Consider the following 144,179-nt stretch of genomic DNA (forward strand, 5'->3'; position numbering starts at 1 on the left):
ATTACTACGTTCACTGTTTCTGCAGTCCCAAAAAATAGGTACTGCAATCTATATTACTACGTTCACTGTTTCTGCAGTCCCAAAAAATAGGTACTGCAATCTAAATTATGTTTACTGTTTCTGCAGTCCCAAAAAATAGGTACTGCAATCTAAATTACTACGTTCACTGTTTCTGCAGTCCCAAAAAATAGGTACTGCAATCTAAATTACTACGTTCACTGTTTCTGCAGTCCCCAAAAATAGGTACTGCTATCTATATTACTACGTTCACTGTTTCTGCAGTCCCCAAAAATAGGTACTGCAATCTAAATTACTACGTTCACTGTTTCTGCAGTCCCAAAAAATAGGTACTGCAATCTATATTACTACGTTCACTGTTTCTGCAGTCCCAAAAAATAGGTACTGCAATCTAAATTATGTTTACTGTTTCTGCAGTCCCAAAAAATAGGTACTGCAATCTAAATTACTACGTTCACTGTTTCTGCAGTCCCCAAAAATAGGTACTGCAATCTAAATTACTACATTCACTGTTTCTGCAGTCCCCAAAAATAGGTACTGCAATCAATATTACTACCTTCACTGTTTCCGCAGTCCCAAAGTGTGTGTGGTTTAGGGGTACGCTCTCTTGTGCTGCATATAATGGAGTACAAAAATTTGGAGGATAAAGTAGGAAAAGATCAAGACCCACTTCCTCCTAATGCTGAAGCTGCTGCAACTAGTCATGACATAGACGATGAAATGCCATCAACATCGTCTGCCAAGGCCGATGCCCAATCTCCTAGTAGAGGGCATGTAAAATCCAAAAACCCAAAGTTCACTAAAATTACCAAAAAAAGGAAATTAAAAACATCTGAGGAGAAACGTAAACTTGTCAATATGCCATTTACGACACGGAGTGGCAAGGAACGGCTTAGGCCCTGGCCCGTGTTCAGGACTAGTGGTTCAGCTTCACCCAAGGATCTAAGCCCTCCTCCTCCCACCCCACCCCCTCAAAAAAAATTAAGGGAGTTAAGCTGTCATCAACAACACAGCAAACAACTCTGCCTTCTAAACAGATGACATCACAAATCCCCAAGGCAAGTCCAAGGGTGTTGGTGGTTGCGAAGCCTGACCTTCCCATCACTGTACGGGAAGAGGTGGCTCCTTCCACCATTTGCAGCATGCCCTCTGCATATGCTGGAAGGATCACCCACAGTGTAGATCCAGATTTGGATAATCAAGGTGTCAATGTTGTACACCGGGAGGAGGATATTGATGTAGCTGGCGCTGAGGAGGAACTTGACGAGGAGGATGCTGATGTGGTTATCTTAAATGAGCCACCAGGGGGGGGAACAGTTGTTGTCCATGGGAAGAAAAAGCCTATCATCCTGCCTGGCCAGAAGACCAAAAAATCCACCTCTTCGGTCTGGAATTATTTTAATCCCAAACCGGACAACAAATGTATGGCCATATGTACCATATGTAAATCTCAAATGAGCAGGGGTAAGGATCTTAGCCACCTAGGGACATCCTCCCTTATACGTCACCTGAATAACCTTCAATGTGCAGTGTTTAGTTCAGGAACTGGGGCTAGGACCCTCAGCAGTCCAGGGACACCTAAATCCCTTGGTCCTGATGTATACACACCAGCAACACCCTCCTCGTCAATTTCCGACACAATCTCGATCAGAGGTAGTCCTGCAGGCCATGTCACCGGCATGACTGAGTCATCTTCAATCCGGGATGCTTCCGGAGGATCCTACAGTGGTACGCCTACTACGGCCGCTGCTGCTGTTGCTGCTGGTAGTCGGTCATCTTCCCAGAGGGGAAGTCGTAAGACCCTTACGTCTTTCACCAAACAATTGACCGTCAAACAGTCGTTTGCCATGAGCACCAAGTACGACACTAGTCATCCTATGGCAAAGCGGATAACTGCGTCAATAACAGCTATGTTGGTGTTAGACGTGCGTCCGGTGTCCGCCATCAGTGGAGTGGGCTTTAGACGGTTGATGGAGGTATTGTGTCCCCGGTACCAAATCCCGTCGAGATTTTACTTCACTAGGCAGGTTGGAAAGGCGTTATCCCTCAAAATATAATGTTGATGCTTTTAAAAAAGCTTAATCGTGCAATCGGAAAATAAATTAACTCCATTGGTGGTTTAGTTATTGATCAACCATACATTACGGTTCATCAAAATCAATTGTTTAGGAATGATGGGGTCCATCTTAATGATAAAGGGTTAGTTTTGTTCATTAGGCAGATTTTCTCGTAAGTTGATGGTTGGCTTAGGTCATTTGGTGGCAGGCTACCGGTCCGTTAAAGGACATCAGCTGTGGTGAGAAAGCACTGCGAACAGCGACTGATTCACATGGTGCTATAGGTTATTGGTCGCAGATAACTGCCCCTTTCGAAGTAATGGTGACTCTTGGTCCTTTTTCTGAAGGACCCCTTGAGTATTTATGTGAACATTGTCAATGTGAGTCTAGAGGTGGTCTTAGTTACTATGATGCCAGGTTTAGCGCCGGCCATACAGTAAAGGAGTATATCCTTGGTCATATGAATTTAGGGTCCATTTGGCCATCCACTCGTTTGGTTCGGGTAATCAGTTGAAGCTGTTCTGCACTTGTAATTACTAAATAAATAAACTGTGACCTATATTTGCCAAAATCTAATATGTGTCCGAGTCTTTATTTCATATATATATATATATATATATATATATATATATATATATATATATATATACAGAGAGATCCCCCAGCACACTGCTATAGCCAGCAACAGATCTGCCATTTCTACTGTAGATAAAAATGCAAAAGTCTTAGTTGCACACATTTGCATATGTATGTTAAAGCTACCTGCCACTCCACGGCGCTTTTGCTAATAGGGTGGTCCTAACTCTAAACAATGAGAGTCCCATATATTTTGCCCATACATATGTGTTTTTAAATTGAAAGCTAACTTACCAAAGAGGTACCCCACAAGCCTCCAAATAGCATATACAATGTCAGCACTCCCTCTCAGCTACTGACACCAACATGCCTCTAAGACAAATAAAGAAGTGGAAGTTGCTCAAATCAATTTATAGACTATAGCAGGTGTTTGAAATGGTGGGGTTATCCTGAAAGGAACAAACACACAGAGAGATCCCCCAGCACACTGCTATAGCCAGCAACAGATCTGCCAATTCTACTGTAGATAAAAATGCAAAAGTCTTAGTTGCACACCTAATATATATATATATATATATATATATATATATATATATATATATATACAGGGTGATTCAAAAGTGGCAGTACACCATTTTATTTCAAAAACTCTACAGGAATTGGGCCGACTGGCCGATTTCAAGATGGCGCCCATGTTTGGTACATACCGTATATAAATGTGGCAGCGATGTGGTAATGAAGACTCTGGCTATATTTTAGGCAATAATGTGCCTTAAAAAGGCAGATGCCAAGCAGTTTATTAGGCAAAGAAACAGATCTCACCAAAAGCGTCCGGTCCTTCTGGTAGTCAAGCCACACTCCCCAAAGTAATGTTTCACTACCCCTCTCCCACCAGAACTTCTTATGAGATCCAATCCTTGAGATCCCTTTTCCATGGCTTCCAGGTTTTGACATTTTTCACCAAGGATAAAAAAAAAAGGGTAAGGGGAGAAAGGTAATCTATTTCCAGGTGGCTCTGATCCTTCACTTGGCACATTCAAGATATTCTAAGAAAAAAGCGCAGAAAAATCAATGCAGACTCTACCCAGAACATGGGAGCTGGCAAGTATGCACAGAAAAATTGTAAACATTAATGGACCTCACTATATTTCCAATATATATTTAGCTATTATTGTCTGAGATAGATATGTATCCTGCTATTTATTAATCAAAGGGTTATTTGAATTAAGAGTGCATCTACAACAGAGACGTTTTCTACTTTTTGAAAGTATTGGCATACTTCCACCTTTAAAGTATGATTATTTCCCTGCTTTGTGAGAGAACCCCATGCAGTGGAGTAGGACTGAACCTTCCCATTGAGACACCTAATACACATCAAACATTTTTATTTAGACAACAGGAACCCTTTCAGTTCTAGGGTATTTCCAGCACCAGATCCACCATCATACTAACAAATTTTCCCTGAAACTGAACTACGTATCCACCGTGGTCCTGGGCAAACATAGTCTATAGTTAAAACGTCAACAATAGCTGTTTTCCAAGTGCTGCTCTAGCTCACATCCTAAATTTTTGGCGTTTTTGGACCTGGAAATGAAGAGGAACTCAGTATAACATGGAGGAATGAACTTATGTGTGGTCTTGATGGTTTGCCTCTGATTACCGGGTTGGGCACGTAAAGCATTACTAATAAAAGTAATAATACATGTAAATGTATCTGGATTTAATAATAAAAACAATTGCTAGTTATCCATGCACAAAGGTGGTCGTTTGTGAAATGAAAAGAAATCATTTGCAGTTGTAAGGTGGTTTTTCTGATTTTCTTAATGTTTTCCTAAATAATAGATTGATGTAGTCACCAGTTGATTTTCAGAATCTGATGGAAACCACTGTGGTGTGAGAAAGTGTTAGCTTATAATAAATTATACTTTTTTGTTTTGGCAGTAGTGCTAAAAGCATAAAACTATAAAGCTGAAATTCAGTCCTTAGTAAGTTAAAGGACTGATAAGAAACATTATTAAATGCTTGTTATATTTCAAACTGACAAGATATTTGTTGGATTATATGCTATAAACCCTATTGAACACTGTTTATTTATACAATACCTTTGCCACTAGACACATTTGGTGAATTGACTATTATTTGGTTCCTAACAGGCATTTCCCCAGATCTGTCTCATGAGATGTTATACAAATGCAATTGATCTGTTGGACTGCCAGAGAACCCCCCCATTAACAAAGCACTACATAATTATATAAGTCTACAGTGCATCTGTTGCTTGGTGTAGGTGCCGCTACATTGCCATGGACGATAACAATATCATAAGCTATGTACTATGTAATTATGGAAAGCGTTATTTCAAGTTGACTGACAGCAAAGTTGTCTGATGTCATTTTCAGTACCTCAAGTTAAGATATGCAAGTACCCTGTCCTGTAAATTAACAGGGAACATCCAATCTCATGGGATCTCTCAGCGGTTAAGTCAGCTGCAGATTCAGAGCAATTGAACCAGAGATGAGCCAGGTAAGAAATTGTTATATTATTATATAAATTCATATGTTTCATCTTTTTTTGTAATGTGTGAATGTTAAAAAATTTATTGCCATAGCTAGCATCAAATTCACTTAAATAACACTAGTATAAGTGATGAGGAAAGTACTTAGCTCCACTCACAGTTAAAAAAAAGGTTAACCAACAAGGGGTTTTTACATAACCTGATTTCCAATGCTAATTTGAAGCATCCTGAGTCAGTAGATTATTTTCATGTTGTGGCTGGATCACTTATAAATAACTTATTTGTGGCTGGATCATGTAGAAATAATTTATTGTAAAAATGTATTTTAATTAGTGGTGTAGGCACCAATGTATATAATTGCAAATGCACTTATCGTGTTACATTGGGATGTGTTTTGTATGGAAATGTCTTGTTTGGGGGTTTTCTTTGGGAATTCCCAAGTTAGCAATAGAGTGGATGGGATGTGTTTTAAAAACTGTCTAGAAACAGGTGAACTCATGTTAATTATCCCTGTCCATCTCAGTGGCCAAAATGTTTGTTTAGCCTGTATACGCAACAGGGACCGCTACCTTCATGTTTGGTGTGGCTGCATCTCAGATAATGCAAGCAGCAAGTTTTAACATATAACAGAGTAGTGTAAATATTGTTAACTTTGCATTGCATGTAAATCTGTGTTTGGGTGTAACAGATTCTGGATACTATATTACTAATCTTGATTAGCGCTGGCTTACCTGAGGTGCGGAGTCTAACGATCTCCCCGGTGTTCACCAAGAACCGCCGCAAGGCGGGGTGGGCTTCGCTGCCAGGAGTCGCAGGTCGCGGTCCCCAGGTTCGCCTCAAGATGTAGTACAGCGGAGTGAAGCGGTGGTAGCGGAGTCAACGAGCCGGTTCGGTACACAGGAATGGAGTCAGGCAGAATCAGAAGGCAACTCGGAGTCAACAAGCCAGGTTCGGTACACGGGTCACAAGAATAGGAGAATGGTCAGCAAGCCGGGTCGGTACACAGGGAATAGAGAGCCAGGGAAGTCAAACAGGCAGAGATCAGCACACAGGAGACACAGGAACAGGAAGACACTGCAATCCACGAAGAGCAGGAGCCAGGAACAGGTAAGTGTTGCTCTGACACTCAGCGAGTGTCAGAGTGAGGTTTTTATACAGAAGGGGATTCAAAATCCCCGCCTCTAGGTTGTGGTCATGTGACCGCCTCCGGGTGCGGTCACATGGTCCTGAATGCGGAAGTGCGGCTGGACGGAGCGGCGGGGATAAGGTAAGTCCGTAACAGTACCCCCTGCCATAAAGGTGGACTCCGAACACCTAATAGGGTTTCAAAGGAAATTTTTTATGGAAGGATTTAAGTAGACGGGGAGCATGTAGGTCAATGGCTCTTACCCATGAGCGCTCCTCAGGGCCGTAACCCTTCCAATCCACCAAGAACTGTATGGCACCTTGAACTTTACGAGAATCTAGGATAGTTTTAATCTCGTATTCCACTTGATCCCGATCCACAGCAGGAGGAGGAGTTCTGGATGAGGTGGAGAATCTGTTGGTTACCATCGGTTTTAACAAGGAGACATGGAAGACATTGGGTATGCGTAAGGAGGGAGGCAGACTCAATCTAAAGGCTACGGGATTAATAATCTCAGATATAGCAAATGGGCCAATAAACTTGGGAGCAAATTTTTTACTGGGAACCTTTAAACGAATGTTCTGGGTGGATAGCCATACCCTGTCACCAACTGCAAAACTTGGAGTCATTCTTCTCCTTTTATCGTAGAATTTTTTGGAACGAGTAGTTGCTTGTTTTAAGTTTGTCTTGGTTTGTTCCCAAATATCAGAGAAGTTACGAACCAGAGAGTCCACTGCTGGAACTTCAGAAGATGAGACTTGAGAGAAGGTGGGTAGTCTAGGATGGCAGCCATACAGAACAAAAAAGGGGGAGTTAGAGATGGCCTCATGAAAATGGTTGTTATGGGCGAACTCGGCCCAAGGGAGAAGGTCCACCCAGTTGTCTTGGTTACTAGAGATAAATATTCTGAGAAACTTCTCTAATTCTTGGTTGGTTCTCTCAGTAGCCCCATTGGACTGGGGATGATATGCGGAAGAGAAGTCAAGCTTGATCCCGGATTTATTGCAAAAAGACCGCCAAAATTTTGATATGAATTGTGATCCCCTATCGGAGACAATATGTTGAGGACAGCCATGGAGGCGAAATATTTCTTTAATAAAAATATCGGCTAAGGAGGAGGAAGAAGGAAGGCCTTTGAGAGCAATAAAGTGGGCTGTTTTAGAGAAGCGATCCGTGACCACAAGCACTACAGTACAGGATTTGGAAGGGGGAAGGTCCGTGATAAAATCCATGGAGATCTGTGACCAAGGGTAATCAGGAATGGGTAATGGGAGCAAGCATCCATAAGGCTTCTTCCTAGAGGTCTTGTGTTGAGCACATTTGGAACAAGCAGCAACAAATCTCTTCACATCCTCCAGCAAGGAAGGCCACCAGTAGCTTCGGGACAATAAGTCCCAGGTCTTGCGAATGCCAGCATGCCCAGAGAAGAGTGAGTGATGAGCCCAGTGAAGGAGCCGGGTGCGTAGATGTGGCAAGATGAATGTTTTGCCTGGAGGACAACCCTTTTTCAGATGTGTAGCTGCCAATACTTGACATGGATTTACAATGAATTTCTTATCTTCCGAGGATTCCATGTCAGCTGGATCAAAAGAGCGAGATAAGGCGTCTGCCTTCGTGTTCTTAGATCCTGAGTGAAAAGTGATGTTGAAATCAAAGCGTGAGAAGAATAAGGACCACCTTGCTTGACGAGGATTTAGACATCGGGCAGTGCGTAAGTAAAGCAAATTCTTATGGTCGGTATATATGGTGATAGGGAATTGCGCTCCTTCTAGTAAATGTCTCCATTCGGAGAGAGCCAATTTGATGGCCAGGAGCTCTTTGTCGCCAATCCCATAATTCCTCTCAGCAGGTAAAAAGCGACGGGAAAAGAATCCGCAGGGATGAAGTTTTCCAGAAGGATCTCGCTGTGATAGTACGGCTCCTGTGCCAACAGAAGAGGCGTCTACCTCCAGGACAAAGGGACGAGAACAATCTGGCTGTTGAAGAATGGGTGCGGATGAAAAGAGAGACTTTAATAATATAAAGGCTTGGATAGCCTCAGAGGACCAAATACCAGCATCAGCAGATTTGCGGGTCAATGCTGTGATGGGAGCCACGAGAGAGGAGTACCCCTTGATAAATTGACGATAATAGTTGGAGAATCCTAGGAAGCGTTGAGTGGCTTTAAGGCCTGAAGGTTGGGGCCAGTCAAGTATGGCTTTCAATTTTGTGGGATCCATCTGTAGACCGGTGCCCGAAATAATATATCCCAGGAAGGGAATTTGTCTCTGCTCGAAGGTGCATTTCTCCAATTTGCAAAATAACTGATTTCTTCGGATACGAGAGAGGACCTCCAATACATGAGTACGATGAGATGCTAGATCTTGAGAAAAGATGAGAATGTCGTCCAAGTAGATGACTACAGATTGGTACAAGAGGTCTTGAAACAGCTCATTCATAAAGCTCTGAAATATGGCTGGGGCATTGCATAGCCCGAAAGGCATGACCAGATATTCAAAGTGGCCGTCTCGGGTGTTAAACGCCGTCTTCCATTCATCCCCCTCCTTAATGCGTATAAGGTTATACGCTCCTCTGAGGTCAAGTTTAGAAAAGATGGTGGCACCCTTGATCCGGTCGAATAGTTCAGAAATCAGTGGCAGTGGATACCGATTTTTAACGGTAATGGCATTCAGGCCTCTGTAATCAATGCAAGGGCGGAGGCCCCCATCTTTCTTTTTTACGAAGAAGAAGCCAGCCCCAGCTGGGGAGGCGGACTTGCGGATGAAGCCCCTGTTTAGATTTTCTTGGATGTACTCCTCCATAGCCTTAGATTCCGGGAGGGAAAGGGGGTAAACACGGCCCCTGGGAATGGGTTTACCAGGTATCAGATCAATGCCACAGTCCCAGATTCTGTGAGGGGGAAGTCTAGTGGCCTCTTGTTGACAGAAAACATCAGAGAAGGTTTGGTATGGCTCAGGCAGGAGAGTCACAGGAAATTCTTGGGTACGTCTGGGACTATTCGGGGGAACCACTCTCTGTAGGCAGCGAGAGAAGCAGGACTGTCCCCAGGACAATATGTGACCAGATTTCCAGTCCAAGGTGGGAGAGTGGGCACGAAACCAAGGAAGTCCTAGGATGACTGGGTTGGTAGATCTTTGTATTACTAAAAAAGAAATCTTCTCCCGATGAAGTGCTCCTATCTGAAGTAGAAGAGGAATAGTGCGTACCAGGATGGACCCCTCAGGGATTCTTCCCCCATCAATGGCCATCAGAGAGATGGGTTGTTCCAAGGCTTGTGTGGGAATAGCGAATTGTTTAACTACTGTGGCGGAAATGAAATTTCCTGCGGCTCCGGAATCTAGAAGAGCCGACTGCGGGAAGGTCTTTTGTCCTAACTGAAGGGAAATGGGAATAGACAGGCAATCATTACTATTGGGAACTGACTGACACTGAGAAAAGAGGCCCAACGACACAGCTCCAGAACTCGTTAGGCCCTGTCGTTTCCCGAGCGTTTGGGACAAGAACTCAGAAGATGGCCACTCTCTCCACAATATAAACACAGCTTGTTCCGAAATCTCCTCTCCCTCTCTTCGGCTGATAAGCGGGTCCTCCCAAGTTGCATGGGCTCTTCAGGGGGAAGAACAGGGGTTTGGAAGTTGGGGGCCAAGCGAATCATGCTACGCCGCGACTGTTCCTTCTCAGAATTACGTTCCTTGAAACGCAAATCAACTTTGACACAGAGGGAGATAATGTCGTCCAAAGACGTAGGGAGTTCCTGGGATAACAACTCGTCTTTGATTCGGTCTGAAAGGCCCTGCCAGAATGTAGCTACTAGAGCCTCATCGTTCCAGCGAAGTTCAGAGGCCATGGTTCTGAAGAGGACCGCATACTGCCCCACAGACTGGTTTCCCTGGCGGAGACGTAGTAAGCCGGAAGCGGCATTGGACACCCTTCCTGGCTCATCAAATATTTTCTTGAAGGTGGACAAGAAGAGGTTGAAGTTATGTAGAATGGGGTCGTCCCTCTCCCACAAGGGGGAAGCCCATGCTAAAGCTTGACCGGACAATAACGAAATCACATAGGCCACTTTCGTTTTTTCGGCGGGGAAGTTCCCAGGTAGAAGCTCGAATTGTATGGAGCATTGATTTAAAAAACCTCTGCAATTTTTAGGGTCTCCATCGAACTTAGGTGGGTTAGGCAACCGTAGCTGCGAGGAAGAAGCTGCTGCTGCGGCCTGAGGTACAGGGGCCACTGCCGGCCCAGGTGATCCACCAGCCACTAGGGTGTTCTGGACAACATCCAAGCGAGTGGATAGACTATTGAGGAATTTTAAAAGTTGCTCTTGGTTAGCTTCTTGTTTATCCATCCTTCCTACTAAATGCTCCAACAGATCTTTAGCTGTGGTATCCATGGTCAGAGCAAACTGTAACAGATTCTGGATACTATATTACTAATCTTGATTAGCGCTGGCTTACCTGAGGTGCGGAGTCTAACGATCTCCCCGGTGTTCACCAAGAACCGCCGCAAGGCGGGGTGGGCTTCGCTGCCAGGAGTCGCAGGTCGCGGTCCCCAGGTTCGCCTCAAGATGTAGTACAGCGGAGTGAAGCGGTGGTAGCGGAGTCAACGAGCCGGTTCGGTACACAGGAATGGAGTCAGGCAGAATCAGAAGGCAACTCGGAGTCAACAAGCCAGGTTCGGTACACGGGTCACAAGAATAGGAGAATGGTCAGCAAGCCGGGTCGGTACACAGGGAATAGAGAGCCAGGGAAGTCAAACAGGCAGAGATCAGCACACAGGAGACACAGGAACAGGAAGACACTGCAATCCACGAAGAGCAGGAGCCAGGAACAGGTAAGTGTTGCTCTGACACTCAGCGAGTGTCAGAGTGAGGTTTTTATACAGAAGGGGATTCAAAATCCCCGCCTCTAGGTTGTGGTCATGTGACCGCCTCCGGGTGCGGTCACATGGTCCTGAATGCGGAAGTGCGGCTGGACGGAGCGGCGGGGATAAGGTAAGTCCGTAACATTGGGAAAACATATTGTATCTTAAAAATAACTCAGACTTATTGGGGTCGGGGATGATCAGGGGGCGGCATTACCCCCTGTCAGGGATTATGTCCGAGCTCTATAAAAGGTGGGCTGTTTGAGCATGTAATGTATCATACCATCTGTACCTTTCTGGATGTCACTAGTACCTTCAACTAGTGACTGTGAACTGTGTCACACATGTGTTAAAAGGGAGCATACATAGTTTATAAGGCACTGGTGAGGCCTACCTTGAATATACAACGTTGGCAACAACTCACAAAAAGGATGACCAGAAAGGGCAACTCAATTATAAAGTGTATGGAAATTCCCAGTAATAAGCAAAGACTATCCAAGTTAGATTTAACTAGTAATATTTAGGTAGGAAATGATCGCAATGAACGCACATATTAATGAGCTACATACCAAAAATTTGTGACAGCCTCTTTAGTTTAATAAAGGATTAAAAGGTTCTTATGTATTGAGGGCACTCCTATATTGTTAATATCGAAAACTGTGTCCTAATAAAAATATCAGTCTTTAATAGTTACTCACAAAATAGGTGTACACAATTATTAAAATCAGCGAAATATAATTAAAATCAATTAGAAAATAGTGTGAATATAGTAGTTTGAGAGAATTAGTGAAATAAAATGTTGTATAATAAAACAGATGGGGTTCTAAAGTTTATAGACAATATCCAAATCAATAGGTGCCAGTTTTATAACAAATATAATTATTCCTTTATTCAGATAATGACAAAGTATTATATTATGAGATATCTATTAGTCAGTATTGATCCTTCACAGTTAAATGTATATTTATTAACAATTTCACAATAAGATATTGTTAAAATGGTATCACATTCAGTGTCTTCTAAATAGTCTCCCAACAGTTAGGAAATGAATGAATCTCTGACAATTATACTGTATAAAATTCAGGACTATGTTAATCGGCTTGTTATATAATTATAACATTTCTATCAGTATAGCAGAGTGTGTGGATGAAGAAGAGCAGACAGTGAGGATGAAGAGGGGCAGACAATGTGTGGACGAAGAGGGGCAGGCAGTGTGTGTGGATGAAAAGGGGCACAGAGTGTGTGGATGAAGGGGCACAGAGTGTGTGGATGAAGGGGCACAGAGTGTGTGGATGAAGGGGCACAGAGTGTGTGGATGAAGGGGTACAGTGTAAAGGTGAAGTGGCACAGTGTGATGATTTTTTTACATGTTGTTTTATTTTGTTTGATTTTATTCCTGTTAATGTTAGCTGTAAATTATTCTTTGACAGAAATATAATTGGAAAAAAATATATATATATTCTTTTCCCTTAGATTTATGTATAATATTACTTATCAAGTATGGTAAATAAAGAAACAGAGGGGAAGGTGAAAGGAAACAGCAATGGAGGGGCAAAAGAATGAAGGAGGGGGCAGAGTGAGGATGAAGAGGGACAGACAGTGTGTGGATGAAGAGGGGCAGACAGTGTGTGGATGAAGAAGACGGGCAGACAGTGTGTAGATGAAGACGGGCAGACAGTGTGTGGATGAAGAGGGGCAGACAGTGTGTGGATGTAGAGGGGCAGACAGTGTGTGGATGTAGAGGGGCAGACAGTGTGAGGATGAAGAGGTGCAGTCAGTGAGGATGAAGAGGTGCAGACAATGTGTGGATGAAGAGGGGCAGACAGTGTGTGGATGAAGAGGGGCAGACAGTGAGGATGAAGAGGGGCAGACAGTGTGTGGATGAAGAGGGGCAGACAGTGTGTGGATGAAGAGGGGCAGACTGTGTGGATGAAGAGGGGCAGACAGTGAGGATGAAAAGGGGTCGACAGTGAGGATGAAAAGGGACAGACAGTGTGTGTGGATGAAGAGGGGCACAGAGTGTGTGGATGAAGGGGCACAGAGTGTGTATATGGAGGAGCACAGTGTAAAGGTGAAGGGGCACAGTGTGATGATTTTTGTACATGTTGTTTTATTTTGTTTGACTTTATTCCTCTTAATGTTAGCTGTAAATTATTCTTTGACAGAAATATAATTGGAAAAAAATATATATATATTCTTTTCCCTTAGATTTATGTATAATATTACTTATCAAGTATGGTAAGTAAAGAAACAGAGGGGAAGGTGAAAGGAAACAGCAATGGAGGGGCAAAAGAATGAAGGAGGGGGCAGAGTGAGGATGAAGAGGGACAGACAGTGTGTGGATGAAGAGGGGCAGACAGTGTGTGGATGAAGAAGACGGGCAGACAGTGTGTAGATGAAGATGGGCAGACAGTGTGTAGATGAAGACGGGCAGACAGTGTGTGGATGAAGAGGGGCAGACAGTGTGTGGATGTAGAGGGGCAGACAGTATGAGGATGAAGAGGGGCAGTCAGTGAGGATGAAGAGGGGCATACAATGTGTGGATGAAGAGGGGCAGACAGTGTGCGGATGAAGAGGGGCAGACAGTGAGGATGAAGAGGGGCAGACAATGTGTGGATGAAGAGGGGCAGACAATGTGTAGATAAAGACGGGCAGTGTGTGGATGAAGAGGGGCAGACAGTGTGTGGATGTAGAGGGGCAGACAGTGGGAGGATGAAGAGGGGCAGTCAGTGAGGATGAAGAGGGGCAGACAGTGTGTGGATGAAGAGGGGCAGACAGTGAGGATGAAGAGGGGCAGACAATGTGTGGATGAAGAGGGGCAGACAATGTGTGGATGAAGAGGGGCAGACAGTGTGTGGATGAAGAGGGGCAGACAGTGTGTGGATGAAGAGGGGCAGATAGTGTGTGGATGAAGAGGGGCAGACAGTGAGGATGAAAAGGGGTCGACAGTGAGGATGAAAAGGGACAGACAGTGTGTGTGGATGAAGAGGGGCACAGAGTGTGTGGATGAAGGGGCACAGAGTGTGTATATGGAGGAGCACAGTGTAAAGGTGAAGGGGCACAGTGTGATGATTTTTGTACATGTTGTTTTATTTTGTTTGATTTTATTCCTCTTAATGTTAGCTGTAAATTATTCTTTGACAGAAATATAATTGGAAAAATATATATATATATTCTTTTCCCTTAGATTTATGTATAATATTACTTATCAAGTATGGTAAGTAAAGAAACAGAGGGGAAGGTGAAAGGAAACAGCAATGGAGGGGCAAAAGAATGAAGGAGGGGGCAGAGTAAGGATGAAGAGGGACAGACAGTGTGTGGATGAAGAGGGGCAGACAATGTGTGGATGAAGAGGGGCAGACAGTGTGTGGATGAAGAGGGGCACAGAGTGTGTGGATGAAGGGGCACAGAGTGTGTATATGGAGGAGCACAGTGTAAAGGTGAAGGGGCACAGTGTGATGATTTTTGTATATGTTGTTTTATTTTGTTTGATTTTATTCCTCTTTATGTTAGCTGTAAATTATTCTTTGACAGGAATATAATTTAAAAAAAATATATAAAAATATTTTTTTCCCTTAGATTTATGTATAATATTTTTGCAAACAACTTACTAAGTATTTCTGTCATGACCTAAATACTTATTACGTTATTTTGACTCAAATACTTAAAAAACGGGACTGCTCAGTAATTTTTTTGGACGAGTTCCTTGAAATAATTATGGAGACTCTAAGGGTGCTGCGAAATGAAAAAGTTTGGGAATCACTGAGATTTACTGTACAAACATTGTTGTTAACTGATCCTTCAATGATACATTCTTACAGCTTCTGATACATTTGAGTCTGCTATGTAGTATACTTCACTCACTTATACAATTCTTCATTTAAACGGACTTAAAATTATCTAAGGTGCTGTCATATTTGTTCTATCAACTCATATCTCCGTTCTCTATATTGAACTGTGTAATTACTGATTAAAACCAAGCTGTGGCTATATGGAGGAGCTAGTCTAAAACCGACATATGAACTGTCGGTCTCTCCCTCACTCTGCCTGGGCAGTCAGGGATATACTGATTAGCTGTCCTTCTCAGCTGAATAGTAAAGTTATAATATAATGCCCCTGCCGTAGTATTAAGATTGCATATTTTCAGTAACTCGCTATTGGTACTAATGTCTATATAGATTAGTTAAAGACATTAGAACATCCCATTGACAGCTGCTGCCAGCCCAGTGCACGTTTCGCCTCAGGTTTGTCTAAAGCCATAAAAATGCAAATACGTGCCGTACAAACCATGCACCAGAGAACTCAACAACGTCCAATTCATCTTGGAGTTCAAAGGACCCTACGATTTCAGGGGCAGATTGGGGAGGAGAATGGGCGTATGCATGTAGTAAAATGCACAGTTAGGAAGTGCCAAGATCGAGCGCATGCAGCAACTTCCGATTCAAGCTTTGGGCATCTAAAAAGTACATGCATTTCTGTTGTATCACTTGCACCAGCTGCAGGTCTGGTGTAAATGTGTAAGTGCTGATTACTTGTGATTATGGTGACGTATGTATGCTGGAACATGTGTTTACAATCAATAACAACTATAAAAATGCATTTTATGTACAGTAGATATTAATAACATCCTAATAAATGTATTTTTTTGGCGGAAATTGAAAACAAAACCTTTTTTTAAAATGTATTAATGTCAGAGCAGAGCGCACCTAGACCCGTATTGAAGAAGAGACGTCTCTTCATATCTACGGACGTGCGTATGCCCGATTTATGTGTGCCGTAATGCATCAGGCCCATCATATTCAGCAGGAAGAAGGTGTTGTTTTTTTTACATACTTTAGTTACAATTTACAGAAGATCACCTAACTACATTTTAAGATTAAAATATGTTTCCAAATAAAAAATTAGATTTATAGCAACTTAATTAATATATTTAAACTGTTTCGAGACTCTAAAACCAGTGTAGCTAAGACATACAGAAAATGCCTCTTCTTCTGTATCACTTTTAGATAGTATGTTTGTTAGCATGATTGGAGCGACTACATACGTGGTGAGGTTGGCTGTGTGGGGCTGCGTTCCAATTATATTGAGAACTTGCTTGACTAAGGGACCTCAATGCCCCTGTAGTTTGCATTGCATTTTTTTTCCTGTTAATCATTAAAGAAATAACTTTTATATTACTTTATATTACATTTTGTATACCTTTACCACACAAAGGTCCAGTATTTTCTGCCACACTTGGTATATATGTGAATATGAGAAAAACAAAAAGATCGGGTGCTGAATAGACGAGTTGGGTACAAAATCCAGATGGAAGAAATACAAACACTTATCATGCCAACATTAAGGGCCTGAGTCATTAAGGAAAGTAAGGCAAAAAAGGATTAAATGTTTTCTAGGATAAACCATGTTACAGTGCAAGGGGTGCAAATTAGTTTATTATTTTGCATATAAATTAAATACTGGCTGTTTTTTTTATCTAGCACACAAATACTAGCTAGCTTTATTTTTACAATGAAATTTAAAGTTTATCTAGGACATGCCCTATCCCAACTTTAAATCTGTCCCTATATTTTAAATTGCCCTCCCCCTCCATTGCAACATGGTTTTGCCAAGATGCAAAGTTACTCCTTTTTTATGCTCTGCTCTTTAATGACTGAGACCCTACAATTCCGAAAGGATAAATTGCAACATTTCCATTTGCCTGACGCTCAGAAAATGCAGCCAGTGTGATTGCCGTCAGTGACAACGCCTACAATCACAATTTCGACATTAAATGAGCAAAACGAGCCTGCCGGAACAAGAAAAAAATTAAAACAGAAATAAAAGTTAAAACTATCACCCCTCCCTCTCAAAGCATCTAAAACTTGCTCTGGCACTAGCAAAAATGGGGGGACAAAAAGCATGGTGTCCCCCTGATTTTACTAGAAGCAGCAATAGGCTGTGCCAGCTGGGGATGGTGGCACTGTATCAGGGGAACCTGCAGTGTGGGATCCCCATGCCATAATTACACTCAGGCCTCTGGCCAAAATGAGGCTGGATTCCCTGGGTAGGTGGTTACTGCAAAAAAAGATGGCCCCTTCCCTAGGGATACCCAGCCCTGTGCTTAAAACATTGGGGCTGGATATCAGGGCATGCAAGCACTTGTGGTTCCCTAAGTGCCAGCATGCCCTGGCTGCGATGCCATGGCCAGACTGTTATCGGCAGCCTGGTCTTGCGTAGACCTGTAGTGCACCAACTCAAAGTAGTGTCTTTCTAACATTTAACTTTTTTATTATCCGACATCCACCACCTAGGGGTGTGGGGAGAGCTCTAGTGCTTTCAGATGGGTACCACTAGGAAGGGGACCTGCATATTTCTGCGGACCCCATCTCCCTAGGAAATCCAGCTCCGTGCTGACCAGCCTGGAGCTGGTTTCCCCAGCTGGTACAGCCTAGTGCTGGTTCTAGTAAAATTGGGAGGAACCCCACGCTTTTTGGCACAATGATTTTGCTAGTACCAGCCCTAGGCTGGCAGCACCAGGGTTAAGCTGACGGAGGTGCGGGGGCATACATTTTTAGTTGTTTTGGGAGGGAGGACGGGTAGTTTTAACTTTTATTACTGTTTTCATTTTTTTTTTTCTACAGTATTTTGTGCCGGTGAGTCTGGTAGCTGTATAGTCGCCAGATCCGCAGGCATTGCTCATTTAATGTTGGCTTTGTAATTGTCGACATTTTCGCTGTCGGCAATCACACTGTCTGCATTTTCTGAGTGCTGGTCAAAAGGAAATGTTGGCATGTACCCTGTCTGCATTTTCATGTTGGCAAGATAAATGTTGGGATTTCCACCGTCCGAAATTCGACTGCCACCGGAATACACAGCCCTCTAAACTTCAAAAGGGGTGCTTACCCTTTCTCAGTAATAAGTTAAAACAATACAATTAATCAAGGAAAAAGACAACTATCTGTAATAACATATCAGTAGGCATTTTAATCAAGTGTTACAAGCCATAGCAAAGAATTTGGACAATAACACAGAAAGAAGCTCAAGGCTGGAGGTAAAGGCTCGAGGGCCCTTTATGGGCCTAAGGTCATCTGTTGTCCATCACTGATATGCATTTTTATGAAGTACAGTATAATGATATTTTAAAAATATTATTTAAAAAATATTTCATAGCTACATCGGGGGAATTTCTGTGTTAGGTGGTAACCATAAACCATTGTCATTTTGAAAAGTGTGCATCATGCAATTAATGAAAGTGATGTGTGATTGTGAAAAGCAGTCTTACTTAGTAAAAGGCTTTTATATTTTGTTAAACTGCAAGCTATACATTATACATTGTAATAAAGTACACTAGAATAATGACATTTCAAAGTTATTATTACCAAGAAATATATTTGATAGCTACATCATTAAGGAGACATACAATGTCGGTTTCTAAGGCTTTCTAAATGCATACATTGGTTTTACTTTATAAAGCAAGTAAGAAGTGCACATGTGGAGCAATATCTATGTGAAGTAGAGACAGAGGTGACCAGGTTAACTGTGAAACACTTTTGTAAGGTATAGTTTTAACATAAACCTTTTCAAAAACATGACCCTATGTAAACCTTGTTAATTTCACATGTCTTTTCCTGATTATAGTATTCTGTTATTGGGTGTACATTTAGCATTAATGCTATTAACAATATTATCTAGTTGTTGCTGACCTTCTGACAGTGTCATTGCCATCTTTGTCTGCTGCCTACCCTGACCTTTTGCCTGTACTTTGACAATCTTATTGCCTCACAATTTTGTACTGTAGTTCTGATCTGCTACCGACCTTGCTTTGCCTTTTAGACAACTGTTAACATGAACTTCCACTACTTTAGTATGACACCTTCCTTCCCCAGGGATGACCTGATAGCTGCCTGGTTCCTGGAAGCCTATCCGAAGGATTCCTGATGGTTGCATAATGTGGAAGAACTACACGCGTTTCTCCTTAGTCCTGGAGAGTGTTTTTGACACTCCTGCATGTCTATGTAAGGATGTTTGAAATGTGAGGAATCAAGCCAATATTTAGTCATTTTAGATGAACAAAAACACAAAGTATGTTTTTATGGTATCAAACACACCTCTAAAAAGTTTATGCATCCAGCTTGTTTCTATATTACACCATATTTGGAAAACAAAGTTATCATTAAGACAATATCTAAAGGACATAATTCTATATGTCATTGTCTGGTTATAACCTAAGTTTTGTTCGTTTGAAATCCTTCAAAAAAGAAAAAACCTTATGCATGGCATATATTTTATTTATAGAAATACACAAATAATTACAAATTTCGCAGACACTAATGACATGTACTGTGATCATGGTTATTTTATGAATATTATTTTATCTATGCTAACGCTAATGTTTTGTAAGCATCTTGATATATAGATATACAGAAGCATATTCTGAAGCGCTACTACGTTTTTCAATGCATGCATTTTTTTATGTAAAACAAAAATCAATTTTTTTTGCTTTTGTAAGGAGACATTCATTTTGTGGTTTTGTACTTAAAGAAAATCAGGAGTGGAACATACATCAAGCTCTTCAAAACTAGTAGGGTGTAGGTAAGTTGTGCTGCTCGTTGGATCATATGGTCTCCACGTGCACTACCTGGAAGATTTAAAATAAAAAAAAGAACTGTTAATTTTGTAAAAATGCTGTAAATTACAATTTATGAAAATATAGCTTGTCTTTAATATATGATGGATAGCCTCTGTTATATTGGGTTCAATGCCAATTCAAAGGGCTCTATCTACATAACATACATAGATTCCTTTTGCTCCTTTTTTGTCACAGAGCGGGGCTATATATTTGTATATTTAATAAGCTGAACCAGCCACTGGCCACCATAGAAGTGACAGAGATCTTCATTGCAGGCAGGAAGGGAAGGAGCGGCTTAACAAGCTACATGCAAATGATTACTGCTCTTTTGAACAGTCCCCTGACAGACGGCTTGAATAGTTTCTGCTAGCAGTATGTTACAATCCTGCATGTCCAAATGTAGAAATGTTTGAAATGTGAGAGTCCAAGCAAACATTCAATAAATTTAGAGCAAAAGCAAAACAAAGTATGTATTTATGGTATCAAGCACACCTCTATATATAACAAAGTCCATGCATCCAGCTAGTTATAATATTACACCATATTTGGTCTATAAAGTTATTAAAATAATGATAAAACTGTACAAATAAACATACATATTTATTGTAAAACTCAAAACTGGTATGTCAAATTGTGGAGTGGATTATTTAACTTCTATCATTTTTAAACAAAATTCTTAAAATCATAGAGAATAGAATACATTTCACCAGTAGTTGTCATACCTGTTACTTTTCAGTCCAGTACTTTTGAAAATACCCACAATGTAGGTGGGGCAATTTCACGCTTTTGAATGTAGTGCATGGTCATTAAACAATGACCTAACTTATATTCCATTAATCATCTTAGCCTTTCCTGACTTGGTGCTTTACATTATTGCTTTTTTCTAAGTGGACTATATTGAATAAGATTGCATATTCTAAAACACAAAGGGCCTGCCTGGTTCATATACGAACACAACCATATTCAAATTCAAGTGGATCTCAAGATGCTTTTCCATTTGAACCTGGGTGTAAGTATGCTCTACCCAAACTTTACTTGTTGTGTGTGGGTACACACAACAGACTACAATATATGCTCAAGCATCTGTTCACTAAAAGGTCAAATGAGAACACATATTTTTTAAAATTATAACATAAATGAACAACTCTTAATGGTGTAATCATTAATAAAAATCTGGAATAACAAACTCCAATGGTTTGTTGTGCTCTATTGTAATGATATAAGGTTTATACATGGGAATTGTACACATGCACATGACAAAAGGAATTGTACGGGATACAGTAAGAGATCAGCAATAGAAGTTAATGTACTTACAGACAAATTTTTAATCATCTACGCTCAACTGTTCTATGTTCTGCATGTAAGATCATGGTATTACAGCTATGTTGTAACATATAGAACTTTCTCTTCTTTTTTTGACTAAAATAAGATACTATTTCATTCATATTTATCTACATTGTGGTTGTGGGTTTTATAATATATCCTTTATACTGTAACGACTGTACTGAGAACTTTGTGAAAGTTGTATCTTATTTAATATGGTGAAGGGCTGAAGTGTGAAAACTCTGTTGGTAATTAACAAGGCCATCTAGAAACAGTGTATGGAGATATTGTGCACATATTTTATATGGACTATTCTCCTTATACAGCCTCCATTATTTTTTATAAGACAGCCATATCCCCATCCCCTTCCTCCTGCTTATTATACCTTTTGCCTCCTTATTACACATTGTGCCCCTAACCCTCCATAAAAGGGCCAACAAACCAGGATGAAGGAGGAGCACATTGCACTAGGTGGCAACAGAGTATTACTTACTGTCATTAGCGTTGTAATTGTCAGTACATTGATTTTCCTGGGTTACATTCTTTGAATATTCTGTAAAAGAAAATTACTATATGTTATCAATTCTGTTATAACAGAAGAGGAATACGTAAAATACTTTATTTCAAGTACTGGTATGTGTTATTTATGTGCTTTCCTGCACATTTATTATATTTATATGGTTTGCTCTAATATTGTTTTTATTAAATGGGCTTGATCAAATTTTTTAAGTATGTGCAAAAAGACAGATTATACAAAGGTATCAGTAAAAAGATATTTACTAAGCTTTGTAACTTTTCCACAACTTCTCTGGCCATGGGAAAACAATGTTTCTCACTCATATATACAAAATGCTGTGCAATTGAGAAATTGAAAAACACAAAAATAAAACCACATACAGTAAAATGATGCTAAATTGTTATCTAGCAATCAGGGCCAGATTTAACATTAGATGTAACATTATACACATGAAGCATGTGTCTAGAGTTGGCAGAGGTTGACATGTGCACAGTACATATGTCAAACTTCCTTTCTTTCATCAGCAAAGAAAAATAACATGAGGATATATGTGAACAGCTAATTTCATACAAACTGGATAAAGCTAACATACAAACTAAGTTATATCGTTTTCATTTAATCCAGGATTCATGTTAATGTTTTTGATGTTTTGTGCCCCACTCAATACTCACATATTGGGGTTCATGTAGAGTTGGACTTATGCATCTTTATTTTTCATAAAATATGCATTCACATACTGAGCATGTGTACACAATAAGACTTATGCTTCTGTTCCTGTGCAGATTCAGTTGCATCTTGCTCTTATGATCCATTATGCTTAGAGAGTCAGAACAAGTGAGGGAAGGGGTTACAAGTGTAGGCAAGTACAGTAAGGGCATATCATTGTGAATGTGACTAAGTCTGACCTGTTTGGACACAGACGCATATATACCTGTTAGCAGGCGCATCTCTTGCTGTGCTCGTTCCCTGGTGCAAATGCGCACTGATTATGATGATGATGATGCTTGTCAGCCGCTTCTGCTTGGCTGACTGATTGATCCCTTGGCTTCTGAATGATCCCTCCCACTGATGGTATGTAAATCGTTAGTGTGGCTGCTACATTCTATGAAGTTGCTGAAGTCTATTTGCATTTCTTAATTGTTTTTTTCATTCGGTCTGGAGCAGACAATTTCCATTTGATTTTGTAAAGGGGAAGCCAATGGATTACTTGAATTTAATTTGTAGTTTTATTTTGCACTTGCATCCGCATTTAATTGTACTTAATATAGTAAATGTGACTTTTAAATTTGTTAATAATGCTGTCCAGTTGCTTGTCTTATGTATATGATACTTCATGACTATATTATATTATGTACAAATTGGGTAATGTGACTTTAGTATTTAATGCTAACATGTTTAAGCCACATTTTCTGATATAAACCAAGCACATATGCTACTATTTTCTCCTGGCGTAAACCTGGTGCATATGCTACTGTTGCAGAGCTGGAGGTTTCCTAAGATGCACCTGACTCAGCATGACTCACACCGTTTTTACATAAAATACATCCAACTCTACATACTCCCCAGTATTCTAATTTATGCTTATTTTTTAGTAAGAAGCATGCCCCATATACTGTAATACATTTTTTGTTAAAGTGAAATACACCTACATGTAAACCTAAACAAAATGACAAGGCTAAGTGTATTTATTATAACTAATCTACTAACAGGAGCAAACCCCAAAACTTATCTTTCATCAGTATCCAAATATAAATACTGGAGAATATGGCTTCATCCTAACCTTCAATATGCCCTAGAGTAGGGCATAACCGTTATATATCGCGTATGTCATGTGAAATGCTGAAGAACGGAAGTATTGTAAAGATTTTGATTAGATGACCTCAGTGTACATTGATTTGTTTTAGAACACAGCAGTCACAGTTACCAAAGTGAACACTACATGCATTATTATTGTAACCTTAATTATTGGAAGTTTCAGCATTTACTATATCATATATATATATATATATTTCATTTGTCCTACACACATGATAGATATATATTCATATATCATGTGTTCAAGACAAATTAATGCTTTTTAAGAGTTCCACACATAATATGCTTTTTTACATCTGAACATATGCACAAGCAACAATTATTGGAATTAGTGCTTTGTGAGCTTGCCCAGAAGTAAAAAAGCGCATTATATGCCAAGAACGTAATTTGCAATCAAGTTAACATAAGCCCCATAGTTTTTACCAAACCCATAGATAATCTTACACTGAGAGGGCCCGAGTCATTAAGGAGAGCAAAGCAAAAAAAAGGCGTAAGCCTGCTCCTGGATACACCATGTAACTATGCAAGGGGTATAAATTAGTTTATTATTTTGCACTTAAGTTAAATACTGGCTGTTTTTTCACAAGTATTCACAAATACTTGATAGCTTTATTTTTACACTGAAATTTAAAATTGATATAGAAACATGCCCTATCCCCACTATAAATCTGTCCCCACATTTTAAATGTACCTATCCCTCCAATGCAACATGGTTTTGCCAGGTGCAAAGTTACTCCTTTTTTTATTTCTTTACTCTGCTTAATGACTCAGAGTAATGAGTTCAGTTTCCTAAAATTCAGATTTGCATACCTCCAAACTGTCACGATTTTGGCAGGACAGCCCCCATTTCTTGGACATCATAAGGGGAGGGACTTGCAAATGGAAAGAGTCATTCTAGATGAAACACATTTCATGTCCCAGGCTTGTTTTGTTTTTTGTTTCAAAATTATGGGACTTCTTTAACATTTTAGCACCATATTAGCATTGTGTTATTGGAAAGTTGCGGTGTGGTTAGGGGTGAACAGTGTAATCAACTCGCCATATGTCATGCAGGCAATCGCAATCTGTCGAAAACAAATGTGCTTCATCTGTATGATCTAACACGTAATGTGCATTTGTAATTGATATAATAATAAGAGTATACATTTACCTGCAGCATATACATTTTTGAACTGTTTTTCTCCCAGGTTTTTTTCGCTTTGAAGTGCCTCATGTTTGTATTTGCATGTAAATGTATTGCCCGTGTCAGATTTTCCCACTGTAATCCAGGTGTTCAGTGAGTATGTGTTACTGGCGCTATTGTGTATAATTTCACCCTCCTCTGACTCCAGTTCATTGTTGTTTCCATCTTTGGTCCAGACCACTTTAATCACACCAGGAAAGAAATTCTGTAGGCTGCAAAGATATACGGCAATCCCTGTTCTCTCCACATGTTCTTTGGGTGTTATGAATGTGGTCACTTCTGGTTGTTTCAACCGTTCATCTAGAAGAAACATTTAAAATAAAAAAAAAAATTGAAGCATTATTTTTTCTCTGTGGGACATGAGCATGGGATGGGCCAACACCAGGTCCACTGGCTAACAGGGCAGTTGCCAGAAGCCTAAGGTGTAGCATGCCCCTGGTGTGGTCAAAGGCACTGGTGAATTGGAACACCAATGCTCTTAGTAAGGCACTTTGCACATACATATTTATTTTTGCCAACACTTTTATTTCTTTGCTCTGGCATTATGGCTAAACAAGAATTTTTGGCTGTAAGAGTGGGGCCTTTGGGAATCTTATATATTTCTTTCTACACACCAGCACTTATGTACCTAGCACTTTATTCTGTTTTTTATTTGTGTGTGATGGATTTGGGCATGATCCCTATGTTCCTCTCTCTTTGTCATCAGAGGCTCCCTCGTTATGGGAGAGCTGAAGATTTAGTTCCCCCAAGGGAAGCTTTACCCAACCTTTGGGAGAAAGGCAGAGGTGGACCAGAATACCCTAGCCCCTATGGGGTCTTTAAGTGGTTGGGGGAGAAACAGGGCTCTTCTCTTTTGGAGAGGGTGCAATAACCAAAGTCAGAGACTGCACAGGGTGACTATTTTAAGTCACGCACCTAGGGCTTTAATAATAAAAACAAAGTTGAACTTACTGTATTATAGCATCATTAAAATGAAAACATTATTACTGCAATGCTTTTCCTGGGTAGGTTTTCAGATAAAAAACAACAACAGTTGTTACTTGTACTGAATTTAACTCTGAATTTTAGCACCAGGTGTATTTATTTGTCAATGTTTACTTGATTTTTGTCGTTTTGTTATTAATCAGGCTCCTGGAAAAGTTTTTGCAGGATGAAGAATCCTTTAAAATACCCTAGATGTGGGTAATTTTGTCTTTACCAAATTAGGAGTTTCCTTTCTCCAATAAAAGTTGGGTGCTATTTTTTGCATTTGCAAGAACAGTGTTATTTCCTGAATAGTTCAGCTTTGGTCTACAATGACAGTTGCAAAGATAACATTTAAGAGTACACATACAAACTGAGGGATATGGTCTGCAAAAGCAGTCCCTGTATATACTGTAAAGCATACATTTAAAATACTTTACATATATAATGATACACATTACCATATAAAAACAAAGAGCAATGTTCAGTTTGTGAAATGTATCTTTTTAGTCAGTTTGTCCATATAAAACTAAAATACACTACAGATTTATAGATTCAACATGACTTACTAGACTTCTGGAACCAAGTTTTCTTTCTTAAAAATATGCTGCAGTTTTCCTTAACAGTATTTTGTTCAATTAATATTTCAGAATGTTGTCAGTTTGTGAACTGCAACACTTCTGTCCGATTATGTTATACACAGGGCCACATTTCTGTAATAATTGTGTTTTTGTGGGCTACATGTTAATTAAAAAATGTCATCTAACAGAATCAACTGTGCAAAAAAAAGTTTCCCTTTACAATGCAGCGCCGCTTTAAATTTAAACGCCGAAGATGCTGAACTCGCGGATGTTGAAGAACCCGCATGTTAATACATTTACCCCCAGATGAATATTATATAAAACATCTCCTATAATATATGCACATTCTTTATTTTTGCCATAAGTATGAATATGGGTTTTATTTATAACTGGACTTTGAATCCTTTATAAAAAAAATAATACTCAGGTAAATGTAGTTTTAAATAATATTAACCCTAACAATAATTGAAATAAGTGTATATGGTTTCTTCACAAGTTTCTGGTGACTGACAAATGTTCTTTCTATATTCATGACAATTTTAACAAATGTTGCAGAGACCTTTAAAGGTTAATTTGGGTATAACAAGAAATCTCATTTTAATTGTTCTATTATATTTTGTGAAGTTGGTTGTGGCTGGATCACTTTTAAATATCTTATCGTATAAATTTATTTAAAGGAAGTAGCGCAGGGCGTTTATTTATATAATTGCAAATGTACTTATTTTTGATATTGTGTGTATTTTGGTATAGGAAATGTCTTGTCTGTGGTTTTGTAACTTTGCTAGAGGAAATCTCCAATTCGGCATATGTGGGGAGAGAGTCTGTTTAGCTGATAGCAGGAAATACCAAGCAAGTCTATGAACCCAACTTTCCGGTACCACCGCTCTGCCCGCTACCCAGCAGCTCTGGCCAGTCAGATAGGCCAGGGGGATCCAACCACAGCAACCCTGATCTATAGGAAGATGTTAGGGGTATCAGCCAAGGTGTACCAGCAAGGGGGTACACCAGCAGCGACAGTTACCCAGAAGGAACGTGGTTCTGGATCCCGTGAAGGAGTCCAGTGGTGGCAGCATTGTAAGCCCCTCTTACTGCAGTTAGAGGGCACATTTGGGATAAAGAAAGGGAAAGGCAAAGTAAGCCCAGCCAGTTCCCAGCAACACCTGTCCCATTGGTATTATAAAATTTTTTTTGCTTAACCATTTAAAGTAGATTTACTCCAAAAATGTAGGTGTGGGATCTTTAATCTCTCAACCCGTTATGCAGAATGATCAGAAATTCAGGAATACAAAAGAGTAAGTAATTGTTCAACGACAACGTCATACATACAGAATATTAATTATAGGGAGAAAACCCATTTCTCTGTCAAAAATTAAGCCCTCACTGCTGGTGACCGCTTTCATTGGCTATTAACGGCGATCGTTATTGCCGGGTCTCTCAGTTGAAATCTTTTTTACCATGGATAGTATGTCTGGTGAAAGCCTATTTACCATGGACAGCGGCGGTACACCTACCACCACTATCGTTCAATCGCTATTGCCATCTCAGGATGGTGAGAGCAGATGCTGTGCACAAGAAAAAAAAATGTATTATTTATCATTGCATTAATTTTTACATTAACTTAAATATATGAAAAAAATGTTTCAGTGTTTTAATTATTTATTTTAAAATTTTGTTTTAATCTATTTTTTTATTTTCTATTAAAAGTAGAACTGGAAGTTCAAGTATGGACTTCCAGCTCCACTGCACATGTGGGACCCGACAAGCTATAACCTAATTCAATGGTTGCTTTTTGGGAGTTGAATATATCAACATTTTAAGATTTGCTATGAACTTGTTTACAAGTGAAATTACTTGCACTATAATAAACATTTCAGATAACAATAGTACAGTTTGTTTGAATTGTATGCTGTTTTATATATAAAACCTGCATGCTGTCAACAACACATATGGATAAATGAGTTAAGGTTTATCTAAAAGTAGAAGACTGGCATTGTAAGTATAGTGGAGTATAACAACTCAGCATTTTTCACACGTTGTTCATTGTCGCAATCAATTTGTTGAAAAGGATTTACTCATAGAATACTATTTTACACATGGAATTAACAAAATTATCATTTACAATCCAGTTTTTTTCTTTTAACAACAATTTAAAAACAAACAAATTATAACATTTTTAATCCATTTTACAAAAATAAACCTTTTGCTCATAATAACAAATATTTTAGTGAATTGAACCTAATGAGGATATTAGCTTATCTCTAGCTCTAAAAAATATAATGTGCTATCTGTATTGGTAGCAATTTATAGAATTTAGGGAGTGAATACATTTGGAATATGCACATAATACTTTTTATTAATGACCACGTTTTATTATTGGAAGGGAACTTATAAAACTATTTTAAGCAAGAGTCTTTAATCCCTCTAACAAATTATAATGCAATTAAGTCTATGAAAATTTGCATTGAGTGAGCTGCGTATTAAGGAATTAAAGCAAAGTAAATAAAAAAAAATCTACAACATTATTTTAAACATAGCAGAATGACATTTGGCTGCAAGATCTTTTGGGCAGTGTTTCTTCTGTAGGATGCTTATTTCTTGTGGTGATAATTAAGTATATGGACCTACTTAATTACAGTGACAGTTGGATTTTAATTTTCAAATGACCTTAAAAGTTATAGAAGACCAAGCAACTCATTAATTCTGCACGAGCTTCTGTGGTTCACATAACTGCTTTGTTTATAAATATTTACATATTTCAAATACAAACTCTAAACAAATAAGACCGTGCCACCATATATAGCAGTGGTATGGAAAATAAGTGAATGGAATTTGATAGTTTGTCATTGTTAATACTATGTCTACTTTTAAAATACATTTTTGGTTTAAAGATTGAAGTTAGAATTGTACAACCAAATAACAGGAGTGATACAGAAATTACCAGTGAATGAACGCTCAAAACCAGCAAATGAACACAAGTCAAGTGAAAAAATAATGTGACTTCCTTTAATAAAACAAAGGCAACAGATCAACTTACATAGATGGTATATTAAATTGAATATTAATGCATTAAACTTTAAAATATTCTTTCAATGGTAATGTTCATTCACTGGACGATTCATCCTGTATTGGACTCACAAGTTCCCTAAACATAATATCGTTTTTTTTCCTTGTCTCCTTATGTAATCTCTCAATAAAATGGACATATAATAATTATATTTCTTATAGTATATCATATAGTGGTTTTAAGACAGGTCCACGAGACCTCTCAAAACATTACATAAATTATTCCATTTGTAATGGCTATTATTATTATCCTTTATTTGTTAGGCGCCACAAGAGTTCCGCAGTGCCGTACACAGCACAAACAGTAAATAAAACAAGGTGAAACATTATAAACAGTAAACAAAAAATACCAAAACTTCAGAGACTGGCTATAATTCTTACTAATCTATTATAAATATTATGTTTATAGAGTATTCATTCACACCATTCATTAGTTAAAATATTCAATCATATGCGGACCTGCTAGACTTGCAGTATATTCATATGCACCACAAATGTGTAATGGGAATTTAGTTATTATACTATTGTTAACAGTAGTAATTTGTGTTTTTTGCGTAATTCTAGCTTTGGCTAATTTTCAATCATTAGTACTTTAGGGTTAATTTTTCTCTTCAGATCAGTATTACTACATGATCTCATTCTAAGTGGTCAAAGGAGGGTAAGTAGCCAGGGCTTTTAAAAAGATTCAGAGACAGGGGCAATTTCCATCTAGTGGGGAAGATGGAAAAATATGTGCAGGGTTTAGGGATAGATAGAGGGGGTAAGGGGGTAGTGAGAGAAGCAGGCAGTTAGGCACAAGGTAAAGCAGGGGGAGAAGGAAAAAGGTGGTTACCTGCAGTCAAGATAGGGGCAAATTGTGAGAATGTACAGAAAAAGGAAACAGATAGAGATAGGAGAATGGACGCATGCAAGGCATAAGGGAGAGGTTAAGAAACACAGGGGAAACATTGTAAGATATACGAGGGAAAATATAACTGCACAAAGGAGACATGACAGAGATGGGGGAACAGAGGAGGCATTAGGAAAAGGTAAAGTAATGCAGAAGACATGAAGGAGAGGTGGAGGGACACAGAGGAGAGGTAATTGGACACAGGAGAGGTGTGGTACACAGGATTTGCATTATATAATATGTTTTCAGATTATACTATATAGGGTTAAAATGTATCTAAAATTAATCTTACACAAGCAAATTCCTTAAATGCTCCCAGCCATTCTGTTCAAATCTATCATACCATGATTATGACTTAGATCTAAATAGCCATATAGAGTTTATAGACATTTTCAATATAAAACACATTTAAATTGTAAAAAGTACATATATTTAGCAATTTTGAGGTATTGAACACTCTATGAAATAATCGCATGACTGAAAAAATATTTAATTGTACTCATTTATGCAGTGCTCTTGTTTGTAATTAGTCTTGTTTTATTACTCTTCCTCTCATGTCCTATGTGAGTGCTGTATTTATATACATTTTTCTCGGTGAGGTGCTCTATTGTCTTTAAGGTGATAAACAAAATCATATATTCTATGCAATAGTTCTAGGAAACAACATTTCATTACTATTTTTATATGTTAGAACTTTTCACAAAAGTCACAGGTTGGGTTTTTATGGTAACTCATGTAACATTTGAGGAACATTTCAGGAATCACACACTTAATACCTGACAAGTCTCATATTGATATTAACATATGCACTGATAGGACGCTGTCTAATAAATTGAAAATAAACTTTAAAGTTGAAATTCAATTAGCTGCAATGTCCCGCAGAACATCCCGACTGCACATTTTTACCATTACAACGGTAGAAATACCCCATTGAGGTGCGAGGAAAAATGAGCTGATACTTCTGTAAAAATTTTCGTGCAAAGTGTCTCCAGAATGGTCGCAAGGCATTTTGCGGCTAATTGAATCCCCCCTAATACTTTAAAAATACTAACCTTCTTAACAAAATGGCAGATTAGTGGGATGAAAAATATAAAATTTTGCAGACTTAATAAAATAAAAACAAATAAAAAATGTGTACCTTAAAAATACAACAGCCTAAAATGCATAGATAATGCAACCACACAAATTAAAATATGATAAAATGTTAAAAATGTCAGTATTTCAGGTATTGACAGAACACATAATAAGAAATAAATAAATGTATGGCTAAAAGTCGCAGAACTTACTTGTAATAATAAGTTGTGTACCTGTTCCAAAGGCTTTTACATATAAGCTACACAATGCATCAGAGCTTACTTAAAAGAAATAACTGAGTGCTTTGAAGTAGATACGTGATAATTCAGGGCTGATTTTAGCAGGCTAAAGACAGTGAACAATTAATTTGTAAATAGACACTACTATTGTAGGGATAAAAATAAAATATCAATTGAATAATTTTCAACTGTCTTTATCTCAGCTTAACATACATAAAAAAGTTGAAGGCCCACCTGTTTCATGTTAACTTATTTCCCACACTTACAGTAATAAAAGCTGCTAGTTATGAGCTTAAACACACATGTTTAACCACATAGTTTTTTTTAATAAATATATGCTTCCCTTATTTCCCCCAAGCAATTCGTAGTCCTCTCAAAACCACCTGGTCTGTCTAAAAATGATTAAACTCTCTAAAAATGATACCTTACACTCACTATTGTCTCTTAAGTTCTGTCACCACTACGATTTGGTTCCAAAGCTGACACTTTGCGAAAGTCTTCAGTTACCCCCTGACCAATCTTAAAATACATTCACAACTGAAATGAATCAGAGTTATTGTAAACCTATTTCCTACATTTAGTTATGTAGCATTTATAACAGCCGAGCTTATCTGGCACAAAGACAGAAACGTATTAAATGAAGTTTAATATGACAAGAAAATCACAACGCTTAATGTATATTAAAAGGTTCATAAAATTACATACAGTATTACAAATTGCAAAACAGTTTCAGGGATAAAAACAGTAAACGAAAGTCAAATATTTTTTGTGTAAATGTTGCCGGGCAAACAGGAAATCTGTCAGCATATCAATAGCAGTTTGACTCCTGGAACTTGCAATTTAACCCAATTTTTATTACCTTTTCTTCACCTCAATACCCTTTCCTGGTGACCTCACTTAAAGAGGTGTCCAGGTATGCTGATTGGTTTTACCACCCGTGTATGACCCAGTGTTATTACACATTTTTATTCAGGCATTCTTATAAATGTAATTTCCCTCTCCCCACACTAAATATGACTCTATACACATGTATATGAAACATGGCTACGTTAGATAAATTATTTGGGGAGATACTTTTTTCCTATAGAGCTAGCAAGTATTGATGATATATGACCTTGGCCTAGGTTTACTGATTATATATACAGTATATGCAGTTTCTCTTGGAGAAACCGCACTTCACTCTAATTCATCAATTTGGGTGTCAGGTAAAAAAAGTAGCATATATGGTGCTATCCCAGACAAATCCAGGAGAACGGCACTTTAAACATTTATTAAAGAAATATCACGTATGAAAAATCAGCAAAAACATGAGAATAAGAATAATAATAAGCCATGTTTAATTTTGAAAGGTTCTTACAGTGGCGTAAATCAAAAAATCAAGATAATTCTTGGACTGAAACGGCTGCTGTAGGCCTCTTTCACTTGTTGTGGAGTTTTGGGTTAACATGTCACCCTGATTTATTAACATACTAAACCAAGTTTTTGGGCATATTCTGAGTACTGAGAGGGAGAGAGAGAGAGAGAGAGAGAGAGAGCGAGAGAGAGGGAGAGGGAGAGATCAAAATATGAATTGTGAAAGGTTGTTATTTGGTATATTGGGTTCCTTATATGATATATATGATGCCATTGATGTGACCCCAATGGTCTGATCTGGCAAATTCCTGTATTCTTTCAACATATAGGAGTGGTGCAGGGCTGTCACAGGATAAATTAAACTCATATTTTTAGAGTTGAAATTTTATATATATTATTTTGTTAACTAATGATTATGCATATTTATGATGATATTGATTGTGATATTGAAATACTTGATATATATTTATTAACACTTCTATTACATTGTTAAGCATTTCTAAACAAAGTTGTCTAACCACAACGTAATTTCAAGTGATACAGTTTATTCGTACATTTACCAGTGATACCTTTTTTTTTTATATATCTTTTTTTACCAAATAGCCTATGCTACAGTATGCATCTAAATACTTTGTTTGTAAAATTAAATTTTGAGGGACAAACTTGGAGTAGCAAGCATACTTGCAAGCTATCAATCCTACTATCCTGATTATATCTGGTCTTTGTTTTCACACCTCGGTACTGTCTCTGACCTCATTAATTCACCTTTTCCTCTCTCGGACCACCATCTCATCTCTTTTAGCATTTCTCCACCCCTCTCACCGTCCCCATCCCCCAAGGTTACTCTCACCAGGCATAATCTTGACACAGTTGATCCTACCACTTTCTCCTCCTCTCTGGGCTCGCTCCTCTCCCCCATCACCACTCTTTCTTACCCCGATGAGGCTGTCTCCTTTTACAATCGCACTCTTACCACTACATTTGACTCTGTCGCCCCAACTGTCACCATCAAGCTTTGTGGGTCCCCGCCACAAAAATTGGCACTCAAAACTTACCCACTTTAAAACTGCTCCCGCAGTGAGTAACGGCTCTGGAGAAAGTCACGCACTCATGTTGACTTCCTCCACTTCAAGTTCATACTTGCCTCTTACAGTTCGGCCCTATCGCTCTCTAAACAATCCTTTTTTAAAGCTCTCATTTCTTCCCAATCCTCCAACCCCCGACGGCTTTTTGCCACCTTCAACTTCCTCCTCTCCCCTCCCCCTCTCCCACTCCCCCCACGCTTTCTGCTGTTGACTTTGCTACCCACTTCACCTCCAATATTGAATCTATACGTCATGACATCTACCAGCAGTCCATCTTACCCCACCCTTTCCCCCCTCCCTGCCCACTCTGTCCCCCTTCACCTTTCTCCCCTCCCCTCTTGCTAGCTCACCCTCCTTCTCTTCCTTCACTCCAATATCTGCAGATGAAGTCCATACCCTTCTCTCTTCCTCACCCCCTTCCACTTGCCCACAGGACCCAATCTACTCCCACCTCCTCCGCTCCCTCTCTCTTGAAGCCTGCTCCCACCCTTGCCCACCTCCGCAACATATCCCTCTCCTCTGGAATCTTCCCCTCCTCTTTCAAACATGCTCTTGTCTCCCCCATACTCAAGAAACCATCCCTTGATCCCGCCTCTCTCTCTAATTGCCGCCTTATTTCACTTCTTCCTTTTGCCTCCAAACTCCTTGAATGGCTTGTCTACAATCGTCTCACCTCCTTTTTCTCTTCTCACTCACTCCTTAACCCACTCCAATCCGGTTTTTGCCCCCTCCACTCCAATGAAACTTCCCTCACTAAGGTCGCTTATGACCTCCTCCTCGCTAAATCCAAAAGACACTCCTCCCTTCTTATCTTTCTTGACCTCTCTGCTGCCTTCGATACCGTTGACCACACACTCCTTTTGCATACTCTCAAATCTATAGGCCTCTGCAACACTGTCCTCTCCTGGTTTTCCTCTTACCTTACCAACCGCTCCTTCTCAGTCTCTACACATGACTCTACACCCCTCTCTCTTCCCTTACCTGTTGGCGTTCCTCAAGGTTCTGTTCTTGGCCCCCTGCTTTTCTCCCTTTACACCTCCTCCCTTGGTGTCCTCATCCGTTCCTTTGGCTTCCAGCACCACATCTATGCTAATGATACCCAAATCTATCTTTCATCCCCTGACCTCTCCCCTTCCCTTACGTCTCGTGTCTCCTGCTGTCTCTCGGCCATCTCATCTTGGATGTCCCAGCGCTTCCTTAAACTCAATATTTCCAAGACTGAACTTATCGTCTTCCCTCTTCCAGGACTCTCCCACCCCCCTCTCTATTTCTGTTAATAACACTACCCTCGTTTCTGTCCTTCAAGTCCGATGCCTTGGGGTCATCCTTGATTCCTCCCTCTCCTTCAAACCTCACATTCTGTCCCTCTCAAAATCCTGCTTCTTCCACCTTCAGAATATATCCAAGATATGCCCCTTTCTCACCACGGAATCTACGAAAACCCTCGCTTGTAGTCTCTCGCCTTGACTACTGTAACCCCCTTCTCTGTGGCTTACCTGATTCTCACCTTGACCCTCTAAAGTCTCTCCTCAATGCTGCTACCCGCCTCATTTTTCTCTCCTGCCATTCTACCTTAGGTTAATTTTGGATCAATGATTGGGAGTGTTAATATGTTTTCCATTTAATAATTCTTGTTGCATTGCATCTGGCTAGTGTTTTTGTAGTGGCACAGCGCTATATTTACATGTCTATATTTACAGTGTTACTGTAAGTGGGTTCTCGCAAGTAATTTTGAAATGTTTGGGAGAATATAATGCTCAACCTCTCCTTGTATGCTATTCCATTAAACACAATGGCTTATGATAAAATTTAAGGGGTTAAATAACAAAATAAAGCACTCTTTTGTGTTGAATCAAATTAAATAAATAATCTGAATGTTGTTTCCTTACTAGAAAAGTATTTAGAAAGGGTTTTAGCCTTTCCTTAAAGAAACCCCTAGGTTTTGATGCACGTGCCATGCCACTCACATCTCAAGTTTGCAGTGAATTCCTGGTCTTATTCATAAGTAGCTTTCCTTTGTATTAGAAAAAATCCAAACTACCTTTGGAGTCGTGCCAACTCCAGTTGAAATTCTCTCACTGCCTGTGCCTGACATCTGCAAACTCTTTTTCCACCTGGCTTTCTTGTAAAGTAAACTGTAAATGCATATCTAGACCTCTCTGCTCACAGAGGCTAATCAAAGTGTCTTTATTGTGTCTTTTATAAGTAGAGATGGACGGGCTCGGTTCCCCGAGAACCGAACCTGCCCGAACTTCACCTATCCAAGTACCGAGCTGAGCAGACTCGGTACTCTGGCGCCAATTCGGAATCGAAATCAAGGCAAAACGTCATAGTGATGTCGTCGGATCTCGGAGCTCGGTTCTCGCGATATTTGAAAACGTAAATACCCGCCTCCACAGCAATCCATCACCATTTGACAGAGGGAGAGAGAAGGGTTAGGTCGCAGGCAACATTAGAGCAGGGACAGAGCAATTATTCTTCCAATTATTTAAGCAATTCTTCTAGCAATTGTTATAGCAATTGTTATAGCAGGAAGAGAGGAGGATGGAGGAGGCATTTTTGCAAACATTACCAACTGTTTGGGGTGTCATATTCCCTCCTCCAGAAACTATTTTCTGCCTGCAGAAATAGAAATATACCAGCAGTATAAAGTTTGGAATTTGCACTACAAGTGCTTGGGGTGTGACATATTATTACCCAGTTCCAATAAATCTATTTTCTGGTGCAGAAATTATTTCATGCCAGTAGTATATATTTCTGAATTTGCACTACAAGTCTTTGGGGTGTTAGATACTCCCCACTTCTAAAAAGGCATTTTCTCTTGTAGCAAAAAGTATATACCATCAGTATATATTTCTGAATTTGCAGTACATGTGTTTGGGGTGCCAGATATTCCCCACTTATAAAAAAGGCATTTTCTGCAGTTGAAAATACTATATACCAGCAGTATATATTTCTGAATTTGCACTACAAGTGTTTTGAGGTCTCCCATATTCCCCAGTGTGAACAAACATTTTTTCTGGTGCTGAAAGTATTATCGAGGAGCACTATATATTTCATATTTTGCACTACAAGTGGTTTTGGGGTCTCCCATATTCCCCTGTGTGAACCAACAATTTTTCTGGTGCTGAAAGTATTATCTAGCTGTACTATATATTTCATATAGGCTCGACTCTTAACGACAAAACCGCATCTAAAAATGAGGCAAAATTTCATTTCTAGTAAAATATGTAACCAAAACACTTATACAGGTGTTACAAAATCTGTTCCACAAATTAGGTCTTGCAATTATAGCCATGGAGCCAGACATATGATCAAAAACATTGAACTGTTTATTGCAGAGAAACCAACAATCCAGTTGATGCATTGAACACAGACCGGGTCAGAATATAATCAGATTTCAGGTATAGCAAATTAGCAGTAGTAATGCAAATGTCAGGTTACCTCCAGGAACAGATACAGGTTATTGATTAATGCTGTACAAAGAAGCAGGAACTGGCTAAGCATGGATATCCACAGAAACAGAGTAAGCAGGGCAGTAATCCAAGGTACAAACATAAACACCTCAATCACCAGCAAAGGATACTGGAATAGGCGGGCATATAAATGACAATCAGGTGTGGATAATTAACTAGCTGTGCTAGTTAACTCCTGGTAATGGGAAAAGCAGAACAGCAGCACCTCTGGATGATCACAGGTACTGCAGGGTAATATAAACAATAGAGGCACGATGCAGATCATAACAACAGAAAGTGCATCATTGCACTGCCGGTTAATTTGTTCCAAGCTGGAGGGTGCATTTGATAGTGAAGGTGCATTATTGCAACTCCTTGGTACATGTTGTGATGAAACAGGGTCCCACTGGACTGAGGACTTTTTATTTATAACCCATTTTTCACAGTTTATTATTCTTTTTAATCATTAGTCCGATCTAAATATGTACACAAGAACATCTGTGTATTGACGAAACGAGTGTGATAACATTGTAACCATCCTGTTTCTAGTTTCTCACATAATGTGGATTATAGCAAGTACTTTTTATAGCCCTTGCTTTTGTTCCCCAGTTCAACAGACTACAACTGCATTGTCTAATTACATGTGGATAAGGGGACATTGTAGGTCATTGTAAATATGTATATTGTGTATTGTATATTGATGATGTGGCAGTGAGGCTGTTATTTATTGTCCTTAAAGTGAAGCCGGGTGGGTTATGGGTAACGATCAGGTGGTGTCCAGGATTCAGGTGAGGGGTGTCACTCACCGGACCGTGAGTGCCTCTTCCCGGACATTTAGGAACCGTGGCCGTCCACCATCCTGAGGGTCTGCGCATGCGCAGCCCTTTTCTATACTTCAGTGTATACTCCTTTAACTTAATTGGCAGATCAGGCAACCTCCCTATATTAAGCACCTGTGGTCAACACCACGTTGCCTGATCTTGGAGTCTCATTCCTCATGAGTCTCTGAAGGTGTTCCTGTATTACTCGTGTATTCAGCGCTGCTGATTCCTGTGGTTTCCAAACCACTTCTACCTCTGTGGTTCCTTACCACTTCTACCATCAACTGTATCATCATTACTGTTTGCTCATTGCTATCCGCTGCCTCTGTGCACTACAGTCTCCGGCTTGCAACTCGCCTGTGTTCAACATCGTGACTGCCAGCTGACTACTATCCGCTGCCTCTGTGCACTACAGTCTCCGGCTTGCAACTCGCCTGTGTTCAACATCGTGACTGCCAGCTGATTACTATCCGCTGCCTCTGTGCACTACAGTCTCCTGCTTGCAACTCGCCTGTGTTCAACATCGTGACTGCCAGCTGACTACTATCCGCTGCCTCTGTGCACTACAGTCTCCTGCTTGCAACTCGCCTGTGGTCAACATCGTGACTGCCAGCTGATTACTACCCGCTGCCTCCGTGCACTACACTCTCATCTCATCTTTGCTGTGACTTCCTCGAGACTGCCGCTTTTCATTACCATCTGCTACACTTCGTGATCTACTGCTCCTGCCCTGCGCTGCACTCCTGTTTCCCATCGCTGTTGGTTCCTGTGGTTGCTACTGGTTACCTCCGTGTGCCGCTGAGTCCTGCCGCTGTGGTCAGCGCTATCGTCCATCTCCTGCTGATCCACTCTCCACGCCTTCACGGGTCCCACTGGTCTCTACCCTCCTGTCAGCATTGGATTTGTATCTCTTCTACTACCCTCTGCTGGATCATCTCCATTCTCCTGGGTTTCCTATAAGTCCAGTTCCACCTGTTGCTGACTCCTGTGGATTCGTGTCCCTGTCGGTCTACTCACCTGTGCGCTGCACCTGCTAGACCGCTGCTTCACCTATCCAGGGACTTCCTATCCAGTCGGTCTCCAGCCGCTCAGGTACCGCTGCAATTCCATCTGACTGCTACTGCTGAACCACGGTATGCATACTTCTCATTGACTGTGCTGTGTATTGCATATCTTGCTGGACTGTGTTTGGTTCTCTCTGGAGTCTGCTATCCGCTGAGTCTATTACCATCATTGACTGTGTTATCATTGTGCTGGACTACTTCAAGAGACTTTCCAGATTGCAGACCTGCTCAGTCATTTATATCCATATATATATCTATATTGTGCATATCACTGTGGATCGTGTATAAGGTGCCTGTGTATATCCTGTGTTGCAGTCTTTCCCTGTGCACCTCCTCACATATATATTCAGTGGTACAACTTGCTGATGTCAGACCACTGATCCCTGTTTCCGGTATCACCTGTTCCATTATTCTCTCACATAGCAGTGGTACAACTTGCTACCGCAGACCACTGACTACCTGGATACCTCCACTTGGATTCCATTCCTTCACTCAGACAGCGGTACAACTTGCTACCCGCAGACCGCTGACTCTCATCACCTCCTTGTTTCTGTTGGACATTCCTCCTCACTATAGCAGTGGTACAACTTGCTATCGCAGACCACTGACTACCTTCACGTGTCCTTGTCCATACAGTTCCTTGTGTATCATTACCTCATTTCCAGTGTTGCTAGTCATAGACTTCCCTGAGCATCTCATCGGCCATCATTTCATGTTCCGTGATCACCCAGCTACCAGAGTACCCTATTACCATCTACATTGCTCTGGTAAGCCTACCATCTGGTGATCCCTGGGTAAAGACTCCTAGTGCCCGCGACAGTAAGATCAGGCCATGACAGACCCAGATGTGGAACCTACCGCCAAAGAGATGCTGCAACATCTGGTTAGCCGTGTGGAGCAACAGGATGCCCGCCAACAGCTGTTACTTCAGTGTTATCAGTCATTAACCTCCCAAGGAACATCTGGACAGACTGTGACAGCTACTACTGAAGCTCCTGTGCTTTCCTCCGTTTCCCCATTGCCATCCCAGGTGTCTATAGCTTCCACGCTTCACCTGCCTACTCCGTCAAAGTACGATGGAGACCCCAAAACTTGTAGGGGTTTCCTTAACCAATGTTCAGTCCATTTTGAGCTCCAACCTCAAAATTTTTCTACCCATCGTTCCAGAGTGGCCTATCTTATCTCTTTGTTTTCAGGACAAGCCCTGGCTTGGGCCTCCCCTCTGTGGGAGAGGAACGATCCAATATTACAAGATAGTGCCAAATTCATTTCTACATTCCGAAGTGTGTTCGATGAACCAGGTCGTGTGACCTCCGCTGCTTCCAGTATCCTCCGTCTGCGACAAGGATCTCATACTGTAGGCCAGTACGTCATTCAATTTAGGATCCTAGCCTCTGAACTTCAGTGGAACACTGAAGCCCTGGTTGCCGCCTTCTGGCAGGGGCTTTCCGATAAAATTAAAGATGCACTGACTACCCAAGAGCTTCCTTCGTCACTTGAAGATTTGATCTCTCTATGCCATCGTGTTGATATGAGATTTCGTGAAAGAGAGGCTGAGAAAACGACTTCTGCTAAAACACCTTTTCGCTCTAACCCTCAATTTCGTCCAGTGTCACCCGCTGTGATTCCCATGGAGATAGGACGTTCCAAGTTATCTTCTGAGGAGAGGAAACGAAGAGTCAAGAATAGACTCTGTATCTATTGTGCTGATTCCACTCATGTCCTCAGCTCCTGCCCTAAGAGATCGGGAAATGCCAGGCCCTAACTAGTTCTGGAGAGGTGAAGTTAGGGTCCCTGGAGTCCTCTCCATCGTCTATGAAATCTAAAGTCTGCGCTTTTGATGTGACTATTTCCTTTGCTACCAAGACCTTTGAGTCACAGGCATTGATTGATTCCGGAGCAGCAGGAAATTTTATTTCCAAATCGTTAGTTAATCAATGGTCTCTACCAATGATTACCTTAAAAACTCCTATTACTGTGACGGCTATCGATGGATCACGTCTCATCAACGGTCTCATCACCCAGAGTACGTCTCCAGTAACCCTTCAGATTGGTGCTCTGCATCATGAAGAGATATCGTTTTTAATTCTTCCTGTTACGACAAGTCCGATTGTCCTAGGCCTTCCATGGCTTCAGTGTCACTCTCCCCAGATTGACTGGCGCACCCCTCAAGTCACGTCTTGGGGGCCTGAATGTCACCATCATTGCCTTTCCCAAGTCATTCCTCTCAAGGTACAGCAAGCTTCCATCTCAGCTATTTCACCGGGACTCCCTCCTCAATATGCTTCATTTACCGATGTTTTTGATAAAGCTCAGTCTGAACGTCTTCCTCCTCATCGTTCTTGGGATTGTCCGATTGATCTTCTTCCTGGCAAGACTCCTCCCAGGGGCCGGGTCTATCCACTCTCGTTACCTGAAACTCAAGCTACATCTGAATATATACGGGAGAACCTCCAGCGTGGGTTCATTCGACCTTCCACCTCGCCCGCTGGAGCTGGGTTCTTCTTTGTCAAAAAGAAGGATGGATCATTACGCCCTTGTATAGATTTTCGTGGACTCAATGCCATTACTATCAAGAATCGGTATCCCATTCCGTTGATCACTGAGCTATTTGACCGCATCAAGGGAGCCCGTATTTTTACTAAGTTGGATCTTCGTGGTGCCTACAATTTAATCAGAATCCGTTCCGGTGACGAATGGAAGACAGCGTTTAACACCAGAGACGGGCATTACGAATATCTGGTAATGCCTTTCGGGCTATGTAATGCCCCCGCTGTTTTTCAAGGCTTCATCAATGAGATTTTTCGGGACTTATTATATGTATGTGTCGTCGTCTACCTGGACGACATATTGATTTTTTCACAGGACCTGCCTTCCCACCACCAACATGTGGCAGAAGTCCTCTCCAGGCTACGAAAAAATTCATTGTTCTGTAAATTAGAAAAATGTTCATTTGAATTACCCCAGATTCCATTCTTAGGGTATATTGTTTCCGGAGTTGGTCTGAAGATGGATCCTGACAAAGTAAATGCTGTACTACATTGGCCCCAGCCAACTACTCTTCGTGCCATCCAGCGTTTTTTAGGTTTTGCCAATTACTATAGACGCTTCATTCAAGACTTTTTCTCCATTGCATCTCCTATTGTGGCCCTGACTCGAAAAGGGGCTAATCCTAAGCAATGGTCTACTGAGGCTATTCAAGCCTTTCAAACATTAAAAGAGTCCTTCTCTTCGGCTCCAATCCTTCGTCAGCCTGATGTGACACTCCCTTTTTTCCTAGAAGTAGATGCCTCTAATGTGGGCTTAGGAGCTATTCTCTCCCAACGCTCGGAACAGCAAAAATTCCACCCTTGTGCCTTCTATTCTCGGGGTCTCCTACCCGCAGAGAAGAATTATACCATCGGAGACAAGGAATTACTGGCTATCAAAGCCGCATTAGAGGAATGGAGATACTTGTTGGAGGGAGCTCGCCATCCGGTGACGATCTTCACGGATCATAAGAACTTGTCATATCTCCAGTCTGCCCAATGCTTGAACCCTCGTCAAGCAAGATGGTCTCTTTTCTTTTCCCGTTTTGAATTAATAATTACCTTCAAACCAGCTGCTAAGAACAAAAAAGCTGATGCCTTATCTAGAGCCTTTGTTACGTCCTCTGATATAGAAGAGGTTTCCAACCATACCATTCTAGATCCCAAATGTATCTCACTGGCTGCTTCATCCACCAAAACGCTACCATTTGGGAAGACCCTCGTGCCTCCTACTCTAAGGAGGAAAATCCTTTCGTGGTTCCATGCCTCTCGTTTTTCTGGACACGCCGGTGAACACAAGACTTTTGAGATCCTCTCTCGAAGTTACTGGTGGCCTTCAATGAGGAGAGACGTCAAAGAGTTCATTGCTTCCTGTGAATTATGTTCACAATTCAAATCCTCCCGCAGAACCCCAGCAGGGTTGCTGCGACCACTACCCATTCCGTCCAAACCATGGACCCATATTAGTATGGATTTCGTTACTGACTTACCACCTAGTAAGAACCATAACACTATTTGGGTGGTAGTGGACAGATTTTCGAAGATGGCTCATTTCATCCCTCTGTCTGGTTTGCCTTCCTCGTCTATCCTGGCTGAACATTTCATTAAAGAGATCTTCCGTATCCATGGATGTCCATCTGAGATTGTGTCTGATAGAGGAGTACAATTCGTGTCCAGATTCTGGCGAGCCCTTTGTAAAACCTTGGGCATACGATTAGCACTCTCATCTTCTTACCATCCACAATCCAATGGACAAACCGAACGTGTCAATCAAGATCTTGAGACTTTTATAAGGATATTTTCATCAGCCAATCAAGACAACTGGGTAGAGTTACTCCCTTGGGCTGAGTTCGCCCATAACAACATGTACCATGAGTCATCATCCAAAACTCCATTCTTTGTGGTCTACGGTCACCATCCGTCTTTTCCGGAATTTCCTGCCCTCCCGCCCACCCAAGTCCCTGCGGTGGAAACTGTTTGTCAGACCTTTAAAAATATCTGGTCTCAGGTCAGAACCTGTTTAAAGAAGACATCTGTCAAATACAAATCTTTCGCTGATAAGAAGAGGCGGGCTATTCCACCACTAAAAATTGGAGATCGTGTCTGGTTATCCACAAAAAATATTCGTTTGAAGGTTCCATCCATGAAATTCGCCCCTCGTTTTATTGGTCCATATAGGATCATTCAAGTTATCAATCCAGTATGTGTGAAACTCCTTCTTCCTAAGAGTCTTCGGATTTCTAATGCCTTCCATGTATCTTTGCTCAAACCTCTTATTATCAACCGTTTTTCAACTCCTCCCTCAGCTCCGCAGCCAGTTCAAGTTCATCAGGAGGAGGATTTTGAGATTACCGAGGTACTAGATGCAAAAATTTCGCGAGGAGTCCTCCATTTCCTCGTTCATTGGAAGGGCTTTGGTCCTGAGGAGCGCTCTTGGATCAAAGCTGAAGATCTTAATGCTCCTGCCCTTTTGAAGAAGTTTTACTCCAAAAATCCGGACAAGCCCGGTTCCAGGCGTTCTGTGCCCACCTTTAAAAGGGGGGGTACTGTCACTCACCGGACCGTGAGTGCCTCTTCCCGGACATTTAGGAACCGTGGCCGTCCACCATCCTGAGGGTCTGCGCATGCGCAGCCCTTTTCTATACTTCAGTGTATACTCCTTTAACTTAATTGGCAGATCAGGCAACCTCCCTATATTAAGCACCTGTGGTCAACACCACGTTGCCTGATCTTGGAGTCTCATTCCTCATGAGTCTCTGAAGGTGTTCCTGTATTACTCGTGTATTCAGCGCTGCTGATTCCTGTGGTTTCCAAACCACTTCTACCTCTGTGGTTCCTTACCACTTCTACCATCAACTGTATCATCATTACTGTTTGCTCATTGCTATCCGCTGCCTCTATGCACTACAGTCTCCGGCTTGCAACTCGCCTGTGTTCAACATCGTGACTGCCAGCTGACTACTATCCGCTGCCTCTGTGCACTACAGTCTCCGGCTTGCAACTCGCCTGTGTTCAACATCGTGACTGCCAGCTGATTACTATCCGCTGCCTCTGTGCACTACAGTCTCCTGCTTGCAACTCGCCTGTGTTCAACATCGTGACTGCCAGCTGACTACTATCCGCTGCCTCTGTGCACTACAGTCTCCTGCTTGCAACTCGCCTGTGGTCAACATCGTGACTGCCAGCTGATTACTACCCGCTGCCTCCGTGCACTACACTCTCATCTCATCTTTGCTGTGACTTCCTCGAGACTGCCGCTTTTCATTACCATCTGCTACACTTCGTGATCTACTGCTCCTGCCCTGCGCTGCACTCCTGTTTCCCATCGCTGTTGGTTCCTGTGGTTGCTACTGGTTACCTCCGTGTGCCGCTGAGTCCTGCCGCTGTGGTCAGCGCTATCGTCCATCTCCTGCTGATCCACTCTCCACGCCTTCACGGGTCCCACTGGTCTCTACCCTCCTGTCAGCATTGGATTTGTATCTCTTCTACTACCCTCTGCTGGATCATCTCCATTCTCCTGGGTTTCCTATAAGTCCAGTTCCACCTGTTGCTGACTCCTGTGGATTCGTGTCCCTGTCGGTCTACTCACCTGTGCGCTGCACCTGCTAGACCGCTGCTTCACCTATCCAGGGACTTCCTATCCAGTCGGTCTCCAGCCGCTCAGGTACCGCTGCAATTCCATCTGACTGCTACTGCTGAACCACGGTATGCATACTTCTCATTGACTGTGCTGTGTATTGCATATCTTGCTGGACTGTGTTTGGTTCTCTCTGGAGTCTGCTATCCGCTGAGTCTATTACCATCATTGACTGTGTTATCATTGTGCTGGACTACTTCAAGAGACTTTCCAGATTGCAGACCTGCTCAGTCATTTATATCCATATATATATCTATATTGTGCATATCACTGTGGATCGTGTATAAGGTGCCTGTGTATATCCTGTGTTGCAGTCTTTCCCTGTGCACCTCCTCACATATATATTCAGTGGTACAACTTGCTGATGTCAGACCACTGATCCCTGTTTCCGGTATCACCTGTTCCATTATTCTCTCACATAGCAGTGGTACAACTTGCTACCGCAGACCACTGACTACCTGGATACCTCCACTTGGATTCCATTCCTTCACTCAGACAGCGGTACAACTTGCTACCCGCAGACCGCTGACTCTCATCACCTCCTTGTTTCTGTTGGACATTCCTCCTCACTATAGCAGTGGTACAACTTGCTATCGCAGACCACTGACTACCTTCACGTGTCCTTGTCCATACAGTTCCTTGTGTATCATTACCTCATTTCCAGTGTTGCTAGTCATAGACTTCCCTGAGCATCTCATCGGCCATCATTTCATGTTCCGTGATCACCCAGCTACCAGAGTACCCTATTACCATCTACATTGCTCTGGTAAGCCTACCATCTGGTGATCCCTGGGTAAAGACTCCTAGTGCCCGCGACAAGGGGACTAGAGCTGCATTTATTCTCCCCCACCTTCCTCTACAGGAAGCATGGAACAGCTGGGGACCTGGGGCCTGATTCATTAAGGATCTCAAATGAAGAGAGTACTCATTTCAGTCTCCTGGACAAAACCATGTTACAATGGAAGGGGTGCAAATAAGTGTTCTGTTTTACACATAAGTTAAATACTGTCTGTTTTTTCATTTAACACACAAATATTTGATAGCTTATTTGTACACTGAAATTTAAAGTTGATATTTGTGTGCTACATGAAAAAACAGTCAGTATTTAACTTGTGTGTAAAACAGAACACTTATTTGCACCCCTTCCATTGTAATATGGTTTTGTCCAGGAGACTGAAATGAGAATCCTCTTCATTTGAGAACCTTAATGAATCAGGCCCCCTGTGTTATCACAAAGTAGTGTAAGGGGTTAATTTTAGGAGGGGCTGACTGCTACCTTATCTTTGAAGGTGGGGAAGCCAATTAGTATCTATTGTTCTGTCTGCGTCCCAGCAGGGGGCTTCTGTGGAAGCACAGCTCATCTCCACTCCCACCTCCAACCCCCTGATCCAGGATCTACCAATGTTAAAAGAGAGACAGTCCAAGGGGTTTGCCGAGGGAGGGGAAAGCACTGTGGAAATTTGACCCAAGATAAAAGGAACCAAACCAGGGGGGAGGTGGTGTTAATTCTTGGATTTCATTCAAGGAAGGTGCAAGATCTGGTTTTTGAGTTCTCTACCAGAGTCTATATATGCAGCTGAGAGAGATCTATGGGTCATCAAGTCTGGACAGACAGGTGACTGTAACTCCTTAAGCTAGTGGGGTAAGGGACAGCTGATGTGGTAATCTTGCCTGACATTTATTTACTGTCTGTACATAATAATCTAGTGATTGTTTTTATTACAATAAATGTATTGCTTTACTTTCGAACTGCATTTGCGTGAGTGACTATACGAATCCTAGAAGGCACTGGGTATACTTTCCTGGCATAGTGAGGCACCTGTTGATGGCCCGCCAGTGTGAAGTGAGTAGCATTAGGCCAGAAAACCTGGTATCTTCTGTCAAAGTAATAATTAACAAAAACCCTATATTACCAATTAGTTCAATAGAATGAACCAATGAACTTGAATTTTATGTGTTTGTGCTTTTAAGAGAACGGAAAAACACATATTGCACAATACAGAAATTACATAACAAGAGACATGTTTTTAGTAAATTTCCATTATTGCACAATATCTGAATAAGGCCAAAGAAATATTGGCTCCACATAAGGTCAAGATGACCCTTCCAAAAGGCCTTCCAAAAGAACATGTCACTTTAATGATAGAGACTTAAATTGCCAGCAGTGATGTAAGCTGGGAAGGTGTGTTTTGAAATAAGGAGTAATATTATCTATAAAAGAATCACTTAATCAAATATAGAGGGTCAATTGGCATTTGAGACCTGGGCGTATGTTTGCTTAGTCCAGTATTGCTGTATCTATGTATAATATCTTTTTAATAAACTATAGAAATATTATATTTTGGAAACCTGCTCATCTCATTTATTATTTAAAAAGAAGAAAAGAGAAAAATCTTCTACACTTCACATATATAAATTGTTATTAGGTACATTTTACCCTTGCTATTACCTGCAATATTATATGTATTAGGAATATAAAGACTGTGCCATATTATGTGAAAATTGCAGAACAGCAGATGTCATATTGCATGACAGGATGGAAAGTTGTGTAAGCTAGGGTAGTTGAGTTAGATAAGGTAATAAGCATTTGTCTCAATTGTCCATTGTTATGAAGTGTGACATAGATCTGGGCTGTTAGTAATGAGAACAGTCTGTTTGACTGTTAAGATAGTTAGCTGGCAGCCCAAGTTAACTATTTAGGTCAACAGGTAATCTAATAAGGTCCACAAAACTATACTGGAAGAAATAGCATTGGGTAATGAATTAATGTGTATCAATATAAGTATTATTGTATCAAAATGTATCTCAGACTTAGATTGCGTAACGCTGCAGATACAATGTCTCAAATGTATTAATGTTTCACGCAAGCGTGAAGTGTCATGTTATTGTTATGACTCTGCCTATTCTTTGTATGTGGCAGCAGTACCTCAAATCCACCAAAGGTGCTGCTGTTCTGCCTAGGAACACCATGTCTGTACGAGTTTATCTCCTTACCTGATTAGAACTGCACCTGTCTCACAGCTTCTAATACCTGCCTCAATCTGTGCTCTGGGCAGTTCATCGTTTATACCTGGCTGTTGCTTGTCTCTTGATTATCCCTGTTCCAGTTTTGCTCTGCTGCTGTCTGATCTCCTATTGTGACCCTCTGCCTGATTACTGGACCCTGCTTGTTTGCCTGTTGCCCTGATATCTGCCTGATTACTGGATTATCCTTGTTTGCTTGTGACCCTGACCTCTGCCTGGCTACTGGATACTGCTTGAACTCTTGTTGCCCTGAGCTCTGCCTAGTCACAGGACTCAGCTAATCTGTCTGCTTCCCTGGACTGCCTCATTCCTCTGGCAATCTGGAATCATGACCCCTGCCTCCTCAGTCTGGAGCCTCGTGCCTCCTCGCATTTGGGTAACTCATTATAGGTGTCCCTGCATTTAAACTGTATATGTCATTGCTTGGAACCTGTTTCTTCTGTGGACTATTCCTGCCACTCATCAGACCTGTTCAGAATTGTGTATTGGAGTATACCTGTTTATTCTGCTACCTGAAATCTGCATATTCCATGAACTCAATCCTTATTTTACCTAAATAAAGACACTTGGTTTTTCTACTGCTATTGCCATGTCCTGAATTCACTAGGAATCATAACAGTTATTCCCTGATGTAATATTGTAACCCTTTGTTAAGTACATCCAGCCTAATAGCTAATCCAGTCAAAACATTCCATTGTATAATTTAGGTAACAGAGACAGTATGTCTAATAATTAAAGTGTCCACTGATAGACCCCTGCTGAAAGGGGGAGGATTGGGACATCTTGACCCTACTCCCTGTGTAGACAGCCAGGAATATCAGGAGAGCAGAATGTCAATAGATTAATTCTAGCTCAGAGGATCCTGATGTACAAGGCATCAGCACAAAAGACTCTGGGCCAGTCATGTTCTGAGTGAGCCAGTTTCCCAGTTTGAGCAACATAGAAACTGTCTAGCTAAACAGTAGTGGTAATACTGCAGGAGGATAAGACTCTGAAGGATACTGAGATTATTACTTTGGAATGTTGACTGCAAGAGGCTGCTGGAGGGTCCACACTACCATTTACCCTGTACTTTGTGAACATCTTATGGTGTTTTGCTGTCGTAATAAAGACGTATTTTGGATATTTTCTGGTCAGCCTGAGTGAGTTGAATTCGATGGAGAGTATCCACTGTCCCAGCTTAGAGTGATTTCCCCACACTTGTCTTAGGTACTCATGGGGAATACACACCTCTTAGGCAAGTGTCCCAGTGACTCATCTTGGAATCGCTGTGTTTGGTTGTTATAGCGAAAACCCATTTGTGTAGTTCCAGTTTTAGCACTTCCGGTTTATGTGTTCTAGGGTTGAATGCATATTGTTTGGAGTGCCTCATAGAGAATACAAGGGAGCCATTGCTTCATAAATTTTGCAATGATATGCAAACTATCACCTTTTGATGAATCATGAGCTGTAACGGAAGACAATTTGGGATTGCATAAGTCAGGTAGCTACCAGGGTTAACATTTTCAAGATATTTTTTGCAAATAGTATAGCTGAACCTCAGCGCTGATAGGCTTCTTTTCTTTATAAAATGGAAGAGAGGGAAGGTTTTGTGAATCAATTCCCTTAGGGCAGTGTTGCCTAACCTGTGACACTCCAGGTGTTGTGAAACTACAAGTCCCAGAATGCTTTTCCAATATATAGCAGCCTATTGCTGGAAAGGTATGCTGGGACTTGTAGTTTCACAACACCTGGAGTGTCACAGGTTAGCCAACAATGCCTTAGGTTGACTGTAGCGAGGACGGCTCAATGTAGTAAGAGATGTATTAATGTTGCATTTGTGATGAAGGGCTAAAATTATGATTTCGGATGTGTAAAAATGGAGGTGGATGTATGGGAAGACAATTGTAATATATATCAGGACAGTCTTGCTTCAGATTGCAATTAAAGGCATTGTACATATATTGGGTAACATATATGGCTCGTGTGATATGATAGCTAAATAGAATTGGGAGAGTAAGAGGTCTCATACTATTAAAGTGTGATTGTTGTGTGTATGATGGATCTGATTGGAACAGAGCTGCTGTAATTAAATATGGAGAGGTCTGGTACCTCTATCTATATTTGGCTTGCAGCACAAAGGTTTCACCAGAGAGGAGACTAAGTTTGTGAGTATAATGCTCCTTAAATATCCTAAAATGCAAGTATATGATAGATAAGGATATTTTAGTCTCAGCCATATTTGATATATATTGTATTTTGAACCACACGGCTGAATCAGCCATGTTGTCATTGTTATTTAATAGTTGTAGAACAGGTTTTGGCCTAAGAAGCTTGAATTTGCATATCAAATGCTGTGAGCCAACTTACTATGGTGGATGGCTCCACCCCTCAGAAAGGTTTTATATTTGGTGAAACATGGCTGAAGGCTCTCTCTCTTTCCCATGCCAGAAGCTCACGGACATGCAAATATTTATAGATTTTTTAATGGAGGGTGAAGCATTGCAGAATTTGAATTGTATGCATGGTTGAGATTACAGAGTATACAAAATGGCAAGAATGTGACACTGTAAGTTATCTAGGTTCTATGAAGTTTGGATGGAATATATAGAGTTTGTATTATTTATCTTTGGTTTTGCATGTAGCTTAGCAGGGCTTGATTGGGTATCTGGCTCTTCTGGCAAATGCCAGGCCAATGGCTAGACAGGCCGATCCGGCCGTCCTGTCGCCCAAGCAGCACCTGCTCCCGGCAGCACACCCCCCATATCGGGTGGCACGCAGGTATACGGAACTATGTGGGGGGAGGGGACTGGGGGCACAAAACCCGGGCCCCCCCCTATGTTAGGTCCCAGATTGTCTCAAGGGGAGACAGTGTAGTGGTTGTTGGCTGGCCCCTCCTCGGGGACCAGCCACCATCTCCCTACCCCTAGGTTGCCTCCTCCTATCCTGTCAGAGACAGTAGTCATATGGGACATGCACTACATGAAAGGTGCAGTCCCATGTGGCCAGACAAGCACCAGTGGCAGACAGAAAAGTCTCCTACCCAGTGCATATGGAACATGGTAAGTGTGAGGAGGGGGGGGTATGTTATTATAATGCCCCCCTCCACTGGAACAAGCTCCCTCCCTCCATCAGAACTTCCCCTAATCTGTCCAGTTTCAAACGGGCCCTAAAAACCCACCTTTTTCTTAAAGCCTTTCTGTCTCCCACTTAACTTCCTACCTTATGTTCTGCCTCCGTCCCCCTACTCTCCCTCTCTCCCCTGCGTCTCTCTGTCTGTCCATCCCTCCCCTTAGATTGTACGCTCCTCTGAGCAGGGCCATCTCTCCTCCTGTTTCCACCACTTCTAACTCTGCTCTCATGCTACTTAGCCCTCCTCCTCGAGGGTCCTCCACTCCACGTCCACTCTTGCTCCCTCCTCCCCCCTGGGGGTCTCCCTGTCTTCCGCGCCATCCTTCTTGGGCCCCGTCATTTGCGGATCCTCCCTCCCCCTTCCCCGCCCTCTCTAGCTGTGCATTGAGCTTACTGAGTTGCTGTGTTTACTGTACTGTGCTGTCTCCCATTGTATTGTAATTTTGTTTGTCTCTGTACGGCGCTGCGGATGCCTTGTGGCGCCTTATAAATAAATATTAATAATAATAATAATAATAATAATGTGTTAGGGTGTCGTGTGTGTTAATATAATGTGTGATGGAAGGGAGGGAGATATGTGAATGTAATGTGTGAGGGTTGGTTGTGACTGGATCACTTATAAATAGCTTATTTGTGGCTGGATCATTTAGAAATAATTTATTGTAGAAATGTATTTCAATTAGTGGTGCAGGCATCAATGTATATAATTGCAAATGCACTTATCATGTTACATTAGGATGTGTTTTGTATGGAAATGTCTTGTTTTGGGTTTTCTCTGGGAATTCCCAAGTTAGCAGAGTGGAGGGGATGTGTTTTTGAAACTGTCTAGATACAAGTAGACTCATGCTAATTAGCCCTGTGGCCAACATGTCTGTATACAGGCTATACAGACATGTAGCCCTGTGGCCAACATGTCTGTATAGCCTGTATACGCAACAGGGGACCACTGCCTTCCTGTTTGGTGTGGCTGCATCTCAGATAATGCAAGCAGCACGTTTTAGCATGTAACAGAGTAGTGTAAATATTGTTAACTTTGCATTGCATGTAAATCCGTGTTTGGGAAAACATATTGTATCTTAAAAATAACTCAGACTTATTGGGGCTGGGGATTATCAGGGAGCGGCATTACCCCCTGTCAGGAGTTATGTCAGAGCTCTATAAAAGGTGGGCTGTTTGAGCATGTAATGTATCATACCATCTGTACTTTTCTGGATGTCACAAGTACCTTCAACTAGTGACTGTGAACTGTCCTTGTTAGGACTACTTGAGCTAATAAAACATCATAAGAACCAGCTTTGATGACTACTTACCATGCTGTAAATTCCTGTGACCTACACATTAGACCCAAATCTAATCCATTCTCTGGTTGTTCTGAGATGGACCCAGCATTCCAGTACCAACATTTTGCCTGTTGATAGGCCAGGGGGGAACCATCCACAGCAACACTGATCTGAAGGCGAGAGGTCAGGTATACCAACCCAGGAGTACCAGCAAGGAGGTACCCTAGCAGTGTAGGAGCCTATTGTGTGTCGTATCGGCCCACACATCCACATCATTCTGTACTACCGGGCTGTTCATTCATCACATTCACTACAAGTCAATTTGCTAAACAATCGTGATCAAGAATATGTCGGGCTGTTGACGATTCGCAGTGAAGATGTCGCGGTGAGTTTTGTCTGGATTATCAGCAAGGGTTTGGTACCCAACCTTTTTCAGCTAGTCCGAGTATCCAATGTCAGGTACTTCTCTGCAAATTCTTGTATGTGAGATAAGATGGAGTTTGTAAAGTTTATAGTGTTGTGGATCATATGGAAGTATTGTGTTGGAATTTGTATTAGGATTCTCCATCTTATCTTGAAGTAGACAAAATGGAGGACGGTCCTTGTTTGCCTTTCCCACAGCCCCCCTTCCCCTACATACACATACACACAACATAATACAAGCTTATACACACACCCATAATTCAATAGATACTAATTCATAATACATCCTCACTCCACACAATACAAGCTTATATAATCAAGGTAAAGAACCATGCTCAGCTGGCCCTGGATTATAATATTTTCAGATATATGGCAGCAGCTATGGATTGATGGACAGTCCACATTATCCCATATTACAAATCAATGGAAAAATCCAGCACTCACTATTATACCCCATTGACCCATGGATTAATATACCTTGTTTATGTCCATCAATTTGTATGAATGCAAGGATGTAAGCTCACATGAGTAGGGCTGTCTTCCCTCCTGTCTCCTCACCTGTTCTTCTACTCTGTGCTTATTGTATTAGCCTGCGTAGAGTTTGTGAACTATTTTTGTTTATTGTTCTGTACTGTTTCACCCTGTATAGTCTACTGTTTGTACTGTGTACGGCGCTGCGGATACCTTGTGGCGCCTAACAAATAAATGATAATAATAATAATAATAGTCGTTGAAAACAAACAGGTTTATTAATAAGGTTAAAACAATACACACTGGTTTTAGCAACAGTAACTAATAAGTTGGCCTACCTGAAAAGAGGAGAAAGTTGCTATCAGCTGTCCATAATGTCCATAAGAAACACAGTCTTTGAGCAGATGAAAAACGGAGCAATTAGTGAAAGGGACCACACTGGAACGCACGCCAAATCTCAGACTTCATCACCCATCTGCGCTGCACCTCTTCGGCAAAGAGATGGATAAGGACCATACGGATCATAGGGCAAAGACACTTTTCTCCAAATCTACTGACTGCAATTATCGGAACTTTGATTAGAAGTCCCTTTCACTATTTGGTCTGTTTTTCATTTGCTCAAAGACTGTTTTTCTTATGGACATTATGGACAGCTAATAGCAACTAGCTCCTCTTTTCAGGATGTTTTGTACGATATACTTATAATTCAAATAATCAATTTATTAGTTACTTATGCTGAAACCAGTTTGTATTGTTTTAACCTTATTAATAAATCACAATTTGCTTTCAACTACTATTGCACTCATACAAATTGACGGACATACACAAGGTATATTATTCCATAGGTCATTGGTGTATAATAGCGAGCTCTGGATTTTTCTGTTGAATACAAGCTTATATACACACCCTTAGAGAAATGTGCTGCCCTCGTGTTTTGGTTTCGGAACCAGTGTCATTTCTAAACAGCTTTCGTGTATCGGCTCTGCTACCGGATCTGGATTCAATTAAAAATTGTGAAAAATAGGTAAAATAATGTCAATTTATAAACACATATATGTATGGCCCAAATATATGGGACTCTCATTGTTTAGAGTTAGCAAAAGCGACGTGGAGTGGCGGGTGGATTTAACATACATTTGCAATACATTTGCAAATGTGTGCAAGTAAGACCTTGCAAGGTCTTTTGCTGGCTATAACAGTGTGCTGGGGGATTTTTCTGTGTGTGTCACGAGCCGCGGCGGTACTCACAGCCGCCGCGGCTTGCTTCCCGTGCGCCCTGGCGTCCCGGTCGTCATGGTGACGACCGGGACGTCACTTCCTCCCAACTCCCCGCAGTGTAGCGCTGCGTCCCGGCAACAGGGGACAGCCAGGTGGCTATTTGGCCTTAATTTATTAATTAGCCAGCCCCTGGGTCTGCTTGCAGAGCTAGGCTCTGATTGGTCCACCTGTATATTTAAGGCAGTGAGTTCTACAAGCTCACTGCCGGTTATAGTTCTGTATCCAGTCTGCTAAGCCTGCTCTCTGTCTTGTTCCTGTCTATTAGACTTGCTGTTGTTTTCCCGTGTATGACCCTTGGCTTGGATTTGGACTTTGCTTGTGAACCTCGTGACCCTGACCTCTGGCTTGAATACCGACCTCCCTGCATGCTCGTGACCCCTGACCTCAGCTTGTTTATTGGTACCGTTGTCTGCTGCCGGCCCCTGACCTCTGCTTGGATTCCACTCCGCTTGCCTGGGTTCTCCCCAGCCGGTACACACTTCACGACCCTCTGTCAGTCTGCAGCCCAGTCTGTCCCCACCATCAGGGGCTCCAGTGAACACCTGACTGGCAGAGTAGACTCTGGGTTGTGTTGTGCCGGCTGGAGGGGTTCCTAACATTATAACCGGCCTAAAAACAGACGTTCCGGAGGCGAAGTTTGAGATAGATGGAAGCGGAACTTCACCGTCTCTGGCGCAAGCCCTAGCGGCCATGTAGAGTCCCTGTACCAAATGATCCAGGGATTGTCTGAGACTTTGTCTGTTCAAGAAGAGGCTGCGAAAACCTAACAACCCACTCCAAGTTCTACCTGTGAACCTAAAATTAACTTACCGGATCGATCCCTGTTCTGAAATTTCAGAGAGCTGCAAGCTCTATTTTCGGTTGAGACCCCGCTCCTCTGGTTCCGAGCAGCAATGAGTTGGGATTATCATTTCCCTCCTACAGGGTGACCCCCAGTCCTGGGCCTTTTCCTTGCTGCAGACCAGTCCTGCCATGTAGTCAGTGGACACCTTCTTCAAGGCATTAGGTCTATTATATGATGACCCGGATCGAATGGCCTCCGCTGAAGCCCATCTACGGGCCTTGAAACAAGGCCGGCGCTCGGCAGAGGATTACTGCGCTGAATTTCGTAGATGGTCATCCGACAGTGGATGGAATGGCTCGCCTTACGTATTCAGTTTCGCCTAGGCCTGTCGGAACAGATTAAAGACTCTTTGGTGCAATACCCGACTCCTACCTCATTGGAGGAACTGATGCACCTCGCCATTAAAATTGACAGGAGAATTAAGGAAAGAAGGAGGCATCTTCTTTTCCATCTGCCCTGATTCCTGTTACCACGGATGGTGAGGAACCCATGCAATTAGGAGCGTACCGTCTCTCCCCCGAGGAAAGAGATAGGAGGTGATCACAAGGCCTATGTCTCTATTGTGGCACTAAGGGTCATTTCTCCCGTTCCTGCCCTAATAAGCCGGGAAAAGAGCATGCCTAGGAAATGAGGGGAGAGTTCACCTAGGTCTGCAAATTGTTTCCCCAAAAAATGCTGTATTAATTCCTGCACGGCTCACGTCCAGTTCTGGATCTGTGGACCTGTCGGCCTTCATTGACAGCGGAGCTGCGGGCAACTTCCTCAACATCGGGTTTTCCCGCTCTGCTGGAATTCCGATGGTAAAGCTCAAATCCGCCATTACTGTATGTGGCCTAGATGGGAGTCCTTTGCCTGGTGGCAAGATTACCTGCGAGACCCCACTATTACAGTTGAACATTGGAGCTCTCCATTCTGAGTCTTTTACATTCTTCCTTATCAAATGTCTGTCACGAGTTCTGGGATGTGTTTTCCAAGAAAGCTGCGGATACCTTATCACCTCACCGTGACTTCGACTGCGCCATCGAGCTCATACCTGGTTCCAAGTTACCCAAGGGACGTTTATATTCTCTCTCGGGTCCCGAGAACAAGTCCATGCAGGATTATATTGAGGAAAATTTGGAAAAGGGCTTCATCAGACCATCCAAATCTCCAGTAGGAGCTGGATTTTTTTTGTGTCTAAAAAAGACGGGGGATTAAGACCCTGTATTGACTACAGAGGATTGAACCTCATCACGGTCAAAAACTCCTATCCACTCCCTCTCATCTCCGTTTTGTTCGACCAGTTAAGAGGTGCAACCGTCTTCACCAAAATCGATCCTCAGGGTGCATATAACCTCATCCGGATCAGAGAAGGAGATGAGTGGAAGACGGCATTCAATGCGCTTTCTGGCCACTACGAATATCTGGTCATGCCGTTTGGCCTTAGTAATGCACCTGCTGTGTTTCAAGATCTGATTAATGAAGTGCTATGGGAGTTCCTTGATTGTTTCGTGGTTGTCTATTTAGACGATATTCTCATCTATTCCAAGTCATTAACTGTACATCGGGGTCACGTCAAACAGGTCCTACAGAAATTGCGAGAACACCACCTTTATGCTAAATTAGAAAAGTGCGAGTTTGAAGTGCAGAAGGTATCCTTCCTATGTTATGTAATTTCTTCGGAAGGGTTCTTCATGGATCCAACCAAGGTCCAAGCTATCCTGGATTGGGTGCGACCAAATAATCTCAAAGCGGTGCAGAGGTTCCTGGGCTTCGCCAATTATGATTGAAGATTCATTCGTGGCTTTGCTGATATTGTGGCTCCTATTGTTACCCTGACCCGCAAAGGAATGGATTCCACTAATTGGTCGCCTCAAGCAATAGCTGCATTTGAAAGCTTAAAAAAAGGCCTTTGTATCCGCTCAGGTCCTTAGACACCCAGATCCTAAAAAAACATTTGTTCTTGAGGTCGACGCCTCTGATGTCGGTGCTGGTGCTATTTTGTCTCAGAAGGACTCTCATACTCACCGTCTGCACCCATGTGCTTACTTTTCTCGCAAGTTCTCTTCGGCAGAAGCCAACTATGATGTGGGTAACCGAGAACTATTGGCAATTAAGTGGGCCTTTGAGGAGTGGCATCATTGGCTGGAGGGTGCTACTCATCAGATTTCCGTTATTACGGATCATAAAAACCTACAATATATTCAGTCGGCCAAACGTCTGAACCCCAGACAGGCCCGTTGGTCGCTGTTCTTCACTCGATTTGATTTTGTGATCACCTACCGACCAGGTTCTAAGAATGTCCGAGCAGAAGCTCTGTCCAGAAACTTCCTGGCGAATCATGTTCCAATTACGAACCCAGAACCTATCATTTCCCCTTCCATAATCTACGCTGGGTTAACCCAAGACCTGAGCGTTACACTCCAAAGGATTCAAAGGATAGCCCCTAATAATACACCGGAGGGACGTTTATTTGTGCCGGTTCATTTAAGAAAGGCGGTTCTTGCAGAAGCTCACAATAGTAAGACTGCCGGACATCCCGGAATCCGGAAAACGTTGGAAGTCTTATCCCGTACTGTATGGTGGCCATTGTTACCTATTGATGTCAGGAGTTATGTTCTCTCTTGCGAGGGTTGTGCCAGGAATAAAGTTCCCAGGAATCGTCCGGTAGGTCAGTTGATTCCATTGCCCGTTCCTGCAAAACCCTGGACTCATTTTTCCATGGACCTTATAGTCGATCTGCCACTCTCTGCAGGACACAACACCATATGGGTTGTAGTAGATCGATTTAGTAAGATGTCTCACTTCATACCATTAACCAGGTTCCCTAGTGCTTGAAATCTGGCTCTCCTGTTCATCCAGCATATATTCCGCCTCCATGGTCTTCCGGTTGACATTGTTTCGGACCGTGGGTCCCAATTCATAGCACAATTCTCTGGAAATCCTTTTGTTCCCTTCTTGGCATCAAGGTCAGTCTTTCATCCGCATACCACCCTCAGTCTAATGGGCAAACTGAAAGGGTTAACCAGTCCTTAGAGCAGTTCCTGCGTTGTTACACTTCAGAGTTTCACAACAACTGGTCCTCCTTGTCACCCTGGGCGGAGTTTGCCTATAATAATTTGTGTCATGCATCCACTCAAATTTCTCCATTTTACTGCAATTTTAGTTATCATCCCAGATCCAATTCCCTGTGCTCTCTCAAGTCCGCTGGTATTCCGGAAATTCGTTCCACAGCCAGGGATCTCAAGGTCATCTGGAAGAAGGTACAGTCATCATTGAAACGAGCCTCATTCTTTCCCAAAAAAATTTCGGACCGTCACCGTACCACCTGCTCCCTCAAAGTGGGCCAGAAAGTGTGGCTGTCCACACGCAATATTAGGCTCCGACAGCCTTGCAGGAAACTGGGGCCTAAATTCATCGGTCCTTTCCCCATTATCAAGCAGATCAATGCTGTAGCTTTCGGATTGAACATTCCTGCTTTGTTGAGGATCCCCAACACGTTCCATTGCTCCCTCCTTAAGCCTGTGTTATACTCTAATCTATCTCAATCGTTAAGTTTGCCTGTGCAGAATAGGAACAAACCGCAGAGTTATACCATCCAGAAGATTCTCGACTCTAAAAGAGTGCAGGGGCAGGTGCACTTCCTAGTACAGTGGAAAAATCGTGGAATAGAAGAGCGGTCCTGGGTCCCGCGAAGACGATTGTACGCTCCAAGACAGTTGAAGGAATTTTTTCTGAGATTTCCTAAGAAACCTGGGTGTCGGTGTTCTTTAACCCCTCCTCAAGGGGAGGGTACTGTCACGAGCCACGGCGGTACTCACAGCCGCCGCGGCTCGCTTCCTGTGCGCCCTGGTGTCCCGGCCGTCACCATGACGACCGGGACGTCACTTCCTCCCAACTCCGAGGCAACGGTCAGACGCCCCGCAGTGTAGCGCCGCGTCCCGGCAACAGGGGACAGCCGGGCGCGTGCGCAGAAATACTTAATAGCCTGGTGGCTATTTGGCCTTAATTTATTAATTAGCCAGCCCCTGGGTCTGCTTGCAGAGCTAGGCTCTGATTGGTCCACCTGTATATTTAAGGCAGTGAGTTCTGCAAACTCACTGCCGGTTATAGTTCTGTATCCAGTCTGCTAAGCCTGCACTCTGCCTTGTTCCTGTCTATTAGACTTGCTGTTGTTTTCCCGTGTATGACCCTTGGCTTGGATTTGGACTTTGCTTGTGAACCTCGTGACCCTGACCTCTGGCTTGAATACCGACCTCCTTGTCTGCTCGTGACCCCTGACCTCAGCTTGTTTATTGGTACTGTTGTCTGCTGCCAGCCCCTGACCTCTGCTTGGATTCCACTCCGCTAGCCTAGGTTCTCCCCAGCCGGTACACACTTCAAGACCCTCTGTCAGTCTGCAGCCCAGTCTGTCCCCACCATCAGGGGCACCAGTGAACACCTGACTGGCAGAGTAGACTCCGGGTTGTGTTGTGCCCGCTGGAGGAGTTCCTAACAGTGTGTTTGTTCCTTTTAGGATAACCTCATCCTTTCAAGCACCTGCTATGAGCCTATAAATTGATTGAACAACATCCACTTCTGTATTTGTCTGAGTGGCATGTCGGTGTCAGTAACTGAGGGGGAGTGCTGGCGCTGGATTGATGTTTGGAGGATTCCAGGGGGGTACATTGGTGCGATGCTAACTATACCGACACTCACTTAAGAGACACAAAAAATCTGAAGGCTATGACAGTGACATAAATAAAATGTACACATGCAGTAAAACACACATAGGACTTTACCCATAACAGTGTCATGTAGGCAGCTGTAAATTCCAAACATCCTGCATGCTGGCAGCTAAATTTCACGTCAGATAAGGAAGCGACAGTCAGATGTCTGTATTTAAAAGGGCAATCAGAGGACCCGGCAACTACACTATTTTATGTAAGGGTTAGGGTTAGGTGCCGGGTCCTCTGATCAGGAGTCGGTAGCATGGAGATAGGAGAAATGGGGCTAAGAGCATGCCCCCATGTCCACTCAGGAGGCAGTAATAATTTAAATACAGCTGCGCGTTCAGGCTGCCTGTTACTAGCCGGGACGCAGTGGCAGTGTGACGCGTCCTTGTTGCCCTGGCATCAGAGTGAGTACACTCATTCCCGGGGACCGCCTCTGGTGCAAGTCTCGGGCAGTCCTCTTTACCGTAGGGTTGGACAAAGCTTACCCTGGGGGAATGACTCTTCAGCCCACCCTCTCCATAAATATTTACGAGTCCGCTGGTTTAATTCAGAAGGGCAGCATTATAGCACTGTTACGGTGCTGGTAGTTACAGGTCTGATAGTCAGAACAGGCCTGTACACGTCCTGATGCTGAGTCTACTAGGTTCAGAATAAGGAGGCAAGACACGATGTAGTTCTTCAATACTTCAATGATTGATAAAACATATATATATATATATATATATAAATATGCAGATGATGATATGCAGATGTCAATTAGCCATGGCGGAGCGTGACAAGTGATAACCACAATAACAGTCTTGTTATATGCACATGAACAGACTTGCAGCAGGCTGTGAATCAGTGGAGGCACAATAAAGAGAAACAAAATCTTGTAATATGTACCAAGGTAATACTTGCAGCAGGGGAGTCCCAGTAGAAGTGCACCAGCACTAGGCAGAGAAATGAAACTCATCCACAGCAAAGACACAGGGTCAGGATACACAGGAGTCCAAGGAATCAGGTTAGCAACAAGTTGCACTGACAGTGAGCAGAGTTTAAAGTGCTGAGTTTAAATAGAGCAGGTTAGAGGGACACGCCCTGAGGGTGAGTCATGTGATGCACAGAAAAGCAGAGCAGACAGGGAAAGGAACAAAACCTGATCAGGATTGTTACAGTACCCCCCTCCCTAGGGGTGGACTCCGGACACCTACGATACTTTTTTAGGGAATCTTTTCCGAAACTGTTTGAGTAAACGAGGAGCATGAATGTCCGAAGCTTTAACCCAGGAACGTTCCTCAGGCCCATAGCCTTTCCAATCGACCAGGAATTGCAGTGATCCTCTGGATCTAGGAGAGTCCAATAGTTTAATCTCATATTCAGTTTGATCTTGAGAAGTAGCCGGAGGCGGAGAAGCTTTGACACTTGAAAATTGATTTTGTACCACCGGTTTTAACAGAGAGACATAAAACACATTGGGAATCCGTAGTGAGGATGGAAGTTCCAATCTGAAAGCTGCTGGATTAATTATCTCGGAGATTCGGTAGGGACCGATAAACTTGGGAGCTAGTTTCATACTAGGAACTTTTAAATGGATATTTTTTGTGGATAACCAGACCTTATCCCCTGGAAGAAGTGGAGGTGCAGGACAGCTTTTCTTATGGAAATTTTTTTTGGCCCTTGCGGCAGAATTCTCCAGATTACTTTTGGTTTGAGTCCAAATGAGAGAAAACTTGCATAGCATGGAATCTACTTCAGGATCTGAGGAGATAGGAGTTTGAGAAAAGGTAGGTGGTCTGGGATGACATCCATACATGACAAAAAGGGTGAATTACAAACAGCTTCATGGAAATGATTGTTATGGGCAAACTCAGCCCATGGGAGGAGTTCCAGCCAATCCGCTTGATGAGCAGACATATACATTCATAGGAATTTTTCGAGCTCTTGGTTAGTCCGTTTGGTCAGGCCATTAGACTGAGGATGGTATGCCGAGGAAAAGTCCAATTTAATGCCTAACTGTGAACAAAAGGATCTCCAGAACCTTGAAACAAACTGTGAACCATGATCTGACACGATATGGAGTGGACAGCCGTGGAGGCGAAATATTTCTTTGATGAAAAGTTCTGCCAACAATGTGGAAGAAGGGAGTCCTTTGAGAGGAATGAAATGAGCTGCTCTTGAAAAACGGTCTGTCACCACCCAGATAACTGTATGAGCTTTGGAGGGAGGCAGATCGGTAATAAAGTCCATAGATACTTGAGACCAGGGTACTTCAGGAACAGGTAGAGGAATAAGAGGACCGAAGGGTCTATGTCGAGGAATCTTATGTTGTGCACATTTAGAGCAGGCGGAAACAAATGATTTTACATCTTTCAGCAGGGATGGTCACCAATAGTACCGGGTCAGGAGTTCTACAGTCTTTTTGACTCCTGCATGACCCACGAAGCGAGATAAATGGGCCCAGCGTAACAACTTGAGACGTAGATGTGGTAATATGAAGGTCCTGCCTGGAGGGCAAGTAGATTTATGCACAGGAGTAAGAGCCAAGACACAACTAGGGTAAAAGATGGGATGAATGTCCTTGGGAGAATCCTGGTCTTCGGAATGAAAGACCTAGAAAGTGCATCTGCTTTTTTATTTTTTGATCCCGGACGGAAGGTAAGTCTAATATCAAATCTTGAAAAGAACAAGGACCATCTGGCTTGACGCGGATTCAGACATCGAGCCGAACGGAGATAAATTAGGTTCTTATGGTTTATATATATCGTAATAGGAAACAAGGCCCCTTCCAACAGATGTCGCCATTCAGGCAGGGCTAATTTAATAGCCAATAATTCTTGATCTCCTATACCATAATTCTTTTCTGCTGGGAGGAATTTGCGAGAGAAAAACCCACATGGATGTAGTTTCCTAGAAGTGTCACGTTGAGACAAAACAGCACCAGTGCCCACAGAAGATGCATCAATTTCCAAGAAGAAGGGACGTTGGCAATCAGGTTGCTGAAGAATAGGAGCAGAAGAGAAGGCTGACTTTAGATGCTCAAAGGCAGAGATGGCCTCGGGGGACCAAAGTTTGGGGTTAGCTGATTTCTTGGTAAGAGCAGTAATGGGGGCAATGATGGTAGAATACCCCTTGAAGAATTGTCTGTAATAATTGGCGAAGCCAAGGAAGCGTTGGATAGATTTCAAACCGGTGAGCAAGGGCCAATCCACAATTTCTCTTAGTTTAGCTGGGTCCATTTGAAGGGCTGTGCCTGAGAGGATGTAGGCTAAGAAAGAAATCTGAGGTTGCTCGAAAAGGCACTTTTCAAATTTACAGAAAAGGTTGTGTTCTCTCAGATGAGTCAGGACTTGACCTACATGCTCCCTATGTGCAGGGAGGTCTTGAGAAAATATCAGAATATTGTCCAGGTAGATTATGACGAATTGATAGAGAAGGTCTTGGAAAATATCATTCATGAGGGTTTGGAATACAGCTGGAGCATTACAAAGCCCAAAGGACATTACAAGATATTCAAAGTGCCCATCGTGTGTGTTAAAGGCTGTTTTCCATTCATCACCTGCTTTAATGCGAACGAGATTGTAGGCCCCTCGTAAATCTAATTTAGTGAACACAGTAGCACCTTTAATGCGGTTGAGCAGCTCAGAGGTGAGTGGTAACGGATACCTATTCTTAACGGTAATAGCATTAAGTCCTCGAAAGTCAATGTATGGCCGTAGGCCGCCAGCCTTCTTTTTAGCAAAAAAGAATCCAGCTCCAGCTGGAGAGGTGGACTTCCGGATAAAACCTTTTTGCAGGTTTTCTTGAATATATGTAGACATTGCCTGGGTCTCAGGAAGAGAAAGGGGATATACACGACCACGAGGAATAGGTTTGTCAGGGAAAAGCTCAATTCTACAATCCCAAATGCGATGAGGGGGAAGCTTGGTTGCCTCCTTTTCACAGAAGACGTCTGCATACTGTTGGTATTAAGGGAGTAAAGGATGGTAATGACAATGCAGTGGTTAAATGAAGAGGTACTACTTTCTTCAGACAGTGAGACTGACACCGTGATCCCCAGGACAAAATTTGAGCAGTATGCCAGTCCAGAGTTGGGGAGTGGAGACGTAACCATGGCAGACCTAACACAATGGAATTGATGGTCTTGGGAAGAACTAGGAAGGATATTTTTTCCTGGTGCAGGATCCCAATCTGAAGGGTGAGGGGAACAGTCCGGAACTGAATGAAGCCTCCTGGAATATTACTGCCATTGATGGCTGTGAGGTGTACAGGACGTTCCAGTGGTATAGTAAGAATATGATATTTCTCAACCACAGTTGCGGCAATAAAATTACCAGCTGCACCAGAATCCAGAAAGGCATCCAGCGGAATAGAGAGATTCCCAAAAAGCAGACAACAAGAGGTTCTCTTTGTGATGAGAACTGTTGAGGCAAAAATCAAACAGACCTAACGGGGTTCCCACTTGCTCTGTTTGGTCTGAGCGTTTTCCCGGACGCGTAGGACAACTACTGATGCGATGGGCCTTCCCTCCACAATAGAGGCACAGATTATTTTTAAATCTTCTCTCTCTCTCACTTGGAGAGAGATGCGGGACCTACCCACTTGCATGGGTTCTTTTGGGGGCTTAGAGGCCCCTAAGTTCTGGAAAACAGGGCGATAATTAGGACACCTAATCTGTTCCTTTTCTTGAACCCTCTCCTTGAATCGAAGATCCTTTTTGACACACAATGAGATCAGATCATCCAAGGAAGATGGGAGGTCATGGGAAGCCAACACGTCTTTTATTTGATCAGATAGGCCTTGCCAGAACATGGCCACCACGCTTCGTCATTCCAGCGCAGCTCAGAGGCCATTGTCCTAAATAAGATAGCATATTGTCCTACAGAATGAGAGCCTTGGCGTAAATGAAGAATTCCTGTAGCTGCACTGGAAAGCAGACCAGGTTCATCAAAAACGTTTTTGAAGGTTGTCAGAAATTCTGTATAATTTTGCAGCAAGGGGTCATTCTTCTCCCATAGGGGTGAGGCCCAGGCCAGGGCTTGACCAGAAAGAAGGGACATAATGTAAGCAATTTTTGCCCTATCCGTAGGAAAGTTTCTGGGTAATAATTCGAAGTGAATTGCGCACTGATTCATGAATCCTCTACATGGCTTGGGGTTCCCATCGTACATAGGAGAATTAGGAATTTGTGCGTACACGGCAGTTGTGTTAGCAGAAGACTCAGCAGATGTCTTAGATTTATGGGAGGATGCCAGAGTGTCCTGAAAAGAATCCAGACGAGAGGATACATCCTGTAAGAACGGCATGAGACGATCTTGATTGGTCTCCTATTTTTCCACTCTCCCCATTAGGTGTTGAAATAGATCCTTGGGAGAGGAATCGTCCATGGTGTTCATTTCCTTTTTTGGGTCAGTGCAAACTGTTACGGTGCTGGTAGTTACAGGTCTGATAGTCAGAGCAGGCCTGTACACCACCTGATGCTGAGTCTACTAGGTTCAGAATAAGGAGGCAAGACACAATGTAGTTCTTCAATACTTCAATGATTGATAAAACATATATATATATATATATATATATATATATATATATATATATAAATATGCAGATGATGATATGCAGATGTCAATTAGCCACGGCGGATGCGTGACAAGGTGATAACCACAATAACAGTCTTGTTATATGCACATGAACAGACTTGCAGCAGGCTGTGAATCAGTGGAGGCACAATAGAGAGAAACAAAGTCTTGTAATATGCACCAAGGTGATACTTGCAGCAGTGGAGTCCCAGTAGAAGTGCACCAGCACTAGTGTCACGCGCCGGCCCCGTAGATAGGTGCCGGCATTGTAACTTTTTCCCTATGAACTATGTTTTGGACTTGTTCCCACTCAGAGACACTACTTTCATACAGGTGCTGCTGGTTGTGTGATCAGGACCTCCTCCCTGATTCTCATTGGTCCTGCGTACTATTTAAACTACCCATGACCTTTGGGTCATTGCCTGTTCTTCGTGTTACTCAGATTGCCTGGCTCCTGGTTACCATTACCTGTTCCTCTGTTTGGGCCTCCTGAGTCTATTGTTGCTGTGACCTGCCGGCTGGACTTACCTAATTCATCGTTGCACTTGGTACCTGTAGTTCTACGCTGTGCCCAGAGTTTGCTGCTGCTGTTACCTGCTAGCTGGACTTTCGCTTATGACATCTTCGCATCTGGTACCTGTAGTTCTACTATGTCGAATCTACTATCATGGATGTCTGCTGATTGAACTTTTGCTTTTACATCTATGCACCTGGTACCTGTAGTCCTCTGTGGTCCGTGGCACTTTACCGCTGTCAAGTTACAGATTGGAAACATCTTCCGTGAGTTGATCGCTGCATATTCAAGTTGATTCTATGCACCTGTGCTGTATGTTCAAGCTGGCTCCCGTTAAAGACTCTCCTGTGATTCTGCTCACTGTTCTACTGTGACTGTGTTCCATAGCGAGCTTGCTATTAAGTTTACTACTATTGAATTTCTTCTTGTGAACTTTGCTATCTATTAAGATATCTCTGTGTTGGATCGTTGCTGGAGGATATTAGCCTTACGGGGCGGCACGCGGCTGGGATTCTTTGCTTTTCTATTACTTCTAAGTAACGGACTGTTTAAAGGCTCTCTGCTCTATTTGATCATATTGGGATTGATATATATATTGTCCAAGAATTATCGTGATATCAGTGACCACCTGCTATGTGGAATATACCATCTTCATGTCTGGACTATTTGCTATTTCATCCCATAACAGTTGCTCAGAGTTACTAACAAACTGAAGTATATATTGTGAATTGCATTCTGTTTGTATTCCATTGTCATGTGTGCTTTCCATGTTATATATATTCTTCCATTGCTATTATACCATCAGCATATATACCTGTTGTGTCATCAAGCAATATATCCTTCAATTTTATCATCTCTCCAGTGTCTTATTGCTACTGACATTCAGCCTGAGTGTTGCCTCCACTATCCTCTGTCACTTTTGAGGTAGATCATTATAGACAGAGGCAAGGGATCATTAAAAAACTACTCAAATCGTGACAACTAGGCAGAGAAATGAAACTCATCCACAGCAAAGACACAGCGTCAGGATACACAGGAGTCCAAGGAATCAGGTTAGCAACAAGTTGCACTGACAGTGAGCAGATGTCAGTGCTGAGTTTAAATAGAGCAGGTTAGAGTGACACGCCCTGAGGGTGAGTCATGTGATGCACAGAAAAGCAGAGCAGACAGGGAAAGGAACAAAACCTGGTCAGGATTGTTACAAGCACAGATCTACCTCACTCCAAGTACAATGCCATTGTGAATTCCACCAATTAGCATTGTGCCCTCTCATCATCTTTTAAATGTCTACTAATATCACTGTCTGTAGTTGGCCACTGTCGGCTTAATGAAGAATTTTGTAAGTCTGCCACCGATGGATTTGCTTTCTCAGATTCAATAAAAACAATTATTAACCATACTTTACGGTTCTCTAAATCCTTCACATAGCATAAATCATCAGCCATTATATCTCCATCTAGACATGTATTCTTTGCCAGTGCCACAATCTGTCCTCTTAATTTCTCAGAATGTGGCCTTTCAATTACATTGTCAAGACATGTTTTGGGCAACCATATCTGCATCAATGTGAGTACTATACATACTTACATGTGTGGGAAGGGCCTAAATATTGTCCTATCTGAACTGTCTCCTTGACATATTTCTTACACTTAACTAATATAACATATAAATATTATTTAAATGCATTCCATATTTAAATACATGGGTCTTGGGGACCACTTTCGCTGCAAGTCTCAGGCAGTCCCCTTTACCCTGGTGTTGGATGAAGCTTCCCACGGGGGAATGATTCTTTAGACCTCCCTCCCCATAAATATATATGAGTTCCCTGGTTTGATTCAAAACGGCAGCACTATGGCACAGAGCATTTAAGTAAAACAAGGCAAGGAAAGCCCTGCTCTTGACTACCCATTGTCCATCAAAAAATGTATTGCCTGTGTAGTCTTTGAAGTTCTTTAGTATGGGTGCAGGCCACATTCATTTCTCAGCATCTTCACTTATTTATATAGTGACAAGCTAAGGAAAGCCCTGCTCTTGACTATTGATGAATGCTCAGTGCAACAAAAACTATATTGTCTGCGTAGTCTTTGAAGTTTTTTAGTATGGGTACAGGCCACCTTCGTTTCTCAGCAACTTCATGTATTTATATAGTGGCAAGATAAGGAAAGCCCTGCTTTTGGCTACCGATGAATAGTCTGGCAATGTAATGTATTGTGTGCGCGGTCTTTGAAGACTTTTAGTATGGCTGCAGGCTGCCTTCGTCTCTCAGCATTCTCTTTTTTTTATATAGCAGCATCAAATGAGGTACTCTTTACAACTGGGTATCTGTCACGAATCAAGGCAGGGAATATGGTTCCTAGGTTTGTCATGCAGAAATACAGGTACAGGTAGGGGGACTCAGTGAGCAGAGGTCTTGTAGATTAGTCATACTGAACAGCTGAGCTGAGATTCTGGGAAGGATGGTTACTTTGTGAGTTTATATCCAGAAATAAGCAGCTGAGCTGAGGTACTGGAAAGGATGGTAACTCTGTGAGTTGATATCCAGAAATTAGTAGAGCCGAGTGAGTCATGCAGAGATATAGGAACAGGTAAGAGAGCTCTGTGAGGTGAGAACTGTAGATTAGACACACTGGTGCAGCTGAGCTGAGGTGCTGGAAAGGATGGTAACTCTGTGAGTTGATATTCAGGAATAAGCAGCTGAGTTAGTCATGCAGAGATACAGGAGGCAGGTAAGAGAGCTCTGAGAACTGTAGATTAGACACCCTGGAGCAGCTGAGCTGAGGTGCTGGAAAGGATAGTAACTCTGTGAGTTGATATCAAGGAAAGAGCAGCTGAGTCAGTCATTGCTGGATACAAGAACAGGTAAGCTGGAGCCAGGGTGCCAAGTCTTCACACAGTTAGGGCTGACAAAAAAAGAACAGGCAACTGAGTGTTGGCCCAGGTGCCTTAAATAGTGAGGTGATGACAGGCAGGACGAATGGGAGCAGAGAGGAGGAGTTCTATCTGACTGTACAGATCCGGAATCAAGATGGCCGCGACCATCAGACGAACACGGCGCCCGCCGCTGGCGGGGATTCCAAGATTTGGCGGGTGAGAGTATCGATCCCCTTGTATTGTTGTGATATGTGATAGTATTTACTTGTCTAAATATCTACTGATACTTCTGTCCATCTTATGACCTAATTCTTACTGCCTCTTCACTGTCCATAATGCTTGCTGTCTAATGCTTCAAATTTAGTGTGTGCAGCGTTTCAAAATTTTTATCTCTTGCACCTTCTGCTAAATTTTGTTTGTTGTTTAATTTATACAATGGGCTTGCTTCAGTTGGTGGCAAGGCAGATGTAATTTTTTTTGCAGCCGCTGCAATGTTCTATATGCGGTCGCTGAATGTCGAAAATGCCCCCCAAAAAATCTCACCAGCAAACACCTTTTTTTAATATGAATGTCACTGAATGACCCTTCCAAAATTAACAAGTATTGAAAAATATAAAAATAGTTTTCCCTCCCTTAGGATGTAAGCTCACATGAGCAGGGCCCTCTTCCCTCCTGTCTCCCTACCTGTTCTTCTGCTCCGTGTTTATTGCATTAGCCAGCCTGGAGTTCCTGAAGTATTGGTATTTTTTGTTTATTGTTTTGTACTGTTTCACCCTGTATAGTCTACTGTCTGTACTGTGTACGGCGCTGCGGAAACCTTGTGGCGCCTAATAAATAAAGGATAATAATAATTATAATTACAGTATATAGAGTTTTTCTTGAGTGTGCAGCTGCGTGCTGACCCTCATAAATACCCTTATATAAATATAGATTCACTGAATGACCCTTTCAAAATGGACAGGTATTGAAAAATAGAAAAGATTAGACTGTAGTAATATAAGTGTTGCTGCTGAACCTCAAATACCTTTTTTTTTTTAATATGGATGTCGCTGATTGAGCCTTTTAAAACTGACAAGTATTGAAAAATAGAATAGATTAGAATATAATATATAGCCTTTTTTTAAGGTGTGCAACTGCTGCTGAATCTCACATGCAAACACCCAGTTTTTTTCAAAATAATTGCAGTTGTCTCTGCCCCACACAAGATTACATTCAGTAGAAAAACTTTACATTTTTAAAGAAATAAATTTATTTGTTTTTTTTTAGATTCTGCTGTTAATAGTCAGGCAGCAAAAGCACAGTTTTTCAACAAGAAACAAATAAACTAATTAGTTTAGAATTATATCTAACTAAATCTGTATATACTGCAGTGGCGGAAGTACCTTTGGTGCGACAGGTGCCCTGCACCAGGGCCCATGGTGATAATGGGTCCCACTGCATGCAGAGGGTCGGCGGCCCAGGTTCCCTCCCCCTTGCCTCCCTACACCAAGGTACACAGCTCGCTAGTTCCGCCTCTGATATACTGTCTAGTGCTATTATATAAATGCAATGCATTAACAACAACCAGTAGCCAATAGTCTGTGTAAAGTCTATTTAAGATTGAAATTAAAAGCAATTGATCAGCAAACTATTCTAACTGACTAATCTCTACAGAACTGCTTTACAATAACTGCTGGATTCTATTGCTTTCCTATGTCCCTCGTTCACCCTGAACACTCTTTTCTGAGAAGAGCACCACAGCTAACCTTCTCCCTACACGCTGTCTATTCTAAAAGGGCACTTGAGAAAACAAGGGAGGACTCTAAATATATATACAAAAGATGATGATTCAAAGCTCATTTTTGCAAAAAATATTTCCCAGAAATGACATTTTGCCTCGTTTTGAGAGGCGAATTTGGTGGAAAAAACCGAGCGACAACTCAGTTTAACTCGAATCCCCAACGTCGGATCTTGTTGGATTTCACATATCCCTTGCTGCTCATCTCTACACCCCCTTACTACAATAGCTGAAGCACACACAATAACTTACATGTTTATAAAACTGACAATGAATGTAATATATTATATTATTAACATCTATGCTATACCACCTATGCTAATAAAGTAATCAAAAAATTTAAACTGTTACAATTAGTTTGTTAATTAAGAATACAAAACATTTTAAATGAAGATACATCTTGTGTGCAGTCTTTCTTGAAAATATAAGCTTATTATATAAATGCAGGTCCTGTGGAATTAGAGCAAAATAGGAATTATATTCCTTGGGTTAAACCAGAACCACCATTGCAAGGAGTTTATGTCTGGTAATAGTCATAAATATGTTATTAAATGGTCATCACCACATTTGCCAGACTATTAGGTATCCTCTTCCACATTATCACCCTTTTACAACGACAAGAAAACTGTATTTCTGAAAAGTGATATGCGACATTATTTGGGAAATATGAGATGCAGAACAAGTGCATACTGCTTATTGTTTAGTGCATTGTTGTTTTATGTGGTCCCTTTGTCATACATCTGCTATTCTGCAAAGTTCCATATATTTGTACAGTTTTTCTGCTGCTTTATATCAGTGTGAGCACTGAAATCAGCGTACCAGCTTGCACAGTAGTATGTGCCTTCATCTTCATCTCTTAAATAATCAATGGTCAATTCATATTCATCTCTGTTTTTAGACGTAGAATATCTCTCCACTTTCTTTCTAGAAGGATTACTTCCTGTAGTATAGAGAATTCTCTTCAATCCCTCATTTTTCTTCTGCACATACCAATGAAGGTTGTCTTCTGAATGGACCTTGCATGTTATGCGGGCTGTTAACAGTCCCCCAGTCTTCTTGGTCATAGAATTTGCCATAGGTTCTATTGTGACAGCTGCACCTGGATAACGATTAAGACAAAAAGTTAATGTTCATTTAGCATTCCTTTTTTTTATTTTGTATCTGTAAGTCTTCTCTCTTTGCGGGGTGTTTGGGTGCAGAAATTTGTAATATGTTGTCACAAGTCCTCAATACTGTATTCAATTATATATGTTCACTTGTATTTCTTCTGTAAATGGCACATTTGACTTTTACAGTTTAAAAACATAATGTTGATCATAAACAAATATGTTTTTTGTAATGCTTAGAAAATATTTATATGATTACTTACATGATATAAAAAAAGTGAGGATCAAAAAGTGTAGATACAACATTCCTTTGTCTTGTAAGAAAAATTTCCACTATGAACAGTAAAGTAATAAAAACACTGTAGATGAAAGCTGTATAATAATGACACCACTTCCTCCTTTTTGATGTTGAGCCTATTACTGTAAATACCATTTGCATATTTGTTAAAGGAGAACTATCCCAAATTTAACAAACTGCGTATACACATGAATTATGTTTCATACTGAGGCGTGTTTAAAACTACAATCTTGCTGCATCAGTTTGCTCCTTCCAATATCTTATTCTCAATCTACAGCTTCCTGCTTGCCTTTATTCTCCTCCTTACATCATGAAACTGCCCCTGTCACTTGCAGTCATGTCCTCAATTTACTGTCAAGTACAGGTGGAATCTAGAGCAGACATTTGCTTCAGCTCGTTGTCCCACACCACGGGTGCGGTTTTCATCGACTTTCTTAGGTTCTAATGAAGTGACTAATAACTATACTCAGTTCTGGCCGCCTGATCCCTGTACATTGAATTCAAATTCAATGCTGTTTAGAACGCAATGGTGACATTTTCATGGATACTAAAAATGTAATATAACAAAAATATCAACTTAAAAATACTTACTTCCATTTTAAGGCCATATAACTCTACCATACTTTGCATATAGACATATTATGTATCCGTTAGGTCCAGGAAAACACCCAGACACAGTCAGTGAGTCAAGAGGATTGTGGCAATCATTTTTTTTTAACAGTGGTGTGGCTATGTAAAAAAATTGTAGACAGTGACAGTGAAAGCTTGTAATGAAAGTTGCAACAGGCCAAACTGTTGAATAGTTAACGTGACTACACACAAGTTGATTTACTCTGTCAAGGTGGCCAGTTTAAACTACATTGGACCACAATTGCTGCATAAGGGGCGTTGCACAGAAATTAAAGATGTCCAAGATTGTTTTTGAAATGTGTCCTGATTTCAATCACTTCCAGAGTAAATAGATCTGCACCACCTTACAGGAGTTACATCCACTAACCTCAGAAAGACTGCTTCTTTATCAACCTAGCAACCAAGGAGAAGCAGAAGGTCCTAAAACGGATTAGAGTTGGGTCTAATCTGTAAGTCACAGGGATAGAGAAGCTTCCAAGCAGGTCTTTGAAGAAAGTGATGTTTATTTGCTCACCCTGGTTGAAGCTACCAGAGAGCAGGTCAGATGAAACAAGAAGAACAATTTTCAATACAAAACAGTGCCTTTTATACAGTTTTTAGCTTCACGGGGTAAGCCAGCCCCCTGAAGTCTGAGCTATTTTTAGAATCAGGATGCAATGTGTTTTTAGCAAACATAGATTTACATGCAATGCAAAGCTAACAATGTTTACACTTATTTGTGATATCATAAAACTTGCTGTGATTTCCTGCATCTTGTTTTAGACACAGAGAAAATCTAATAGCAAGTCTAATTTATCCTTCCTGTGCCTTCAGGTGCTGGACCCTCACACATCAAAAGGACTAGTTAACATGAGATTTACATGGGTCCTTTCTTCAGACAGTCTCAGAATACACATTCCCAAAAAAATAAGTACATTTGCAATTATATAAATCAGCACCCTGCACTCTTTTCTTTAGATAAATTTATACCATAAGTTATTTATTAATGATCCAGTCACATTCCTCCCCCCCTTGTCCATGCGGGCGTGACTAGGGGGATCCGACTCTTCCTGCCGAGACAGTCAATCCACATTGCTGTGAGCCTTTCCTTGCTTGTGAATTATGTAAAAGTCATAAATTTGAAGGGCATGGCTCCAGCGCAACAATCTGTCATTTTCCCCTGAGGGGTGTTGTAGCCACTTATGGCTTATGATCAGTCACCACAGTAAAATGTTGTCCATACAAATAAGATTGAAGTTTTTCACTGCCCATACAATGGCCAAACATTCCTTCTCAATTGCGACATAATCCACCTCCCTGTTTAGCAGTTTTATGCTCAAATAGGCCACAGGATGCTCCTGCACATCTGGCCCCACCTGGCTAAGTGCTGCTGCCAGTCCATACTGTGACGCGTCAGTTTGCATAATAAAGTTCTTGTCATAATTGGGTGCCAGCAGTACTGGAGCACGAACCAGAGCTTCCTTTAACAACTGAAATGCCATCTCACAAGCAGGTGCCCAGTCAACTACTTTGGGGAGTTTCTTCTTAGTGAGATTTGTCAGGGGCTTCGCCACAGTACTTAAGTTTGGGACGAAACGTCTGTAGTAGGTCCCTAAGAAGGCAAGTACTTGTCTTTGGGTTGTGGGCCAGGGCCAGTCTTGGATTGCCTCTGCCTTAGCAGGTTCTGGCTTAACCCTACCTCCCCCCACACGATGACCCAGGTACTGCACCTCTGACATCTCCATTTGACACTTGTCTGCTCTGATGGTCAGACCTGCCCACTGAATTTTCTCCAACACTTGCCCTAAATGTTTCAGATGATCGTCTCAGGATTTACTGAAAATGGCAATGTCATCCAAGTATGCCTGAGCAAAGCATTTACACCCTTCCAGCAGGTAATCAACCACATGCAGGAAGGTGGCTGGAACATTCTTCATCCCAAATGGCTTGGACTTAAACTCGAACAGGCCAAATGGGGTGAAGAATACCGACCATTCAAGAGCCTCGGGGACCAGCGTTATCTTTCAATACCCCTTGCTCAAGTCAAAGGAGGTGGAAATATACTTTGCTCCAGCTAACTCGTCTAACAGAGCGTCAATTCGGGGCAAGGGATAGGCATCAGACACTGTCACCTCGTTCAACCGGCGGTAGTTTACGCAAAATTGCATGGTCATGGTCTTGTCCTTCTTGGGAACCAATACAACGGAGGACGCCCATGGACTATGTGATGGCTGGATCACCCCTAGCTCAAGCATCTCTTCTACCTCCTTGTAGAAATTTTTCTTTGCCTCTGATGAGACCCGATAAGCGGGTTGCCTAACTGGCCTATGTTCACTGGTGTCCACATGGGCTTATTACTGAACTTAGTCGCAAAGGGCCTCAAGCTGCTTCCTTTTGCTGGCACTCAATTGCTCATCCCAGCCCACTTCTCCTACACAACCTTCACCTCTGACATCTGTGAGAAGGTCAGGTAGTGGGTCATTTCCTAGTTCCTCATTGGCAAGCAGCAAACCGCTGCTGCTGACTCAACACACTCGTGGTATGCCTTCAACATATTTACGTGGTAGGTCCACTGTCGCCTACTGTCACTATCAAATGACACCACGTAAGTGATGTCACTCAGGCATTTTGAGACCGTGTACGGTCCAGCCCAGGCAGCCTGGAGCTTGTTCTGAAGTGTGAACATCAGAACAAGGACCTTCTGCCCTACCTCAAACACTCTGACATGCGTTTTGCCTGCGCTTCAACTAGGTTAGCCTGCGTGCACCCCATGATATTCTCTAACCGATCTCTGAGCTTCAACACATACTCCACCACAGAGACATCCTGAGTGGGTAGCTCCCCTTCCCTAGACATGCGGAACAGGTCAAGAGGTCCACGGACTCTGTGGCCATAAAGGTTCCCCAATTGTTGGCTAGGACCTGAGGAGAGCACGAGCATTCCAGGCCAGAAAAAGTTCTGTGTCAGGCTCTTCAGTGTTCAGTCTCTTCCCTGTTATCCTGCTGTAGGGATTTCATGGGCAAATTATATCAGTTGCGCGCGAAAGCCCCGTGGTACCACCAGTTGAATTTGTTCCTAGTCTATCCCCATCTACCTTGCTAGCTATATGGTACAACAACCCTTTACACCAGATCACATTCCTCACCTCCATTGCTGGAAGGCTGCTGCCAGGATGGCGCCTCATGCCTTCCAGTGCGGGATCAGAGAGCTGAGCTGCCCTGAACTCTTTCCTGTGGTCTTCAATATCATCTAAGTCAGGATACGCTGCAGGGGGTTCTAGGTTGGGGTTACTAGGGTCAGTCAAAGTGGGGTCAGTCAAAAGGGGGTCACTGTGATCAGCTATACTCACCACTGGAGCTGGCATAGTGCTAGCGACAGAAGCACCCCCACAAGTTCAGGTGGACAAGAGACAACATCCTCTGCATTGCTAGGGGATTGCAGCAGGATCAATAAGATGGGGGCTCACTACAGTTATGGATGCCCCTGAGTCTCTCAGTCCTTCTCCCTGCAGGGGTCCCACTTGGACCAGCTGTAGGTTCCTTCACATGTTTTTGGGGAGTCTTTTGGACACACGGGTGACTCTCTCAGCTGAGTCACCTTCAGACACTCCACACTCTGTTGGGCTGGCAGGGGTGGAAGCAGTCTCTAATGGCTCATCTTCACCAGTTAAGCAAGTCAACCGGGCCCCAGGACTCGGATTAGGGGCACGAGTCTTGGGTGCTGGGGCTGTGGGACAGTCCATACTTAAATTACCCGTTTTCCCGAAGTTGCAGCACTTCCTCTCCAGCCTGTGCTCCGGTGGTCTCTGATAACTCCCAGGGACAGGACAAGGTGAGGGCTGGCAAATGGTATCTGAATGGTTAGGTACCTGCTTTGGGGGTAGAAGAGGTTTTTCCACCTTACTGCACAGTCCTTTTGGGTTGGCTGTTAACTTGGCTCTTCTGCCAGTGTGGCCTCACTGCCACATACAGACCCGCCAACTGGGCGGCCGCTTTTTCCAGGGATGCTGGGCTACGATCCAATACCCACTCCTTCAGCTCTGATGCACACCAGCAGTGAAATTCTTCTCAGCAAATTAAGTCCACTAATTCTTCCCAGGACTTGACGTCAGATCCATTAATCCATCTTATTGCCAAATGCTGCAACTGGTTGGCAAATTCCTCATGGCTAATATGGGTGCTTTTAGCCAAGCCCCAAAACTTCTGCCGGTAGGTCTCCGGGGTAATAATATATCGCTTAAGGAGGGCCAGTTTTACCATGTCGTAGTCCACACAGTCCTCTGGGGCCACTCCGCAATAAGCTTCCACTGCACGACCTTGTAGCGTGGAAACCAGATACTTTACCCACTCCTGTTTCAGCAAGTCATGGAGGCTACAAGACATTTTAAACACCTGCAAATGTCCATCAATATCTCCAACAGTGTCATCAAATTTGGTAAAGTGGAGAGAGCCCAATTTTGGCACAGTAGATGACTGTTCACGGGCCACTGCAGGAAGCCCATCGATTGTCGGACAACTTGATGATAAGCAACCACTCTACCTCAGTTGTTTTGTCTCCCAGGGACCCCAGCATTAATACAGAAAAGTTACCGTCATCACGCTGTTGAACTTGCATCACTGGTTCACTCTGTGGGAGGTGATTGTCGCTGGTAACAGGTGCTGTGTTCTGGAATGTTACTGCAGGTGCCACTAGGTTTGCATTAAAGCCACCTGGGGTTATCCTACTGCCTGCCACCAGAAATCTGTGACAGGATGGACCGCCTTTGCCAGCCTGTCTGTTGTTAACGGCTGGGCTCACTTTGCCACCGTTCCCTTTTGTTATCCCAAATGCACACCCTAACCATATTAGGAGGGGCTTACAAATGCTGCCACCACTGGACTCCTTACCAGCATCCAGTACCGGCTTTCTTCTGGACACTTCTCATGCAGCAGCCATTTTCTAGCACACTAGTCCAGTACTTTGTACTTTGCTTTAGTACGTTATAGAGCCTACTGTGGTATATATGGAGGGACGCTAATTTGTGTATACATACTGTACTTACTATTAAACTTACAGTTAAAACTACTCTATCAAAATTATAATATTTATGAGGTTAATGAATAAATGAATAAAACTACTGTATATTCCTAAAATAATGAATGATTTTTTATTACAGAAATGTAGGCACAAACCTTGTAAATACTGAAAAAGCTATACAGTACTACAGTATAATTGGTTGACATTAAAACGAAATAATATTACTGTATCAAGTCAGTAATTTGAGTTTGCTTTTTAGCAGAAAACATCTTTTGCAATATCAGTGTTTTAAAGAAGCAAGCTGTGATAACTAATACTAGCTCCACAGTTGTTGTGCCTCTGAGTTCTCTGTACAGCGCTGCGGAATTAGTGGCGCTATATAAATAAATGGTAATAATAATAATAATAATAATAATAATAACCAAGACATCACAACCAAAACAAACCTTGTCATGCTTCATGTGCTGTTGGAACATTGGAAAATCCAACACTGTCTTCATTTACAGATTCCTCCTTGTCACTATTTTCATTTGTAACACTTATTTTCAGCAGTCAGCACTCGACCCACTTCTGCAACATATTCTCTGTGAAACCGGGTTCCCCAAGAATATCTTGCAAGTTGGCCAGGTTACTTTCTGTTGAAATGTGATGAGGCCCAGTTATCTCCAAAAAATACTCTCCATTTGCTTGGGCAGACATGAGATTTATTCAAATACATGATTATTTTTTATTCTTTTTTAATGGAATTCCATGCAATGCCAACTTCGTATGCAAGTTCTTTCAAAGTAGGAGCTTTTAAAAACTCAGAAACGTCACTATCTGACAAAATCAATAAGTCAATAACAGTTCACATTTGTAATTCACTTTAAAATAATGAATTATACCTTGATCAAGGGTTGGCTTAATCAAAGTTGCTGTATTTTTCAACTGATTGCTTTCATTTTACCATCTCTGGACACAAGTAAGATAGAAGGTAGGTGTGCTTGGTTGTTGTCTAGAAGCAGCAAAACTTTTGGTTCCAAACATTTATTATTTAAATGATTGTGTACTGAGGATACAAAACTTTCTTGAAACTTCGAAAATATGTTTCCAATCATCTATGCTTTTGAGCTGGTTTTGTAGTCAATTGACAGTTGTTTTAAGCTTCCATTTTTAAAACAATGAGGGCTCTTACTTTTACCAGGGCACAGAGGAAAAAGTTTATGAATGCCCGCTATGTTTACACAAAAAAGTGTTATTCTATCTTCACTAAGTTTCCCTCCTGCTTTGTTTGGGGCAGGGTTTAGGTCAATTGACTTGTTCTGTAACCTCCTATATTATAACATATAATGTTATAATATAGGAGGTTACAGAGCAAGACATGTTTTGTTGCAGCTGCATAGCTGCCCCACACTGTAACTCGTTTATTTTATGACATTTTGTAGTTCCTTGGGAAATTGCAGAAAACTTTGACTATCACAGGATTTAAATTCACCAGAGATAGTTATTTGTCATATTGTTTCGAGCTGTGATAGTTCTTCCAGCAGCGGCAGCTTGATCTCACTCTCAGGGCTGCGTCCCAACAGTTGCTATGACGCCCGGGATATCACTTCCTCCACGTCCCATCCATCTCCTAGGCAACAGCCCGGATGCTGTATGTAGTAGCGCCACATCCCCGCATTAGGCAGCAACTGGGCTTGTGCGCTAGGGACAATTTGAATAATTTTTCATTAGCCCAGAGAGGCACGATATTAATTATCAGCCTCCTGTGGCTGATTACAGGGCTGATGCCCTGACACTTTGATTGGGCCATGTCATTATTTAGCCTCCCTGCCGTTTATAGCGCTCTGTGTGCACATGTATTACTGACCAACTTCACTGTATCTGTGGATACTTGGCTATTCTGTGACCTGATTTTCCTGTTGTGATTTTGGCATGTTTCCTGGACCCTGCTTGAATTCCTGTGCCCTTTTAAGCTTTGCCTATTTTCTGGAATTTCCGTGTTTGCAACTTGCCCTGATGTTTGGCTTGTACTTTGACTTTCCTGCTTGCTACTGAACCACAACTTAGGTCTGTCCCTGGTATCTGACTCCAGTATTCCAGTTTCTGCACCCTGTGCTACGGTTATACTGATAAGCTTCTACTACCATAGAGTTAAGTACTGGCAGGATGTGAGTACCTCCGCACATATTTCGCTCTAAAGGAAAAACAGCTGCTAAAGGTGAAGACCTCGACTAGTCCGGTTCTAGAAGCTCATCAAATAGCTGTGGTCCTAACATATATTTCATGTAATGCCAAATCCACCCATCAAAACAGTGGAACTGTAAAACCAAGTGTACAGGCACCTGTCGACTGTAAAACCAAGGTGCACTCCTTTAAATCAATAAAATCTGTACAGGGAATAAACTCATTTGAGAAAGTTTTACCAGTGCAATTAATGCGATCGCATTCTGGTGCCTGGCTGTCACGGTGACAGCGAGGCTGAAGACATCAGCGCAGAGTAGCAGAGACCAGTGGACTGCAAGACAGCGGGCCCCCAAGTAAGTTTGTGTTGCGCTGTTGTACCGGGCCCCCTGCTGAGCCCGGGCCCGGTACAACAGTACCCCCTGTACCCCCCTGATGGCGGCCCTGACAGCAGGTGCTTTGCACCGGGGTCCTTGGAGATAATGTTACCCGCTGCATGGCAGATGGAGAGGGTTGAGGGTCCCGGTTACCTTCTCCCTGCCTCCCTGCACTGGGGTCCACAGCTCGCTAGTTCCGCCTCTGATACACTGTATAGTACTGATATATATATATATATATATATATATATATATATATATATATATATATATGTATATGCATTAACAACAACCAGTAGCCAATAGTCTGTGTAAAGCCTATTTAAGATTGATTTAAAAGCAATTGATTTTCAAACTATTCTAGCTCACTTATCGCTGCAGAACTGCTTTACAATAATTGAACGATTCTATTGCTTTCCTATGTTCCTTGTTCACCCTGAACGCTATTTTCTGAGCAGAGCACCGCAGCTAAACTCCTCCGTACACTATGTCTATTCTAAAATGGCACTTGAGAATATGAGGGAGGGCTATATATATAAAAGATTATGATCCAAAACTCTTTTTTGCAAGAAATATTTACTGGAAATTATGTTTTGCCTCATTTTGAGATCCGAATTCGGCAAGAGAAACCGAGCCATGACTCAGTCTCATTTGAATCCCCAATGTCAGATATTGTTGGATTTCACATATTCCAAACCGCTCATCTCTACACACCCGTACTACAATAACTGACGCACCCAATACAATATTTGTTTATAAATCTGACAATGAATGTAATGTATTATTTTAACATCAATGCTATGCCACCTATGCTAATAGAGTAATCAAAACCTGATTTTGTATAATATACTTTAATTAGTGTTTTATATTATATATGAGTGTTACAATTAGAATGTTATTTAAGAATATATAGGGCTAGATTTACTAAGCTGCGGGTTTGAAAAAGTGGGTATGTTGCCTATAGCAACCAATCAGATTCTAGCTGTCATTTTGTAGAAAGTACTAAATAAATGAAAGCTAGAATCTGATTGGTTGTTATAGGCAACATACCCACTTTTTCAAACCCGCAGCTTAGTAAATATACCTCATAATATTTTAAATGAAGATACATTTTGTTATGCAGTCTTTCTTGAAAATATAAGCTTATTTTCATACATACTGGTTCTGTGAAAATAGAGAAAAATAGGAATTTTATTCCTTTGGTTAAACCAGAACCACGTTTGCAAGGAGTTTATTCCCGGTAATAGTCAGAAATATGTTATTAGATGGTCATCATCACATTTGCCAGGCTATTATGTACTCACCTTATCACCCTTTTACAATGATAAGCAAACTGTATTACAGAAAATTTATATGCAGCCTTAATTGTGGAAAATATGAGATTAAGAACAGGTGCATGCTGCTTATTGTTTAGTGCACTGTTGTTTGATGTGGTCCCTTTGTCATACATCTGCCATTCTGCAATGTTCCATATATTTGTACAGTTTTTCTGCTGCTTTATATCAGTGTGAGCACTGCTATCATACCAGTACCAGCTTGCACAGTAGTATGTGCCTTCATCTTCATCTCTTAAATAATCAATGGTCAATTCATATTCATCTCTGTTTTTAGACGTAGAATATCTCTCCTCTTTCTTTCTAGGAGGATTGCTTCCTGTAGTATAGAGAATTCTCTTCAATCCCTCATTTTTCTTCTGCACATACCAATGAAGGTTGTCTTCTGAATGGACCTTGCATGTTATGCGGGCTGTTAACAGTCCCCCAGTCTTCTTGGTCATAGAATTTGCCATAGGTTCTATTGTGACAGCTGCACCTGGATAACGATTAAGACAAAAAGTTAATGTTCATTTAGCATTCCTTTTTTTTATTTTGTATCTGTAAGTCTTCTCTCTAACTTAGATTGCGGGGTGTTTGGGTGCAGGAACTTGTATTCTGTTGTCACAAGTCCTCAATACTGTATTCAATATCCACTTGTATTTTTTCTGTAAATTACTCATTTGACTTTTACAGTTTATAAAAAGAATGTTGATCATTAACAAATATGTTGCTGTAATGCTTAGAAAATATTTATATGATTACTTACATGATATAAAGAAAGTGAGGATCAAAAAGTGTAGATACAACATTGCTTTGTCTTGTAAGAAAAATTTCCACTATGAACAGTAAAATAAAAAAACTGCAGATGAAAGCTGTATAATAATGACACCACTTCCTCTATTTTGATGTTGAGCCTATTACTGCAAATACCACATAAACAGCATTTTGCATATTTGTTAAAGGAGAACTATCCCAAATTTAACAAACTGTGTATACACATGAATTATGTTTCATACTGAGGCGTGTTTAAAACTACAATCTTGCTGCATTAGTTTGCTCCTTACAACATCTTATTCTCAATCTACAACTTCCTGCTTGCCTTTATTCTCCTCCTTACATCATGAAACTGCCCCTGTCACTTGCAGTCATGTCCTCAATTTACTGTCAAGTACAGGTGGAATCTAGATCAGACATTTGCTTCAGCTCGTTGTCCCACACCACAGGTTTTCTTTGACTGTCTTAGGTTCTAATGAAGTGACTACTAGCTATGCTCCGTTCTGGCCACCTGATCCCTGTACATTAAATTCAAATTCAATGCTGTTTAGAACGCAATGGTCGTTTTCATGGATACGAAAAATGTAATTTAATTTGAAGAGACCAAAATATCTACTTAAAAATACTTTCAAGGCCATATAACTCTACCATGCTTTCCATATTGACATATTATGTATCCGGTCCAGGAAAACACCCAGACACAGTCAGTGAGTCAAGAAGATTATGGCAACCGTTTTTTTTAACAGTGGTGTGGCTATGTAAAGAAATTGTAGACAGTGACAGTGAAAGCTTGTAATGAAAGTTGCAACAAGCCAAACTGTTGAATAGTTAACGTGACTACACACAAGTTGATTTAATCTGTCAAGGTGGCCAGTTTAAAGTACATTGGACCTCAATTGCTGCATATGGGGCGTTGCACAGAAATGAAAGATGTCCAAGATTGTTTTTGAAATGTGTCCTGATTTCATTCACTTCCAGAGTAAATAGATCTGCTCCACCTTAACTGTTTAGTCTCTCCAATATGTCGATTCACACAAAATAAAAACAAGAGAAATCCTGCACTCTGATAGCATGTATATTGTATAGTGTGCGCTAGTAATTATAAGTGTAGAGTAAAAGTAAAGTAAAATCAATTTTTATTATAAATCCAATAGAAAATAGTTATTGACTGCATACAAATGAATAGATCAAGGTTTGATACTTATGTAATATACATACATTACACCAAACAAAACTGTTTCCTATGTTAAGAAAGTGTAACTTCCAAAATGTCCATAGCAGCCACTCACAGAGGAGAGTACATGTGATTATATAACCTAATGTATCTATTCATAAAAAGACACAATCAAACAGTAAAATGATACAGTTACAATCTTCAACCACACTAGTCTAGCTGCTGCAAAGGAGGTATGAATGCAGATGTGTAATCAGTTCTACGCTGTCAGCAACAAGCAGAGAGTTCTCACAATGTCAGATATATAACTCTTCTGTTTAAATTGAAGCAAACTATCTAACGAAGAGGACTCTTAAGGAAGTCTCTTTATGAAGATCAAAAATAAAAGTTATTTCCACCTCTATTATTGTGTTTTGTGAAGATGAGAGAGCTACATAAATAAGAATGGTGTGAAAATGTTCTCAGTGACAATCACACTCATAGAAGCCAGAAAATTTCTCTATATGTGTCAGGAGCAAATTTGTTCAGTATACACCCAAGGTTAATGGCGCTTAGGAACAGGTCAGATCCCTCTAGGTTTCCAAAAGTGGGTTTATAATCTGTCTAAAGGTATTAGATGCACACTAGAATATAATCAAGGAAAAAAGCTGATACAAATTTTCTTTGATATATATTTGCTGCAGACTTACAATTACGTCAGCTGGGACTGGAGCCTATACTGTATCACTCTTTTAAGAAGTGGTGTATAACGATACTGGTGGCATTATCTGAAGTCCAATAGCCGAGTAGATATCCAGCGAGTAGTCAGACGTTTGCCAGGTCAGTACACAAGTGGGTAATCAGATGTTTGCTGGGTCGGTACACTAGCAGGTAATCTGATGCAAAGAAGTGGAGCTGAGCAAGCAGAATAATCAAGCACATGTCTAATCTAGGAAGTGCCCATTATCGGCCCAAGCAGGAAACAGGAACAAAGATGGTTTCTCCTTGATGGCATTCTGGCCATCTTGGATAAGGGCAAATCTAAGGGCAAGTTACAAATACAGAGACCTCTAGTGGTCGGAGGTGCAAATATCAAAGTAATTCCTAACATGGTGATAAGTGACAGAATATCATGCCGACATATACCGGCCAACTTCGACCACTGTTGAACTTCTACTTCATTCAGTTGAGATTATCTATTTTGAAGCTTCACTTGTCAAGAGATTTTGTATACTGTGCCCCAATTATTCAAACAGTATTATATTCAATTATGTTGTTTCTCTTTTCTTTAAGCCTTATAAACAGTCACCATATTCAGCTACAAAATAGATAATCAATTCATTTGCCACCCCACAGATGCAGAATCATTATTCCTATATAAGATGCTTCACTGTGGGACTTTCTTTGGACTATTATAATTGTCTTCAATTGGTTTGCTTATTTGAGTGCAGAAAAAGATGGTTTGTTGTACTAATATAAAACCATACTGTACATCATACTCATTTGTAAAAAAAAAAATAACTGGTCCTCCTGCTGCTTATGGCAGATACTAAACCCTGTTTTATTGTATTATAATATTGTAACCAATTATTCACAAAAGTAATTAGATCATTAAGAATAAGTGTAATGTATGAGTGATTTTTTTTTTTATTACAGGAGTAATTGAATCTACATTTTATATAGGAACACTAATAAGGCAAGGTACTCATAAATAAGGCTAGGTACACACTGGCCCGATTATTGCACAATAAACCTCCTATCATACAACATCTGACCATTTGGTCAGATATCATGTGAGTGTATATAATGACACGATAATCTAAAGTCGTCCCAAAGTGCCGATCATCATTTCATTTGGTTGGTAGTACTGTTTAATATTTTCCGACCAATCACCTTCCAATCACGTAGTGTGTATGCAGTGCACGCGACTATCGGCCAACAGTGGATCTCAGACGGAAAGTTCACATTCAGCTTGTTGGCTGCTGATCTTATCCCACTGTCTTTATCATGATCTACAGTCTCTGTTAACTGTCTGCGGCTGTCAGTGTCAGTGGAGGCACCAGTGGTACGAACTGCGCCCCCCTCTTTCCCCGGTCCAAGAGACTGCTGTTAATGATGTGGGCTGTGCCACCCTCACTTCCTGGCCATCGCATGTCCTCTTAACCCTCTGTGTAGTTCCCATCCTTTGGGACGGGTGATTGAAAATTTGAATGCAATGCAAAGTACAGTCCTCTGGAGAGCATTAGTACAGGGTTAAGTATGGAGAAGTTATGCACACAGATCCCTGACAACTATAAATGTAGGGGAGGAGAGGGTGACCCAGCTGTGTCCCAGAGCAATGAGCAGTGAAAGTGACAGGTTCAGCCGATAGTTATGACAGATGATGAGCACAGATCTGCAGATAATCGGCTATAGTATGTACACATATATCGGCATGCTAATCGAGCCTTTTTTTTTTGTCTGTCTTTGCTAAATCGTTAATCTTTTCTGTAGTGTGTACCTAGCCTTAGAGATGTGGAATTATGAAACAAAAACAAACAAATAGCAAGCAGTAGGACAATTGTTCAGCACATTTGCAATTGCTTGATAACACTCCAGCCAACACTGGTTCTGATTGTTATGCCCACCAATTACTTAGAGGTCTATACTTTCATTGTTTACTGACTTGCAAATATACACAGCTCATATGGAAGCACTCTCAATTGCACTTTTGGGCCCACCAACCCATTAGTTTGGTCTTTTGCCGACTTTTCATATTGGTTTGCTCAATTGACCTTCATTATGTTGAATTAAATGACAAATTTAATACTGATTTTGTTTCTTAAAAATATTAAATAACTGATGATAGCAAGGGTGCACAGGGCTGTTTCTAACATTTTTATTGATATATTTTAAGCTTATGTTCCCTTTAAGGTGTGAATACAAATAATCTTAGAGATTAGAAGGATTGGCAAAGTCAGAACTTTTTTGGTAATCTTTTTTAGTTGCTCTGACAGAGACAGGTTTGCTATAAATCTTTAAAGTAAAATCTAATCTGCTGTACTGTGTGTACCGTGTTTGTGGAGAGACTAGGATACCATTGACAATAAACAGCATAGATGCACAGTTTGGGACTGTGCATGTACCTCAATATAATAAAATGAAGAACATCCTCAAGCTACAAATATCAGTGACTTGTATAGTTAAAACTCGATGCAAGGCTCTCTGACTTCAAAAATGTACTTTGCTCATTTGTAGCTACTACAGAGGAAATATATGTATATTCATATAGATTTATGTTATCTTTCTCCTGATGGGCTATGAGCACAGACAGGGAGTTGTGTCTGCCACACATTGCCAACTTTCTCTCAGATTTTTGGACCTCTGATTTTTAAGCCCTGTTTTCAATTATAGTATACCAATGCCTTGCAATTAGGACATGCTCCCAGGTTAAAGGAGACAACTTTTTTTAAAAGATTGGGTAGTTCATATTATTGCTCCTAACATTTGACTGGAAAAAGGCATGCATAGAAATGGTTAGTGTCAGCAGCAACACAAATACTGAAGGGCTCAAGCACCCAAAGAACTTGCTCTTATGCCCCAGGCTATTATATTGAAAGAAGTTTATCACACATGAATATGATTTTGTTATTCGGGAAGGCTTGCCACCTAGCAACTGCTAGTGGGTGGTGACTGTCTCCCAAAGAACACGCTGATATGAGAATATGATGTGAAACATAAAATGTCTTTATGTGTTAAAGTTCTAAGTTCAGGGTCATATGATCACCAAAACCAACTGCCATGATTCCTTGTGCTTAGCCTGTCAGATTCTCTATCACCAGGGAATATGGAGGACACTATTTTAGTACTTGATACAAATAATAGCATTTTCTCTCCTATTCCAGCTTCTATGAAAAAATCTAAAGTTGTCAAGGACACATTACCATATGAGGGAAGTAAAACAACATTCCCTGGCATGGTCCATTGTAGGTGTGCATGTGTGCCCTCAAGGGGCTTGTTACATCTGCCTAGTTGTAGCAGCCAGAAAAGAGTCAGCACAGGTTCTCCATTGTCATTTTCTTTCCTTTGGGCCCCAGCCAAGAGGTAATGTTACTCTTTTCAGGAAGTAGATGTTATACATTCCCCCAGTCAGTTGGTGGACAGGTAGTCAGAATTGGCTAGATCATCTGAAAGGGGTAAAATCTGCAACCTACAGATGACCATGGTAGCTCGTACAGGTAGGATTACCACTATCAAATTATTTGACACAAATTGGTCTATAAATCCCAATTCTGATATAACAGATTTTGCTACATGGGCTTTGTGCACCACCACGTACGTTCTCAGAAATCATACCAGTCTGCCAGATATTCCAGATATTAGTAGCGCAAGACAATGGCCCTTGAATTTTGATTATAAGGCCAGGTTCCACGGGTTCTTTTTGCTAAGTTACTTAAAATGTTCCAGTTTCAGATAGCTAATATGGCCTGTCCTTTTTTCATAATGCTTGAGAAGGCGAAACAGGAGGCTTAAACTTACGTCTGTAGGGAAAGCCTAATGACTGTTAAAGTAGCACTGCTTAAGCCCATAAGCAGGGCAGTGTTTATACTTAGTCAATCATTTAAACAGATATCTAATCTTCACAGATCACGCTGGCTATCTGATGAGATGAGCAATCTAGCCCCCAGTTACAACAAGATTTCTAGTTTAAAATATTCTGACCTTTTCGGTGAAGATTTTATTAATGAGGTAAAATTAAGACATAATGCTAAATAATCATTTGCAGATCTAAAGAGATGCAATTTCCACCCAAGGTAACCCTTTCAGAAAGTCCTAACCTGGGACTCCAGAGGTGTTTTCCACTCTGGTTTGGAGGAGCAGCCTATACAGCTTCCACCACCAATTGAGAAGGTAGTACTAACATTATAAACTCTCGGAAAAGAGTATGTAACACATCTTTCCTCACTTTCTCCTCTTCAAAGGAGACTTGTTTAACAGTTTAGCAAGCAATAACTTCAAACAGGTGGGTACTAAGGACAATTCAGCTATGCTTCCCTTTAAAAAGCTATCCATTCCAAAACTGACCAAATCTCAGAAGTTGCAGTCCCTTGCTAAACAAGGCATTACTCTAAGAGAAGATAGAGTTGGCAGAGTGCTCAGTCAAGGGTTTTAGCCAGCCACCTTTTTCACATAAAAATGTCAGACGGCTCTATACAAACAATTCTCATGTAAAAATGCTACATCAATATTTATTCTACAGATGATTGCACATGGAGAGTCTGACAAACATGCCATACCTCTTAGAGAATAATTATTCTTGCATAAAACTAGACCTTTATACACACAGAGAGATCCCTCCGCACTAAAACAATAGTAGTAATAAAGAATTTCAAAATTAAAAGCTCTTGAAAATATTAATCCTATGTTTATTGTTTTTATTCCATATTTATTTTATATCATGTTCATTGATTTTATAGGGTGCTCCCTCAGTAGTATATTTATATACTTAAATTACTTTGAGAGAAAAGAAAAAAATACTACACGTGAGAGGCACTATTATTAATCGTGGTATATCTATTCATATAGATGTTTTGAAATTCTCAGTAAGTCCAACATTATCTTGAGGGAGCCTCAATATGATCTATATATTACCCTTAGGATAGTGAACGAAGAATAAGCAAAAATGAAACATTACTTTGACTGCATGTCAATAAAATTCAATCAAAAAGTGAAATATTCTAATAATAAAATAAGTTAGTAAATTATAGGTAATAGTATATTCAATCTGTTTGAATAAATGATTAGGAATTACAATAAGCTTAACCCCAAATATTTATGTAAGGGTGTTTTTGGAATTGATTCAATTCCTTTATAAAGTTCCAACAATATGGTTATCTTTATTCTATAAGTCTCAGAGTCTGTGTAAATAATGTGAGGTGAGGAAACAGCCGAGTGTAACTGTGTAGAAATTATGTATTTTAAATGTGTCTATATTGGTTTTACTCTTCATATGAAAAGGATTTGTATCAATTTGTTCCACCCTCATTGTAGCTCTATCTTGTAGCCAACAATTTCAAAGTGTTATTGACATTTCCTGGACTAAGCTTATGAAGCTGATCTCATTGATAAAGACCTATAAAATATGATTCTTATATTGCAATACAGCTATGAACACAGCAGTTATCTGTCATGTATAATTCAATATATTACTCTCACACTGCAAAATATCAATCAAATATAAGTAAACATGATAGTGAATATACTCAGCTAAATATATACTCTATGCTGTTCTCAATCTGAACTATGCACATACATTCATTCATTCTGTGCCGATAACACTGATATATTGTCCAGGCACCTGTGACTTCATTAACTGTGCTTAAATCTGCAAACTTGCATATGCCCAGGTGTAGTCTATGCACTGCTATGGTGCACTATAATGTTTTATTTTTTATATCATCAGTTTATTAACCTTCTGACACTGTGAAATATCAATCAACTTTAAATAGACACAGTATTTTGTGTCTTCAGCGGAATAAATATATGTGCTGTTCTCAGTCTATATTATGCACATTCATACATTCATCCCTTACCGCTTACACTGATATATTATGCAGGCAACTGTGGCTTCATTAACCAAGCTTATATTTATAAGTTTGCATATGTTAAGGAGTATTCTTATGCACTGATATGTGATTTATACACCGGACACTAATCTCGTGCCACTGACATCATTGTTATACCTAAATATTGTAGCTCCTTGAATCAAATTGTAAACTCCCACACTCGTGTATGTGCTAAGAGTGCTGAAGTGAGATCTGACTGTATGCTAGACACATGCTCCGTGATGCTACCATAAATATTTTATATGGACATAAAAACCTTATAGAACACACTTCAATGGACATCCAAGCTCTTTTCATTATACTTTTTTTTACATCTTAACTCTTATAGTTTCAATTAGCGACTTGTATGTATCATATGGTATAGTAACATCTAACTGCACTGAACACTTGCTCAATATCCCTGAAACCAATATTTAATTACTTGGGTTAATAAATTATATAATGGCTAATTTCCTTTTCCCATAATTTATTTAAAAACATATGTGGCAGATTTCCTTTTTAATTGAATTTTATTGACATGTAATAAAAGTTATGTTTCAGAAAACTAGAGCGGAAAGGTACCTTCCACATCATTTCTGTTTGCTCAAACCACAGTTTAATAAAATACAGGGATCAGGGCCAGACATACCATCTTCAGGTTTCCCAAAAAATCTGACAGTCCATGAATGAGGGATCTTGGCAGTTGGTTCTGGTGATTTGTAAGGACCGCACGTCGTAATGGGTTCTTTGAAATCACCTATGCAGATTGTTGCAACCAAAATACACTTTATTCCATAGATAGCAATACAGACATGCAGATATACAATCACCACATAGATGTGATTCTTTGCAGGTACAGCATACTCATGTGATGGAAGCGCGGTTCCTAATCACTAATCCACGAACACAGCATACTCATGTGATGGAAGCGCGGTTCCTAATCACTAATCCACGAACACAGCATACTCATGTGATGGAAGCGCGGTTCCTAATCACTAATCCACGAACACAGCATACTCATGTGATGGAAGCGCGGTTCCTAATCACTAATCCACGAACACAGCATACTCATGTGATGGAAAATTGTGAACTCCCACACTCATGTATGTGCTAAGAGTGCTGTAGTGAGATCTGACTGTATGCTAGACACATGTTCCGTGATGCTACCATAAATATTTTATATGGACATAAAAACCTTATAGAACACACTTCAATGGACATCCAAGCTCTTTTCACATTTAAGAATAACTTGTCAAACTCCCGCAATTCCTGGGAGACTTCTGAATTTCTGGGAGTCCTCCCTGACCCCCGGAAGAGTAGGCAAACCTCCAGGATTCGTCATTAAGCCCTGCCCCACTATTCAATGCAGTGAATTTCGGCATTTCATAGTTGGGACGGGGCTATGGTGAGGCGATACTTGTGGCAAAATGAGTATGAAGACATTTATGATAAGAGGATTAATCAAACATGTGTTGAGTTGATCAGATAAATTGGATAAGAATAAAAGCAGACCATGAATTTATTATAAGTATTATGATTTGAATGTAATGTCTTACTACAAGTTGAATCTTTTTAATAATTATAGGAAAACTCCACTTGTAATCAAGTGAGAACTTGAGAAATAGACTGTGTACATTGTAGTTTATTGCCCCAATCATAGCAAACTGTGCTGTTATATCACAGTAATCTACCCTTTCTCTCACAATAGCTCTATTTTAAAATTATAAATACTGCTACTGGGATTTACAGAACGGCGTACAAAATGCATTATTTATGCATATCTGGGGTCACAATAACAAAACAAAAATGCAGACACGTTTCTGATCGTAATTATATCAGTCATTTACCTTTACGAGCTAAACAATAAATACTGTTGAAGTTAAGGTAGTTTGCCCTGCTATTTTAAATATATATTTCTTACAAAATTGCTCCCTCTTGTGGCTGGTCTAGAACATATACAGAACACACTGTAAATAAAATACATGGATCATTTTTATACATTAATCATTTCTATGTCAAGTGTGTGAGACAATGAAATATGTGTCACATTGGATTAGAGGACAATCAATACAGTCTTAATAAAAAAATATTTTTATAATAAGTGAATTAAAACATCTTGAAACTGCCTTTGCCTGTTTTAAATGGAATAAAAGCTAACATTTTTCAATAATAAAATATCCATTAAAAATATTATTATTTTTAGCTTTAATTCACATTCACTAAAATAATTTTGGGGATATGAAGCCTTGCTCAATTTTCAAGATACCTTTTTAAGAGCCTAGTTAAAGAGGTAGTGTTTCCAAAGTGTTTGTGAAATTCACATTAAACAAAAGAAAACCTTGCATTTCATTTTATACAACAGCAGCCTTTGAGAATTTTGCCAGTAGCATTAAAATCTGTACTTTTTAGTGATAGGAATCAGAAAGCTGATTTGAGTATCCTGATTTCTTGTCGATTTAGCCCCAGTGTGCCTTGTTCTCCATTTTGACCTATCTTAATCTGGAGAGAGGATTTATACTGTTTGTCCTATAGGCCTACAATATCAGCCTTACTGCCTTTAAATAAATGCTACTATTTAAATATAATATATTAAACTAAGTTAAATAAATTAGTAAGAAATAAAAAAAAAACAATTATGGGTACTGATGATCGAGAAGATTTACCTATAATATAAAATATAAATATAAAAATAAATAAATAAACAAGTGAAGATGGGGATGGATGAAAATATTTGAATTAAGTAAAAATCAGTAATGTAAATAATAAATAATGTAGTTCAAAAATAGTGTTCTATATAAATATATATATATATATATATATATATATATATATATATATATATTCATATATTCAGGTAATAGTGTGTGCTGCTAACTGTTTTCTAGATTTATGTAATCAATAACTGCAGTTAGCAATTTGCATCCAAGTATTGTAGTATACTTTATAGCTTTTGATAAGTTGCAAGCGTAAAAGTGTGTTAATATATAAGTAGACTAATTTGATTAATTTAAACACGATTAATGCCTGACAAATTTAAGGAGTCTATTTATTATCATTGGACTATATTTAAGATCTTCTATCGCCCATTAAAAGATCGCCGGGGCACTTGAGTGACGACCGCCAATATTGGCTGGCAGCAGTTAGAGGAGTCTTACAACTAGACAGGCCATAATGTCTAGTGGTCACTGCTGATATATATGAAGTTTTGCAAGTATACAATGTTGGTCACTGTTGACTTTTATGTGGAATCAATAATGATATAATATGTGGGGCACTGCTTCTTTGCCAAATAGTAACCATAAATCACTGTAATTTTGCAAACTCTGCTCTTGTATGGGGGAATCACATGAAAGCATTGAAATTGAAGTCTTAGGGCTAGATTTACTAAGCTGCGGGTTTAAAAAAGTGGGGATGTTGCCTATAGCAACCAATCAGATTCTAGCTATCATTTTGTAGAAGGTACTAAATAAATGAAAGCTTAAATCTGATTGGTTGCTATTGGCAACATCCCCACTTTTTCAAACCCGCAGCTTAGTAAATCTAGCCCTTACTGTGACAAGCAGTGCTTTTTGTAAAAATGTGTTATTAATCTATTTTTTAATTATGTTTACTGTACATGTTTTTAAGCTCATTTATTAATTGTCTTCATTAATTGCACGTATTGCAAGCCAACATAACTTCTTGCTACAGAAGGAGCAGTATTCAAATCAATGACTTTTAAATTGTATGTAACAATTTTTATAGAGATATTACACTATTACACTAATAGAAATATATGTCTACGGCTCCATACATATTTTGTTGTCACTGTACTGTAGTGTATATTCTATGCAAGATTTTGTGCTTCTTCATATACAAAAAATGATTGAAAAGTGGTTTTTGTGGTGGCTGTAGATTGCAATATATTGATGTACAACACTGCAGGCGTGTTGCTGTTTCCTGTTTCTGATAACGCTCACCTATTTTTAATGTCACATTTAAATAGATGGTTAAAGAAAAAATATTAACAGTATTTTGTGGTGTAACTTTCCACCTTATCATGTGGTAATCTGGAGGAAAGCTGTGCTCTTTTTTGCATTCTCTACAGTTTTCAGAAACTCAACCTCTCACATTTTGTGACTACAATATATTTTTAAATAAAAAAAACAACAATTTTATTGACACACTTACATTTTTTCAAGACTCCAACACCATGATGAGCTAAATTGAAAAGAAAATTCCTCTTATCCAGCTTCACTTTTAACTATATATATATATATATATATATATATATATGTGTGTATATGTATGCACGTGATGGTACTCGGTGCCTTTTAAGGGTTCCAAGTCACTCAGGCAACAACAGTTTGAAAGTATCACTGTACTTTTATTGTACGAAAACACAAACACTAGAAAATATAGTATTGATTTATTTCAGGTAAATTTGCCTTACCCCACTAGCCTAAGAAACTGTAGTTACCTTGGTTCTTTTATCCCTTTTGTCCCGGACGCATGGCCTGATATTCTCCCCAATACCAGCATGGTAGGAGTCAAGTACAAAGTCTCCCTCCACCAGCAGGCTCACCAACTAACAAGATTCATGGGGTTTCAGCGATCTCCAACAAGATAATCAGTCTAGCAGAAGCCTTAACAGATTACGATAAGTAGAACACACCCCACCTGGACCTGCTCCCCTAATTTTAAGGACAGTTTTGTTCCTATGCTCACAGTGTTGAGCCATGATGGTATTAGATAGCAGTCCTACCAGAGATAGGCAATTGTCATAAGGGATTGTTACTTGGCATTCCCTTTCCAATCCCACACACCCACAGGACCCCTGTTGGTTTAACTCAGGGCTGTCTAGATGGCAACAAGCCATAACAATGGGACCTCACTTATGCTAACTAAGCGGCTGGTTCTGGATAAGTTAGGTGACTCCCAATTTAACCCCTTCCATTATTTTTCCTGAAAATCTGTCTACCAGGTCATCGGGACTTCCTGTTTTCTGGTGTAGCATGATACTGTGGGGAAAAAAGGCGACTGGGACACTCCCAATATTTACTGTCCCCCTTTAGTAGTGTTGGCTATCCATGAAAGCTTATATATGTGCCATAATGACCCACAGGATCCGGGCTTCTGTTTAGACCTTGTTAGTTAGTTTGCTGACCGGAGTGAAGGAGTGAAGGGTATCCAAAGAATTTGGGCCATTATTATGTGACTAAGGCCAGACCGTCAATGCTCAAGTGAGAATGAGGACCATCTTTGCAGGGCTAGTAAAGTGCAAGGTGATCCTGGAGTCATGCTTCCTTGAACAATGATATGATGAAAATTATGAAAATAGTGCCACAGAAAGATGGTCTCCCTAATAACTGTTTAACAGAAATGGAGGGCCACTACCTTAGAAGTAGGGTAAATGTTGAAAAGTGATGCACGAAAGAGGCCATCTGAAGTGCTTTAGTCTTCCTCAAACCCTGACCTAAGACCTATGAGGTTTAAGAAGATTGGGGCAATGCGGGTATGAACTAAATTATGTTTTATTATTTATTATCTATAATTTTTGTGAAGTACTGTATGCAATAACTTGTGCTAAAACGCAAAGCTCATCACACCATACATCTAATGCATTGTGATTTCATTTGATGTCTCAACATCTGCAGCAATGTCATTAACATTTTATTACCCTACAGAATATCACCCACTTTATGTAACATTTTACATACAATATCTTAGACGTATCCCCAGAAATGCATCTCTTGCAGGTACTAGAGGCTGGTTCAGCAATATGCAATAATGATGAGGACTATCAGCTGCACTAAATAGCTGCTTCTGATTGTCTGATTGGGTATTGACCTCTCCAACTGATTGTACTTAAATCATTATCATTGCAGCTATAATAACTGAATTTGCAGCTGTCTATTCACATTATTTAATTGACATTTCAATTAACAACTGCAGGAAATAAGATTCCCATTTAATTCAAGTGGGTAAACAGAAGATATGGAGGTGTTTGTAGTTAATTATTTTGTATACGGAAAATGCAACTTCTGCATTTACTAATAACTGTCTAAACAAGATTCTCTCTTGATTATATAACATTTTATTATAGTATTATATTGTATGCACATCATGAGACATATACATGAGTATGCTTTTTTTGCTTCTGTCTTTTCTTAAGGCAAATGCGACCAACTCTAAATGAGGCCCTCAATGAATAAAGCACAGTTTGGTTTATTTTATAAAGACAACTGTCTTGTGATTTAGCTGTGAATCCATTGTTTTACACATACACTTTTTTATTAAACTTTCATATTTTTCAATTGCTAAAATTAATCTATGGCAAGTTAGACAAAGGAGACCAATGTGTGATTGGTTGCTGTGTGTTACTGTACACTTGCAATTTTGCAGTTTGCCCAGGAAAGTCTCTATGGTGTTGATGATTGGCATGCTTATCAGGCAATCCCACTGCTCTAGACCAATGAGAAGTGCAGGCGTGGAGCAGTACCCTTATGGCGTAAAAACAGAAGTTACAAATTCCTGCAGTGAAATACATTTTTTAATGTGCATTTTTAAAATAAAATTATATAAAAAATAATTTCCCTATATATCTCGCTATATAAACCTCCCCATTGTTGTCACAGATGATCTGGGAGCCTAACTAAAGGATTCCTGGTGATTGAATAAGGCAGTAGGCCCATTCTCCTAGTCCTGGTGAGTTTCTGCTAGCAGTTCATGATACTCTGCATGACTATGTGAAAGAGTATGAGGAGAGGAGTGGCAGCAGCTAAGCCAACGTTCACTCATTTCAGATTAACCCATAGAAAATATTCATTAATGGGGCCATATACACCTCTGTGTAAACAACATTCATGTATACTACTTGTTTTTGAATTATACCATTATAAGAATGATTAAAGTTACTGTACATATCATTTTATGTTTAAAGCTTTTGTTTTCTGTTATATGTTTATTGCTATTTTGTTTTGTTAATTCATCCCTTATTTTTTCTCTGATGGATGGACAGATGATTGAATGCTTCAAAAAACTTATACTTTGATAAAATATAATCAATATAAACAGAGTCAGTTGATAGAACATTTAATGCACAAATGGTTACAAAGTTTGCGAACACTGAAAGCATATGGTAAATTGCACGGTTATTTTATGAATATTATATTATTTAAGAATATTATTATATTGAAGAATATATTATTATAGTAAAAGTAATGTTTTTGCAAACATCTTGAAATATAAGCAAAAAGTATATTCTAAAGAACTGCTGTTCAGTATTTAACGCAGGCAACTTTTTAAGTTAAAAAAATGATTAGAATATGCTTTTGTAAGGAGACATTCACTTCAATTTGTTTTTAACAAAAATCAAGAGTGGACAATACATAAAACTCTTCAAAAGTAGCATAGAGTAGATAAGTTGTACTGCTCGGAAAGTCGTAGGGTAAACATGTACATCACCTGAAAGATATATAAAAAGAGAAACGGATATTTTATTCAAATGCTGATAAATAACTTTTTATCATACAACGGTATACACTGCCACACTTTTATACAGGCAAATATGAGGAAAAAACAAATATAATATACATTATTATCTAGACATACTGTGGGCCTGATATAGAATTTGATGAAATTTACTCTCATATAACAAGTGTAACTTATCTGCCTTATGGACCGGTGTGCATGATACACTTGTGTATCAGTCACAGTGGCCCTGTAAGGCTGATACATGAATTAATAAATATGTGTATAAAAACAAAAAACAGCACGCACTAGGGCTGGTTAAGCTGATTGAGGTGGGGGAATTGCTTGCCGTTTTGTTTTTAAATTTCATTTTGTTTTTCTTCTATCTTAATACTGCAAGGTCTATGCTGATGGTCATCAAAATTAGCACAGAATTTGCATCAGGAAAAGGTACCCGCAACAGATAGGTCTCCTAGAGACCTATCTGTGGCTGCTTCCAACTCAGCATAGCATGTAAGGAGAGTGAACGCGTCTTTACATTGCTAGGCTCCACAACCTCCCTCGTTTCATATCTCTAAGTGTAGAGAGGTGCAAGGGGGAGATCCGTCTCAGTCTGAGTATAAACTGAGAAGGATCCTTGGCTACTGTACATGCGAAGTTGCAAATGTGCTTTTTGTGCTTACGACTTGGACTTGCATCCAACTCTACATGAGGCCCTATATGGATACAAAGAGCTCTAGTGCTCCGTTTTTAGGCACAGAGTGGCACCACATATATTTCTTCATTAATACATATAATGCACCTCTGCTCTTAAGCGGAGCAGAACTGACCTTTGCCACCTGAGAGGTGATGGAGGATTTCAACTCGGAGAGTTATGACTAATATAATTACCATGTGTGAGTGCCCTCACTCCACAACCGACTTCTCCAACTGATATGTTTCTCCAATGGAAGATCATGCAAAACATCTGAAGGCAAATATGGAGGAAAGAGTTGGAATGTGCTTTACTTTTCTCCATATTTGCCACCAAACAATGTCATTATTTTAGCACTGTCTCATTAGCCAAGCATGCACAAAATGTATGTGTTAATTAATTGCTAGACCAGAGACAGTTTCTAATATAGAAATATCCTCATAAACATATGTTGTTAATGTAAAAGTCAAATCTGGTATGAGAAAGTAATTTTAGTATATCATTTAATTTATAAAAATATTTTGTTATGTGAAAAAATAGGAAGATTAATAGAAAACACAACGGGCCTGGTTCATTAAGGAAACTTAATCAGGAAAAATGAGTAACTTTGTATCTTGGCAAAACGATGTTGTATTTGAGGGGGAGCTAAATTTAAAATGTGGGGACAGATTTATAGTTGGGGTAGGGCATGACCTAGATCAGTGTTGGCTAACCTGCGACACTCCAGGTGTTTTGAAACTACAAGTCCCAGCATGCTTTACCAATATATAGCAGCTTATTGCTGGAAGGGTATGCTAGGACTTGTAGTTTCACAAGACCTGTAGTGTCACAGGTTAACCAACACTGTCCTAGATCAACGGTAAATTTCAGTGTAAAAATAAAGCTATCAAGTATTTGTGTGCTACATGAAAAAACAGTCAGTATTTAACTAATGTGCAAAATAATAAACTAATATGCACCCTTTGCATTGTAACATGGTTTGTCCCGGAGAAAACGTACTAATTTTTTTCCCTTAGTTTCCTTAATGAATCAGGCCCAATGTATTTTGCCAGCAGTTTTCATGTATTTAATGTTGCTTTTCAATCCATCACATTTGAAAATACCCCCAATAGAAGTTGAACTATATAACTTACATTATGTTAATTTAAATTCTCAGCCTCTACTGACTCAGAGCTTCCAATATTATTTTTCTCTAAGGGGTCTATGTTGTGTATGCTTGTATATGCTAGACGTAAAGACAATATTACCAAAAATGCTATTTTTCCCATTGAAGAAGTTAGAATTGTAATGACATCCAAAAGGAAACTCAACTATTGATTTTATAATCCTCATTGTGGATGCTTTTATTATAACAGTAATTTTAAATACCCCCCGGTCGGTTGGATTATCACAATCAGTGCTATGATTTGATGGTAGAGATGGACATTCTGCTGCAGCTTAGCTGTAAACTGAATTCTCCCTGTGTGACTACTGTATTTTAGAACCGCAGTGTATTACTGATCGGATTGTGACAAGACCTGTTGCTTATTTGAGTCATTATAAAGAAACAGTTCTTGTTTATGCAATTCACTTTCATTTTCCATTTTGGCTTGATTCAGTGTCACAGTTTGGGATAGTGGTTCCTTTAACATCTATATTCCCACACAAGAGCCTTTGAGTTGCGTGAGAACTCTAGCTCAAGTTCCCTATACACAACAGTTTCTAAAAACCGTTGTGGCATGATAATTGTTTGAGGATTCACCATTAGGTGTATTAAGCAGATGTTACACTGAATTCCTGGTATACCATCTGGGACTTGAGATTCCCACTGCTTTGTACTAACTGTGGTAATACTGGCTAATCGGAACAATGTGGCTACATCTACAGCTTGCCATCTATGTACAAATTACCACTGACTGTGCCTTTATAATAAATGTCTGATAAAGGAGTTTTAGCTTTACTAGTGACAGTGCTCATTTAACTATGCACAATAAATTGCCTATGTGATTTATTTGAGCTTAATAAACATTGTGAGACTTAGTAGTTGTGGTGACTTAGTGATTCATAGTTTTTCATATTAATTTTTGATCACTTTTTATACTATATATTACACCTTCTGCCCTATAATTTTGCTGTTATTCAAATGCCAATGCTACATCTGTTGTTACAAAAATAATTTTGGCACACACTGTTTGTCCATATGAGTGGATTTATCATCACCTTTTGAGTGTACATGTGGGTACATATATACAGTATACACTCACACTTACAGATCTTCAATCAAAAGTGAGGCTAAAACCACAAAAAGTCATGCAGCTTGGAAATATACAGTACTTTAAGGAAGAGGGTACAATCTCTGTCTCATGCAATAGAACGGTTCTTGTTGGAACCTGAGGATAGTTAATGAAGAACACATCTGTACATCCTCCCTTTTTCACAATCCCCTAAGACTCTCGTCTTTTCATATATCCCCCACTGTATCCTTGTCACATATGAAAACAGTCTACATTCCATAATCACATATGCCCCCACTATCCCCTTGTCACATATTTTCCTACTCCATTCTCCCTTTGTCAGGTATGCACCCCGACTTTCCTTCCTCCACCACCACTACCATCACACTTCCATATCTTCCCTCTCTGCACCCCCATAAGATACTACCAGCTGTGGTACCCAACAAAGGAGGGCCCTAGTCTTACAGCAGCTTATACCACTTCTACTTCATTTGGGAAAGGACTCACAATAGAAAGAACACATAAAGCAGCAGTGTGATTCCCTCTGTTATTGAAAATGGTAGTGCCGCTGGAGTTTTCAGTGGAGGACAGGAGATTCACGCTTGAATACCCCCGCCCCCCCCCCCTCCCCTTCTGATCTGGTATAGTACTCTGCCAAAGCTCTGGTTGATGGGATGGGACCAGAGCTTTGGGTCTCCCTATTAATCTGGGCCCAGGACAGTCACCCCACCCGCTTTATCATAACCCAACACTGCCAGTGGTAGAAAACTATACTGCAAATATGGTAGTTTATTTACTCACCAAAAGTAAACAAAACTGTTCTATTATGCAAAGAATTGTATTCACTTTAGGGCTTGGCCTCAACAATTTTATTCCATGTCATTATTGCTAAATTTTAAAGGGTCTATAAGTCTCCTAGCATAAAGCCTGATTGCTGTGTATCAAAATGTGAAAGGTGGGTGTTGTGACAGCTCGAGAAAATGCGATATATGAGTAACCCGTCACCCATACATGTGTGACAGTCTTGTGTCGCCTTTCCATTTATCTGCCCCTTTTCTTGTCTAGCAACAAAAATCCTGTTAAAAACAGTGATTGGGAGAGTGGTGAATCCCTTTATGACAGAATATATTATCCTCATCTTTAATTTAATAAATAATAACAATATGTATTAATAATAATGAACAATATGTATTAACTAAGGATTTTAATAATAAGCTATGTGAAGTGTGATCAAACATTATTTGGAGCTAGGGCCAAACAAACTCGGATGAATCCAGGAGGAAACTATAGAGCTTACAACTTCCGAAAATATTTTATGGACATTTAGTACTGGATGGCAACACAATAGTAATTACCTGCAGATATTTCGTAATTGTCAATGCATGTTTTATTCTGGGTATAATATTCTGTAAAAGAGAATTACTATAGGTTAACAAATATGTTACAACAAGAGAAGAATGAGTAAAGTAAAGTATTTTGTTGCTATTCTGTCCTTGGGAAAAACCGTCTCTCATGCAGATATAATTAGATTAATTACACCTATAGGTATGTTCTTGAGAATACTCATTTCCCTTTAATACATTTATTACTAAACAGAAGTACAATCATATTATTGTTTATATGAATTCTTAGTGCTAAGTATTAGCAGCATTAGGAACAGTAAGTCTGTGCATATTGTTGTCAGCGTCAGAGAGGCATCTGACCAGGGAGTATATAAAAAAAACAAACAAACAAAAATCCAACAACTAATGCCAGACTAACCGGATCCAGATAACGCTAACATAAAACAAAGGGATATCATTTTAATTTAGTCCAGGATAAACAGTGTGTACATTTTGTGTGCTCAACTACAAATAATCATCCCACATTAAGGCTCTAGTCTCTAAGTAAAAGGGAAAAAGGCTAAACTTGCATCGTACACTACTCCTAATTTACTGATTAAACTCCAATACTTATCATATATATATATATATATATATATATATATATATACACACATCATAATAATCATATCATCCCCATATCATCCCAAATCCTGCTCCCATGGGCATAAGGCACGCTACTGATGCTAATGCTAAATATAGTCTATGGGTGTAATTAGGTATAATTATGGTACATCTCCTGAAATACACATTGGCAAGCTTGATACTTATAATTCAATCTGCTGTTTTGTATTACCATGTAGCTGTAAAACACATCATTCTGATATCCTATCAGATCTTGTCTGTAGTCTACATGTAGAGTTTACTTTGCTTGTTTGTCTATAATATACTTTCTGGACAAATTACCCAATAACCAGATCACACTTCTTATCCCCTAAATTAAATAAGGAATCTGGATGCTCTGCCTTCTACAAATGAGGTCTCCATCCTACATACTACCCAAGACACTTAAATTTGCCACCTGTTTAAGGCTGGGTACACACTACAGAAAATTCATGAAATTATCGTGCACATTACCTACAGCAGTGTAGGCAGATCCCTACAGAGTTTACAGAGTCACAATCTTTTCAGCAGGTGGTAATAAGAGATGAAGACCACATGACCATCAGTACTTTCAGTCGTTGGTAAAATTGTTACATATATCACATCTGCAGTAATATTCTGTAGTATGTAGCCCAGTTTAGGATAAACATGTTTGCAATTGTAATGCTTAATGTCTTTTGTCTGTCATTACAGACAAAATACATTTCACAACTGTATGTAATATGTCCAGGACATACTTGCAAACCAGTGGTTACTTGACAATGGATTTTTAAAATAATTTATAAATAAGTAACAAATATGATGTATCAGCTCATATAAGCAAACTATAATACTGATCCATAGTTAGACACATGGGTATGCTCAGACTCATCAACAAATTAAAATGACTGTGACTCCTTGCATGCAGTTGTTTAGCCTGTCTGTTAATCAACTGGTTCTGTGTAATATTGCAATCTTGGCTACAGAAAAAACAGTCAGTATTTAACTTATGTGCAAAACAAAATCCTAATTTGCACCCCTTGCATTGTAACATGGTTTTGTCCAGGAGACTGAAATAAGAAGTTTCTCAAGTTAAGATCCTTAATGAATCAGGCCCCTGGTCTTTATGACTATACAGCAACATAAATAATATCACCTGAATATTGCTAGAAGGAACTACACATAATGGGCCTGATTCATCTTCGGACACAATGTGGTCGCGACCAGCGCTTAAAAATTCGGACGTAATTTACACACCAGTATCAGAGTACAAGCAGATCTCAAGAAATGTTTCCATTTGAATATGGGTATAAGTAAGCTCCTCCTATAGATTACTTGCTTTATGCAGACAGACAGGACATAGTTCACAATATATAAAATCCCATCAGATCACATGCACAAATTTTTTAAGAAAATTAATTTAATTAACTATTAATACTGTAATCATTAATAAAAATATATGTTGAATTTTTTTACATGAAATACATAAACCAGGATGTTCTTAATGCATACTGTACATAGATTTGCTATTTATAGTTTCTATTATAGCACATGTTCTTACATGCATACGTGCAGTCATCACTATCAGTTGGCATTTACACATGCCCTGTAGATGGTGCAAATGATACAGCTAAAAATCACATTCCTCAAGGGGCACGTATCTGCCAATTGTAAGCGGATTGTACACAAAATCACTCTGCGCATGCCCAGAACTGGGAGATACATCCGTGAATACAGCCCTGTCCACTGCGTCTTCAAACACCAAGGACACTTACTACAGCCTATAATTTCGGGGAGTGAACAGGGCTGGGAGGGGAAGGGGTCATTTTGCAGTAGTCAATTTAGAATAGGGAAGTGTCACATTCAAGTGCATGCAGCCACGTCCGAATCCAGTTCTGGTCCTCTTAAAATTACTTCTTTTTCTGACGTATCTCTTGCTCAAGCTACAGGGCTAGTCTAAGTCCTGATCAGTAGGGATGACAGTCTCATATGCATGCTATAACTTTTGTAGTAGAGCACAGCTGCCTATATCCAATTTCAACAGCACATGTATCTTGAGATTTGTGCTTTGAAGAATTTGGGAGTACGCAAAGCCTAAATATGTGCATTTAATACTAAACGCAGGTTGCGCTCAGAATGCGTGCCTTCGTGAATTAGGCCCACTGTGTATATGTAATTAATATATTAGTGAGCAAGTATGTTTACCTGTAACATACACATTTTCCAATGGTGTTTTTTTCAGAGTCACCTAGTAATGCCTCATGGCTGTACTTGCATATAAATGTTTTGGCCAAGTCAGATTTTCCCACTGTAATCCAGCTATTCAGTGAGTAGGTTTTACTGTTGGTATTATGTATGATTTTGCCCTACTCTGACTCCAGCTCCTCATCACTTCCTTTTGTGTTCCAGACCACTTTAACCATAGTCTTACGAATGACTCACTCTATTGTTTCAAATTAACTCTGTGTTACTGGAAATTTGCGGTGTGGGATGGGGTGAATGATGCAATCAACAAGTCATGTGACAGTCAGTCAATCACAGAAAAAAATAAGTAATACTACCACACCAGTATCTTCTAAATATAAGTGTAAAATAGCAAATCACGCCATTTGTCCAAAACAAATGACCTCCAACTGTATGATCTAACACATAATGTGCTTTTGTGATATATTAATTATGGTGTACATTTACCTGTAGCATACTCAATTTTCAATATTTTTTTTTCCCATCTGCCACTAGTTGTCTCGTGCTTGTACTTGCATATAAATGTGTTGTCCAGGTTAGATTTTACCACTGTAATCCAGGTGCTCAGCGAGTATGTGTCACTGGCGATATTGTGTATAATTTCGCCCTGCTCTGACTCCAGCTCTTCATCGCTTCCATCTTTATTCCAGGCCACTTTAATCACACCAGGGAAGAAATTCTGCAGGCTGCAGAGATATACGGCAACCTCTGTTCTCTCCACATGTTCCCCGGGTGTGATGAAGGTGGTCACTTCTGGTTGTTTCAGAGTTTTATCTAGAAGAAACATTTAAAACAAACATGAAATTTTAAACATTGCTACTTACTTTGGCATCAATAAAACAGAAAAGTTATTATTGTAAAAACACAAATGTTACTTGCAATTTACAATACTGAATTTTTACACCAGATATATTTCTTTATTGATTTCTATTTTCTTTTTGTTGTTATTTTTTCCCCTGGTGATACTTGTGAAAGGTAAATATTTTCTTTGAAATACCATGGGCCTGAATATCACTCTCTTTAACCAATTTCAAACTTTTCATGTAGTATATTTTCTGAAGTTTCTTTTTCTTAAATAAATTATTTTTGGTATTGATTGATTACTAATATTCTCGTAATAGTACAGATTTAGCCCACACAATAACATTTGTAAAATAACATTGATTGAAGTTTACACATACAAACTGAAGCTTATGTTCTACAAAGGATGTCCAACATTTTCATGCATATAATGAATATGCTGGAACATTTAGCCAGAAAAAAAACAAAAAAACATAATGTTTCATTTGTAAAATGTATCCTAACAGATAAAATTCTTCACAGTTCATATTTCTTAACAAAGTTGTTGTTTTTTATTTATAGGGCACACATTGAAGAAACACATGTTACTTCTTTTAAAAAAATATTCACAGTCAGATTATCTATAGAAAACCCTAATATAATACAGATCTGTAGAGCATATATCCAAATATCCTATGGTTGTTTATCATCATCATCATCATCATCATCATTTATTTATATAGCGCCAACATATTCCATAGCACTTTACAATTGGGGACAAGCATAGTAAACTAATAAACAAACTGGGTCAAACAGACAAAGAGGTGAGAAGGCCCTGCTCGCAAGCTTACAATCTATGGGACAATGGGAGTTTCACACATGAGGCTAAACTCCACATTTTGCATTTTGGTACAGCCAGACTGCAAAGGTAAAAGTGACTCATAAGCTAAATGATCCTGTCAAACAACAATGTTGGTCCGGGGGTAGTTGTCTAGTGTGAAATTGTGTAAAGGGTGGTAATAGGGTAATGTAGTGAGGTTAAGAGGGTGGTTGAGGAATATTATAAGCTTGTTTATGTTTTTCAACAAAGATGAACAGTATTTTGTAACTTATATTTTACAATTTTCTCACTTAGTTCAATTAAACAGTTTTCTCCAAGTATTTCCAATTCTGTTATAAGACTTATCGTTATAGAAAAACATTGCTGTCATCCAACAGAGTCTAATAAGCTTTGTGGAAAGTTGGGGACCAAAAAAAAGCTTTGGAGGACATAACCATGAATTACAACATATACTATACATACATAACAAGAAACAACTGTATTACAGATGCATGTTTTAGCTTCAATTAAGGTATTTATATTTATTTTTTGCTTCTTACATATTCCTTTTAGCTGTCGAAATTGGTGACATCTACGTTTTCATGCAGGAATAATGTTCTATTCATTTTAGCAAATATACAAAATATTAGATGAATTTACCAATTATTTCAAATAAAATAAAAATAGAGACATGCTTATCCACTCATAACATTTAATAGGGGTTTTGATTTTAACCAGTTTCTTTGAACCCAGTGGCAAAATTATGGGCACTGCATGGCACTGCACTACGGGGCCCAGAGGTGAGGGAGGCCTGGCAATGTTGGTCTACCCTCTTGATGCCCCCGCTCATCTGAGCATATGTAGGAACAGGTATGTTCCCAGTGAAACCCTTTTTAGACTTGCAGGACCCTCATCCGAATTTTGCTCTAGGGCCCGGCAAAGCATGATCCACCTCTGTGTGAACCCTTTATAAAGTAATACTTAGGTGAGTGTAGTTTTGCGTCATATTAGTTCTAACAGTAATTTGAATAATTACAAGTGTTTTTAGTTGCAGTTTTTCCACATCTGTCTGTGCTGCAACAACTTTCACTTTGTTCACCGGTGAATGCAACTGAAGCACCCATCAAAATAGTGCTCACTATGTCAAATGCTGATTTTATGCAAAATGGCAATTTTAACAATGTTGAACAGAGACATAACTGGAAATTGCATATTGTTAAGTAGTTTCGCTTACTGGGAATTAGAATATTTAACTTTTGGAGTTTTAGAAGACAAAAAAGCATAAATTCTATTTAACTATTTATATCAGTCTTACCACACAAGTATATAAATTTGAAATTACAGGCAGAAAGTTTAAACAGTTAGAAATAAAAAAAAGTAAATAATTCTTCAATGATAATGTCATATTTTAATTCACTAAGGAGTAAATTCACTTTGCAAATTGCCACTCCAACCATTTTCAGTCCCAAACTGCAGGATTTACTGTCCATTAAAGTGTGCAAACAGATTTAGGGTTGGGAGTGTGTTGCCTCCTAGCTCAACTCTAAATGGCAGTGTATAAATAAAGTTACCTGGTATTTACGTGCTATATGCAAAAGCAGGCAGTGTTTTCCCTGCATGCAAAATATGCATTTGCAACATGATTTTGCCAAGTTGCCAGAACTTTGTTTTATTGTTGCACAATATATGCAATTGTTGATCTATAGGTTTATCAAATAAGATGAAGGTATTCAGAGCTGCATGCAAGTTTATTATATTACCAGATAATAAAGGACTAAGTCTATACTGGAATTTTAAAAACTATATTCTATTTCAAAGGCTGCATCTTAGGAGATGAATCTAATAACATTGTAGGATTTGCTATGAGCTTCATTAATTTATGAGTGAAATTACTTGTACCATACTAAACATTTCAGGTAGCTATATAACAGTTTGTTTAGATTTTATGCAGTTTTCTTCATAAAATCTGAATGTTGTAAGTAGAAGAATTGACATTGTAAATGAGCAAAACAATTCAGAATGTTTCACATGTTTTTCGAGTAATACAAAGTAGTTTGTTAAACTAAAATGCTTATTTTAAAATATTCTTTTAGAAATAGAATTATGAAAATTATAATTCAATATGCAGGGCATTTTAACAACAACAACAACTTATTTAATACAACATAACAAAGTTACAACATATGTAATCAATTTTAAGAAAATAAACATCTGGCCCATAATCACAAATATTTAACTGAATATTATAAGGATATTAGCTCATCTCTAGCTTTAATATAATATAAAATATAATTTAGTATCTGTAGTGGTAGCAGTAATGCAGAATAGTATATTTGAAACATGCATAAGAAAAAATACAATCATTTCTTGAGCTGGATAGCTCAGGTTATTGAGTTTCGTATACCATTCAATAAGTAGTGTAATATAAATTTCAATTTCAATTGAAAACAACAACATTATTTTAAACAATTGGCATTAACTTTTCATGCAAATTCTCTAGGGTTTCTTTCTCCTGTAGTATGCATATCTCTTGTGGTAATAGATAATAAAATGCAAAACACAGTATTTGCAATGATGGTAGTTTTTCATTAAAATGTCCATTTTCAAATGACCTTCCTCATTTTATTATTATTATTATTATTATTATTATTATTATTATTAATATTTATTTATAAGGCGCCACAAGGCATCCGCAGCGCCGTACAGAGACAAACAAAATCACAATACAATGGGAGACAGCACAGTACAGTAAACACATTCCTCATGATGGAAGGCTAGGTATTCAATTTTATATGAACTGCTGCGGTCACTCGTCATTTTGGTGAAATTTCACCTAACTGCCTTATATTTTTCACAGCAAAAAAACGTTGATAAAATAATTATCTAGATTGTTTCCGATTAAGACCAAATATATATATATATATATATATATATATATATATATATATATATATATATGTATGTACATACATCATAAAATAAATACATGAATAATGTAAAATGTTGAAAGCCAAAAAACTCACCTGTAATAATAAGTTCTGTGCCTGTCCCAAAAACTTTATAGTTTATATAGTAACACAGTGATTTACAGGAGACACAAGAGTAACAGCTGCATGCTTGAAAAGCAAACATTAATTAGCTCAGAGTTGTTGTAAATGATCATACCATAACTATGGCTTAATATCTAAAAAGCCATGTAGAGTGTATGAACATTCTCAACATAAAACATATCTACAATGAAATAAACACATTCTTAGATTTAGTAGTTTTCAGTTTCTAAACACTTTACAAAATAATCACTTCATTTTCAATATTTGATTGTAAGCTCATTGTGGCAGTGTTTGTTGTACATGACTTAACTTAATTCACTTTCTGTTATTTCCTATTTGAGTACTGTATTCATTTATGTTTTTCTCTGTGAGGTGCTGCATTCTCATAATGGTGCTACATTTTTAATATCATATATTCTATACAATAGTTCTAGGAAGCAACATTGCATTGCTAGCTTATATGGTGTAGCTTTTGTATAATTACAAAAGTCAGGTTAGTTTTGCTTTTCCAGCTCATGTAACATTTATTTCAAGAGTCACACAATCTATACTTGACACTTGGATCATTAAGTTTCCCATTTTATATGAACATACACACTGATAAAAATGATGTCTAGCTAATTGAAAATTAAGTTTAACAATTTCCAACACAAAGTTTCTCAACAAATAGCAGATTGGTGCTGTGAAAAAATATACATTTTGAGTTAAAGAAGAAAAACTGAATACAAATGTGCCACATAACGTTCTAAAATGTTTGTATGATATAAGCACAGTAAATGAGTATATGATCAAATGTGTTAATGTTGCTTGCTAAATTTCAGTATCTCAGGTGTTAAAAGAACACAAGGAAATACTAAAGTTATGGCTAGAAACATCAGAACTTACTTGTATTATTAAGTTCTTCCAAAGTTCTTCCCTCTTCCAAAGACATTCACAAGTAGACTACACTATGCATCACAGCTTACTTCAAGGAAATAGCTGCACACTTTGAAGTAAATATGTGGTAATTCAGGACTATTTAGAGCAGGAAAAATATGCATTTAATTTATATAGAAACACTATTGGTAGGGAAAATGAACATAACTATTTCATATTTCCCAACTGTCTTTCAGCTTATTTAACAAAAATTTAAATGAACACATACATACAGAATACAAAGTCATATCTACTGTATGTCCCTTGTGATTGGGCGACGTAACTATTAATATCTAGTTTGAAAACTGGTTATTGATTAAGGTGGAGCACCTGTGGCAATGTAAAGTGCTTAGCACTTCTGCCTCACAGCACTGGGGTCATGAGTTCGATACCCGACCGTGCCTTATCTGCATGGAGTTTGTATGTTCTCTCCGTGTTTGCGTGGGTTTCCTCCGGGTGCTATATATATATATATATATATATATATATATATATCATTAACTCGCATCATTGAATAATTACAATAGTAATATAAAATGCTGGAAACCAAAACACTCACCTGTAAGAATAAGTTCTGTTCCTGTCCCAAAAATTTTATAGATACACTGTGATTTACAGCAGACACAAAAGCAACAGCTGCATGCTTGGAACACAAACATTAAATAGTTCAGGGTTGTTCTAAATTATCATACCATAATTATGGGTTAATATCTAAAAAGCCATGTAGAGTTTATAAAACAAATCTACAATGAAATAAAAAGATGCACATTCTTATATTTAGTAGTTTTTAATTACTAAACATTTTACAAAATAATCACTTCACTGTCAATATTTGGTTGTAAGCTCAGTTTGGCAGTGTCTGTTGTAGGTGACTTCATTTATTTCACTTTCTGTCATTTCCTATTTGATTACTGTATTCATGTATGTTTTTCTTTATCAGGTGCTGCATTCTCATAATGGTGCTACATTTTTAAAATCATAGATTTTATGCAATAGTTCTCGGAAGCAACATTGAATTGCTAGCTTATATGGTTTAGCTTTCGAATTATTCCAAATGTCAGGTTGGTTTTGCTTTTCCAGCTCATATAACATTTACTTCAGGGGTCACACAATTAATTAACAGAATGTAAATGAACACATACGTTCAGAATGCTAAGTCATATGTACTGTATGTCCCTTGTGCTTGGGTGACAAAACTATAAATATATAATTTTAAAACTGGTTATTGATTAAGGAGGAGAATGCCTTTGGCAATGTAAGTGGTAATTGCAGAATCGGTTTTGTGTAAACCAGGGGCGCACAAAGGATTGTCGGGGGGGGGGGGGGGGGGGGTTTCCCCCCCGACCCCAAAAAAAACTCTGAGAGAGAGAGCCCGCGCATGCGCAGCAGCTCCGTTTCGTCAGCTCTGTCCTATACAGCGGACGCTTCTTTGACAGCGCCGCGGCTGCTGTATAGGACAGTGGCCACTTAGTTAGCGCAGGGGGGGGGGTTTCTAGAGACTCAGAAACCCCCCCTGCGTGCGCCACTGTAAACTGTATTTTCATGGGGACTTTATGAATTTAATAGATTAGGGGTTTTCAAAAGTTTCTATTTTGAAGCTCTCCAAACATGCATAAACATTCTAAGGACCACCTGTCTAACAAAAATGTATATCCTATATCTGCAGTACTAAAAGCTGCTAGTTATGCACTCAAGCATGCATGCATATTTAACTACAAATTTTTTTTTTATATACCTACTTATAAAACATTTAACACTATGCAAGAAGGAGATTTATACAGATTTGTTTTTTGTTTTACATCCAATATTTTTATTAAAAGTTTTTCAGCACATACAGTAAATGAAAAACATCCTACACACTAAACAAAAGCATCTGATCTAAATTACGGTAACTAGAACATCCTATCCTAAACTAACCTAAAATCTAGATACCAAAATTTGGTAGATGATGCGATGGAACAATGCAGAAACATCAAAGGGGGGTGGTAGGGTGTGACAGTGAGCTTTGAGAAGTTGTCAGCGGTGTAGCACCAGTATTCTGGCAAGAGTTGTTTATCCAGCCAACCACAACCAGTAGTGATATCCATGCAGGAGTCGCCAAGCGTTCATATTTCAACATGGTATTATCCAGGGGGGCCTAGAGTGAGACATGTCAATCGCTAATATGAGGGAGACAGTGACACACCATGAGCTCCACCTCCAGTCTGTTGGGCACAACCTAATCTCGTACGGTGTAGTCCAGCCTAGTCTAAGATAAAGTCTGCTGCCAGAGACCAGACGGCATATTTAGATTTACCCTATCTGGACCAGACCTTGAAATACTTAGGCATAGCATTGTGGGACTGGTAGGAAAATCTCTCATGTCCCACGGCCTTATTAAACAAGGCAATCCAGCCAGTGAAGCTGGGTCCCTCCTTCACCATCCATGATCTAGCAATGATGACTTTGGCCAATGCAAAAAGTTTCATAACATATTTGGTTGCGATTTTGCTAAGTAAATGGTTCAGTCCTACATATTTTTGGGTACTGTCATGAGTTGCATCCTGCAGCTCCTGTCTGCAGGTACTTTGTTGGACCTGTTGCATATATTGTACTCTGCCTGTAGTACCATTGCCCACCAAAGGGGTCACTGTGGTACTTAGACTGCTTTTACCTGCCTCATCATTGCTGGAAGTTTTACACCTGCGTCTGGCCTATATAAGCCTGCATGTCCCAAGCAACCTTTGCCAGATCATCAGGTCACTCAATCTGATGGGAAGCAATCCTTTGACTCCTGGTTATTCATTGCTGCTAATGTATGAAGCTGCGATTAAGCAAACTCTCCTGAGTTTGCTTTAAAGATCCCTAAATACAATATGCTGCATCCTAGCAGCGTGATTTCTAAACACATCACTGTTGCACTGGCTGCCTATAGAGCCTGAAGTCCGGCGGCTGGCAAAAGTTTAAAAATAGATAAATGTGTACAAGCTCCGATACGCACTGAACTTAGCACGGCCGAGAGGTCTATTTATAGTGTAAGAGGTTTTCCCACGCTGTCATGGGGAACCCTTATACTATAAATAGACCTCGCGGTTGTACTAAGTTCATTGCATATCGGAGCTTGTACAATGTACACGCTGTTCCTGCGCCGTGTGTCCTCTTTTTTATTTTTTTAACTAAGCATGTTCCCGATTAGATTGCAAATATGGGGCCCCTCCTGGGCTGAAGATAAGAAGACTGCAAGCAACAAAGGGGCCCTTTTGGCCAAGAAGAACAAAAAAAATATTTACAAGCAGGGACATTTGGAATTACAAATTGGGGCATGGTTTACAAGCATTTTTGGATTAAAAACTGCTGACAAAAGAAGAAGAAATCTGATTGGTAAGTATATTGGGGTTTTCTTATTTTTAATAAATATATGTGGTATGAATGAGAGTGTTTACTGTATTTTTTGAGGCTTTATTATTTTTAATAAAAGTATGTGGTTTTAATGAGGATGTAGTAGTTTTCTAAACATTTTGTTTTGTGGAACTACAGGTGTCAGGGCATGTTGGCACTTGTGGTTCTCCAAGTGCCAGCATGCCCTGGCTGCCAAGGGTATGCTGGTGCTTGTAGTTATACAAGTATGAGCACGCCTACACTGTTTATGGCACCTTGGCTGGTTAGGACTTGTAGGTCCACAAAACAAAATGGCATCTGTTTATTTTTTATACTTTAATCGCCGTTTATTACCCTATACTCACCGCCCAGGGGTGTAGGAAGAGCCTTAGTGCTTTCAGCACTGGGCTGGGTGTCCCTAGAGGGGAGACCTGCTCATTTTTTTTTTCAGCGGACCCCACTCCCTAGGGAATCCAGCCCAGCGCTTAACAGCCTGGGGTTGGTTTGTCATTATGGCAGGGGGACCCCTGCCACGTGTCCCACTGCTATAGTGCCAGCAACCCCGGTTGGCTTGCCTAATGCTGGTTCAGTGAAAATCGGGGGAACCCCACGCAAATTTTTTCCCCGACTATGGCAGCACTAGGGTTAATAATTATTTTTTTTTAACTTTTTTTTATTTTTCTCAGTTTTGACAGCTGCCGTGACCTCCGGCTGTATGACAGGCAGTGTAACAGTGATGTGTTCTATCTGGCGTGTTTTAAAGCAAACGCAGCTTCATACATTTGAGACTTGTATAAACAATTTTGACAGAAGCACAACTCTGGCGATTTTACATGAAATCTCAGCTTCATACATCTGCGAGTTTCAACTCTCACGAGAAAATTGCTGGATTTGCAAAATCGGACCTTGATACATTTACCCCCATGGCTGGTTGGAGTTTTCTAAATTACATGTACCCTTTTTTTTCCCAAATAGGGCCTCCAACATTCCATCAGCCAGACAAGCAGCAAATGAACTAAAGACACCAGCAGCCACAGGTGTGAAAGTGACAAGACAGGCAGGAGAGAGCAGACAGTTGGCAAACTGTCCTGAATAGGACAGTTTGCCAACTGTCCTGAATCTGGTAAAGTCCCGAATTTTGGTGATTGTCTCATTTAGTGAGATTTGGTCCAATTACAACTAACATTATTGCACTCAGTATTGCCTGTGTATTTGTCTTACATTTGTCTAAAATGATAACCATGTTATATAATAGGGGCTCCCTGTCTTAAACAGCTCTGGTTAGCAGGAGAGAGCAGATAGCTGCTCCCAGTCCCTGGATAGGACACAAACTGCAGAGCAAGCTGAGGAGCTCTAAGTCTCACAAGATTTGGTAACCTCGTGAGACTAAGAGCTTCCCTGCTCACTCTACAGGAAGTTCCCATCCTGATGGATGTCAGCAGCATCAGAAGCATAGATAAGTACAATGGGCTGGGTTGTCGTAATGTGCCTCAGGGCATGGCGTGACAAATGTAATGTTTTATTTTAATGTACTATTCATTGTCCCACATTGGCCACACCCAAAACACAATGTGGTCACGCCCTTTTTGGTGGAGCAGCACAAACTTTCTTTCCTGCTGTGGGCCTGTGTACTTTAAATTCCAGGGCTGATTTTTAGTCCCAGTCCGGCCCTGGCTGGGAGGAGTGTGAGGACTCACTCTTCTTTGATGCTCCCTGACCCTACTCACCGGGGCTTGAACAGCTAGTATGTTATTATCCCCTCCATGGGCTACACTGAGTGCACTCTTTGCCTCAGCTAATCCTAGCTCTGCTGCAGTGGGAGATACTGACAGGGACCTAGTCCCTGAATATTGACTAAGGGGAGTGCGGGAATGAGTGGGGGAAGGTGATTCCCCCCTCGCTGCCCGCCGCTGAAGTCTGCCCTTCTTTTGTTTGCCGGAGCTGAGCAGAGGAGCCCGTCTGCAGATGCGCACAGCATGCACAGATTGGTGCAAGATGACCGAGAGGTCCCTCCTGGCGGGGAGATCCATATCGTGGAAACGAGCAGGGGGATTAGCGAAACGTCTGGGGCAAGACATAACACCAATAAGGGTAGAAGGAAGGGATGAAAAACAGCAAAAGGGGCAAACACAATGAAAAGAAAATACAAAATTAACACAATTGTAAGAAAATTAAAGTATAGGAAAAACACAGACTATGAAGTAAAATTAAAGGCAGGAGGAGAAACAGGGAAGAGAAAATGAAAAATAATAGAAAGAAAAGTAGCTACTGCAAATAACAGACAGAAAAATCAGTTAAACTAACTAAACACTCTGCACTCAGCCTGACAGTGACCCGAACACCACAAATTTCTGAAGACTAGACGAAGTTCGCCTATTGAAGCACTGATGTATATAAACACAGATTAACCCCACCCCCTGCATCCATAGGCAGCAGCATGTCACCAGACTTAACCTTGGAAGGTAAGTGCCTGCTTCGTGACAAACAAATGCGTTCAGCTTAAGGCCTCATTTTTAATAAACACAGCTTGACATTCGCGTCATCTAATGCAAATTTGAACCATCCTCCAGCATACACCTACATACATTTATCTCATTAAACAACATTACAAAAAGACCCATTGATGGACAATTACATTGTGGGAGATTGTAGTGGTCTTTGTGAGTGTAGTGCTGGTCGCGGTTTGGTGAGAATAAAAGTTTTTGAGATATTCTGATATATTCTATTCTTAAGACGTATGTTTTATATGTCTCATACACTGCATAGTAGTGTGAATGTTTGAAATGCTTTTTTTGTTGCAAATTGTGTAGAATAGTTTTTCACCTGCTGGAGTACATTGCCATTGTGATGTTTTATTTTAGGTGTATATTTATCAAAGGCCTGCCTGTGTATGCTACTATGTCTATAGTAATATACACATTGTTTTGGGGATTTTTTCAATGATTTTTTTTGAAGATGCTTTATGTGAATATTTTTTTATTAAATATCTTTCTTTTTTTTTCTCAACCAAATCTATAATGAGCCTGATTAGGCCACTTGTAAGTGTAAGTATGTTTTAACTCTTTAATGTACACACAAACTACAAATGTTGCAAGGAACGAGGTAATGTATTTATTTGCACTCTTCATCCATCTTTCTCACATATAGCCATTATTTGACAAGAAGGAGGTCATTCATGAGGATGGCGACAGGCACAACCCCTCTGTAACCAGCAACTGGTCCATCGCTGCCGGCCCAGGGAGTGTATCTTCAGGGCACTTGTCAGCCTCTTTGGGATGTATAAAAAGATACATAAGACAGCGCAAAAACTCTAATCGGCACAATATTTAATATATATATATATATAAATAAAAATCCAATCGAAATGAAAATCACTATGGACATAGGTATGTATGCACAGAACTTCAATACACACTGACCTTATACATAAATAATCATTGAGAGATGATGCATAAGAAACTGTTTAAACAATTCAATTACTGCCACAGCAGCATTCAATTCAAGAGATTGAGAAACAGTCCACCTGTATTCAGGGACACCACATATGATCAAGATGTAGTGTCAGTAACATCAAATCAGCTTGAAAAGATGAATGAAATTATTCCACACAGCTGTGTGTATGTATGCTGTTATTCTACTTGTGATCTCATGTGTGGATATACGAGACCTGAACGGCAAACAACATTATGCAGAAATGAGAAAACTTGTGTTCACAGCATATATGTCGGACTCGATGTCCTGAGTTCTCCGCTTTAGAATTTCCTGTGCAGATATTAAGAATTAATGCCCAACGTGTGGCACTAGTCTGTTATAGCATCATGAAATTACAGCCTGTGTGCCGGACTCAGTCTCCTCGATTCACGGCTAGGTGTTATGCTTATAGACACTCCAAACAAGCTTAATATAACAGCGTAATGTGCAGATATTGAAGTTATTGGCCAGCATGTGTCACCAATCTGTTGTATAGCAGCATGCAATTACAGCTTGTATGTCGGACCTAATATCCTCCGCACACGCTTGGAACTATGCCCGTAGACACTCGGAACAATCCAGAAATAACAACATATGTAGCAATGGATATGCAATCCTACCCCGGGGTGTATAGGATGAAAAATATACGGATCTCCAAATCTCTGGTGTGTGCTGTGAAGTCTGTGAAGTCTGTAGAATCTTCCCGACGCGTTTCTCGGCACTACGCTGCCGTTTCATCAGAGGCAATGGATAATTAGCCACAGTTGGGAAAGTTGTCATATACTTGTTTGATACGGTCACGTGATAAGCAGTGTCCAATATGGAAAAGAGCAGTCTTTTGACTCCATAAGACCAATACGGTGTTACATACATTCATAAAGAGTAAAGCAAAAATTACTATACATCGCTGTGCATGATGGTAAGTTTGTAAAATATCAAACACTCAATGAGTGTCATAAATGTATCGACTTTTGCCTTAATATAGCTACACATTGGCACATCGTAATCATGCTTGACAAAAAATAAACAACAAATCATACCAATATATTATAATAGCATCTCTCTTAAAAAATAAAAAATATTTTTAAATACAAATACAGACAACTCTTATGAAACATTTCCATAAGTACATAAAGTACAAGTAACCCTTATAAAAGTAATTATATAAATAAAAATGGCATGTTAGATGCTGAGTGGTCCATTGCTATCGACTCCCACCTCATGTCATCATGGAAATGCTGTGCATTGTGCAGACCGACCTAGAGCCAATGCGCAACATTTCAACAGCAATACTGCTATTGACCAAACTGTTGGCGCTATTGTGCCACAGGGTCATTTTAGACCATGGTGGGAGTCGCGGCAGGAATGTCCCAAGCCACTTTCAGTTGTGTACTGCAGGTTGTGCTAAAGGCGTCTCTGATGCGGCTCAGCCAATTCATCCATCTGCCACTCGATGAGGAGTCTCTTGTGCCAATAAAGTGGCAGTTTGCCAACATAGCCAGCTTTCCGCATGTCACAGGGGTAGTAGATGGGACACATGTAGCCCTAGTCTCTTTGGATGGGAATTCTTCCATTTTTTGAATAGGAAACATATATACTCGATAAATGTCCAGGCCATATGTGACCGTCTCTCCAGATTCGTGACTTGCTTGCTGAATGGGGGGGGGGGGGTACACATGACTCCTTCGATCTCAGGCAAACAGGGACGTGGCACAGATTACAACTGAGGCAAGTGGGTGCAACATGGTGACGGGTGGCTGCTGGATTTATTTTTTTTCATTTCTTCATTATGTATTATTAACCTTTCATGGTCATGCAGACCTTCCTATATACTGCACTCAGAAATGGTAGTTTGCCCTCTGTTGCTAAACCTGAACACTCTGTAATATTGTACATGTTACAATGCAAGTGGTGTATTTGTCTTTGTGGTTTTCTATGAAAGTAGCAGAAATAATGTCAGCTTTTCAAGTTGCCCACCTAACAAACCTACCTGAACTTGGACATGTTCTAGCCCAAACAGAAATATGTACACACAGAGGCGGAACTAGCGAGCTGTGGACCCCGGTGCAGGGAGGTAGGGAAGAGGGAACTGGGGCCTCCTATCCTCTGCATCTACCATGCAGCGGGCCCCTTTATCTCCATGGGCCCCAGTGCATTACACTTGCCGCACCAATGGTAATTCCGCCACTGTGTACACATATTTTAAAGTTAGTTACCTCTCCAATTCCACATTGTTAAGCCAAGGTGCGAATGACCAATTTTAGGATGCTTTGCTTTCCATAAATATATAGGCACCTAGAGCCTCATTCAATAAGGAAAGTAACGTAAAAAAAAAAGAACATTTTCTCCAGTGGAAACCATGTTAAAATGCAAGGCCTGCAAATTATTTGATTCATTTGCACATAAGTGAATATTTGTTCAGGTAGCACACTCTATTTTGGTTTTATTTTACACTGATATTTAAGGTTGATCTAGGACATGCCCTACCCCAACTATAAATCTACCCCGGGCTGCTCGGTCAGACCGCTATTAGGGCCGGGGGGTAGGCCGGCCGGCTGACCCCTGGGTGCAATATAGCACATTTTCACCGGCGACCACATCTGATAACATCAGATGCAGCTGCGTCAGCGCACAGGCGGCCGCATCACATGACAGGGGATACGTCATACGCGGCCGCATCCCATTTCATGCGCTGCGGCCGCCTGTGTGCCCCCGGGCTTCCCTCTCCCAGCCCGAGCCTAAATCTACCATCACATTTTACATTTACTTCCCCCTCAAATGCAAAATGGTTTGTAGTAGTTTGCATCCTATAGTGAACTGTGAGTGTGAAACACAATCAGGTGACTATTCTCTATCTCACTACAGTATATCTATCTGAGTGTGAATCTGTTTGTGTTTGTATGTGTGTTGTGCATTCTTACTAGGTGGTAAATACTAGGGGTGAAGAGAAACTAGGAGGAAGGGTCAAGTCTATTGTAATCAGCTGTCTATGATTGGAGCTTGCTCATTGTAATAGCTTGCATCCATAAGTGAACTGAGTTTGAAACACAATTAGGTGAGTTAGAATACAGAAACAGGTGCACATATATTGACACTACCATTAATATCTGACACAATGTTTGGACTAATGCAGTGCAGCGGATGTAATGCTCTTATTTTGTGGGAGACATTGTGGAAACTCAGCTACTGTTCAATCTGTAGACAATTTTCTTTGTTGCAGGAGGAAATAGCCAAACTGTACGCTGAGGTATATAGGATGTTTCTATCCTTGAGAGCACTACTGCCTCAGAGAGTCCCCAGAAGACATTCTGCCTGGACTACTGTGAGCTTTGCAAAGGTGAAATATCCAGAGGGACACAAAAAACATCCAATAAACTGTGCCATTGCGAAATGCATATGGTGCTCTTGCAGGGCTGGAATGTACACATAATATAGGTAACACAGAACATGAGGATATGGAGACTTCTATCTATAGAAACAGGAAAATTAAATCTCCAAAAAGAACTACACTTCTCTTGGGAGATTCCATTATAAGAGGCATACATTTGGGAAATCTACACAAAATTAATGCATGGGGAGTGAATGTCCCTAATTGGTGCAGATGGGTATTGTTACTCCAAACATATGTAGGTATATAACACTAACTAAGAGCCTGTGTGTCAATCTATGCATAGGATATTTACCTCCTATTGTACTGCAAAGTATCACCACTAATACACACACAGCTATTAACACAACAATGTCATTAAATGAAAGTTCTTACAGTTGTGTGGTGGTGATTGTATCTCCGTATTTCATCCGTCCTGGTGTCCTGATAGTTCGCCTTTTCTCTTAGACGCCGCTTTGTATTTCTAGAAAAACAGAGCAGGCAAACATAGTGAAGTACAGCAAAAAATTAGCATTTATTTCTATACAAGATGCACTTTCATCCCAATGTATATTAAAAACATGTTACACACTGATGATCTCCGTCCTGGGCGCTGATGCGTATGTATTGCTGGTGGCTCCCAGAGTTCCGATTCGCCGGCGGTGGTCCTATGGCAGCCTGTGAGGGTTAGTTCTGTCAGTGAGGTCAGAATAAACCCTACGCATTTCGTCAGTACTGCCAACTTCTTCAGGGAATACTTGGTATGTGGGTAGTTCCTATTTGTATTGGTACTGGTGCTCATACAGCTGTGATGCTTTTTCCATAAAATGTATAAGAACTTTCAGCCAAGGTGGTGTTCTCACCTAACCCCTATTAAACATCATAAGGTTCCATTTTTTATTTGGTTATAAGACAGATGTTGCTAAATGTCTACTCCCATATGATAATGACTATACAATATGACCTGTATCATATGAATCACCTCCTTTCTTACTGGTGACATCACTGTATTGTACAGTCATGGTCAAAAGTTTTGAGAATGACACAAATTTTATTTTTCACAAAGTCTGCTGCTTCAGTTTTCAGAAGTAGTAAGTATTGTGAAAGCAAAAATGGCCTTTATCACATATAAGCAGACTCAGATTAATGACGACAAAGAAGTGTATCTAGTTAGAAAGAAGGAGGCAAAGAAGGTAATCAGATGTGCAAAGGCACAAGTTGAAGAGAAAAAGGCCCAGTCAGTAGGTAAAGGGAGCAAAACTTTTCTTAGGTATATAAGTGAAGGGAGAAAAACGAAAGGATGAATAAGTGAGAGTCTTGTTGAGGGAGACAAGGAAATTCCATGGGGCCAGATGGGATACATCCAAGATATTAAACGTGCTTAAAGGGGTGCTGGTAACACCATTAACAGAATTATTTAACCAGTCACTAGCTACAGGAGTAATACCAGAGGACTGGAAAAGAGTAAATGTAGTCCCACTGCACAAAAGTAGAAGCAAGGAAGAGGCAAGTAACTACATACCAGTGAGCCTTACATAAGTAGTAAGGAAATTGATGGAAACACTCTTAAAAGAAAGAGTTGTAGAATATTTCAAATCCAGTATCTTGCAGGATCCCAAACATCATGGAATTACTGGGGAGAGATCATGTCAAACAAATCTTATGTACTTTTTTGACTGGGTGACTAAAGTAATAGTTGGACCGTAAATGTAGCTTATCTGGATTTTAGTAAGGCTTTTGACACTGTCCTACATTGCAGACTGTTAAATAAACTTGAAAGCTTGGGATTGGATTCTAAGATGGTTGAATGGATAAGATCTTGGTTTCAACATAGAAAACAGAGAGTTATAGTAAATGGAGTGCATTCACAGGAGTGCATACCAGTGCAGTACCCCAAGGATCTGTACTTGGACCAGTACTTGGAAGGGAAAGCATGACTTTTTTTCAGATGACACAGATATGCAACAGGGTAGATATAATAGGAAGGGTAAAACAAATGATTAATGATCTAGGTTGACAGAAATGGTCAAGAGAGTGGTAACTACAGTTCAATGCAAAAAAATGCAAAATCTTGCACTTGGGTCTCAAAAACCCAAAGGCTAAATATAGCATTAATGGCACTATAATGGAAACGACTGAGGAGGAAGGGATCTAGGAGTCACTATTTCAGGTGACTTAAAGGCAGGTAAGCAATGTAATAAAGCAATGAGGAAGGCAAGTCAGATGCTTGGTTGCATAGGGAGAGGAATCAGTAGCAGAAAGGAAAAAGTAATAATTCCATTGTATAGGTAATTGGTACGCCCTCATCTAGAATACAGTGTTCAGTTTTGGAGGCCATATCTCCAGAAGGATATAAATACACTAGAGACTGTACAAAGAAGGGCATCTAATATGGTACATGGCCTACAGCACAAAACTTACTAAGAAAGACTATAAGATCTTAATATGTATAGTTTAGAGCAGAGAAGGGAAAGGGGGGAACATGATAGAAACTTTCAAATATATCAAGGATTTTAACAAGGTACAGGAGGGAAACATTCTTCAAAGGAAGAGAAATATTACACAAGGACATGCCCTGAAACTGGAGAAAACTTGGGACATTTGGCTCCAGTATCACTGGAGCGACCTCAGGAGGAGGCAGCTACTGTTCCTAGAGGATGTAAAGGCTGAGATTCGTAGATGAAAGTTCTCTATTAAGCACAATTGTTTACATTTAAATGGTTACCTAAATGTTTGATCTGGCCCATTGCAATACAATATGACTGGTAGTAGCCTTCATTTGACAAAGCACAAGGCCTGCTATGTAATAGTGAAATTTCTGATTTAATGCAATTAATATAAACTGCCCAAGTTAAGTCTATCTGTAAGTGGTGTTGAGATGTATTCTTTTAGCCACTCAATTGTCTGTGTGTGGAAGAGGATATTTTACCAAACATTGTTGTTATGCTTCACAGGAGATTTTTATCAATCAGGGTTTGCACTGGCCTTCCTAAGGCACGGAGTCTAACGAAGCCCCCGGTCTTCACAAAGAAGCACTGCAAGACGGGATGGATTCAGCTGCCAGAGATCCGCAGTTCGCGCCGCTAGGTTAGCCCACTGACGTGATAGGTGATAGACGGCTGGTAGTAGACCAAAGCTGGATCAAGGAGAGCTGACTCTGCAGTGGTAAAGTAGTACAGCAAGGCAGTAGGATAAATTAGCTGAAGATAAAGCACACACAAAAGAATCCTAGGTCGTAATCAGTGGAACACTGAGTCAGCTACACTGAAGATATACCGCACAGCGGACAGTCCAAAATGGTAATCAAAGACACGCTGGGTCGGATACACTGGAGCACAGTCAACAGAGTGTTCAGTATAGACAAGAAAACAGGGATACTCTGCACTCTCCAAACACATAATTAATCCTATACCAAGTACTGTTCTATATTAAAAACAGGGTATGTTAGTTCCACATATTGCAATATATGTTAAGCTGACCAACTCACGCCAAAGTCTTCCCATTCTGGTCAGTCCTAACATGATCAAATGCTATGTTATTGTATCTGGGCTTAAGGCTTACCTGCACACAGCTTTTAAAGGCAAGTCTTTCCCTTTAAAAGTGGATTCTAAACACCCTATAATGTTTGTGTGGAATTTTTTTACTGAATTTTTTTAAGAGATCTGGCGCATGGAGATCTCTAGCAGGGATCCAGGAACGTTCCTCTGGTCCATACTTTTTCCAGTCGACTTTAAATTGGAGGATGCCTCTAGAAACACAGGAATTTAAGATTTCCTTGACCTCATATTCTTGATTTTGTACAGAGACAGCAAAAGGAGATTCTTTGGAAAAAGAAAACTTGTTAACAAGTGACTATAGAAGGGAGATGTATAAAAAGTTAGGCATCCTTATAATTGGAGGTAATTCCAATCTAAACGATACCGAGTTGATGACTTCCAAGATTTTGAAGGAGCCAATGAAATGAGGAACACATTTGTGGACAAAGGTTACATGTAGATAGCCAAATTTTATTCCCTGGTGATAGCAGGGGAGCAGGTCTTCTCTTCTTATCAAACAATCTTGTGCTGGAAGTGGAGTTCTGAAATAATTTCTGCTTGATTCGGGTCCACTGGGAAGAAAAATTCTGCAAAAGGGAATCTACAGCAGGAACTCTGGAAGGTGGTAATTCAGAGAATGGAGGAATTTTGGGATAAAAATAATGAAGAGCAAAATAATGAAAGACTGCAGTTGACTCATGACAATGATTACTATGGGCGATTTCTGCACAAGGTAGTAGGTCAACCAAGTTATCCTGTTTTGCCAAGATATAATATCTGAGGAACTTCGAGCTTTTTGTTTGTTCTGTTAGACAGTTGGTCTGTGAATGAAAGGCAGAACAGAAGTTTTATTTGATCCCACATAGATGGCAGAATGCTCTCCACAATCTAGCTACAAATTGAGTTCTCTGGCAATCAGATATTATCGCGTGTGGGCACCTGTGAAGGCGAAAAATTTTCTTTATGAATAACTGGGCAAGGAAGGAAACGGATTGTAGTCTTTTTAAAGGAACGAAATGGTCAGCTCGATAGAAATGATCTATGATGACCCACACAACAGTACATCCTTTGGAACAAGGCAAATCAGTAATTAAGTACAATGAAAAATTACTCCAAGGTCGGTCTGGAACAGGAAGAGGATGCAAGAGCCCATAGGGAGTTTGTTGAGGGACTTTATGTTGTGCACAGATGGAACAATACACTATAAAATATTCCACATCAAACTGTAAGGAAGGCTACTTCCTTAGCTGCAAAGTATCAGATCCTTAGCTTTCTTGCTCCCGTGATGACCAGCGAAACGTGAGGCATGAAACCATCTTAGGAGCTTAATGCACACAAAATGGATAGCAACAAAAGTCTTCCTGTGAGGAATTTTTGTGTGTAGGGGTGGTAGCCGCAATGCAATCAGGATTGATGATAGGTCTTGTGGTATCCAGATCTGCAGAATCGATAGGATCAAAAGAACACAAAAGAGCGTCCGCTTTTTTATATTTAGAAGCAGGTCTGAATTTAATAATCATAACAAGACAAGAGAAAATAGAGACCATCTGGCCTGTCAAGGGTTTAAACAGGAAGCGGATTGCAAGTACAAGAGGTTCTTATGATCCGTATAGTTGGTTACAGGGAACTGGGCTCCCTCTAGATGGATGAAGTCTCCACTCTTCTAGAGCTAGTATAATAGCAAGGAGTTCCCCATCTTCAATACCATAATTCCTCTCAGCTGCAGATAATTTCCCCGAAAAAACCACAGGGACAAAGTTTCCCAGATGCATTTTTTTGAAACACAAGAGCTCCAACACTGGTGGAAGATGCGTCAACTTCCAGGAAAAAAGGAAGAGTGGAATTAGGCTGCTGGTGGCAGGTGTAAAAGCCTTTATAAGCAAAACAAAGGCTTGAACTGCCTCGGGGGGCCATAGTTTGCAATTGGTGGACTTCTTGGTGAGTGCAGTAATGGGAGCGACTATCGAGAAGAACCTTTTGATAAATTGCCTATAGTAGTTCTCAAATACCAAAAACCGTTGAACCACTTTGAGACCTACAGGTTGCAGCCAATCAATTATACCTCTACGTTTGTCAGGGTCCATTTGCAGCCCAGAAGCAGATACCACGTATCCTGAAAAGGAAGCTGATTTTTCTCCGAGACATACTTCTCCAGTTTGCAGAACAAACAGTCTAGTTGAAACCAAGAAAGGACGATGGACACATGTTCTCGATGGGAAACAATGTCAGGAGAGAATATGAGGATGTCGTCCAGATATATGACCAAGAACTGGTAAAGGATGTCTCAAAAGATTTAAGGGCATCTCTAGATATTTAAAATGAACAGAATGGATGTCCGGAAGCAGAGGTCTAACAAGCCAATAGGTCATTCAAAGGGAAACATCAGGATGTAGCACAAGGGTACACAGGGAGAGCCAGTCACCAAGTGGTAGCTTGTTCCTCTGACACAGCTGCAGTCTCAAAGTGAGCTTTATATTCTCTGCAGATTGTATATGTCGCCTCCCAGCCATGATCATGTGACTGCCCGAATCCGAAACTGGTGACCTGTACACAGAGGCGGGGGAATCGGCAGCACAGAAGTGTAGAGCAGGTAAGTTTCTAACAATTATCTTGCTGTCTCAATGTAAGCATGAACCCAAGATAACCTTTAAACAGCTAATATGTCATTTATTCCAACAGGGCACCTCACCATGCTCAGCTACATCAACCTCCAGTGGTGAGGAAGTAGGACAAGAGTGGATCCCAGGAAGGAAGCAGAGGATGAGGGGGTTGAGGAGGAGTTTGAGGTGGAGCATGAAGATGGGCAGCCCATTGATTTGGATGATTTCCATGAGGGCCAGGAGGAGGATACTATTGAAGAATGTGAGTATCTTAAGGTAATAATATTGGATATTTTGTGGGATTGGTGAGACAGCATTGAAGTGTAGTCATCAGAAAGCCTTGATTACACACATCAATTACAATATACCTTGGAAACCTTTGCCACTCCACGGGTGTGTGCCATGATGGCCTTAATAAGTGTTCTCCATCCATGGCTTCTCTTTTAGAATAAAATAAAAAAAAATCACACAAAAAATAAAAATGTAAATTTGTACCATAGTGAAGGGACATAGACTAGTATCTAAGATATCCAAGATATTTTTAGTCATAAGGAAGTTTGTGATAAGGATAGCAGGGCTCAAAAAATTTAGACATCTCCTATCACTATTATGAACAAGATAATCGTTTGCTTCCCATATATACACTATTATGGTCTCAAATTCATTATGGCATTATCTTCATATGGGATACAATCACATATTGGCAAAAATTAAGAAATTTTTACAAACTTTAAAATAAAATTTTAAAAAAAACAACAATTCAACCCACAAAAACAGCTTAATCAACTGTAGTGCTGCCAACTTAGACAGGAACGAACAAAAAATGGGGGTCCAAACAGCGTAGCTTCATCCCAATTTCACTATTACCAGCACTAGGCTTTGACTGCCTGGCATGGAGGCACTATAGTATGGAATCCCACAACATGGTGACCCCCTACCATTATGGCAACCAATCCCACATTAGTCATCACTGGGCTCCATTCCCTCCAGAGATGTGGTCCTCCACCGCCATCCACCCCTCTCTAGGGATACCCACCCCTGCACTTAAAGCACTATGGCCCTTCCCACAGCTCTGAGCGGTGGGTGGGGGTAATATTAATAGTATAATGCATGAAAGTATTTTGCACTGGGTGCACTACAGGTCCCAGGAGGGCCTGGCTGCAGACTCCATGGGTGCAAGGCCATACTGGGACCTGTAGTGTCCCAAAGAAACATGCAAATAAAACAAATGCACAAGTGTAAACATCATTTTTAATGCCCTAAATTAAACACATATCCATTGAACATGTTTATTGGTCACCTACATGAAGGGTCATTCATCTGTAATACATAGTGTGATTCAAATAAAACCAAATCCCTGGTAGATGGTGCAAAATCAGCTCCTAAGAACTCCCCTGCAAAGTAACCTCAAGCATGCTATTTAAAACAATCCAAATGCTTAACGTACTCTAACGTACTTGAGCCATATAGTCGGAAAATGGCACATGTAGTCAGACGAAGTGGTATGTCAATGTTACGTGATGCAAATGGCTTATGAACAAATTCATCTAGCTACATATCTCGAGATCTGCCCCTTGATGAATTCGGGAGTGTACAAATCATGGCTACGTGCATATCATACTGAGGGCGAGTAGCGCTCGGAATGTGTACCTTAATGAATCAGGCCTATTGTCTGTATGATTTTACTAGATAGATATTTTATATATGATTTTACAAAGTAGTAGAATTTGAGCACCGATTACTTGTATTTGAGATATATATATATATATATATGTATATATGGCACAGAGGTACCTCACTCCAAGGACAATGCCCTCTTTACTTGCACCATTTAACGTTGTGCCCTCTCATCATATTTTAAATGTCTACTAATTCCGCTGTTCATAGTTGTCCACTGTTGTCTTAATGAAGGATTATTAAAATATGCCACCGGTACATTTGCTTTATCCAATTCAATTCTAAAAATAATTAACCATACTTAGCGATTCTCTAACTCCATCAGATAGCATAAACCATCCATCATTTCTCCATCTATATATGTATTCTTTGTCAGGTCCAAAATCTGTCCAGTTAGTTTCTCAGAATGTAGACTTTCAATTGCATTGACAAGACATGTTTTGGGCAACCAAATCTACATCAATGTAAGTATTATACATACTGTCATGAGTGGGAAGGGCGATTATTATTTTTATTTTACATATTTCTTATACGTCACTAATAGAACATATACATTTTATTTATATACATTCTTTATTTATATACATGGGTCTTGGGGCACCACCTGCGCTGCAAGTCACGGGCAGTCCCCTTTATCCCGGGGTTGGACAAACCTTACCCAGGGAGAATGATTTTCCTCCCTCTCTCCCCATAAATATACACAAGTCCCCTGGATTGATTCAGAAGGGCAGCATTATAGCACAGAAAATTTAAATAAAACAAATTAATAAAAGTCATGGTCTTGGCAACCGGTGAATATTCAGGCAATGTACTGTGTGGCTAATGTTTGAATTGTTGTAATATGGGTGCAAGACATCTTCGTCTCTCAGCATCCTCATTTATTTATATAGTGTATTGTGCTGTGTAACTATCTACTGATGCCTTTGTCCATCTAATGACCATTGTTACTTCCTCTCCACTCTCCATAATGCCTGTATAAAGTTTAAAATACAATACAACTCTCTAAAAGAGAGACATTTGTTTTTAGCATTACAATATCTTCCTTCAACTGTGTTAATATTGGTCAGAGAATTGTTTGCTCCTTATAAGGTACATGAGTAGATGGTGTATATAAATTAAGTCATGCTCTGTCTCAGAAGCCGTGCTATCTATATTGATGGCTGGCTCAATAAATGAACAATGCTTTATCGATATCTGGACATTCAATTTCTTTATCAGTGGCATAGCAGATGACTTTTTTTTGCAGCCACTGCAATGTTCTACTTGCAGTTACTGAATGCCCAAAATGCCCAGAAAAAATCTTCTAACAAAATCTCCCTTTTTTAAATGAAGATTTCACTGAATGACCCTTCCAAAATATAAATGTATTGAAACATAGAAAAGATTGCAATGTATAGAATTTTTTGGGTGGGTCTAGCTGCGTACTGACCCTCACTAACAGCCTGCTTTAAATATAGATTTCACTGAATGTTCCTTCCAAACTATAAAAGTATTGCAAAATAGAAAAGATTATAATATATAGCTTTTTTTGGGGTGCGCAATTGCTGGTGAATCTCACATGCAATCTCCCAGGATTTTTCAAAATGATTTCACTTGTCACTGATCTACACAAGATTAATTTCACTAGAAAAACTTTCACTTTAAAAGAAAGAAATCTGTTTGCTTTTTGGATTTTGCTGCTAATAGTCTGACAGCAAAAGCAATGTTTTTCTCAAAGAATATACTAGTTAGTTCAAAATGATGTTTATCTAACTCAGTCTGTATATCATACTTGCCAACTTTTGGCAATTTGTCTTCCGGGAGGTCCGGGGGGCAGGTGGGTGTGTGGGGGCTCGGCGAACGAATCGCAACATTTGGCCCTCCCCTAATCTGTCATAACCATTTTGGCCTATAACAGCAGGGGCCACGTGAATTGAGTCCTAAGCCCCGCCCTCACCACTTAATTAACTAAGGCCCTGCTCTCCCGGGAGTCCAGGAGGACTCCCAGAAATGTGAGAGTCTCCCGGACATTCTGGGAGAGAGTAGGCAACTATACTGTATATACAGTATATTGCTACTAGATATATGCAATGCATTAACAACAACCATTAGCCACTAGTCTGTGTAAAGTGTATTAAGATTTCAATTAAAAGCAGTTGATCAGCAAACTATTGTAGCTGACTATTCTCTATAGAATTGCTTTACAATAATGGCAGGATTCCATTGCTTTCCTATGTCCTATGTACACCCTGAAAGCTATTTTGTCAGCAGAAAACATCAGCTAACTTTCTCCCTACACGCTGTCTCTTCTACAATGGCACCTGAGAGAACAGGGGCGGACCATATATACAAAAGATGAGAGCTTTGGAAAAAAAAAATCACTTAAATAATGTTTCACCTCGTTTTGAGATCAGAGTTTGGCAGGAGAAACCGAGTCACAACTCAGTTTCACTCAGATTCCCAACGTCGGATTTCGCTGGATTTCACATAATCCGAACCACTCAGGTGTACATGTGTGTGTGTGTGTATATATTATTGAAATTACTGAAAATAAATATACAAGGTTCAATGTGGGAAATATGAGGCTCAGGACAGGTGCATAATGCTTATATTCTAGTGCTTGTGTTGTTATTTGTGTCTAGTTTGCCATACATCTGACAATCTGTTACTCTATTTATTTGTACAGTGTTTGTGCTGGTTTATACCAGTGTGTGCTATACCAGCTGGCACAGTAGTAGGTTCCTTTATCTTCATCTGTTAATCTATATATGTTCAATATATAGTCATCTGATCTCTTTTCAGGCTTATACTTAGTCGTGTCAATTCCTGATTCAGGAATTCCATTATTACTAATATAGAGAATTTTCTTCAATCCCTCATTTTTTTTCTGCACATACCAGTGAACATAAGATGCCGAGCTGACCTGGCAAGTAATGCGAGCTGTTGACTGTCCATCTCCAATCTTCTTGGTCATAGAATTCGCCATAGGCTGTATTGTAACAGGTTCTACACCTGGATGAAATGAGATAACAAAGCAAAATGTTAAAAATTTGCTTCTGTAGGTCTTCTCTCCACCATAGATTGCATGATGATTTGGAGCAGAAACTTTCTGTTGTCAAGAATCATTAACACTGTATCCAATTCACTTGTATTTCCTTTGCAAATGGCACATTTGAAATTAATAGGCTATTATTAAAAAATGATGGTGATTGTTAACAATTATGTTGGTGTAGTTTAATGCCAAGAAAATACTTCTAGGAATACCTACATGATATATAGAAAGTGAGGAGTAAAGTGTGCAGATACAACATTGCTTAATTCTAGTAGGAAAGATTTCCACTATGAACAGTAAAGAAAATTATACTGTATTTTGCAAACTGTCTAATGACACCACTTCCTCTTTTATGACCTTGATGACTCTGTTACTGAAAATACCACATAACTAGTATTTAGCATGATTGTTAAAGGAGAACTATCCCATAATTGAACAGACAGGGACATATTTGATGTATGAACTTTATTTTATACAGTGGTCCATTTTACAAACTTCCTGCACCAGTTTGACAGGAATCTCATATCACTACTCTGTTCTGTTAGGACATACTTTCACTAGCTCTCAGTCTGTGGCTTTCTGTTTTCCTTCATTCTTTTTAACAGACCTGGTTAAAAACATATTAGATAAAATAAAACTAAAAATGTAACTTAATTTTTACAGAGGCAAAAAAAATACATTTCAAAAATACATACCTTAATTTCTAGGGTCCATAACTCATACCATATACATACAGTATATTGCAGTGGTTCCCAAACTTTCTTAGCTTTAGGCACCCTTAGGGTCTCCATGATTCTTACAAGGCACACCTAAGACAAAAAACGTGACTGCTCATAAAAAATATATAAAATATTTGGATAAAAATAACACAATAAATATTTAGGTCAGGAAAGAAATACATATTAAGTTGTTTGCAAACATAATACACATAAAACCAAGGAAGAAGAATATTTTTATATTTTTTTAAATTATATTTCTTTCAAAGAACAATTTACAGCACTCATTGATAGGAATAAAATCAAACAAAATAAAACAATAATATTTAGAAATATCATCACTCTGCACCCCTTCCTTTACCACTCTGTGTCCCTTCCTTCATCACTCTCAGCCCCCTTCTCCACCACACTGTGCCCTCTCCTCCACACTGTGCCCCCTCTTCATCACTCTGGGCTCCCTTCCTTCTTCACACTGTATCCCCCTTCACTATATCACATACTGTGTCCCCCTTAACCATGTCACACACTGTGTTCCCCAGTTCACCATGTCACACACTGTGATTCCTCTTTCACCATGTCACATACTGTGACCCCCCCTTCAGCATGTCACACACTGTGTCCCCTCCTTCAACGTGTCGCACACTGTTCCCCCCTTCACCATGTCACACACTGTGTTCCCTCCTTCACCATGCCAAACACTGTGTCCCCCCTTCACCATACCACACACTGTTTTCCCTTCTTCACCATGTCACATACTGCGTTCCCTCCTTCAGTGTGTCACACACTGTGTTTCCCCCTTCACCATGTCACACACTGTGTTCCCTCCTTCACCATGTCATACACTGTGTTCCCTCCTTCACCATTGCACACAGTTAGTGTAGGACTGGGGCATGAAGGCCCCCGGGGGACTGCAACGCTAGGGGCCCACCAGAGGGGGTGTGACCAGCCATCATAGAGGTGAGACCAGACACCAGAGGGGGAGTGGTCAGCACACGAAGGACCGCTAGCACCATAGTGTAGTATATAAAGAATGCAGTGTGTATATAAAGAGTACACAGTCTTGACCTGCCCCTTAGATTAGGCAGAACAGTCACCAAAAATAGGGATTGTCCCACTAGACCAGGCTTGGCTAACCTGTGGCACTCCAGGTGTTGTGAAACTACAAGCCCCAGCATGCTTTGCCAATACATAGCATCTTATTGCTGGAAGGGTATGCTGGGACTTGCAGTTTCACAGCACCTGGAGTGCTACAGCTTAGCCAAGATGCAGTTGTTACTAGGGATCGTAATTTCTTATCAGACTGCCGCCCACTTGATCTGTCATTCTTAAGGTCAGTCCTCCTTTCTTGTAAGTCGGCTAAGTCATTTTCGTTTGGTACCATCGTGGTAGTCAGTGTTATTAGCACCGTTAAAGTGACTACCACCAATATTTATGGCATATGAGAGATGAAGGAATATAAATTTTACTGTCTGAATAAATTATCTAAAAAAACTAGCCCTGATGTTTAGTTTGAATGCCGGGAGAGCAAATTGGAAAATTTGCTGTTTGCAAATGACTTCATTGACACATTGCAAACACTACAGTCCACATTCAGAACAACTGTTGAGTTTTCCTGACAAATGCACCTTTCCTTCACAATACATTACTAAATAAGATGGGAAAGTTAATTATCAAATAAGAATGGGAAAATCTAATAATGAAGTAAAAAATACCACACAGGATGTGCAGTGGATCAGCATATTTGCAATTTTTTGGTCAAACAATAGCCACTTGTTCTGATTGTTATGTATACCCTTTGCTATTGAAGGTTTATACCATCACTGTTTACTGGCTAGCAAACATACAAAACTCACATCACAGTGCTGCCAATTGCACATTTAGACTACCCCCATATATTAGTTTGATGTTTTACAGACTTTTCCCAATATGTTGCTTGTATTATTGTCCTTAATGTAGCAAAAGTCTAATTTAAATAGTAATAATTTCCCCATATCTAGTGCTTATTTCTCTAATATTGTGATACAAGTGCCATTGTAATGGATGAATAGGCTTAAATATTTATACTCCAACATGATGCAAATCTATATACCTGTGTTTATATTCCATAAATTCGATCTATATATGTTATCCTTATTTTGGGCAGGTAAGTTGGCCTGAATTAAATTGTTCCACTTTCAGTATCCTAGAAATTCAGCATGGCTGGTGCAACCAAACTTTAAAGCAATTAGCTTACCTTCAATGCTGGGTTAAGGGGGAAGGTATAAGAGAGGTTGGTGGTCTATTGTTGGGGCAGGTGAGTGAAATTCATTCAACACTACAAGACCTGATGGCTGGGTGTACTCAGGATCTCAGAGTGCACTATCTCCAGCTATTAGAGTCCAGCAAATGCTGAGAGAACCAAGACTCTGAAATGCTCTTATTAAACACCTCCTTCAAGGTGTCTCTAGCTATAACCTCTACAGTCATGGCCAAAAGTTTTGAGAATGACACAAGTATTGGTTTTCATGAAGTTTGCGGCTTCAGTCTTTTTAGACCTTTTTGTCAGATGTTGCTATACAGTGGCGCACGCAGGGGGGGTTTCTGAGTCTCCAGAGCCCCCCCCATGCGCTAACTAAGTGGCCGCTATAGCTGCACTGTCCTATACAGCAGCCGCGGCGCTGTCAAAGAAGCGTCCGCGGCGGTGCTGTAGTGTATACAGCACCGCCGCGGACGCTTCTTAGACAACGCCGCGGCTGCTGTATAGGACAGCGCTGAGGAAACGGAGCTGCTGCGCATGCGCAGCAGCTCTCGCGGGGGGTGGTTTTTTTTGGGGGGTCGGTTTCCCCCCGACAATCCTCCGTTCGCCCCTGCTATGGTATACTGAAGTAAAAAGCATTTCATAAGTGTCAAAGACTTTTATTGACAATTACATTAAGTTTATTCAAAGAGTCAATATTTGCAGTGTTAACCCTTCTTTTTTAAGACATCTGCAATTCGCCCTGGCATTCTGTCAATCAACTTGTGGGACACATACTGACTGATGACTGCCCATTCTTGCCTAATTAATGCTTGGAGTTTGTCAGAATTTGTGGGTTTTTGTTTGTCCACCCGCCTCTTGAGGATTGACCACAAGGTCTGAATGGGTTTAAGGTCTGAGGAGTTTCCTGGCCATGGACCCAAAATTTTGATGTTTTGATCCTCGGGCCACGTAGTTATCGCTTTTGCCTTATGGCAAAGTGCTCCATCATGCTGGAAAAGGCATTTTTCATCACCAAACTGTTCTTGGATGGTTGGGAGAAGTTGCTCTTGGAGGATGTTTAGGTACCATTCTTTATTCATGGCTGTGTTCCTAGGCAAAATTGTGAGTGAATATAAAAGATGATGGGGGTCAGGCGCAAATAGGATAGGAAAAAACAATAAGGTATAAACTTATGTGCTAATAGATAAATGTCAATGGTGCAGAACTAATGGATCATATAGCAAAACAATAATGTCACATCAAATTCGAACACACAGTATTCAGTAACGGAATCCCTCACTGCCATTCCTATAGTGAATAGTTATTCCCACAGAAGCAGTGCGGTGGTATTTCTATTTCCATCAATATTGAAATAGCAAGTCTCTGCGGAGTCCCTAGTTTCTCTCCGGATTGCCCCACATAAAGAGAGGGATATAAGAAGAGACACGGGTGCTCCGCTGGTATAATAACGTACAGACCATTTATTAGTAAAAGCGAGTAAAGTTAAACTTACATTTAGTAAGTGCACAAATTCACATCAAGGTTTCTTTAGACTGGTTTAGACTTCAAAACGCTTGTGGCAGCAGTGGTAAATTGTCTCCGTCCTCGAGGATGATAATCTCCCTGCACGGCATCTCAGTTACTTCCGGATAGTGGTTACCAGGTAACGGATCTCAGCTCTCATTGGTTCCTACGCTTTTCGTCGTTATGACTTCATCAGGGGATAACCAGTGGGAGCTGAGTACTGCTTTAAATAGACTATGGAACTCGTCTGCTAACAATTGCTTCTAATTAAGCAGAGAAATCAGCAACAATCAGTAGATCAAACTTCTCAGAGAAGCTACATTCTTAAAAACTAGGCAAATAAATCAATCACCTTTTACAAAATAATAATATTGTGCAAATGTAGTTGTTAGACAAACATCCTGATAATAATAGACCTAAAACTAAAATAAATAGAATAAATAAAATCATTAAAAAAGAGGGCTTGTAGATAACAAAGTTATAAAAAAAAAATTATAAAAAAGATTTCAGTTCAAAATCTAAGTTCAGTCCCATAGGTGATAAAGTGCCTAGACTGAATATCCATTTGGATTCTTCTTGGATTAATGCTCTATTGAAATCTCCTCCTCTCCAATGTCTTTTAACTGATTTGATGGCGAAAAATCTTAATCCTGACGGATCTTGTTGATGAAATGTTTTAAACTGATTTGACAAATTATCAGTTTCCAGTCCAATTCTTATATTCCTAATATGTTCATTCATTCTTATTTTTAACTTTCTGAATGTTCTGCCTACATATTGTAGACCGCATTGACATGTGATAAGGTAGATAACTCCTAAGGAGTCACATGTAAGATGGTCTTTTATTTTAAATTAATTGGACGTGGTATGAGATGCGAACTCAGTAGTAGGTTTTGTGTTCACATTTTTCATCATTTTACATGCTTTGCACTTGGTGCAATGAAAAAATTCTTTATTTTATTTAGTACCAACAAGCCAGTTCCATGAATTTGTATTGTTTTGATCTTTTGGTAAATGGCTAGTGACCATTTTCTGTTTAAGATTCGGAGCTTTAATAAACGTAATTATTGGGTTAGTCGGAAGGATTTGTAAGAGAATTTCATCCTTTTGGAGGAGATGCCCGTGTTTTCGTATTATCCTCTTAATCTCTTTGGCTGACTCAGAATATTGAGTTATGAATGGAATAGAAATATTACATTTCTCTTTATTTTTCTCTTTGCAATCTAAAAGGTCCTCTCTATTGAGTGTGCTAACTTCATCTAAGGCTTTCTCCACTTTAGCCTCATTATATCCTTTTTCATAAAAGCGAGATTTTAAAATTTCTCCCTGCTTTCTAAAATCACAAATATTCGAACAGTTCATCCTTATGCGGGAAAATTGACCCCGAGGAATATTCTCCAGCCAGTTAGGGTAATGATGACTCATGATGGATATAAAACTGTTACAATCAACTGGCTTAAAATGAGTCTGTGTTTCAATCTTTCCATAACTACATTTGGACGATATTATTTTGTAAAAGGTGATTGATTTATTTGCCTGTATTTCTTTCCTGTGTTGTCTATCAAGTATTTAATTCTATGTTCAGCACATTGTCCTCTAAACTTCCTAGCCAAAAGTTTCCCCGCCCGGTTTCCTGCTACATAAAATCTTTGTCGAAGTCTTGTTTGAGCTAATTGAGCTTTAGATAATAGCATTTTCTGGAGTTGACCTCGAAAGTTCTTTTTTCAATTCTTTAGAGCGACATTCTTTATTTTGAGATTCTAACTTATGTAATTTTACCTCAAGTTCATTTTGGAGATGAGCATTGGCTCTCTTCAAACGAGACCCCATCTGGATCGCTACCCCCTTCACAACTGCTTTCAACGCACACCTGAAATTAAAGATGTTCGTGTCAGCTGGGATGTATGTTTGACAATATTGTTCAATAGCTTTTTTAAGATCCAGTTTAGCTTCTAATAGGGACAAGAGGTATGACAGCATACACCACGGCCTAGGAGGTATATAAGCTCTAATACTCTGCCAAGACCAGAGTACTGGGGCATGATCTGACCATGTTATTGGTAAGATTTTAACCACTTTGGTAGCTTGAAGTGACCATTTATCAGTAATGATTAAATCTATATGGGAATATGAGTTATGAACGGGAGAAAAGTATGTGTAATCTCTACCATTAGGGTCAGCAGTTCTCCACACATCATAAAGATCATATTCCACCATTAATTTAGTAAAAGCTAGGGAAGGGCCCGATATATCCGTAACAGAAGAAGTAGTCGAAGATGGGGAGGACCTATCAAATTTTGGATCGGCAACTAGATTAAAGTAACCCATTACGATCAGCCCCCCTTCTTTATATTTCTCAATTTCCTGGAATACCCCTGATCCTAATGTTGTTACGCCTAGATTTGTCTTCCATGTCCTCAAATTTATCACAATGCATATAAACTTCATTCCGCAGCGTTTCATGCTCCGTTATAAGATTATTGTGAGAGGCATTGTTCAGGAACAAGAAAATAGGTTCAGGACCAGCAGGACCTGCTATCTTGATCACTGGCCGGGTATGGGGGCAATCAGGCACACTAACAGTGAAGGTGATCTGTAATATACAGTGCTGTGCTGAACTGATATACTCTGGGGAGACTCCTGCGCAGAGGCACCACTGGACCACCCAGGCAGTCTGGACAGATATTTCTCGCCGTCTATCGAGCAATGGACTTCCCAGCAAGCACTGCTCCATCTACACAACCGGAAATGGAAATGGCAATGGCATCCGTCCAATTCAACATGGACCTAGAAAAGCAAGGGGATCCTCTGATGGGCTGCCTCTCATCCGCACGAACACCCAGGTAAGTAATTAAGGTAGGCGCTATCCGCTTCTCCCGCGCCTCTTCCAGGTTTCAAGTGCGCCGCCTCACCTCTGCACTTCGAGATGCCACGTCCCCCGATCGGAGCAGATCAGAGAGCCAGCAGACCTCAAAACAGCAGGCAGAGGATTGGATCCGGCAGCGTTCAGTCTCTTGGCAGGTCAGGGAGATCAGCTGCACCTGGTGAGCAGGCCCCCGTGACCTCCAATCACATAGCCAGGTACCACGCACGGGCACCACGCACGGACTTAAGAAAGCCCACCCCGACAGCACAGGTGTTTATTAACTTTTGTGACACCTTTAACTTATTGTGGCAGCAAGAGAACGCCTCTAAATAGTGTTTTTTATAGTGGGTCCTTTTGCTGATGTTTTTAATAAATCTAATGCTGAACAGTTGCCTCCTCATCGTCCATGGGACTGCCCCATTGATCTAATTCCGGGTAAAATGCCACCCAGAGGATGTGTCTATCCTTTATCATTGCCTGAGACTGAGGCTACCACAAATTATATTAAGGAAAATTTACAAAGAGGTTTTATTAGACCTTCCACCTCTCCAGCCGGAGCTGGCTTCTTCTTTGTAAAGAAAAAAGATGGAACCCTTTGCCCCTGTATTAATTATAGAAGCTTGAATTCCATCACGGTGAGGAACTGTTACCCCATTCCATTAATCACAGAATTATTTGATCGCATCAAAGGTGCAAATTTTTTTCTAAACTAGACCTTCTAGGAGTATACAACCTTATTAGAATACTAGCTGAAGATGAATGTAAAACTGCGTTCAACACACGAGATGGCCATTATGAATATCTTGTTATGCCCTTTGCTCTGTGCAATGCGCCTGCAGTCTTCCAGAGCTATGTCAATGAAATTTCCCGTGATCTCTTGTATTTTTTAGTGGTAGTGAACCTTGATGATATACTAATTTTTTCAAAACGTCTCCAGTCTCATCGCCTTCACGTTGCCGAGGTTCTTTCCCGACTATGAAAAAACAAACTGTACTGTAAATTGTGTCTGGTACCGGTCTGCGGATGGATCCTGAAAAAGTTTGGGCTATATTGGAGTGGCCTCACCCCAATACACTCAAAACTATCCAATGGTTTTTGGGTTTTGCCAATTATTACAGACGTTTTATTTCTGGATATTCCACCATTGTGGCTTCATTAGTGGCTCTCACCAATAAAGATGCTGACACTCAACATTGGCTTCCAGAAGCACTTGAGTCATTTTCTTTTCTAAAAGAGGCATTTTCTACTGCATTTTCTACTGCATTTTCTAAAGCAACCCAACCTCTCCCTCCCATTTTTTCTCAAAGTGCTCACCTGTTCCACTCATTCGTGGTAATCGCTATGATCAACGCCTGCTATCTACTCTGCATGCACCGCTGACCACTGCTGATTCGTTCCATATCCCTGTGGTAAGCTGTGGCTTATCGTTTGCTGCATATCTGGATTCCTATGATCTCTGCTAATCTGACCCACTCATTATTGGTTTTTGCTGTGATCATCTCTTGCTATTTACTCTGCCTACATCGCAGTCCTCTGCTAATCCTTTCCACAACCATGTGGTGATAGTTGTGGCTCATCATCTGCAGTATATTCGGCATTCCATTGAACTTTATATTTATGTTCCACTCCTTAATGGTACTTGCTTTGATCAACGCTCACTATGTATTCTGTCTGCACTGCTGAACTCCGCTGACTGTTCCTACTCTCCTGTATAACAGCCGTGGCCATTATCTGTAGTATACTCTGCCTCCATTGAACCTTGTATTTATGTTCCACTCTTAAGTGGTAATTGCTATTATTATCATTTGATATCTGAACTGTATCTCTCCGTATGCTGTTTAGTTCTGTTCTCTCATCTGTCTCACTGGAACTTCCCTGAAGGCCCGCGACCTGCAGAATGGAAGCCGCTGGAGTCCAAATTCTCTTGCGGGAATCGCTGGTGAATACCTTCCACCCTGTTAGACTCCGCGCCCCTAGGGAAGTCTAGCCAATACCAGTTGAGACAGCAGGATCTCACTCATTTCTTCGTGAACAAACATGACAAAATGAGACCAAATGAGAGCTTTTTGGTAAGCACATGATACCTATGTTTACAGAAAGCACAATGAAAAGAACACCCTCTCTGTAGTCAAACATGGAGGAGGTTCAATGATGTTTTGGTTTTGCTGGGCTGCATCTGGCACTGGGTGCACATGGTATTATGCAATCTGGAGATTATCTGGTAATTTTGAAGCAAAATGTTAAACCCAGTATCAGAAAGCTGGGTCTCCGATGAAGGTTGTTTGTCTTCCAACAGGAGAAGTGCATCCAAACACACTCCAAAAAGCAGCAGGAAATGGTTCAAGACAAAATGCTGGACTGTTCTGACATGGCCAACAAAGAGTTCAGACCTAAATCCCATGGGATACCTGTTTAGAGATCTGAAAATAGCAATTATGAAGAGGCACCTTTCTAATCTGGGAACAATTTGCACAAGAAGTGTGGACCAAACTGCCAGTAGAAAGGAGCAGGTAGCTCATACATGGCTATGGGAAGCCCTTAATTGCAGTCATTTTGACAAGAGGATGTTCTACCAAATATTAAGTGTAGGATGGCAATAATTTGCCCTTTCTTTTAATTTTCTGATTTGAAAGGATACAGTATTACATCTAATATATAAAAGAGAAAATTTGTCCTTCTGTCCTTCTGTCCTTCTATCTGTCTTTCTATACAAATCCACATTTTTCAAGCGAAGATCATGAAATTTTGCATACGAGTGTATTAAAACATGACGGAGGCAACTAAAAAATTGAAAATTGAAATTCATTACGGGGTGGGGGTGGCGAGGGAGGTAACACCTAAAAATCATCGAAAACGACCATAACTCTGGAATGTCTGGAACAATTTACACCAAACCTGGTACACATATGACTTACAGTCTGACAACAAATATTGTGGGGGCAACAAACCCCTAGCACCCCTAAGGGTGGGGGTGGCGAGGGGGGTAACACCTAAAAATCATCGAAAACGACCATAACTCTGGAATGTCTGGAACAATTTACACCACACCTGGTACACATATGACTTACAGTCTGACAACAAATATTGTGGGGGCAACACACCCCTAGCACTCCTAAGGGTGAGGGTGGCGAGTGGGGTAACACCTAAAAATCATCGAAAACGACCATAACTCTGGAATAATTTACACCAAACCTGGTACACATATGACTTACAGTCTGACAACAAATATTGTGGGGGCAAGACACCCCTAGCACTCCTAAGGGTTGGGGTGGCGAGGGGGGTAACACCTAAAAATCATTGAAAACGACCATAACTCTGGAATGTCTGGAACAATTTACACCAAACCTGGTACACATATGGCTTACAGTCAGACAACAAATATTGTGGGGGCAAGACACCCCTAGCACTCCTAAGGGTGGGGGTGGCGAGGGGGTAACACCTAAAAATCATTGAAAACGACCATAACTCTGGAATGTCTGGAAAAATTTACACCAAACCTGGTACACATATGACTTACAGTCTGACAACAAATATTGTGGGGGCAAGACACCCCTAGTACTCCTAAGGGTGGGGGTGGCAAGGGGGGTAACAACTAAAAATCATCTAAAACGACCATAACTCTGGAATGTCTGGAACAATGTCTTGGAAGAAGTTCCAAAAAAAAGGGGAAATATATTTTTCCTGAATGCACCCAGAGGAACAGGTAAGACGTTTCTTATCAAGTTGTTACTTGCTAAAATTCGAGTACATTCCAAGATAGCTATTGCTGTGGCCTCTTCTGGAATTGCTGCAACTTTGCTCCCTGGTGGAAGAACAGCACATTCAGCTTTCAAGTTACCGCTTAATCTGGCCCGAAGTGAAACTCCCGTCTGCAATATCACTAAACGAACAGAAAAAACTCAGATTCTGCAGCAATGTCAGGTCATTGTATGGGATAAATGCACCATGTCACACAAAAATGCTTTACAGGCCCTCAATCAAACACTTCAATTTTTAAGAGGCAATGATTTACTAATGGGTGGAGTCACTGTTGTATTGGCTGGAGATTTTCGATAAACATTGCCGGTCATTCCAAAAGGAACAATGGCGGATGAAATTAATGCATGCCTTAAATCATCACATCTTTGCAGGCATGTTCGCACTTTGCGACTAACCACAAATATAAGAGTTTCTCTGCATGGCAACACAATGGACGGTCAGTTTGCTGATCATTTCTTAAATATTGGGAATGGTTTAATGCCGCTTCATCCAGTAACTGGTCTCTTCAAACTCAGAGAAACACTTTGTAACACAGTTGTGTCTTAAAATTCTTTAAATCCCGGGCAACGCCGGGTATTCTGCTAGTTCAAAATAAAAAAACAAAGGTTCTGTATAGTAAAAGATTTGGGAGAGCAAATACTGTTGTTAATTTCACTTTATGTTTAGAGGAAATGAGAATGTGAGTTATTTAAATATAGTGCAAGGGTGTCAATAATGTTTTCACAACTGTATGTATTTCTTAGGAAATTGTTCCCTCTTGTGGCTTATTAGGAATACACACAGTAGAATCAAAATAGTGTACATCATAAATAGAAACATGGATATGTTTTAAAGCCACACATCTTATTGTGTAAAATGAAACATTTCTATGCCATGTATGTTAGACAAAAAAATCTGTGTCACATTGAATAATATAAGCATTCGTCCATTTATAAAATCTCCATTAAAAAGACTTATTAGCTTTAAATCACATTCACTATTTTTGGGGAAATACAGCCATGGCTTTTTAAGCTGATTTTAATGTAGATTTTACAGTACCATGTACCATGGGGTAAATGTATCAGACCGTGGATTCTGCAAGTCGCCGATATTCGGCGACTTAGCAGGGCAGATTTAAAACGGCAATATTTTTACAGGCAAAACTTGGCTGATTGATACATTTACCCCCAGTAGTGTTAATACCAGTAATTGTCTCTTAAAGCTGGGGATTAGCATGTTAATTTGTGTATACGAGGTGATTTAGGGTCAGTGAAGCTTGCTCTACAAGTTTGATCTAGAAAAGTGTATATGCTCTATAAGCTTATGATATCAGCTTGGAATATAGATATATTTACTGC

The 144,179-nt window shown here is 40.2% G+C and overlaps 2 protein-coding genes across 3 annotated transcripts; both read right to left on the minus strand.

The window, feature by feature from the left end:
• Positions 1 to 18,114: 18,114 nt before the first annotated feature.
• Positions 18,115 to 82,921, minus strand: LOC142158541 (immunoglobulin kappa light chain-like). 2 transcript variants are annotated; one of them, XM_075212573.1, is made up of 6 exons: positions 82,844 to 82,921; positions 82,294 to 82,573; positions 31,381 to 31,445; positions 24,566 to 24,898; positions 21,577 to 21,636; positions 18,115 to 19,769 (listed from the first exon to the last, which is right to left on the minus strand). In XM_075212573.1, the coding sequence occupies exons 1-6, from the start codon at positions 82,884 to 82,886 to the stop codon at positions 19,648 to 19,650; spliced, it is 903 nt and encodes a 300-aa protein (XP_075068674.1). In that variant the 5' UTR covers positions 82,887 to 82,921; the 3' UTR covers positions 18,115 to 19,647. The 2 variants fall into 2 exon arrangements, with proteins under 2 accessions (XP_075068674.1, XP_075068675.1); XM_075212574.1 differs by lacking the exons at positions 82,294 to 82,573; positions 82,844 to 82,921 and adding exons at positions 72,012 to 72,291; positions 72,562 to 72,646.
• A 14,872-nt stretch (positions 82,922 to 97,793) lies between these two features.
• On the minus strand, positions 97,794 to 132,245 carry LOC142159457 (immunoglobulin kappa light chain-like). The gene is made up of 6 exons (XM_075214357.1): positions 131,976 to 132,245; positions 131,392 to 131,719; positions 111,280 to 111,398; positions 105,603 to 105,929; positions 102,303 to 102,353; positions 97,794 to 98,034 (listed from the first exon to the last, which is right to left on the minus strand). Exons 1-6 carry the CDS (start codon positions 132,016 to 132,018, stop codon positions 97,916 to 97,918), a joined length of 987 nt encoding a protein of 328 aa, XP_075070458.1. The 5' UTR covers positions 132,019 to 132,245; the 3' UTR covers positions 97,794 to 97,915.
• Between the last annotated feature and the right edge of the window lie 11,934 nt (positions 132,246 to 144,179).

Source organism: Mixophyes fleayi, chromosome 5, assembly GCF_038048845.1.
Source record: "Mixophyes fleayi isolate aMixFle1 chromosome 5, aMixFle1.hap1, whole genome shotgun sequence".
In the NCBI taxonomy this organism is placed as follows: Eukaryota; Metazoa; Chordata; class Amphibia; order Anura; family Limnodynastidae; genus Mixophyes; species Mixophyes fleayi.

What these genes read in the sequence shown, in the direction of transcription:
- LOC142158541 (XM_075212573.1), bottom strand. Translation starts at nt 82,886, where the DNA reads ATGTTGTATCTACACTTTTTGATCCTCACTTTCTTTATATCAT. An exon ending in CCTCACTTTCTTTATATCAT is followed by an intron (nt 82,574 to 82,843) that starts GTAAGTAATCAT and finishes ATCGTTATCCAG; the next exon opens with GTGCAGCTGTCACAATAGAA. An exon ending in ACATACTACTGTGCAAGCTG is followed by an intron (nt 31,446 to 82,293) that starts GTACTGGTATGA and finishes CTTTTAAGTAAG; the next exon opens with CTCTGATGCATTGTGTAGCT.
- LOC142159457 (XM_075214357.1), bottom strand. Translation starts at nt 132,018, where the DNA reads ATGTTGTATCTGCACACTTTACTCCTCACTTTCTATATATCAT. An exon ending in AACAGAACTTATTCTTACAG is followed by an intron (nt 105,930 to 111,279) that starts GTGAGTGTTTTG and finishes TGTTTCTTCTAG; the next exon opens with ATAAAACTCTGAAACAACCA. An exon ending in GAAAATTGAGTATGCTACAG is followed by an intron (nt 102,354 to 105,602) that starts GTAAATGTACAC and finishes TCTCTTTTACAG; the next exon opens with AATATTATACCCAGAATAAA.